Genomic DNA, 144179 nt, shown 5'->3' with positions numbered 1-144179 from the left:
CAGCAGCAATTTTATGGAACTCATTACCAGATTTTATAAGAAAATGCACAACTACCACATCTTTTAAATCAGCCTATTTAAAACATTATTTTGATCCTCAATGATACTCGTGTGTTTATTGTCTCTTTTCATTTAGTTCTTATCTATATGTATATAAATTGTGATATTTCCATGCTTTGTGATATATATATATATATGTTGTCGATATGTATATATGTTGTAGACAGGACCACAATGTAAATTAGTTTATACAACTAATTGTGCAATCCTGTATAAATAAAGGATATCATTATTATTATTAATGACATATTCTGGATCGAGTGAACCGAATTAGAGGTCTTTAGATTCCTTACTGATTTTTTGTACCGTCTTCTGTATTGTATATTGACACGAAAAACACATTCATCGATGACTGAAGGCAATCATAAAAACAATTTACTGCTATGAGAAAGGTGATTGACGAGTTGAAAAGCGACATGTTTGGTTAAATTTCAAGTTTCCTCAAGGAAGATACTTTGTATAATCTATGTAAATGGTTAATCATACAGGTAGAGAGATGAGCGGGTAGAGACTCTATCAAAATACTCCGGACCAATAAGAAAATTACAAGTCGTTACTGCAAGCTTCGATTGTCGCGCGTTAAGGAAACGTATCTAAATTACATCGATAGTCTGAGGATGTTTATGTTTAACCAATTAGCGACTAAATACCTGTCGAATGTACATGACGTTGAATCTTCGATCAGAGACCAAGCAATGCAGGATAAAAAACCCTCACTGATCAAAACCAGTGGCACTTCACCTTCAGCACGTGACGTCTCATGAGTGAAACATCATACAAAAGTACCCATTTACCGGCAATGTATCAAAGTAAACAGTTCTGAAGAGTTAGCGTACAGGATAAAATGGAGAGCAGAGCGGGGGAGGAAAGAAGGAGGAAGGGAGAGAGGGAAGAGAAGAAAAGAAGTTGGGGGAGGGGCGAGAGGTGAACCCTTTCTCCCCCGCCTCACCATGAGAAATCCAGAAAAACAGGATACAAAATAAAAGAAATGCAGATTCCAAACCTTTCTGAAAAATAATGCAACTGGAAAAAAGTATCAAAAAATGTTACATTTTGAAGAAATGAAACATTTTCACTATGTGAGCCATAAAGCCCCCACCCTAGCACTTCATTATTTTCATTTTAGATGAATTCCCCGTTGATGTAGGTTTGAAGTCCAGGAGATAAGATGACTATTTTAAAAGAAATAATGCTTTTCCTTACATGAACTATATATCCTATAATAGAACCTCTGACCCAAAGGTAATTTATTTCTCATTTCTGGTAGAGTATTCTTGCTTACCATGACTATAGACACAGTTTGTCGGATAGATGTCCCCGAGTCAAGATTTATGAGGATTGCAAAATATTTCGTTAGTATCAAATTCTCTGACTTACGAGCATTTTCACTAAAAGAACCACAACGACCTAGCCTAGCACCAGGCTTGGGTTTTTCGAAAAATTCTCAAACTGAATTTGGAGTTTTCTTCTATTTGAGCAATCGAACTTTGAGTAAAATCTTAGACTTAAGTCTAAATTCCGACTTCAGTTTCTTTCGAGAAATCCAGACCAGAGCCCTAAACAAAATGCCTTAAATCTTTCTTTATAATATTATGAACGCAGTTTGATACCAAGGAGTTATTTTACAAAATGAACCGAAAAAGCCTCGCCCTAGCAACAAACTGCTAGCACAAGGGCATTGAATTTAACATTTTTGCTTAAGGCATCCTTGCTCATCATGACTATACACACAGTATGCATGCTGTATCTCCTCGAGTGAAGAAGAAGACGGCATTGTATTTTTAGTTTGAGTCTTCTGACCCCATACTTTAGGCCGCAATGGGTGACCATGAAATTCAAAAATTTAGTTCTCCCAAAGATGCTCCATACCGAATTGTCATGAAAAATGGTCAAGTACTTTCAGAGAAGTTTTCTAAAGAAATAACACATTTTAAGAACTATATATCTCTTACCCTATCACCAGAAACCCTGACCCAGGGGCCATGAATTGAATAATTTTGGTAAAGGCTTCCCTGATTATTATTATGAATTCAGGTTCATGGTTAGATGAATATTTTTAAAAAATGATTTATCTTTACTACATGAACCATTAAGCCCACCCCAAAATAGAACCTCTGATTAATGGACCATGAATTCCACAATTCCGGTAGGAATGAATTCTGGTTCATAATGACTATACACACAGTTTGTCTTCTAGATAATCTTTTAAAAAAGATTTTGAACCTCCATCAGGCCCCAAAAGTGCAATGAACATGAAATTTACAAGTTTGGTGTCTCTTACCTAAATATGCTCCATACCAAATTTGATAAGAAGTTGAGTATGTTCAAACGTTAAATAAACAACCATCGATCGCAGTAGGTCATCAGAGTGACTCAGGTGACCTAAAAAGTAATCTTCATTTGTTTTTGTCGTAATCTTAGTAATATCAATAAACTACGTAACGTATATTCTGCCGTAAATTCAACGACGTTGTGTTATTCATAATTATAAGAATGCGTAGATTTAATCACAGGGGCTAAGCCCGTTTTGACCCGAAACTCATTGTAACCATGGTTACAATGAGTTTCGGGTCAAAACGGGCTTAGCCCCTGTGGATTTAATTGATTCGTTAAAGACATTGAGTGTATCATCATGGATGTGGACGGGAAACACGTGTGGAGGTGTTCAAACCAAAATATCAATTCAGGATCGGCAGCAGGATCGAGTTATCCTTTTCATTACTTAATTCTGAATTTATACAGTTAATGGGATTTTATGTACGACGTGAACTAAATATCAAACTAAGGTTGATTGGAACAACGTCCCCCGTAAATTCTGTACGTACATCCTGGAAACAACTGAAGGGCGGGAACCAGGCTATGAGGAGTGTATCAGTTATCTATATCAAAGGACCAGCACATGGTGAACGCCTTGTGATCTCTCTATCGTTTTAGGGTGGCGGACAGACACACGATGAACAAAGTGACCCTAAAATAACTATGTTTCACAGACAACAGAAAGAGTGAAATTAGGAAACTAATTTCAAACACTGAGTACTTGAGACAAGAGAGTAATGGGTGGAGGGGTCTTATTTTTATTCTATGAAGATCTGAAGTATTTTTTTTTTAGCGATTTCTGGTTGGCTTCTTTGGAATTTCTCCTGATACTATTTATAAACCTTTGTACGATCTCAAATGCAACTTGGGGGTCGTTTTATTAAAAGGCATACACCCTGGTGTATGAAACGCTTGTTTGGATATATATAAAGGACTTGTGCAGAAATTTGCGTTCCTTTTGAGGGCGTAACTTTATGTAGGACTAAAATTAGATTTAAAAGGTGTATCTTTAGTCTATAGTTAAACATTTTCGAGTTTAGGTTGAAAAATTCTCACACACCTGATTCCAAACTTTGTGGAGGTCAATAAATAGAATGAAGATCAACTAGTTATGAAATAAGATACATTATACTACACATCACAAATTCAAGTTGACAACACCAATAAATCATGTGTTGCTTTCTATATATGCTTGTAATTAGAATCACACGAATGTTCACAAATTTTAAATTGTCATTTCAAAAAAAATTATTTTATTTTATATATATATATATATATATTACAAATTTTAAGGTAGTACCAAACACCTGTAAAATCAGTTTTCACTTAGATCTTAAATTCATTAATCTAATGAATGAAATCTCCATAATACTAGTATTCAATGATGTTCTAAACCGACTAATAAAATCCATGACATGTATTTGACATATTCTGAAAAATATGTGAGACATCCAATATATTGAAGTTGGAGGTCTGAGAGTCTAAACGCATTTATTTCATCTTTGTGAGATTTAACTGTCTATTATAAAGTAACGGGTAAATTTAGTTGTGTAGCTAATAGAGACTTGATGTTTGGACACATGTTTAAGCAGTAGTTTAATGAAAGTTAAGGTCATATCTTAAGGTTAAAGGTCAAATATGGTGATGTTTGTCGAATGTGTCAAATTTTCTAAAAAGTCCAAAATATCTGAAATCCTAGGTTGAATTTTCATTATTTTGAAATATATCAATTTCTGTATCATTTTGTTCATACAGATATAATTTTTTTTCTTTAAAATCTGAATTAAACATTTCCTTTTCAGAGATCTTTTAAAACATGTAGCAATTTTACGTTTAAATAACATATCCGAAAAGTGGTGTAAATTGATTGTTTAGCTGTTTTCCGCCACACTCAACAATTTTTCAGTTATCTGGTGGCGCCCAGTTTTTATTGGAGGAAGAGAGAACCCAGATATAGGATTCGAACCCGCGCCGACCAGAGGTGAGAGGCCGTGTGATTTTGAGCGCGATGCTCTAATCACTTGGCCACGGAGGCTTGGATTCCAAAAAATTCTTAAGAACATTAATTGAATTTGAAATGGCAAAACTTTTCCCATATCAACATCAAAATGTATAACTTTTCAACACTTTTCACCACCATTCCTTACGACAAATAATAAAACAAAACTTGGCTTTTTGACATCACCGATAGCTGGTTCTTCAAAAAAAAAAAAAAAAAAAAAAAAATAAAACACTAAAAATATTTATATCTTGTGTTCAGTCATCCAATAAACTACTTGGTATCACTCTGATTCTACGCACAATCATATGACGTTGATATTAACAAGATGCTGGAGTTCTTCATTGGAAATGATCAGGTATGTGTTTCTCTTGGAATTACCATGGGCACAAATTGTGCGCATTCATTAGCTTTGTTGATGTATTCTTATGAGGCAGATTTATTCAAAAGCTTCTACGTCAGAAGAATAAACATTTTATTGTGGCCTTCAACTCGACATTAAAGAGATTCGATATATCCATGTGAACTCGAAATAAAACACACCAGTCTTCCACATTCGGATAGTTCATTGAACATATATTTGAACGGCAAACTAACTTAACTTGGTGACAAATGGGATGACTTCTGCTTCTTCATAGTCAACTTTCCATATATATGTAGCAATATTCCATTATCACTTGCATGTGGTGTTTATGTCTCTCAAATGATTGCTCTAAAACTTTATCGTTATTTCGGATTTCAAACATTTCGGTTGAGCATCACTGAAGAGACATTATTTGTCGAAATGCGCATCTGGTGCATCAAATTGGTACCGTATAAGTTTTACATGAGAGCATGTTCTGCGTATGATCAATTCTTATATCGTGCCGGGCTAGTCACGGATAAGTTGACGTTATAGGGGTTTCAACACTCGTTTATTATAATCATTTCGCAAATTCTATCGTCGTTATAATGATCTAATTTTGCGAATACAACTTGTCATTAACTATTAGGTCGAATGCTATCTGACGTGTTTCATACCAATTGTTAGGGCGTTGTTTACCTACTGATTTTGACTACGGATTACTGAAATGATCAATAGGGGATGCTTACTTCTAGGCACCTGACCCCACCTCTGGTGTGTCCACATGTCTGTATTTACACTGCAATAAGGAGAGCACTTCGTATGCTGCAATTCAGTTCCATATTAGTATGATTCCATATTTCAATAAATTATACCGAACATTTGGAAATATACGAAATACAGATTATCGACGAAGGTAATTATATTATAATTCTCAGTCTATTGTCACGCAGAAGCCACATGTTTTTAAAATATGAATCAGTTGTCCACTGTGCGTAATGCACGTATATAATACCTGGGGTATTAGTAGTGTACATATTCGTTTTCAAATTTTTTCTGCCACGGAATTAAGGAGGCTATACTTAATGTATTTTTAACAGCAATAAAATCTAACATACATGTCGTAGATGTTTCGGGATACAAGTCTAATTGTTTTTCTTACTAATGGATGTTCTTGTAAAAAGTAAAGCATACACACGAAGTGTCTTCACATCAAATATACCATTTCTGGGTGCGTGCTTTAGTTTTAACCCGGATGTAAATCGTAGTTGCATTTGATATTTTTGAGGAGGTTAATTATGCAATGGAGCGGGATACACTGCTAACTGTGTCTCGTATAAATGTTTTCCTTCCAATTGTTGGAATCGTCATCTCTGTAACAAAAACACCATGATAATTAACATTTTTATTACAACGTATGCATCGTGGTAAAAAATTAATTAAATCTTATTTCTGAAGAATACACATTTGTCATGATTTAATCCAATCATACTTTCGAAATCAAATTACTGCTTGGAGGCATTGTGTACACACAGGTCACGTGCTACCCACATCAACAGTGTTAGCTTGATGACGCAACCTCTAATTATAGAATGGCTAGGAGGCCGATGACTGAAGAGCGCGAATACGATATGTTTGGTTGAAATCTTTGCATGAACTTCCCCACGGAAGTAAATAAAGAATCTTAAAAGGGTTATTAAAGAGGTGGTCCCATCAAATAATAGTAGCAGAGATTTGTCTTGTTTGTTCATGAAATTTGAATGTGGGTCAATGGTCAAATCAATATTGCTTAAAGTATTAGGTGTGATTAAGTTTGCTGACATTTTCCTTCCAAATGAGGAAGAATAAAGAATAAATTGTCTCATGAATAGTTTTGAAATTGACGAGAGAGAGAGAGAGAGAGAGAGAGAGAGAGAGAGAGAGAGATGGGCAAAACATATCCCTTGCTAACTAAATTCACTGGGATTTTAGGTATTCGGACTAAGAACAAAAGTTATGATATTTTTTAACGTTGTTTGATTGATTGATTTGCAAACGAGTTTTCGGTTGTTGGTGTCTCTGTTTTCGTATGTCTCAAATACTACATATCGTGCTAAAGGACTTTGTTTGAAATCGGCGACAGTACTCTACATAACTGCCATTCTTATGACTAATTTCATCTCAAACCTACCAATGATACGTTGCAAAGATTCATTTCGAAGTGTTTCTTATATCTGTGCATTATTCCTTACATAAACTGTATCATGATGCAAAATATTACAAGGTAAACAGTTTTTATACTAAACAGTAAAATTCTCATAAGAAATTGTTAGATGTGATTTTATTTATACAATGAATTTGTTTTTGTTCGTTTCTTTACCGTTTTAGGCCGATGATTCAGCAATATATTGGTATGAAGATGGCCAGTATTCGGTTTTTCAGTTGATTGACTGATTGCATCTTGTTTAATGTCTCGCTCGAGAATTTTTCAATCAAATAGAGACGTCACTAAGACCGGTGAAGGGCTTCGAATTTAGACCTATATTCGGCACTTACGGCCATTGAGCAGTGAGGGTTCTTTAGCGTGCCACATCTACTGTGACACGTGACATCCGTTTATAAGGTCATCTCCGATGACCCGTGACATTCACACCTGATGTCGAGCGTTTGACTACCTGTTTCAACGACTTAGGTCTGTCGCGGCCAGGATTCGAACCTCGACCTTCCGCATGCGGGGTGAACGCTCTAATCTAACCTCTAGACCACTGCGGCGGTCAGTTTTTCAGTCCTCATGGTTGTTCGTAATATTGATTGAATGATTTTATATTGTTTAACGTCCCTCTCGAGAATATTTCACTCATATGGAAAAGTCACCACTGGCGGTGTTCGTAATAAATCTACTAATGCAAGGTGAAGATAACGAACAGTGATCAATCTCATAACTCCTATAAACAATACAAAATAGATAGTTGGGCAAACACGGACCCCTGGACATACCAGAGGTGGGATCAGGTGCCTAGGAGGAGTAAGCATCCCCTGTAGAGCGGTCACACCCGCCGTGAGCCCTATAATACCACACCAATGTTGATATGAGAACCAGAAGGATTGTAATCCCTGCCACCATTTTACGTCCCATCCGACAGACCAAGAACAGTATCGTGTTTAATTACAACTAAAAGTGTATAAAAGTAAATCACTGGTCAACAGGGGATACTTACTCCTCCTAGACACCTTTAGTGCGTTCTGAGTTCGTGTTTGCCCATCTCTCTATTCTGCATTCTTTGTAAGATTTATCAGACTCATCATTGTTATCTTCACCTTTTTTTCCATCTTATTGCAAACGTCGGTCTGGTACAAAAATCTTTAAAGTTGTATGTGAGTGAATTTTTCAAAAATACTTTCATTAACTTTAAACTTTTGAAAGGTTTGATTCAGATTGATAATGGGTCGCTGCAATCCCTCACTATTGTTAAAGCTGTAACAGTGACGACTCACTGTCGTATGTACCCCTCTCCCTCCAACGCGCTCTCAGTTATTAAGTATACCCGATCTAATCGACGACCTGTCTGACGCGACCAAAAAACCAAGATTTTCACAGCCATTTTGAGTGACTTACCACTGTATATTTTCGGCTAACGCGATGCTCGAGTATGTTCTTCTAAGAGTTATCGTTCATAACATTTGGTTCTTGCAATATTACTTGTTCGTAGTATGTGTAAACGAACATGCAAATCAAACAGATAATCAAATTGCATATAGCCTAAGTGAGTAGTATAAGACCCCTCGATAGGGGGTTGAACTGAGTGCAGTTTTGAGTGCGGGCCGATAGGGGGTTGAACTGAGTGCAGTTTGGAGTGCGGGGTTTTATAGGCGGGTCAGCGTGGGTCAAACAGTTGGCCGGCAGGCCACCTGGCGCGGTCAAGCAGGGCTGGCGCGGTCAAGCGGTCAAGCTGGACAGGTGGCCAGAGCTGGGGCGGTCAAGCAGGCGAGGTGGGGGATAGCGTGTGAACGTTTTGATATTGCTTTTGTATTCCTTGAATATTCCTTTTTGTTAAATTTCAAATAAAAGAATTGAATTAAAGAACAATGGTTGAAAGTTTACACATTTATTAAATGAACAATTAAACACATTTATTAAATGAACAATTAAAAGTTTACACATTTATCAAATCAGCAATTTATAAAGTCCACACAATTAAACATAATTTATAAAGTCCACACAATTATTACAAGTCCATACAAATTTACAGTCTTTCACACGGACTTGGATTTCTTAGCGGCGGTTTTCCTCTTCTTTTTAGGTGGTTCTTCTTTGGGTGGAGGGTTAAATTTGCGCTGGGAACGTCCTGCTGTTTCGGACAGTCCGCAATCCAATGACCCACTTGCCCACACTTGTAGCAAGGGTCGCGCTCTTTACTTTTCTTGGTGGTTTTCTGCGGGCAATCTGGCGACCAATGCCCCGTTTCCCAACAGGTGAAGCAGGCGTTGTTGGTAGGGTCCTTACGGGGTTTAGCGGCCACTACTTCCTCCAGTTTTTTCATCAACACCGCGGTGTGATTGGCGATTTCATCGGCCAGCACGTTGATGCGGTTGACGACCAGTGTGGTCGTAATGATCGCAAAATCAGCCCTGGTCATTGGGGAATCTTCATTACTAATGGGTGGGTTATCGTATAATCCCAACTCCAGTCCCGTAGCATCCTGCGAATCGGGGAAGAAAAACCCCAGGCCTTGATCCGTAGGATTCTGACTAGGGAGAAAGTCCGTGGTCTGTGCCATTTCCAACTGTTTGTCAATGTATTCTTGCTGCGTCTGATCGTCAGCCTTAGCTTTCTTTAAATCGACTTGTTTCTGTGACATGTTATCTAGCGAATATCAGAAGACAGAACGAGGTGAGACAACTAGGCTCCGCTCTTGATAACTTCAGGGTATTGGATCCTACCACCTGAGGTTTCGTTACATTTCTTATGTGAGTTTGCTTCGTAATACCCTTGTTGTAAAAAATGACACATTTTTGTAGGTTTACAACTTTTATTTCATTGCATATTTCAGATGAAAAATGTCATTTGATGTAGCTTTTCCCTTCAAGTAGATGCAGGTCAATATTTGAATGAATTAAGTTTTTAAAGCCAGTGTTCATTTGTGGGTTTCTCGATACAGTGGTGTGATTCTCTCGCATCGACTAGTCCTCTTCGTCTTCCTCCTCGTCGTCTTCATCATTGTCGTACTTATCTAGGTAGGATTCAAGTAAATATTTGTTTTTGCGAAGAGCCATCTTAATGGATTTTTTTAATCCATGATTGTTGGACACAAATTCATCGATGGCGTCCGTCACCTGTTCGTGTGTTGTGTCTTCTTGCAACTGATACTGATCGTAAAGGAACCGTTCATAAAGTTTTCTAAACTGTTGGTAAGTGTCTCCTTTGGTCTTTTCGTCTGCTTTCTTACTAGCCTTCTTTTCTGACATATTTTGGTTCAAGTATTTCTCGTATCTCTTCTGTCACTCTGCAGCTGTATGTTTTCGCGCTTTATGTGCCATTTGGCGAAAGACGACATTGTCTTCCTCTGCGTCACTGTCAGTATCACTCTGTGTTGGAGATACATCAGTCATGTCAATATCCTCTCCCTCATCGCTGTCCCCATGTTTTAGTCTTTTGTGACGCATCATGGCATTCCTGCGAGAAAATAAAGCATGACACTCTGAACACTCAATCATGTTAACTGTTCGAATGCATAAAAGTGAATGAATAATTCCTGGCTTTTAGGTTCTTTATATGTTTCCACCACCACGCAATTACCGGTCGCATTGCTCAATGATAGAGCGTTTGTTTCCTAACCGGGAGCTCATGAATTCGAATCCTCCTCATTCCATGGCAGCGCCAACCTAAGACGTAACATTGGTAGTGATTGGTCCTCCAGATGCACTGCATTTACGGGTCTTTCGGAAGGCCCTCTGGTGGTAGGCGTTTGCAGGCTAAAGAGCCATCAATGCTACGGGTAGAACCACTAAGCATAGTATTTCATTTGCAAGTGGTGTATTTCTCGAGAGACGTGAAATAACCATCCAACTATACTACCATCCACACTTTCGATAACATCACACACCCTACCTACACTTTCGTTAACACCACCCTTATTTTCATTAACACCACATACCACCATCCACATTTTCATAAACACCATTTACACACAGCTAATACCACATCAGATGCTAACACTTGTGTTTTTCTTCTTCTCACTATCACACCACTACCTATACAGGTCTGAGAATTAATAGATTTACATATCAATATCAACAAAAGAGATAGATCTTCCGTTATTAGTTTGCATATATCACCATACTACCACGCACATTTCCATTAACACCACTATACTACCACTCACATTTCCATTAACACCACATACCACCACCTATACACCACATATCACCACCTATACACCACATACCACCACTCATACACCACATGCCACCACCTATACACCCCATACCACCACCTATACACCACATACCACCACCTGTACACCACTACTGACACATCAAATGTCATTACTTTCATCTTCATCATTCAAAAGGTAAATGTTAGACTTCATTTTTTATACAGAAATGCATCTTGCCTAAATTTACAGTCAAGAAAGACCTTATGTTCTGCTTTAAGCTATTTTGATTATGCATGTTCTTCTTGGTATTGTGGTATTGGCAAACAACTTAAACAAAAATTGCAAGTAACCCAAAACAAAGTTGTCAGATTTATTTTAAATATAGGTCCTAGAGCTAGCATTTCTAGTGACATTCTAGATTCTTTGGGCATTTTAAAAGTGGATGACAGAGCTACTCAACTAAGATTGGACCATGTATTTAATATATTTCATGGTAAAGCCCCACGTTATCTCTATAATCAATTCGTTCTAAACAATAATAATACTAGAAGTGCTAAATACAAAAGAGTTGGCAACTAAGCAAAGTTTTAAAAAAGCTGTAAAGTCCTTATTAGCCAACATGGCAAGGGTATAACCAGATAACATATCCAATTTTGTTCAATACTTACTAGTGTTTTTTTTAAATCACTATTATTTTTTTTTATCACTATAGTATTCTAGTATAAAATATGTCTGAAGCTTGTCATTTTTCAATGCATCATGCAACTATTAATCAAAACCTGCCAAAATTCCAATTGTTAATCATGTAATATTTATTCTTTTTGTCTGTTGATCATATATATTGTATAAATATAAGGACCCCATTGGATATAAGCTAATTTAAGCTCTTATGGGTTATCCTTAGGTTAAGATATCATCATCATTTCTCATGTTATTCATACAGTCACTTATTCTTTAACTGTTATAACTGCATAGTGCTACAGAGTATGCCAGGTTTCAATTTGTTATTTTAAATTTACAATCATGACATTTTGTGATATTTTATACCTGAATAAAATGAAATGAAAAAAAAATTACGCACACTACCACCTATATAGGTCCCAAGTTTTGTATTTTTAGCATAACAATATTAATTAAAGAGACTGATCTACCGTTTTTAGTTTGCACGTGTCACCATCATACTACCACCCACGTTTTATTAACACCAACATACTACTACTTATACACTATATACCACCACCTATACACTTCATACTCACAACTTACACAGCACATATACAACCCATACCACCATCTGTACACCACTACTGGCACACCAGATGCCATCACTTACATTTTCTTTAACATTACTCACAACACTACCTATATAGTTTTGCATTTCTTAGCATAACAATATTAATGAAAGAGATTGATATACCGCTATTAGTTTGCATGCGTCACCACCATACTACCACCCACATTTCCATTAACACCACCTACCACTACTCATACACCACTTACCACCACCTGTACACCACATACCACCACTCAAACACCACATTCCGCCACCTACACACCTCATACCACCACCTGTACACCACTACTGGCACACCAGATGCCATCACTTACATCTTCTTTAACATAACTCACACCGCTACCCATATAGGTCCTAAGTTACAGTGTATGCATTTCTTTGCATACGAATATTAATAAAAGAGAATGATCTACTGTTATTAGTTTGCATGTGTCACCACCATACTACCACTCACATTTTCGTTAACACCACATACTAACACCCAAATTTTCATTAACACCATATACCACCAATTATGTACCACGATTACCACCACCTATACAGCACATACAACCGATCACATTATCATGGCACAACAGTTGCCACCACTCATATTTACTTTAACAAGGATCCGTGTTTACCCTACTCTAGATTGTGTAATCATTATAAGATTGTTCTTAATCTTCTCTTTTTCATGAAAAATTAAGAGACTTCCTATATTAAAAAAGACAGTTGATATAGAGAGCAACATGTCAACAAATTTCGCAAATATAAATCAAGTATTTAAAACATCGTGTATACATGTACATGAATACATTTCATTGGCACAAGTTTTTGACATCAAGTTGGAGAAAGTGATGATGTAGACTTGCAACTCAGAATACATTTTACCGTAAGCTGGTACAATACTGTTACGAATAAACATGTAGCATCCTCATATTGCCAAATTATTCTTTTTCTGATCATCCGACACTTAGATTTGAAACTCAATATTTTACAGTAGATCACGGATGACAATTGTTATTAAGTATTACTTCCTGATTTCTACCAAATTGGAGATAATAGCACAAATCTCTGACAAATCTAACGTGAATCATCAAACAGGAAAGTATTTTACAGATCATGACACATATGCAAACGTCTGTTCAAACTTCCTAACACGGTTGATGCTGCTGAGGAAAATAAGTCGTGTAACGTCTACACGAAGAACATTATTAAAATATGAGGAAGTAAGTAGCGTATAATTGATGTGAAATTTCAATTGACATGTCCGAAATCTTCCATACTAGTCTGAATTTCGCTGCTGTCATAGGCGAGAAACGACTCCGTGACCTGGACCGGTAAATGTCCTAGTAAAAATAAACAAGTGAAATCGAGAGAACGATGACGTATATCTTTGTTATTTTAAGAACCAGTGACTTGAAATTTGGCATGCAAGTAGTTAGAACATTAATCTATGCAAGGAAAACGACAAATTACGCATAGCTTACCTAGTTTAAGACTTTTTAGGCATTTGAAGCGAGTGGTTAGTTTTTTTTATCTGTGTCAGAGTTAGACCCCTTTCTATATTTATGGTATCACAGAGTTCGGGCCCAAAACGGGCTTAGCCCCTGTGCAGCTAACAGGCACCTGAAGTGTGGATAGCTTGTATATATCTTATGTACATACCCCCCTCCCCTTCCAGAATGAAATAAATTATTTTATACATAACCAAAAATGTATCCAAATTATGTTATTTCCCCACCGATCACCCTCGTAAGTCGCTCTGGATAGTCTGTTTGTACCTTCCGTACGCTTTTGAGATGACCTCTTGTGAGATACTAATATATGTTATATAGTATCTCAAAAGTGGTCATCTCAGAAGCTTACAGAAGGTACAAACTGACTATTCAGAGCGACTTCTGAGGGTGATCGGTATGATATAATGGTATGTTGGTCATAACTTGAAGGATACAGACCAGAAATTAACTAAAGTCTAAACACATCTTTAATAATTTGATAGTTTGCCAATATAACCTATTGGGCCAAATACTGTCTGACTTGTTTCATACTGATTGTTAGGCCGTTCTTGGCACACTTATTTTGTCTACGGATAACTCCGTTTACCTGATCAAGATATAGGGCTCACGGAGGGAGTGGCCGGTCGACAGGGGATGCTTACTCCTCCTAGGCACCTGATCCCACTTCTGGTGTATTCAGGGGTCCGTGTTTGCCCAACTCTCTATTTTGTATTGCTTCTAGGAGTTATGGGATTGATCACTGTTCATTATCTTCACCTTTGATAGAGAATACTGAGATGTGAAAAATAAATGTAAGTACATGAGACAACAATTCAGTAAAACAGTAAATAAAAAGTATGCAAAATGTAGCACTTTAAATAACAATTTAACAAAAAGAAAAAAATAAGATGAAAATAATGAGATTTGAAACTTCACTAGACAAATTACCGAAAAAACATGACAAAGTAAACAAAAGTTTCTCAGGAGCTTGAATCCCTGAGCTGATATAACAATGGAGAGACAAATTTTAAGTGACAATTATGAAGAACTCGAGAGATTTTTAAAGTGAAGTAAAAATGTTGTTTAATCATACATAGGCCTATATATATTTATTATTAGATAGGACACATACTTTTATTATCTGATATAGGACAGCAAATTTTTTCTGTTCTTAGAAGATAGGACATAGGGTTTTTTAAAATGGAAATATGGAATGCACCGGTCCCCACCCCCACCCCCCAATAAATATTGACCGGTCCCTTACTATAGAAAACAATAAAATAGAAAAACAAACTGAAATCCAACGTTTTTCACATTTTCTTATAAATAACACCAAAGTTTAATTGTATAGAATTGTGCAAATCTTGCAGATTTCATGATCTAACCATTCCTTTACATTTTCGATTGTCTATAAGGCATATTAAAAAATTCATTGTTTTCTTAGTTGAATATATTGTGCGTAAAATGTCATTTGCTTGGTTTGATATTTAAATTTGACTTACTTCCCTTAGAAATGTCTACGCCAGAACGATACTAGTAATACCGAGACAGTACTAGTAAAATATGGACATATCCAGGGCCGTAAATTAACCTTCAATTTGGAGGAGGCAGGAAATTAGGCGGGGGTCTGGGGGCCGCCCAGGCCCCCACACGCTGAGCACATTTTGTGCACACTGAACACGTTTCGTGCAAAATCCTTGATTCTAGGGCCTTCTAAGATGTTACTTGACTAACTCATTCTAAAAGAAAGATTTGGAATGCTTTTTAAGGGAGGTATCATGTTCTTAGTTATTGGAAACAACATAAATTCTAATGAACTTTAAATTTTAATTTTTTTTGGCTCAAAAGTTGGAGGAGGCAGCTGCCTCCTCCGCCTCCATGTAATTTACGGCCCTGATATCTATAGTAAAAATTTTGATTTATTGTAAAAACTTAAATTATGATTAACTATTGCTAAAATTATGTTATGGTTATTTTAAGAACTTTTGCGAGGGGTGGGTGGGTTGAGATTCAGACTTACAAGTTGCAGTTCAGCAATAGTAGGTGTCCCAGCTTTCTGTTACATTAAAACTTACGCGGAATCGCAGTTTTCGCTACCTCACCTGTATGAATTATACTGGGTAAGTTATATTTGGACAAAGGTAAGAAAAGGTGACAGAGAGCGAGGTTTACAAAGCCTCAATCTTTACTAAGGGTTGTCGTTCGTACCTCGTACAAACCTCTGTCAACTTGTAAACATGTTTTAGCACATACATCATACCCAGTGATCACTGATAAATTTTAATCATTAGTTTTTAGCGAAACTTGTTATATTGTTTTCAGGTAAGTTACTCCATGGACTAATATTGAGGCGGTTAGAGCAAAGGACTATTTCTGAGTGTAGACGTCAATTTATACGCGATTCTTTTAAAACTGTAAAAATAATGCCATCTTCGAACGGCATTCAACACATTGTGACCCAGGATTGAGACGTTGACCAGAGGAATGACAACATTGGATAGAGATTGGGCATATCCCTCTTCACATTATCGACCCGAGCCCAAACATCACTTACTGTATATCCGGGTACTTCAAGAAAATTACAATGTATTTTATCTACCTGTTCGTTATCTTCACCTTGCATCTACCTTGCAACACGATTTCAACATTTTGCTTCGCAAAACTCGCGCATTTTGCGTCAGAAACGTAACAAGCACACATCCTCTCAGCAGTTGTACTAGTTTCTGTGGAAACGAGGGGCTTATTTATATTCGGTCTTTCTATCCCCCTCGTTTCTGTCCAAGTCCTCATAAAGTATGTGGGAAATCAGTCGCGCTTCGGTTTGAATTTATTTCAGCTTACATTTGATGTGAATCGTTTGAAAACTTACATAAATCAATTCATGAATGATTTTGCCGCAAGGGGCTACAATTGAAACCATTCAATTCCACACGAAAGCAACGATAATCGTCGTCATTTCAAACACAACAGCCTTTCGCTGTCAAATTCGCCTCCATGATAAACAATGACTTCAGCGCATGCGTCACCTCATGTTGTAAAACAGCTAGAGGCTCATTAGGGATGAAATTTTACAACATGAGGTGACGCATGCGCTGAAGTCATTGTTTATCATGGAGTTTGAATTTGACATCATTCATGAATTGATTTATGTAAGTTTTCAAACGATTCACATCAAATGTAAGCTGAAATAAATTCAAACCGAAGCGCGACTGATTTCCCACATACTTTATGAGGGCTTGGACAGAAACGAGGGGGATAGAAAGACCGAATATAAATAAGCCCCTCGTTTCCACAGAAACTACAGTTGTACCTCTGACGTTAGTATCTGAGCTTTGAAATAAAAACCACCCACCATTACTGAACATAATTTCACAATAAAATAGATCACACGAGGCAATACTCATACGAGTCCTGGACCGAATGTCACTTTGGTTTATTGGTTTACGTTTAGGGGGTCAGTATAAATAGTGTTTTACTATGAAAATGTTTCTGTCATTGACCTGCAGTACATTACACGTCATGTCCCCCTGTCCATTCAATCATATTTATGGTCATAAAGAAATCGCTTGCAGTCATCTTCCTATGAATGAAGTCTTTCACTGTCTGCGGTCAATAATTCTCTTCCTGTTCTGCTGACCAGTGTCAGGCTGTGTATTGACGTTTTGATGGTTTCTCAGGAGGAAAAACGACACCCTCAGTGAATCGGAACTTAAAAAGATGATTATAGGGGATGCGTTCGAGTTTGCGTGCTATTGTACTGAACTAAAAGGTTAAATCCAAGGACGATTCGTGTTCAACCGCTCAATTTGCAAAGATCCTATGTAAAGCAGAACAAAAGGCTCATTGGTATCGAACACAGAAAAACTACATGGACTTTGTGTTGATGGTGCAGCGAGTGTATATTTACACGGAATGGGCTTCGGATTTTGCGATCGATTATTCATAAATCACCTTTTACCAAGATGAGATTCTCACGTCTCTTTATTACAAAGGTGGACATGAAGAAGACAGACTCCGATAAAACATATAAACCTTGTTTGCAGGAGCTATTACTATGAGCTTAATTTGTTCAATCACTATATGTTCAGGAGTAATGAAGACTTGTTAATATTCGGGAATGAAGACGCGATTGGGGGTATATTAGGATTAAAGACTCAATGTTTTTACCCTTTTAAATAAATAATCCATATAACACTATCTTGGGTCTAGAACTCCTGACTTCACAAAACCCCTTCCAAACAAAGATACATTGCTGGATCCAGTAAATGTTCTAACAAGCCTCTATCTTTGCTCCTCACGAAAATATTAACAGTTGTGAAGGAAACACTTAAGACGTATTGTGCCACAACATATACCAGAAGTGGTGTAAATGAAATGTGGATTTTAAAAAAAATCTAAAGAACTTTTAGTAAGTTTGAAATCGCAAAACTTTTCTCAAATCAAAAACATTAAAACATACGGCTTTTTAACACTTTACTCGACCATTCCTTACGATAATAAAAGACTAGACTTTCTGATATCATAAACAGTTGCTTCTTTAACAAAAATGGAGAACGGAAATATTTATATCTAATGATCAGTCATCCAAAAATTACTTTGTTAAACACCACTCTGATTCCACGCGTAAGCACTCTGAAGTTGAAATAAAAAATATGATGAAGTTCCTCGTTGATGATATCTTCGTAGTTTTGTTCATCAGGTATTTCAACAGTCTGATGGAATTCCCATAGGCACGAAGAGTTTTAATTTGTTAGCTGACCTGTTTTTATATTCTTATGAAGCAGAGTTTATTCAAAAGCTTCTACATGAGAAGAAAGAATATCTTGTGGCCTTCAACTCGACATTTACATATATCGACGATGTTTTATCTATGAACAATAATCATTTTCAATATGACGATTCAATATATCCCTTTCAACTCGAAATAAAAGACACCACAGAGTCCTCTACATCTGCTTCGTACTTGGAAGTTTATCGAAAATGGATATTAATGGCAACCAACTAAACTTTATGACAAACGGAATGATTTCAGCTTCTTCATCGTCAACTCCCCATATTTATGTAGTAATATTCCATTATCACCTGCATATGGTATTTATATATCTCAACTGCTTCGATACGCAAGAGCTTGTTCTGCGTATGATCAGTTCTTAAATCGAGACAGGCTACTGACAAACAAGTTGATGTTGCAGGGGTTTCAGTCAGCATTTTGCATATTCTATGATAGTTTGCCAATACAACCTATCATTGGGTCAAATGCTCTCTGAGCGTTTCACACCGATTATTAGGCTGTTCTTGGCACACTGATTTTGACTACGGATAACTCCGTTTACCTGATAAAGATATAGGGCTTACGGCGGGTGTGACCGTCAACAAGGGATGCTTACTCCTCCCAGACACGTGATCCCACCTCTGGGGTGTCCAGGGGGTCCGTTGTCCAACTCTTTATTTTGTATTCCTTATAGGAGTTATGAGATTGATCACTGTTCGTTATCTTCACGTCCACATGAGTGAAAAATTCTCGAGCGAGAATTATCTGCCGATAGAATAATTACGGAGTATCTTTTAACGGCCATATCCACAAGCCACTTGGCAGTTCCCCCGACCCCGTGACAGGGTCTTTTCCCGTGGCCCGCTTCAAAATAAAGCCAAGACGCTCCGATACTGGAAAAGATTGTATTATGTTGTGCCACTATTGAAAAGGTCTGCTTATTTCTGTAATTGAGATGTTGATTGATTGTATCTTGTTTAACGTCCCTCTCGAGAATTTTTCACTGATATGGAGACGTCACCAAGACCGGTGAAGAAGGGCTTCAAATTTAGGCCATGTTCGGCGCTTATGGCCATAGAGGGTTCTTTAGCGTGCCACACCTACTGTGACACGGGACATCCATTTTCAAGGTCATCTCCGAGGACATTCACACCTGATGCCGAGCGTTTGGCGATGGAACTGTCACTACCTGTTTTAAAGACTTATAGTGCTGTGGTCATTTCTCAAAAGAGGATTAAAAATGGGAGTAACCCCATCCTAGGGTAGAACAAAGTACAACCTATTTGATTTGATGCAGAATTTTCTGTAGATTTTGGAAATGATGGTTGTAGTCTGATAAAATGTGTTTGACTTAGCCTAAATTTGGGATTTCTGTCACAAAGTCGCACTATTTTTGTGAAAAAACTAGCGAGTACATTTTGTCTAATTATGACTGACTTTATGCAGGAAATCAAACAAAAACGGTTCTAAACCACGTAGTCTAACCCTGCCAATTATATCATGGCTTTTATGTGACAATACTGTGCAGTTTTTTTTGGATGATGAAAGAAATATGGACTTAAATTGTCATTTTTAAATGTCTTCATTTTTCGTTCCGAGTACGCTCATTTCGTGCGTCTGACAGACCGATTCATCATAGCAGTTGCATATACTACACATCAAAATTTGTCTCATTGACTCTTCTCGACTGGTATATAATTTGCATGGGTGGCATAATCCATTAGGTTGTAAGACTACAAAATGTTACAACAACAACCCCCCTCCCAATTTGAGAAATCGTCAAAAAATTTGTGGATTTGTATTAAATGGTACAAAAGTTATTCCATGATAAATTTTGTACCACTTAATACAAACCCACAAAAGTTTTGACGATTTCTCAAATTTGAGGGGGGGGGGTGTTATTCTATGGTAATCAACAGCCGCGGTGGCCTAGAGGTTAGAGCGTTCGCCCGGGGGTTCATACCCCGGCCGCGACAGACCTAAGTCGTTGAAACAGGCAGTGACAGTTCCATTGCCAAATGCTCGGCATCAGGTGTGAATGTCACGGGTCCTCGGAGATGACCTTAAAAACGGATGTCCGTTTCGCACACAGGCACTCGACGTTTTAAATATCTATGATATCTTGGTTTTCTTTTTTACCAGCTGCATCGCTTGACAAGTTCGATATAATATGATGATTAGGCCCCTACCGTTTAGAAGCAACTCTGTCAAGGTCTTACCTCTCGCATCGTAAGGGTGAACTGGAAATAAAGTCCATTTATCGGCTATAATCAACCGTCAAACATCGTCTACTGCTTCTCAGATGCGAGAAATCGCTGAAAGGTGGACGTACGTTTACTACAAAAAATCATGATGTAATTGGCAGGGTTAGACTACGTGGTTTAGAACCATTTTTGTTTGATTTCCTGCATAAAGTCAGTCATAATTAGACAAAATGTACTCACTAATTTTTTTCACAAAAATAGTGTGACTTTGTGACAGAAATTCCAAATTTAGGCTAAGTCAAACACATTTTATCAGACTACAACCATCATTTCCATAATCTAGACAAAATTCTGCATCAAATCAAATAGGTTGTACTTTGTTCTACCTTAGGTTGGGGTCATCCTAGAATTTGACCTTGTTGCCACAGCACTATTAGGTCTGTCGCGGTCAGGATTCGAACCCCGACCTTCCGCATGCGGAACAAATGCTCCACCTGTAGACCATTGAGATGTAGGTGAGTCCGCCATATACTGAACCATTTCAACATTTGGTAATGTTGCTTTCACTGCTGTAATAACTTGTTTCGATGAAGTATGCGGTAGCTCATCAGAAACTAGTGAGTTATGTTTCACTTCATGTTCAATTTCATCTTTTCTATAGATAACAACAGCGTGACTGTTCTTGTCAAAATAAGCTGACTGGATTCCACAGGCAAAGTGGATTTTCGCCCATATGACATATTGCATGATTAAAGGGCAGCATTCTAGATTGTCCATACTGAACCTTAATTTTTTAATTTCTCTCAGTTCTGAGCGCATTAGTGTAATGAATTCTTTTTTAGTTTTCTCTACAGTAACTATTTGCATTCTTTTGATAGTTTGACCCCTTTCTCCACTTCTTCTCTCTTCCATTCCGCAAATTGAACCTTTCCTTAAGCTAGATTTTCTATTTCAGCTGGGACTTCGTCGTCTGATTTTTGCTTAGTTACGTAAGTATAATTGCTTTCTGAAGTTGACACACCTATAGTTTTTAAAGCTTTATAACGATGTGTTGATGCCCTCGACATTTAAGCATGTTCTTCTAAAGCTAAATTTGACGTCACACACACCACAGACATACTCGCACATACACCACAACACACCTGTGTGTGTTGATAATCGCATGGAGGGTTCTGTAATCAAAATTAAGGGGAGAAAATGACACATGATAATGAGTTGTGTTACTTTTCAATACATTTATGGTTTTTGTTCTGGGTATGGTCTCAATCAATCGATCTGTGTATGGTCAGTTTTTAAATGGAGGTAGGCTACTGACAAACAAGTTGGTGGTGCAGGGGTTTCAACAGTCTCGTTTAAAGTCGGCATATCACAAATTCTATGGTCGTTATAACGATCTAATTTGTCAATACAACCTATCATTGGGTCAAATGCTGTCTGACGTATTTCATACCGATTGTTAGGTCGTTCTTGGCACACTGATTTTGACTACTTATAACTCCGTTTACCTGATCAAGGTATAGTGCTGACAGCGGGTGTTCCCGGTCGACAGGGGATGGTTACTCCTCCTAGGCACCTGATTCCACCTCTGGTATATCCAGGGGTCCGTGTTTGCCCAACTCTCTATTTTGTATTGCTTATGAGATTGATCACTGTTCGTTATCTTCACCTTTCTTTTATGACCACATACTGATGATACGTGATGTAAAACTCCTATTAATATAATGAATTATAATATATCAACTTACATATCTGGAATTTGGGTATGTCTCATTACACACAATAAATAGACAGGTTAAATGCTTCAAGGAAGTCAGCTCCTGAGCTTTTGAGTACAACTGCGCAGGATGCTACATCTAAGTATTTACTGGTTCAATACTGATCCCATTGGTGCAAATATATTACACATTTATTGCTAAACCCTATCCAGTTGAAATTTTTGTGTCAATTCAAATTTTGAAAGGGTTTGACAGGGACTATATTTTGTGGCGGAAGGATTCACTAATAAAAAAAAGTTTTAAGTCTGCATGATATTACAGTTTCTGTTTCATCCAATATATCGCCTATTTTTATACCCATATACATGTATTTCAGTTTTATAATCTATGATACCAGTAGTTGAGACTTGGAACTAGTTCAAATGTTGTAATTCATTAATTTGGTTGATATATTTTTCCAAACAGAACACTGATTGTTAAAAAAGTTTAAATTAATTTACTCGAAATTTTGTATAAAAATTCCATATTTAAAAATTTGGTCTCCAATCCCACTTTTTAAAGTTCCATTTTAAATTTTAAGACAAGCCCTTGAAAATTATGTGAAATGTTTAGAAATTGACATTACTCCTAATATGTCCTTTTAAACTCTCAAATTTGATATCAAGAATTTTTTCGTATATCAAGTGCAAAAAGGTCTATTTCCATTACTAGTATTGAACTTTTTTTATCGGTAGTGTTAGAGGACATGATTATGTATCTATTTTATGTAATGATTGATTTGTGTTGCATATGTTGTGTTGACACTAACAGAAAAATCATGTTTAATTGAATAAATTCTAAGTGCAAAAAGGTCATATTTAGAACACTATAATTCAATAACAAGCGTTGCGACCCCTGTTTTTCTTTTAATTTTCTAATTCTCCTTCAATGTAGAAATCAAAAATACACTTCCCAAAAAAAATGACATTACTCCAAATGTCATGTGCGAACCTTTTTAACTAAGACAATGTCCTTGATATTCTTGTTTAAATTCATTACTGAATCGACCTCCTTCGTCTGCTGTTGCCCAAGCGTATTGATGGAATATATCAGTCTGTCTACAACATAAACTTTGTACTCTACATAACTTTGTACTCTACATGATTAAGACTTCTGAAAATTGATGAAATGTCATCTCAAGATAGTCAAGAAGTCCACATTTTAAAATTGCACAATTTAAGTTTTAATGGAAGGATATACTTGTCAAGGTTGAATAGGGTAGGGGTTAGTGGTGGATTTTCAGTGGTCTACTTTTGAATAATACAATTGTCATTAAAATTTTGATATTCCCAAAAGAAGGGGTTGGTACAGGAAGAGAAAACACTCTAGATGGCATCGTTAGACATACTCTTTATAGGACAAACATGGGTTATTTCTGATTTCAATTCCTCACCCTGTGTTTTATGTAAAACCTTTCAACTCCTCACCCTGTGTTTTATGCATGTACAACAAATCTGGAATTACATTTAGACGAGAATGCACGTGCCTCTATCTGGGCTATCTGTAGCGTTGTCGTTCACAGTGACACTCTATACACTAAAGGTTTTACATAAAACACAGGGTGAGGGGTTGAAAGGTTTTACATAAGAGTAGTAGAAGACCGTACTCCTTGGGAAATGAAAATAGCAAGAATATACTTTAGTATTTTATTCAAATTCAAATGTTATATATGGACCTGTATTAAAAGTACATAGTGATCCTTAGAATTTAATCTCCAATAGCAAAATGTTCTTCGAATAGTGTGTATATTTTTTGCCACTAATGAAGGTAATCAATTACTGACCATTTTCACGAAAAATATTTAAATATCTGCCTGATCACGGTGGCGAATCACGTGACTTTGGCGTGACTATTACCCTGAAAAATGACGATGAAAGCCAACACAAGGGAACATAAATTCAAACGAATAAGTAACACCTTTAATAATAACGATTTGTCAACTTGACATTTCCTTTTTTATATTGTACCAAGGTACAAAGAAGTCACCATTTTAATGTACGTACGAAAACGTAAAGGTAGCAAACACACAACGAACAAGTCATATAAAGAATACTAAATAGGAAGGTGGGCAAACAGGGACCCCTGGACATACCAGAGGTGGGATCTGATGTCTAGTCATTTAAAGAATACAAAATAGAGAGGTTGGCAAACACGGACTCGTGGACACACCAGAGGTGGGATCTGATACATAGGAGGAGTAAGCATCCCCTGTGGACAGGTCATGCCCGCCATGATTCCTATATCTTGATCAGGTAAACGGAGTAATCCGTAGTAAAAATTATATTGTAAAGAACTGCATAGCAATTAGTAATGAAACGCATCAGGCAGTATTTGACCCACTGACAGGTTGTATTTGTAAAATAAATCGTTATAACGACCATAAATTTTGGAAGTGCTGACTTTAAGCAAAACTGTTGAAACCTGTAACATCAACTTATTTGTCAATAGCCTGCCTCGATTTAAAAATTTATCATATGCAGAATGCCCTTGCTTATTGAATCAGTTGAGAGACATAAACACCATGCAGGTGGTAATGAATATTGCTAGACAAATATGGCAATTTGATGACGGAGAAGCTAAAGTCCTCTCATTTATATAATAGACATACAGAAGAGAAAATGCACCATTATTGGCTTTGACAACATTTTATTTAAATATAGATATTTATTATTTAGATATTAAACTATATCTGAAGTTTTCAGTATTAAATAGTTCACCATTTTTAAAAATTCTTAAAAGACATATATTTCTATCATGTACTAAGTTTAATTAAACAAATATTTTGCAAAAACATCTGGGTGAAACTAACTTGAATAATAGAAACTTATCACGTGATTACCAATCAGATTGCGTATTGTAAATGATTGATTGAATATTGTTTAACGTCCCTCTCGAGAATCTTTAACCCATATGGAGACGTCACCACTGCCGGTGAAGGACTGCAAAATTTAGGCCTATGCTCGGCGCTTATGGCCATTGAGCAGGGAGGGATTGTTATCGTGCCACACCTGCTTTGACACGGGACCTCGGTTTTTGCGGTCTCATCCGTAGGACCGTCCTATTTAGTCGCCTCTTACAACAAGCAAGGGTTACTGAGGACCTATTCTAACCCGGATCCCCACGGGATATATTGTAAATGAAGTTAAGTTTGTGTGTTTATTATCATTATGCATCTTGTGAATAAATCTACATTGATTAAGCTGATGATACGCTGTAATTTGCACGCATATTCATTAAAGCTCGTTACATGTAGCGAAAACATTTGATGTTATATAGTGAAAAGTGAAGATAACGAACAGTGATCAATCTCATAACTCCTATAAGCAATACAAAATAGAGAGTTAGGCAAACATGGAACCCTGGATATACCAGAGGTGGGATTATGTGTCGTAGTTATTCTATACGGAGTAAGCATCCCCTGTCGACGGGTCACACCCTCCGTGAGCCCTATATCTCGACCAGGTAAATGGAGTTATCTGTAGTCAAGAACGGCCTAACAATCGGTATGAAACAAGTCAAACAGCATTTGAGCCAATGATAGGTTGTATTGGCAAACTAGATTATAATTACTTTCAATTTATATAATTGTGAATTCTTCAAAGTAGCTTTGTAAGATCCCATTTCATGGAAATTTTTCGTATAGATATATATGTTAATAATTTATAACAGCAACGATATATCAGTCACTTGACTGCTTTCTTCAACGTAATTGGTCAAATGGACATATTGATGCCATTACGATGTCAATGCGATATTTATTTGCACATCTGATTTTGTTCTATTGTAAAATGATGTTAACACATAAATTCATTGTAGTAATATTAGGCTGAAGTCCATTTGAAATTCATAATTATTTTTATTCATTCAGGAACATGAAACAATACACCGTACAGAATAACTACGACACATTTTTGTGTTGTACACAAGGTAAAGAAAAGGAAAATTGTTTTAGCTGTTTGATATTTGAAGTAGATGTATAACGTACATACCTAGGATAAAGATTACCCATGAAATCCACACGGCTTATTGCCAATGGAAACCACCTAAAGAGTGACATACAAAGTACATTGTAATCAACAGAACACTGAAAATATTGAATATCAAGGAAAACCTGAAAGCCATTCTTACTGAAAGTCTTAGAACTATATCGTATTATAATTTAACTATATACCGCTGGTTATAATTGAAAAACAATATCTCAAATAGAAAAACATAAATATACATTGCATTGTAATAAAGTCAAAGATACAAAATATCAATCTGTTGTTTTCTTAACTTCAGATTGAAATAAAATTTTGATATTAACATATTTGATTTGATTCTTGGCACACTGATTTTGACTGCGGATAACACCGTTTACCTGATCAGGATATATGGCTCGCGGCGGGTGTGACCAGTCAACAGGGGATGCTTACTCCTCCTAGGCACCTGATCCCACATCTGGTGTGTCCAGGGGTCCGTGTTTGCCCAACTCTCTATTTTGTAATGCTTGTAGGAGTTATGAGATTGATCGCTGTTCGTTATCTTCACCTTTCATCAGAGAAAGAGAAGTTCCAGTCTTCAATGACATTTATTAAAAGTTTCCTATTCATTTTCTCAACCTTTCGTACAAAACGTTTGATCTAGCTGATTTGGTCGAGCAATTTCTTTCAAACATTCACGAAAAATAGTAAAGACATGATTCAGACCAAGTTGCTCTACTCAATTATTGATATTTTTTTTAAAAAAAATCTCCAGTTTTTGAAATTCTTAGACATTGATACTAAATTGGGAGATGAATCTAAAATCTAATAATCTTATTTTCAATAGCCTGTAGTTTGATCTTCAGGGTTTTCTGCACCAGAATGCACATGCATAGCCATTCTGACACTCTATTAAAGCATTACAAGGCGATTTCATAGACAGTAGAGGGAGACGTAATTTGTACCTGTATAAAAATTCAGGCATTGATTTGCTTTTTGATAATACCATCAACAATTTGTTTTCCAGACAATAAATTTTCCAAGATAAAACCTCTTTCGTATTTGACACATGATTCACATTCAATTTTAACACCGTTGCATTTTATGGAGGAAGAACTATTAAAAGATTTAAGCTTGTGTTGTGGTCCAAATAAAATACTCTTCAGTTTTCCCCAGATGAAGTGACAGTTTGTTATCTACCAACCAATTATGGCATCTTTCTAACATAAACGTTTTAGCTATTATCTTTGGATTAGAATGATAGAATTAAATGGTTGTGTCATCTGCATACAATAAAACATTACATTCAGGATCAATACCTATCCTAAGATGATTCACATATACTAAAAATAAAAGAGGCCCAAGAAAACTCCCTTGGGGCACCCCTATGTAACATTGCATACTCCAGAACTAGTGTACAGTTTGTTTTCACTCAGATAAAAATGATTTAAACCAATTAATTGACTTACGGTAACTCCATACTCGCGATTTTATCAGATACAAGTTTTAAAAGTGTGTTTATTTCCATTTATTAGAGTTAAAACTAACAAATTCTCAAATAAGATATTACAGGTCATCACACTTTTTTAAGATGTGAGACATACATATATAAAATCATATATCACCGTCAGAAAATTGCAATTTCCCTTAATTAGTGTTATCAAAATTTCACAACAACTGGTTATAATAGCATTCATAACAATTTCATGAAACTATTTCTTCACAACAATATACGAAATGTCTGTAAAAAAATAAAGGAAATCTATCGCGTAATAGACTTCATAAAGAAATCAATAAAAACAGAGTTATTGCCCTCGGGTTCAATATTTTGAAACTTATCGTTGATTATTCATTGATTATTCATCTATTATTAAATTTTTTAAAGTAGTTTATTTTTTTACAATAACTATCGGAAAAGACTCCATCAAAATTTATGTTCCTATCATGCACAAATCTAATTAAATCATTGATTTTGCAAAATCTGATGACATCATAGGAGGGTGGAATTACTTTAACAGCGATGTCATTAAATTTTTCACAGAGTATTCCCTGACTTACTGAGTCAAAGGATTTCTGGATGTCAAGAAGAATCATACCAGTAAAAAGGATTTTAGCTGTTTTTAATTTGATATGATCAGCTAGATGCATAAGACAACTGTCTGTAGAAAATGAACTCTTAAATTCGGAATGAAATTCATATAAAATTTGGTTATCAAAAACAGCTGAATGATAGGTGCCGCATCTTTGAGAAACCTGGATGCTGTTGGTGATATCAAGACAAAATGTTCTCCATATATTTTTTCTTTTTGTTTTTTTGGTTTTTTTTGGCGAACATGCCTTAAATGATCTTTTTTCTGCTTTCATAAAAAACTTTGAATAACAGATTATTGATTGATTTTATATTGTTTAACGTCCCTGTCGAGAAGTTTTCACTTATATGGAGACGTCACCATTGCCGGTGAAGGGCTGCAAAATTTAGGCCTATACTCGGCGCTTACGGCCTTTGAGCAGGCAGGGATCTTTATCGTACCACACTTAGGCCAAAATTAAAAAGAAGTTTGTTTGCCATCGCGCGACCGACCCATTTTTAACCCCCCGACTGGAAAGTTTGTAATGACATAATTTCGGCCATGTTTTTTTTCACTCGATTTTCCGACTTCTGTTTTTCTTTCAAGTTCCTATCCGCGTTGAGTTCATCTTCACAAGTCAACGGTTATTGATTCGTTACCTCGCACCATGCTCGCATCAGTCACCATTCAAAACACGGCTTTGGGACAGGGAATGACGCAATAAGCTAAATTTAAATCATCCAATGAGATTCCTCGTTTAAGATGCAAGTTTGGATAGAGCAAAAACAGAAAGTAAACAATGGTCTTCGTGGGGTACTTTTCTTAACATCAAGAACATTGCGTGTTGTTTTTATTTTGTAACGAGGTAACAAATCAATAGTCCTTGACTTCTGAAGATGTGTTTGGTTTTTTTTTTCCAGTTTTGTTCTTTGCGGCGTTTTGAAAATCACCGCAATTTTAAGCGCTCAAATGATCGATTCGGCACATGGCATACTGCTAGAATTTTATCTATCTGACGAGGCATCATTCGATAATTATGGACACAAACAACAACTATGTCCGATGAAAATGTAAATGGGTACCCCGAATATTCGGAAATGCCCTCAATTTACCGAAATGCCCCCAGGAATTAGTTTTCGAAATACCACCTAAAAGTATCGAAATTCCCCTCTAATTATATACATTAATGCATATTAAGTTTATATATGTTAATCTTTTATGATAAAACGTTTTTAGATTTGTGATTGTTGTAGGAAATTCAACTGTGTTCAATTCTCGCATTCACGATGTTTCAAAGAAAGATAACTCTAGCAAAATTTATACATGTATATCACCGATGATTTTCCCCCTATACAATATTTGTTTGAATTGCAAAATATATATGAATGTTGATTTAATTCAACTTAAGCAATGTATATATATAATGATTAGGAAATAATGGTTGAACACATTCTTTTAAATGAAAGAAAAATAACATGAGTTACCTTCCTTAGATTAACACAAATTCTAATAACAACTCTTTTTTTATCAAAAATTTTATGTTATTTTTTCTTCAGAGACGGTATTTTACACATTGAATCAATCCCTAATCTTTCAATTTAACTTTAAAAAATTGATTCAAAGGGGAATTTCGTTAGTTCTAATGGGCATTTCGGTATTTCTGGAGGCATTTCGGCAAATCACGGGCATTTCGGTAATTCGAGGTACCGCGGAGCACGGATTTAATGTATCAGAAATCGTTTGACCAACATCATTGAACATGAAATTGTGTTGAGTTTATACAAATAATGTTTTAGTTCAACAACAATGCTACCAAGTTTCAGTTGCATAATACATGCATGTTACATTGGCCATTGGGAGTAAAATCATGGCAACCAAGACTCTAGACAAATTTGAAAAAAACAATGGACATATTCAAAACCTGGAAAACAAACACCCACAAAACAAGTAACATATCAGAATAACAAAATGATATATGAGCTATACACAAACTACTCCTGTCCATGAAGTTAAAACTGCACTTTTTAGAGAGGTTTATGACAGTTCTGCAAGTAATTCACTGTAATAGGGTTAATTCATCAAAAGAACACAAAATATAAAACCAGAGTTTTGATATTCAATATATTTTCAGCAAAAAAAAAAATCCCTACCGACCAACCCAATATTTTTAATGACCCTCGGGCAATGGCAAACCAACATTTTTTCAAATGTGGCCCTACTGTGACACGGGCCTCGGTTTTTGCGGTCTCATCCGCGGTCCGCCCCATTTAGTCGCCTCTTAAAGACCCAATTTTAAGTTGAAACCCCCAAATTGTAAGCTGCCTGCCAATCAAACATTTAACAATAGATCTCGGGTGGAGTGACATCTGCAGACACTGTGGTCTGGGGCTACCCCAGAGAGGTGTTTTGATAACAATAACAGCCAATATCTACAGACATTCTTTAGATCTTGAGGAAGCCCAGTATACCTGAGTTTTGATAGCAATGACCTGTCCACATCTGCTATTTTCTTGTAATTCAATTGTTTTTAAAAAGGCCCCTGAACAATGCAATTTCAATATAATTGTAATTTCCCCCCTCTATATACCTGTACATGTATTATAAATTACACAATCAGAAATCAAACAATAATTTGCACAATAAGTTTTAAAACTTGTAACCTATTGAAATAATTTATGTCATCAATTTATGATACCTCTATATTTATAACAGAAATTATTCATTGAGTCAATGACAGAGAGAGAGAAAGAGGGGTGGGTGTAGAATGTGTGTCAGCTACCCTTAGGAATACAACCATTATTCAAACACTATGACCACAGAAACTCTGCAGAGTTCCCTGAGACAGGTCCTGTGTATATCAAAACTATAAAAAAGCATGGACAGGTAAATTTCTGCAATGTTCTGCCTCTGTGTATTTCTTTGAGTGCCATGGGATATAGCAATTAACACCTTGGTAGACCCTGGCCACTCCAGGTAAATAACATCTGTTTAGATTAGGCTCCGCCTACATTTTCATTGACCGTACGGTCATGAGATGGGTCTTTAAGACAAGCAAGGTGGTACTGAGGACCTATTCTAACAGATTAAGCTTCATAGATTGTTGACACTTTTACAACATGGTAGTTTTTCCTACACTCTTTGCTGTCATTGTTGTGAAAAAGGCAATTTTCATCATTAATGTTCAAAACAATGCTACCTCTAGTTTTGGAATTTTGTTGATACCCAAGACTTTTGAAACATAACATAAGGGGTTACCTTTGTTCGCGTCTATTTTGTCATCGACGTAGTCTGATTTTGCTTTGTTACAGTGCCACTGAACGAAATGTCTCATTATTCAGTAAGATTTATTTATGTTCTTCGTGCATACCAGACTTTCTGAAATTTAATAAATGTTGATCTCGTAAGTGAATTTTGTTTAAAATTTCTTGTCATTCATGGTTCTGATTTCTTTCCACGGTGAAACTGTTCATAAAACTTTCCCCCAAAGCACACAACGACTCTTTAACATCGTGTGCATATAAACATTTGCTTCAGTCAGCATGTCTTTATAAAAACATATTTGTAAACCCAGCAAATTCCTACTTCCTTTGATGCTTCCTAAATCTTAGGTATCCTATGACCTTAAAAATGCCGTGTTTACGTGGTATTTCCTATTATTTGATCAAACAACATTGTACATTTGGTTATATATACTATAAACAGGGAAATGTTCGCCCCGTTTTATTTTCTCTCCTTTCGCCCTCGTTGTCAGTGGGCGAATTAAGACTTGGCAAGCTTTTTTCTTTTATCTTTCTTTTAACACAACGTTGTCTGCGCGAATTTAAAACGGAGCGAAAGCGCCAGCAAGTGTAGAAAGTCAAAAATAACACTTAGCGAAAATAACCCTGTATACAGTAAATGAGATGCACCAGTAAACAGACAGTTTTGAAGGATTTCAATTTTTGGGTATTGTTTTTCCATTGAAAATTCAAAGTAAAGATTTGTGAATATTACGAACACAAAGGTGGTTTAGTCGGACAATTTTGTTGTAAATATGTTGTTGGTTTTTGGCAACATTAAAACATTCAAATAGTTTTACAGAATTATAAATCGATTGGGGTGGGGTGGGTGGGGTTATCCTATATTCTGAAGGCGGAATACGTATAAAACGATCCCGACCAATAAATCGTATAGAAACTTGAATATATTAAGACTGGAATCTTTTACTTCTTGTAAATATGAAAAAGTGAAAATCAATCTCATAAATCCTAAATTTTGCAGCCCTTCACCGGCAATGGTGACGTCTCAATATGAAATGAAGAATTCTCGAGCGGGATGTTAACAATATACAACCAACCAACCTTAATTGATGTTATAATGAGATGTTGCACATAACACGTGTTACATTGTGTAACGACATGTCACTATTGTACAAAACACTTATGTCTTTAACACAAGTTCTGTCCTGGTGATGTCGTAAATCATGTAACATCCGTTGTGACAGTATTTGAAGTATCGCCTGTTTATTACTGTGTACTCTCTCTTACCGTCCCGTACAGTCTGACGGTGGTCTTCATCGATTCGCCACACATTCTACTTTTCAATCTATCATTTGCCCTACCTCTTTATCCCTTGATTGGATCACTTGATCAGTGTGTGTGCCATCTGTGCGATCTCGTATTTGGCTGTCATTGGTTTCATTCAACATATATCAGCTGCTGAGAACTTAAAAACTATTACCACCTCTCTAACCCCCCCCCCCTCTCTCTCTCATCGCACAATTATTGACTTTTGATTAGCAGGGCCGTAACTGCCGATGAGGCAGACGAGGCAACTGCCTCGTCTGATTTTTTGGCAAAAAAGAAAATAAAATTATATAAATGTTATATTATAGGATATATGTTTAAAATGAAGACAAGCACCTTTGTCTTTGACACCATATTACGATTCTTTACATAGTACAAATGAAACACAAACATGATAAATTGGGATTTAAAAAGTGTCATTTTCAGTCGTAAAGTCAATCGGCGGCCCCCAATCCCCTGCCTCCCCTGATTTAGAACCCTACTTACGGCCCTGATTAGGTTGATATCATCATTTCTCACATTATCACCAGTGTGAGATCGACTTTACCCATGTGAGATTTTTCTGTCTCGCACTGCTGCGACGTCATTTGATTGTAACGTCATATATTTTCTATGATTTATGTTACACGATGAAGATTTACGATACACGGTGGAGTAAAATATTTTACATTGTTTTCTTTAAATTTTAATGTAGTATACTTTCTGGTGAACAACCTTGGGTTTTTTAGTTTACACTTACACTGTAAACCATTTTCGGATACTAGTACGCTCTTTCTGCCTATCTAATTAGTTTTTGCATTGAAGTTCAATGAGGATTTTGATAATTTGAAATTTTCTCAAAGATCCTAATTGATGCACTAAACTGTAGGTAATATGTGATAAAAATAATCCTTCATTATTTACTTGTATGGAATTGGAAACTTCCACCTCTGGAAAAAGATTCGCTTTCTAGGACTCGACAAAGCCTCCTCCTAGACTGCGAATCTTGTCCCCTTGGTGCAATTTCCTTATCCCACGCTCGTACTAATGAAGGAATCTATTCATCTCAACCCAGGGGATATGATATTCACTAAAAACAAACGATTGATATCAACCGAATTCAAAAGTCAAGAACTGTTTTATTAAATAATTTAAAAATCCTGACATCTATTTTAATTGACGTCGACTACCATTTTTTTTATACAAATCTTGACTTATTCTGAGTGAAATTATACCAATCCGTCATGCCGACTACCCTAAATGTGTTCGCAATAATATTACATGTATTTAAAAACCCTACATTTCTGTGTCTTATGTTGTCATTTTAGAGTGATGAGAGTGTTCGAGTAAGATTCCTGTGCCTAACAAATAATGTTACAAGTAAATTGTATCCATGATAGAAGTGGCCTTATATACATGTATAGTGCTGCATGCTGAACATGTAATCATGAAAACCTGTGTAGAAAAATATGGATTAGAGAGAGATGAAAGGACAAAACCGCTCTTAAAATCAAGAAAATGTCCTACTTCACTGTCTACTTGTTTACATACTATGTATATACCTGAAATATGCACTACTTATGTAAACAACTCCCCAACAGAATTTTAAATCCCTGTTCTCTTCTTACATTATATTCTATGCCCCCCCCACCCCTAATAGTGAGATCAAAAGATCCATGCAATACAGCCAAATGTCAAAGGGAGGTGACTTGTTTGAGAAAATGGTGTTAACTGTGTTTTTGTGTAAAAGATGTCTTTGAAATGATTTATTTCTCTGTCTACAAGTGTTTTTTCCCCCATAAATATGTATCATATATCAAGATATAGGACTCATGGCAGGTGTGTCCGGTCGACAGGGGATACTTATTCCTCCTAGGCACATGATCCCACCTCTGGTTTATCCAGGGGTCCGTGTTTGCCCAACTATCTATTTTATATTGCTTATAGGAGATACAAGATTGATCACTGTTCATTATCTTCACCTTTCACGTCCTTATTCGGGCCATAGAGTTTCACAAGCCTTTTTACATTCACTTACATTTCTATATGATACTTGACTAGATTCTGGTTTTCCATAGTAATAAAGCTTAGCTTAACCCCCTTGACTTGATAAATTAATTTAAAAAACATATTTTGATCACTACTTTCTGAAAGCGGATTCCGAAGTTTTTTTGGGAGAGTAAATAGACAACCACATTGCAAATGTTAGGCGTAGCTACATATCACTTAACGTCATACATTCGAGGTTAGATGTAGGGTACCGGAGGATACCGGAATCTGCCGAATGGAGTTATCCGCCTAAACGGGATTCCGGAAGTGACGTTGTTCATATCCACCAGGACAAACACGGGAATTTGCCCAAAAATTTGTAACGAAAAACTATGAGTTATACGCGTCGATGAGACTTATTTTCATGGTGGATCAATGGCTTATATATTGAAATTACTATGGGATAGGTAAAGATAAAAACAGAATTTTAAACCAAAATTAAATCGAAATTTTGAGTAAAACTTCGTTTCATTCCTTGTGGTTTTTGTTAGAACTTGGTATGGTATAAATCCCTACTTTTATTATTACAGACAAAATTACCGGTTCTTGTGTTCTGATAAGACTTGGTTTCTACGTCGGAAGTGTAATACTTTTTTTACTTCATTTGTTAGTTTATTTTACGTTCTTTTGATGATTATTCACTCATATTGAGAGGTCCCCAACTGTAGGTGAAATACTACAAATTTAGACTTATGCTTAGCGCACAGGGCCAAAGCAGTGAGACAACGCCCTCCGCGACAGGGGACCTCCGTTTTTAAGGTCATATCCGAAAGACCGACGAATCTCACTCCTAAATACCAAGTGTTTTGCGAAGGAGCAATCATTACCTATATATACGTCTTCGGTTTTGTACGAGCTCGAATTCACGACCTCCCGGTTACAAAACAAACGCTCTACCATTTGGCTAATACGACCGGTTCTTCGTAAGTGCAACACTGATAGGAAAAATAACTCTAACTGTGCAATATCTTCTTTCAATTCTTTTTAAAGTTTTATGAATTTCGTATTGTTAGAAATAAATCTGCCGAAACAGGTGGTTTGTGCCCTCTGAAACAGTTATTCTAAATCTACCTGTTGCCTGGTATCTCCAGGATACTTGGTGCATAAGGAATTGTTAAACAAACAATCATTACAGTAAAGAGAATTTTGTTACAAATTTCGTGATAGATGTTTGGTAAATATGAAGTGTTTGTGTGACAAATACAAGCCATGGAGCAACAAGCACATCCTTCAAAGCTAAAATAGAAAGATTTATGCTATTTACAGAGATTAAACGGGATAAACCGTAATCGCTGGAAGGGTGTTCCCTTTGAATAGGTCTTAACGGTCATACGACTTTATCAAAACGAAAAGCCTGCAGTGCATTTGATACAGAGAGAATTTGGTTTGTTTTCTGTCTCAATACACCTACTTGTTCAGGTGTATCAAATAATAGAAAAGTATTATATGAAGAAATGCTGACAATGAGAAGCATGGTCAATACATAATAAAACAAGGTATAACAGGTAGTGAGAGATGTTAAAACACTACCACATATATTATTTATACCATTTGGCATAATCAATTCACAAGAATATAAAATCGTCAAAACTTTCTATTTCACGAGAGGCTTCCATTGAAATATTTAGCTCAGTGGAATATTCAGTAATCGCGGTACGAAGAAATTCAGGGTTTTATTTATAATTTAAATGAAAGGTGAACTTGTGTTATGGGGGAATGGAAGCATGGGGTTCGTTGTATATTACCACATATTTCTGTTCTATTGCTACAACCTAGATATTTATAATGTTTGATGTAAGATCTTTATATGTAAATATACTGTGCAAAAAAATTTGAATAAAAGATTGAAAGACAAAATGGTTCAGATTTTTTGTACATGAGTCGAGCTTGTATCCATTGTACTCATTTGCCGTTTAAAATAGCTACGCCTGAATTATCACGATTATTTGATCACAATAGGCTGTGGCTAAGGTCTGTTGTCTTTCAAACTTATATTCAAATTCTAGTGGATAATATTATACATATAGACATATACCTTTCTTTTTTGTACAGTATATAAACGTTTTTGTCAAGCTTGAAAGGTAACGTTGTGTCCAAGTGTCTTTATCGAGAAATGAAACGGCAAAGGTTTATTACAGATAACGTGTTGGTGATTGTAGGTATTGGTGCATGAAAAGTTGAAAACCCTTTCGCATAAATACATCACAACGAAATCTCATGAACATATATCGAATGATCTTGCAATCAAATTGATTATCACTTATCTTAGTCGTGTAATTCTCTCACAGAGCTTAGATGTGTGCTGCCGTAAGTGAATAAACGTGATAGAATCACGCGATGTAAGAAATTGCAGTGTCGAGTTGTTAGTTGATTGACACAACCATTAATTATTAGAACATAAAAAATACACGATACTGATTAAATTAGATTTAGTTTGCCGTACTAAATTGACGATCATATTGGGGATTTGTACTCAAATACGATTATGACTTTCAAACATTTGAAACGGTAATTGCTCATTGATTTGTATCTATGATATAGAATAAAACTTTGATTTACTAAATGTACATAAAAAACTTTGGTTGGCGTGTTTAAAACTTTGATTTACTGCTGTAAAAACCTTGATAATATAGTAAACTATTCTAGTAAAGACTTTGATATTAGTATTAAAAAGTTTATGGTAGTAAAAAATTATAAATTGATAATTTGATTTACTAAAGTAAAAAATTTAAGATCTTAAATTGCTATAGTAAAGACTTAAAATTCATACTTTGATTACTATAGTAAAAACGGAGATACTATAGTTCACTATTATATTTTATGTTATGGTAGGTCAGTCTTTTCTAGGACTGTCAACGTCAAATGTACCGCACTACTAACCGTGTTTTATAAGGTCAAGGGTCAATTTGTTTATTTGTTCAGAAGTAATTATGAAAAGGGGAAAAGTAAAACAAACTAGTTCTTATGAATAGTAAAAATTTATTTGCATAACAAGAGAACAAACTGCCCCAGTTAAATGAGGGTTTAGCTACAATGACCTTCAGCATCTGTTCACATGACGGATTTACATTTTTAGTAGATTATGCATGCGTGACATCGGTTTGAATTTATGAAATGTGGAGTCATATTTTCCGTCGATGGTGACAGTTCAGGTTTTCGGTGGTATATCTCCGTCGATGGTGACGCAGTTTAAGTTTTCGATGGTATCTACTCCGTGACTTGGTTGACTTCGGTGTTCCTATTTCTTTTCTCATCAATTCGTCATTGATCAATAAAAGATTTAAAATTGATATTTTATGTTATTATACTTTCATGTAAAATAGTCGAATCTGATTGGTCGAGAAGCATTTGAAAAAATATTGTTACCCTCTGAGAACAGAAAGAACGCGCTCCAGGGTGATATTATCTAGCAACGGGTAACAGTACTTGACAACGGGTGATATTATCAAAAAAAATTATCACATGCGTCAAATTCATGCGCGTACGGTTCGCCGTAGATTGTTAGACGACGTCGTTTGAATGTTTGTAAAAAACACGAATACCCGCATCGATATACGAAATATCGCATGACAGTGATTGATCCAAATGTCAACAGACATAATTTTTTCTGCTTTGTTGGTTATATAACATTCAGTATAATAAAATAAATATTGCATGGAGTTGAGGTTAACACAGAAACTTTTCACCCCGAGAAAACCATTGTCAACCGAGGCGTAATGCAATATTTATATAATATGACGATTGTTGGTTTTTTGATCAGAAAAATAACAATATTTCTTAGTCAGCAAGAATCACCTTCGCCCACGGGCGGTGTCTCGTTTTTATGCCCCCTTCAAAGAAAAAGGGCATATTGCTTTGCACCTGCCGGTCGGTCGGTAGACCACATGTTGTCCGCTCAATATCTTGAGAACCATTCACTTGATCGTAACGATAGTTCATATGTGGGTTGGTTATGAGTACAAGAGGACTCCAATTGATTTTCAGGTCAAAGGTCAATCCACTCTGGACATAGGAAGATACTGTCCGCTCAATATCTTAAGAAAAACCTTTCCTTGACTAACATTAAACTTGATATACTGATACAATGTGAGGAGTAGATGACCCTATTGATTTTAAGGTCACATGGTCAAGGGTCAAACTGGACATAGGAATATACTGACCGCTAAATGTCTGGAGAATCCTTTGCTTGACAGACATCAAACTTGGTACACCTTCAGGAGTAGATGTAGCTGCAGAACTTTAGTTCTCTGAAAAAATATTGTGACGAAACAGAGAGCTACAGATTCACCCCTTATAAAACCCTTCGATTTACGGCGCACGGTTGAGGCCTGATATCGTTGTATTCTTACGTTGCTGTTAACATTTATGTTCAACAAAATATCCTAGTGGGGCGGATGTGGAAGACTCTGTGGTGTCTTTTATTTCGAGTTGACTGGGATATAATGAATCAACATAGATATAAAACGCCGTCTATATACCAAAATGCCAAGTTGAAGGCCACAGCAAGAATTTTTTATTCTCGTGTAGAACCTTTGAATAAATTCTGCCACGTAAGAATATACAAATAGGCCAGATAATAAAGGAACACAATTCGTACCCATGGGAATTCCTGTTGGATTGATTGATTGATGTTTTCCGCCACACTCAACAATTTTTCAGTTATCTGGTGGCACCCAGTTGTTATTGGAAGACCTGATCACCGAAGACTACGTACATGTAGATATTTTTAATGAGGGATTCTATAATCTTTATAATAGCAACTTCAGAGTACTTGTGCGTAAAATCAGAGTAGTGTTTAACAAAGTCATTATTTAGATGACTGATCACAGTGGTGAATTCTGTAGTCGTTTTAATTATACAGCCTGTCATTAGATTGAATGCAATCTAACTTGTTTCGTACCAACTGTTCGACCGCGATTTTTACTATCGATTACTCCGTTTACCTGACCAAGACGTAGACCCAGCGGCGGTTGCGACCGGTCAACAGATAATGTTTACTCCTAGGTACCGGATCCCACTGTTGGTGTTTCCAGAGGTCCGTGCTTGCCATACTCTCAATTTGTATTCTTTATTGGATTTATAAGATTGATCACTATTCATTATCTTTACTTTTTCAAGATGGGTGACGACTCCATATGAGTGAAAAATTCTCAAATGGAACGCTAAACAACAATAACATCCCAAACAAATGTGGCCCTTGCACGAGTAGATATCATACAGACCGGTCGCGTAATTGTTTGGGTGCTCGCTTTGCCAAAGGGAGGTCCCGGGTTAAATTCTCGATTTCAACATCGCATTAGACTTGCATAAGTAGTGAATATTTGTTCTTCCGTTCCCCAGCGCCCGGTATTAGAAGTCACAGGTCTTTTTGATATGACCTTTAAAACAGCGTTCACGTGTAGGCATTGTCACGATAAAGTCACTGCATCACGGCCTTGATAGAGCGACATGCATAAAAAAAATGTGACATTTCACCTACAGCTAGTGTCGTCTCTCTGTGTAAAATAATGTACAAATAAATAGACATCTACTGCACACCATAAGTATGTGTACATGTATATTAAAAAAACTGTTTTGTTTTGTAAATAAGTGCGAGTGGTGTGATACATACGTGTAAGAAACGTACCTCTGTATTTTAAAACATTACTGACGATAACTTCTGTAAACTGGTGTGGGCTATGTTATTATGAGGAGAAAAGGTGTGCTTAACTATTTAAAGAGTGTGAAATCTATAATTAACCGTTTACAAGATACGATCAAACCGAGTCAGACGGTTCTGTTTATTTACTGTGAGGTCATGGTTATCCGATAGATTAATTTCGATAAATCCCAATTTCAGTTTATCTGATGACCGAAAAGTACCTACTCTTTTAAATAATGAACAGTGATCAATCTCATAACTCCTATAAGCAATACAAAATAGAGAGTTGGGAAAACACGGACCTCTGGATATACCAGAGGTTGGATCAGGTGCCTAGGAGGAGTAAGCACCTCCTGTCGACCGGTCACACCCGCCATGAGTTCTATATCTTAATCAGGTAAGCGGAGTTATCCGTAGTCAATTTCATAATGACATTACTAACATGGGGACTGGAATCTTGTACAATATTCTCACTTTCATTCTTACACAGATCAGCTGTTTTAAAAATAAAACAAAAGTTAAAAACAGATTTGTGGAGAATAAGTAACCCAGATAAGAAATCTTATACAGGAAGTCAAAATCTTAAACAAAAATTCACAATTTTAAACTCGTAGTTTTAGAATATTTTAAACTTCGAGTCAAAGTCTTCAACTTTAGTGAAAATCTTACAGTACATGGAGTCAAAATCTTAAATTTGTAACTGAAAACATGTGGTTAAAAACTTGAACGTATAGTTGAAAGACTCCTACATAATAAACCATACTTCATTTTGTTCTAATTTTGGATGTAATTATTACCTATGTATACGTATAACTGGAAAGAGCGATTTTCTTTTTCCTTTTCAACTTAGGGATGGATTCTTGTCATCATTCCAAATCGGCGTAAAAGTACACAAAATCAATCAAAGGATATGCAACATATGTCGGTGTGTGATCTTCAGTTTTACAATGTGGGTCATGCAGTCACTTTGCTGTTTCTTCCTCACAGTTACAATTTTAAAATACTGACATACGAGGTTCCGGGGAACTTGGATTAGAAGGAACTATATTTTTGATGGAATCAGCGGCATAGTAAAAGATCACGTAATTCCCTCATTTGAAAATTTAACAGTGATTTCAACAGTAATGAATTCAGTCCCCCAAGTAGAATCAAAGTACAGAAGGTACTCATGGGAGGGGAATTTTTTCAAACAAACAAAATCAATTATATATCAAAGTAATTTCGCTGTTTTATTTTCCTTTTTATCTGATATTGATATATTTTTACTAAATTATTCAATAAATTTATACATTCATTTATCTACCATATGCAGAGACTCGGGCGTATGATGTAAAATAATCAGCGAGTAACTCGTCCATGTCGTGTCTAGAGTGCAAGTTAGAGTGATGGCTGTTTTATAAATGCTTATGAAATTCAAAGCTGAAGGTCATCTTATTCAATGCTGCATAATAAATTGGGGGGGGGGGATTCTATCTCTATTATTTCATATAATGCTGTTTACATTTAACGAGACAAATCGTTTTGTTTTTGGAATTGAGTTCTGAATATAAGATTATGTTTTAGTGATTTTCTTTTTATTATGCCTGTTATATATCAAAGAAGCGTAAATGATCGGTCGTGATAGCTCAGTGGTAGAGCGTTTGCTTCGTGAATTCGAACCTACTCGTGTCATGACCACATCCATTCTAAGACGTAAACATAGGTACTGATTTCTTCTTCGCGACTGATACACTTAACTTTACACTATATGCTGATTTGCTTAGCGATCTAAATAAATACTAAAATATGATTGTAACAGACATTTTAAAAATTAATGCAGATGAGTCGAGGAAGGAAAACAGCGCGCTAATTATTGGCTGCTTGTTTTACAGCCCGTCGAGAATTTCTCACTCAAATTGAGACGTCACCAGCTGTAGGTGAAGTACCACAAATTTAGACTTAAATGCTAAGCGCTTAAAGTCGTAGCAGTGAGGTTTTTTTTAACGTGCCACGACGCAGGACCTCCGTTGTTAAGGACTTTAAAGGTCATATCCGAAAGACACGTGACTCTCACTAAATGCCGTGCGTTTCACTACTTAGGTTTGACAGAGCCATGGCACGAGTAGGGCTGAAACTCACGACCACCAGATTCCGAAGCGAAAGCTCTATCACTGAGGTACCGCGACCAGTTAAGTATTTCTATAGGTATACATTGAATCGAATTACCTATCTGGATAGCTCAATAGGTTAACATGTCAGCTGCTGATCAGGAGTTCGTGCGTTCGAGTCCAGCAGAGGTTTAATTTCTCTCTCTCCCCCCCCCTCGATTACTATTTACTAAAACTGCATTTTTTTTTTTTACAAAATGGGTAAATTTGAAACTTTTCAAAATATCAATTTGTACATATCCAACACTTTTAATCCATAACAGATGTCCCGGATGTGTTATTCCTTCAAATTCTAAATGCCGATATTACCCATACACAGCGTAAAATTATAGAAGCATGACAATCATTTAAAAAACGATAAAACGCTTGAAGCAGATGGATTTATTGCAGAGTTTCTCAACTATTTGGAGAGATATGTAATTAATTTTAAGTATAGAAATAAAATTTCTATTACATAAACATATGGGATTATTTCCTATCTACCTAATCCATCTAAAGGGCAAGTCATAGAAAATAGACTCGATTCTATTGGTTAGTCATCGGAATGATATCGGTGATCTTTGATATTACACATGGAAAACAAAATGGTGTTCCTGCAGGTAGATATATGACAATATGCCCCTTCGAAGATATGGGAGTTTTACATGGTCGTCGGGCATGTCGGTGGAAATTGTCCGACTGATTACAAAACGACAATTTGTCCAGTGGTCAACAAACTTGATAAGTTGTTTGGTAATAACTAGTAGATGATCGATATCCTTATTGATTTTTCACGCTAAAATGTCAAAGGATTTCTAGCATAGAAACTGTAATTACCAGTATCCTATCAATAGGCAATTTTTGAATTGAAATAATTTGTTGAATTCTTACACATGGTGAGACGCGAACTTTGTTTTCGTAGCCACGTTGCTTACCGCTGCGTACATATACTCGTTTCATATCTATTGACTTTTCTTTCCATACTGATTTTGACTACGGAATGTTCCTTTTACCCAATCAAGATATAGGGCTTACAGCGGGTGTGATAAGTTCTACAGGGGATGCTTACTCCCCCAAGGCACATAACCCCACCTCTGGTATGTCCAAGGTCCCGTATTTGCCCTATTCTTAATTTTGTATTCTTTAGGGGATTTTTTAGATGATCACTATCGTTATCTTCACTTTCTTTTTTACATTGTCTGAAGAATGATAACAAGCTGACATGAACTGCAGGGAAACACAAATTCAGTAAGTTTATGAGTATTTGATAATAAGATAGCGCAAACAAAAATCGATAATCAACACTTTCTTTGATAAAAGTATCACTATTGTGGACGAAGAAATAAATACTAATTTCATAATCATTTTACTGATGGCCTAATTCAAACATAATTTTTTATATGATCAGTTTAATGTCTATAAATAAAATTTACATCTTGTACCCACCCAAGCGTTCAACATTATACCGAACATACTCCCACCACAGAAGAGCCGATATCTCGAAAATTGCGTATTACTGAAGAACTTTTATACTGATAGTTATAAATCAAAGGCACTTAGGTTATTCACGACTAGTAGAGGGTACTTGTTGACTTTCCGATCAAAATGACAAGGTCATGCGACTTTCTGTCATGCACGTGGCAAAGTTTGAATGAAAGAAATCATCCTTTCGTAAATGGGCATATTTATGTTCCTTAGTTAACTTGTCAATGGCCCAAAGCTCGTTTTCCTGATACAGGAGTAAATAGATGTATGTTTGAAAATGTCATTGATTTAGTAAATGACGAAAAGTTATACACAAATATGATAGTCTGTGATGATTAGAGACACTGCTGAAAACAAGAATACCAGTAAAACTGATAGATGCTCCCGTAACTACATCTAACCAATGAACTACTTCATCTGATGAATGACACAATGATCAATAACTGTTGAAATGATTTTTTTTTAAATATATATATAAGGTATATGTTGAGTGACGTTGACCTTTTCAAAATGACCTTGAGTGACCTTTGTGTGAAAGCCATTTTCCTGTTTACTTATTTGTGTAATATAAGATCAAAACCTGTTCAAAATTGTTGAAATAAGGAACTTTTTCTTTATATAAGGTATATGTTCTGAGTGACATTGACCTTTTCAAAATAACTTTGGTCCAAAAGGCCCTGTCCCAAAGAATAATCTTGATCAATTTCTGATGAAACTGAAAGGTTAATTTGGGGAGGATAATGAACTAAAAATCACACAAATAATGTAGCTCTCTCAGAAAAAAAACCCCTTTGGATAGACCAGAGAGCTGCAGATCCACTCCTTTTGAAAACCTTTCATTTACGACGCAAGTTTTTCTGCGCACAAATCAGGCCTTATAACCTCTTATTTGGAAATATCCGTCTACAAAAAAAAAATACATAAAAATTCCTACCTTATCTTCAAACGTATATTTCAGTCCACTTCGAAATAGTGAAAACACACAGTTTCGCTAAATTTCGCCTGTTTATGCAACCGTGTTAGGTTGCCAGTCAATTCAAACCTTATTGATGCTGTGTTTATTCATATTTCCAAAACTACAAACATCGGTCTTCATTTTATCTTGAGCAAAAAAATAATTTGAAATTAAAAAAAAAAAAAACACCTCAAAAACTATCATTGGTTCAAATGCTGTCTGACGTGTTTCATACCAATTGTTAAGCCGTTCTTGGCACACTGATTTTGACTACGAATTACTACGTTTACCTGACCGAGATTATAGGGCTCATGGCGGGTGTGACCGGTCGACAGGAGATGCTTACTTCTCCTTGGCACCTGATCCCACCTCTGGTATATCCAGGGGTCCGTCTTTGCCCAACTCTCTATGTATTTTGTATTGTTTATAGGAGTTATGAAATTGATCACTGTTCGTTATCTTCACCTTCCATCTACATGAATAATTGGTAAATATATAAGTATGTCAAGAGCCAGAATTTTGATTCAGTATTCAAACCTATCAAAACAATAATTTCATCCGAACTGGATTGCTCTCATCGTAAAAGATTTGTGTAAAAATAGTTAGAATATAGACGGAGTTTGTAGATATACAGTAATAGTTAACAAATGAATATTAAAATCAGCGGGGTTCGAATTGGCCGGCAACCTAACATGGCCACGTAAATTCGCGAACTTCATTGAAGCTGCAAGCTTTTTTTCGAATGGGGTTTTAATAGTTCTTTGAAGGTATTCTTTGACATAAATGTTGTGGGACTATATGTTATGAATTGTTTATACTTAATCACAATTTTGAGACGGCTCTAAGAGAAATACAGAAATAAGACCTGAATCGCGCTCAAAAAAAGTTGTGCTGTAATTCGAAGGGTTTAAAAAAAGAAGAAGAGAGGATGGGTCTGTAGCTCTCTGGTGTATCCTATTTCCCCCCAGAATGCCACAGTTCTGCATCTAACAAATATCTAAAATGTGATTCAGTCTGGCTCTTATAAAGCATGTATATATCCATCTTATCTATCTAGCCATCAAAACCCTGTGACACTTATGGTGTAACGCAACCATTCACTCGCAAATATGCGCGCCAATATACCCCCTCCCCAATTCCGGTGCGAGGGGGATAAATATACGATCACTATCAAACATAGATGCCACGACATCAGAATACATTTTGACCCCAAGGAAATTTTTTTATCCAAGAAATTTAAAATATACACCGCTTTAAAGTATGTGACGTGTGTACAAGTGATCTGCGGAGTATCACGGCACTTTACACAGTGACAAATAAACCCTTGAGGTTCTACAGCTTAAGAGATGACACAGACGAATGAAATAGATTAAAAATGAAAATGAATTTTATTTATGTTTATGAACACCCACACGTTTCTAAGCTTACAGGATGTGGTCTATTGGTGGATTGAATATTTACCTTGTCTGTAGGACGGGGGACTGAATCACTATTCCTTAAAGCATCGTGCAACTTACTACCCACCTCTAAAATCGAGATTTAAAATTCTTTTTGTTAAAGGGGAGGTGCATTGCCGAGGCCAGTTAAATTTGAAGTCTCATCAGAACAAAAACTTCCCATGGAAACTTGCTTGACTGAATCTTAAACACTTTTTTTTTTACAGTACAGCATGAGGATTGTTACCTATTGATCTTAAAACGCCTTCTAATCTTCAACATCTGTCAATCCAGTGTTGGCTTTTCTCCGTTTTATTCGTGCATCATATATTAGTGAACGTGCTCTTATTTATACACCTTCTGTTTCAATGAGCTGTGATTTCTCTGCTGTGAATTGATTCAGTACAGGTAAATTTGTACACGAGCGACGTGGGGGATCGAACCGCCGGCAAATCTCGGGAGGCATAGGGCAACGGACACCCGCTTTTACCATTTTGCTGCTCTCTAAGGTAATGTTTCTTGTCTTCTGTTTGGCATAGGACGTACGCAAGGTGTATGTAGAAATCAGACGAAAAACTACACGTCAATTAACTCATTTGATTAATTACCCAGAAGGTCTAAGTTTAAGCGTTACAAAATTTGCATTTATTTTGAAAGAAAATGTAGTAATGATGACACAGATAAAACAAACATAAACATCTCTAAGATATTTTCAAGAACTGAATATAATAAAGGGTTTTCATTGGACTGTTGAGTATATTATGCATGCAGAGGCAATCGGCGCACGGTTACTACTTTGATTAATTATTGTGTATAAATTGGGAATCAGGCACATCATCCCACGAACTATAAATTCTCAAAAACGGTTTTAATTTAGTCGACATTTTGTGTAGTCTAATGACCCACAGATTATGTTATAAGAGCTACTACGAGTCATGTTGAGAACCTTACGTGTGATAGAACCATAATTCTGAGACCAACAAACATGTAAGGTGTTTTAATCCAACTGTAAGGTAAATTAATCCTCAACAGAATGATTATCAATTCCGGTTTCTGAGTAACAATCGCATAAAACATCTCTCCGATGACATTTGTATAAGTTCACCATATTTTCAGCACGTATCAGCCCGTTATATTTCTAAAGTAAAAAAGATGAAGAGAAAAAAATATGTTGAAGGTCAGTAAAGACACTGAAATCTTCAAATCCCCCTCCTCCAAAGTGAATCAAAATTACATTTGTAGCTGGACTTTCATTTTGTAACTTTTGAATTTTCTTGGCGGGGTATTATTAATTATCTAATGTCGTAAATAAAATCAGAAATCACAGTCTACAGAAGCATGTAATATCCTCTGTGTCTAACGTTAGAATCAGTCAAAACGAGTATGGAATGCAAACGCGGCATCGATTTTCGTAAGATCAATTTCAAATTTTTCAGCATTTTAATTATATATGTACACATATATTGACAGTTAAGAACTCTCGACCTGGCGAAGAGAATAAAGCAAACAAGAAAACTTTCATGCAGACATAGATCCAGTTAGATAAATTCAGTCAACATTGAAGCTTGACTATAAGCTGCATGAGAAATCCTCAGCGTATCTATTTACTTCAGGCGTTACACTCTTCAACAAAATTTACAATTTTCATTAAGAGCGGGTCATAGGTCAGGACTTCAAATGTTTACCTGTGTGTTCTGTAATACGGTCAGGGTTGATGTGGGGGATGAGGTGGGAGTAAATACCGGTAATTGTCTACCTGTACAAGTAAAATGCATTGTCTGGTCTAACCCGGTGCCCTCCCTTTATCGAAATGTTGCCCTATTGTCACGTTGGTGGTTATTTTGGGATATTGCATTCCACTGACTATTTAACCTGTATTTACTGTGTGAGATTACAGAGAGTGGATGCAATAAACGATTCTTGTTGTCGACAAGGTTGAAGTGATAGAGAGCTGCACAAAGAATGTTGAAAGAGAATCTTGACAGCACGTATATTACCCTTGTACCTCTATCAAATTTATAAACCCTACATACGGGTATAGCCCAGCAACTGAATGCAATCAAAGTACAGAATGTATTCCTGGGAACAGAGCGTTTCAAACATTTAAAAAAAATAGTTATACATCAAAGTAATTCTGCTGTTTTATTTATTTGTCTATTTAATATTGATTTATTTTCACTAATTGGTGCAGTTAACATTGGTTATTCAGTTACTATATGCAGAGACTCACTCGTTTTATTTAGTATGTATTAACCTTTAACCCCTTTAATCAGCGTACAAGAGTGCGAAACATTTGGCAAGATTGGAAATACACAGCGTCCGTGACTGTCATTTGTTGTATTCAAAACATTTGACGTCACAAATGAAAAGGAACATGTACGATCCAGCGTGGACGACTGTGAAAACATTGGATTGAAATTGTAGTTTTTAATCCACTTTGCAATTATATGTATCATATATAACCAATATAATGGGTATATCTGAATCTATACCTTTCTTATTATATATATCTATACCTTTCCTCGCCTCTTTTTCTATGTATGGTAATTTGGACCGACCCCTTTCCCCTATTATGTGATGTACTTCCTTTCGAAATAAGATTAACCTCAACTTTTGTTTTGAAATTATCTTTGTCCATCTATATTTAAAACTGACAAGATTGCGAAAATAATACGTTCGTTACTGTCATCTGTTACAGTCAAATCATTTGACGTCACAAGGAAAAGGTATGATTCAACGCGGACGACCGGGAAAAATTGGATCGTAATTATAGTTTATGATCCACTTTGCAATTGTATGTATCATAACAAATACAATGGATATTAATACTTTGAAAGACCATCCTATTTTTACCTTCAATTAACGTCACTGGAATCGTGAGATTAAAATTTCATTTTGCTAATTGAATTCTAATCCAATTTTATAGCCTTCAGTACGATCCTTGTCAATTAAAAGCACAACAAAATTCTTGTTAACAATAAATTCGTCAAGATAAAGCAGTACATCGATCTTAAGGAGAAATGAGACCCTGAAAGTTTCATACAAATGAAAATATAGCAAACTATAACCAAGGTTTTCAAAATTTGCAAGGTTTACCTCAAGAATGCATTTTAAGTTTTATGAATTTCTTCAACGGTAAACACGTAGGAGTGATATTCGAACTTGCCACCTAAAGGTCAAACATTTTAACTGACTAAGCTATCTGTATAGACGGGATGAACAGGGGATCCTGTTCATTGCAAATGAACTACGAAGTGTCAACACACAAAACGTATTTCATAATGTTCTCTTCCAAAACCTCTGGTAGATTTTGTTTTATTTTTGTGAAGTGACATACAGTAATTTTGTAGAGGTATTATGGTAATCAATTGTATGTCTTAAATTTTATTACAAGTATGTAATGATCATCAAATTAATTGCATTTAAGAAAATATCACATGTTTGCACCTGATACCCATTATATTGGTAATGATACATGTAATTGCAAAGAAGATTGAAATTAACTTCAAAACTACAATTTCAAACTCATGTTGTCACGGTCGTCCGCGCTGAATCGTACTTGCCCTCTTCGTTTTTGACGTCAAATGTTTTGACTGTAAAAGACGACAGTTACGAACGCTGTATATTTCCAATCTTGCCAGATAATGTTCAGAGGTCTTAGTGTCTAGCGTGCAAGTCAGGATAATGACAGGCGTTTTATAATGCTCATTAAATTATAAAACAACAAGTTGTTGTCTTTTAAAACAAAAAGGAGTCACTGCAACACGTGGACCATAGGCATATGGTTCTAACAGAAATTTGATATTCTGGGTTGAAATGAAAATGTGTTTTAGACAAGATTTTTTAAATCTTGAAACATACAAATATCTTATTACAAGTTTTATTGCTAGAACTGATATCCTCAGAATTATGTGTCATCCTTGTATTTAATCAAGACCTTAAAGTTGAAATTAAACAGAGAACACAATCTTGTTTAGATAATAACACTTGTGTTTTATACCTTAATTCAATGACAAATCTGGCAACAAAAAATATTGTTGCTCACAAGCTTGTCGTTTTTCATTGCAATAGCTCAGTTCAACTTCACAAATGACGCCCATTTAAGAGATGAAAAACAGCAAGAACAATACATTTCCTCTTTTGTTAAGCGTCGCTGAGCTGAATATAGATGCAATAATGTAGCCCTCTTCAGTTTTATTTGGAGGGGGGGGGGGGGGGGAGGGGAGGGGGGGGGGGGGGCTACAACTCCATAGGATCTCCGTAATGGTGCAAATGCGGGAGTGATTTACTCCCGCAACATTTTCGCTCATTTTAGACATTTGCTGAATTTTTTTACGTAAATAAAATGATATTCTATGTTGCTTAGTCAATATATAAATTTACAACCTGAAACTTACGATTTGTGAGGCTCTATTCTACTGTTTTCAACAATTTCGATATATTCCAATTTCTCGATTCATATTTGTGCGCCATGTTAGATGTACTGAAGTTACAACTTCCGAATGTCAAGTTATTTGCATATGCCATATAAGGTAGTCTTTACATCAATGGACAAGTACGGAGGAGAAAGCTATTTCGTCGGTATTAAAAAGGTTTAGATTTAATATTAAGTTAAAAAACGATCAGCGAAGAGTAAATCATTACTGTAACCATCTGATTTTCCTTTCTTTGTCGGAGTGGCTCGAGTAACTACATTTTCGCGCAGATTGTCAATGTTTAGGTTTTACATTAGATCCACTTACACTGTACGAGATCTCGCGATAACAAGCATGGCGGAGCAGACGAAGAATTTGGCATGCTGTACATGATGTTTAATGAAAAACACCCTATTAGACAAGCACAAAGTTGGTACTCCTTTTGGTGTAGACAACATTTGGGATTGATACATGGAACTTATTATCGGTTATTCATAAAATTATTTTGCTCCAATACGGAGATCCTATGGAATTGTAGCCCTATCCCGAAGACGTCGGAATAAAAAAAAAATCGGATAGAGCTACATTATTGCAGCTAAGCTAAATATGTTATCATAATTATATGTATGTATCAATAAGTTAGATTCCATAACATTAATCGATTTTTTAAAAACATTTTCTTGACACATGGTTATGAAATATTGCCAATCCCGATAAACATGTACTTGTGCAATCTACCCCCCCCCCCCATGATAACGGTCACGTGTCACCCTGTTAGGTTCCAATCTATAAATAAAGGCTGCGTCATCAAGCTAAAGTTCTCCTGTTCAATCGCAACTTCTCGGTTTTTTCCGGCAAGTTGGGGAAATGTCCCCCAAACTCCCCCGTCGAGGCCCCATTGTATAACGAACTCTAGCGGAAGTTTTGGAAGCCTCCTCGAATGTATAACGTTCACCGGAAGTAGAAAATGGACATTTTCAATCATCGTGTAGGTCACTACTTAATAGTTACATGTATCAATATGTTTTTAGACTTACTATGGGAAGATTTCATAATTTCTAGCAAATATTTATTGAAAAAAAAGACACTAAGTATTTTTATTGTGTTTTGATTTGATATAAGAATGGAGGTTACCGTAATACATTTTAGGTCGTCTTTCCGCTTGCCGGAAGGACCCAAGAATGTGTGATTGTTTTACTCATAACAACCAGTGAATCCCGATCCCGATTCAGATAAACGTACACTTGTGCATGCACAAGCTGACTTTTACGGTAAAAGGAACAAGAAATAGAGGGTCTTGAACGAGTACTTATGGCATATGAAATTTATGAAAGAGTTACCGGATTTGATATTTCCCGAGTATTGGCGAGGGAAATATTCAAATCCGGTAACGAATTTCATAAATTTCGTATGCCATAAGCCATCGTCGGAAACCCACGGTCGGTCGCTCTACGTTCACCTACCGTGGGTCACAAGGCCAGTTTTTGTTCCAGTTGTGGTGTCGGCACAATCTGAGCCAGTAATTGTGACCTTCGATCTAAAACACACCTCTATCATGCAAACACAGTTGATGTCTCACCTACGCTAATTACAAAATGACGTGTGAAAGGGATTGTAAGACAATATCTTAACTCAAATTTGCATCTAATTTTTAAATTGTATCATGCATGACTGATTTTATTCACGTGCCATGAAGCAGTGATGATAAAAAACATACCAGAGGCGGATCCAGAATTTCCGAAGGGGGGATGTGAAAGTGAAGTATTAGTTAAAGTAATCAGCCATTTTGGGTGCCAAATCTGGGAGTTTTTATTAACATATCTTTGATAGTGGCTCAACAAAACACACACTTTCATGGGCGTCGCCATTACAGCTGACACTTTGAGTACCGGGAATATTTACGGTGATTCCCATTGGTCCTCGATAGGTCACGTAAGGTCATGCATTTTAATGAGTTATGCGAAAATATCGGCCCTGTGACCCACAGTAGGCGAACGTAGAGCGACTGACCGTGGGTTTCCGACGATGGCCATAAGCACGAGTATAAGATTCTCTTTATCACACAACTTTCATTAAACGCACATTTTAATTTACTGTCTATTTCACAATCCGAATGTCACAGAATTTGTTTGCCTTCAATTCGATTGTGATGTCGTCGCTACATCACAATTTGAAGAAACTGGAAATTATTTTCATTTCATAAAAGACAAAATCTTCTTGGAACAACCTTGGTGATAAAACAAAGGATGGCATGTTTTGTTTATGTGACAGATGGATGATTGTCCTACCTATTTGCATGATTATGAACCTGTGAGCACTACGAGTTCATATCGGTTTTCAGAACCTGTGTTATGAACCTGAGAAAAGCTCTGTTGTGTGATAAACACTCATCTATAACAAAATTTTCTTTAGTTTGATACGTGCATAAAATCAACGTCCACTTTTGTATTTACGTTAACGAAGATGAACCGGAAATGACTATTCCTAAAGATATGACATAATAGTGACTAAATGCAGAATAAACACGGACATGGAAGAACTCGAAAATCCCATATAGCATCCTCTTTATCTTCGCTTATACATGTTTTGTGTAGACCTCAGGGTTCACGCAATAAATTGAATAAAAAACATCAAAATCTCTGTTTTAAAAAAAAATCATTTGTTTTGATTTATAAAGTCTCAAGGATGCACGAACCAATGCATCTAATGTACGTGTACTTGTTAATCAGGGACATATAAAATGGTTGCGGTACACAGCGTTCTCTGATTTATGCATAAGCTTTAGTTTTTCGGACGTGTAGCTGGCCCAGTACTGTATCGGATTTGTTTGTCACCGGAAACGCTTCACCGGAAGTGACAAGAAACGAGACTTGCAGTCCCTATTGTTACGTTGACTGTTAACAAACTAATCTCAGAAGTTCCACTGACTGTTGGAATATCCTTCAAACATTAGTTTCCGGTTTGCTACTTTTGGTCCTTTATGATGATACAACTGTAAACGGACCTAGTATCAGCATTTGATAAATAAATAGAGTAGTTTATCATAGGATTAGTAATTGTGCACGTGGATATGACGGTAGTTAGATACAAAGTATCCTCTGGGCACAAACAGCGCAGGTGTTGTTTTTTTGTTTAATACATGAATGTTTGGTTTATATGTATTTCTACGACAACACCTTAGAATGTGTCATGCAGTAATACCAGATAGTAGTTTGATGCAAATTTATATCTTAAAATCTACAAAATTTGATGTTCAATTTTAGAAATAAATAAATGATTTATACACTTTTCCAACGAAAGTTGTATGTTGCGAGGTTTTTATTCCATAAAAACCTAAATCTGTATGATAAGAAAGTTTGAGAAAATATTGAAGGAAATTCTTTATCAATATAGTCTACTCGAACGCTTTTTATATAAAGTCTCGCAAAATATTCTTCCCTCGGTTTGTCTCTGTCGGACAAAACAATCTTCTATCAAACCGAAGGGAATTATCACATCCGATTAAAAGTACTCACAATAGACCTACATGATAAAGTATGAAGTTGTTCTGAGGGGGAAACACGAGTTGGCTTGCAATTGAAATGTCACGATTTTCTTTTTAATTAAGCGTTTACACCCACCAATCTTTAGTTTAAGTTCATCTAAGAAAATTCAAATTTAAACAAAACGACTCAGTACATTTGTCCAACGGTCATAGAACGGCGGGAGATACTCGTATACTTTTTTTGTAAGTCAACCTTTATAAGATTTTAGATTTCACATAGTATTTGCAACATTTAACAACACACACAACATTTAACAGGAATAATGAAGGGTTTTAACTATTTTATAAGTAACAATGGTATTTCCGTCGGATAATCCAATCCATATGATTTGTCATTCATGTGTGACAGGCCCAGGGACTCGTATTAATTAATGAGATGTAATGTGAATAAATGTCACTACGTTCTACGCACAACGTGAAACATGTGAATTTCTTGGAATCCCATTTCTTGTAATAAAATGTTCATCTTGTAGAATCTAAGGTCCAGACATCCTTTTTTCACCAAAACATGTTAACAATTGATCACTATGTGAACGGAACTAAATCAAACAATTGCCTTGGTTCAGGAGTCATTTACAAAAGGGATGCGGCACGTGATTTCTGACCCTCAAAATGAGGGGTCCGTCAAGTTCTCCCGATTACTGTTAACTCGTGGATGACACATCCATTCATCTTCATTCTTCCTCTCTTATTTTATCACTCAATCACGGGGATAAATGGAGGCGAGTTTCAGGGCTCGTATAGATTATTGTTAATCTAGATCTCTCTCGGGAATTAAACATTAATGTCATATTTTCTGCTTGAAACCAAAAATAAATCGACTAATCTGATGAAAAGCATTTCAAATCTTGAAAGGGTTGGAATAAAAAGCATGGTTTAATCGGAAAAACAAAAACATAGAAAAGACTTAATGGAAAATACTAAAACTGTTCATTGTAGATTTGTTCAGTCCAATCATGATGCTAGGAGTTATTTTTAAGATCGACCTTTCTTTTTGAGACACTATCACCGGATACTACAAGTTGTATCTCCCTAATATGATGGATTACATGTATGAATACTGTCTAGTTCAAGAATATTTTATGAATGAATAGTTTGGTTTTGTGTAAAATTATAACACGCCTTGGAGATACACACTTTCGTTATATTTTCCACTAATTTCTATTTTTAAAGAAAAAAAAAACCCATTACTCATCGCATTGAAATACTCATCCTTTTTGCGAAATAGATTTCCCACGCATCATTTAGTTTGGATAACTGGACAACACTGAATTCATTCCATTAAAACAGAATGAATCAAGTGCAATGAGATTATCAGAATTAACTAACTTACATGATATTAGTCTATGTTTAGGTCACCTGAATCCTCCAGGTGACATTTGTCCGTCGTCGCCCGTTCTCATATGAATGAAAAGTGAAGATAACGAAGAGTGATAAATCTCGTAAATCGTACCAAAATTCAGAGCAGGGTAAACACGAACCCCTGGGAACACAAGAGGTGGGACCAGGTGCCCAGGATGACTAAGCATCCCCTGTTGAACGGTCACACCTGATGTGAACATCTTGATCAGGTAAACGGAGTAACCCACAGTCAAAATCATTATATCCAATGAACGGCCTAACACGGATTGTGTCAAACAGCAATCAACGTTATTATATGTTGTATATGCAAATTAAATCATTATAATGGTCATAGAATTGCGAAATGCGGGATTTCTATTAGACTGTTGAAACCCCTGCAATATCAAGTTATTTGTTTGTAGGATGTCTCGGTTTTAAAACTGATCATTGAATCAGTACAAAGACGCTATATACAAAAATAACACAATCAACATGAAAGTACATGATAATTTTTCATCAAATTTCGTATGGAACAGTTTTGAAGTAAGGGGAAGTAAAAACGTGAATTTAATGGTCATTGCACCCCTGAGGGGTGGGGTGAAAACCCTTTAAAATAATGTGATCTTTAAAAGTGTTCTTTACTCGGGAACAACTAGCAGACAACTGTATTTATAGTTATAATGAACAGGGCTGCCTCTGCCAAAACTATGAACTCCGGGGTGTGTGTGTGTGGGGGGGGGGGGGGGGGGGGGGGGGCAAATTCTGTTGTTAGGGTAGAGGTAAAATCCTATAAGAATGCAATCTTTAATGGTTTTCTTGATTCAGGTACAACTTGATTTGTCAGAATGACACGAATGCCCCCGCTGACAATCAAGTTTAAAATATCTAAAACTCCAAGGATGTGAACATAACATTGAATGCAAATGAAACGATAAGCTTAAGGCAATAACTAGCGAAAATAGGTCAATCGACATGAAATTTGAACTATGTATGAAAGTCATCAATATAAAAAACATACTAAAATCTGCTCATTATCGTCGAATACAGCAAAATAAAAACAAATCAGCTCATTGTCTACCAGCACAGATTTTTTTTTATCCTGAATTGAGCAGTAAATTAGACATTTCAAAGATTCAGTGAAAATAGGTCAATGGACATTAAAATCGGATACGATACCAACAATAAATCATTATCTACAGACATAACACAACAATAGAAAAATGAATAAAGGGGGAACTGTCCAGAATTTGACAAATACCTCTCCCCCCGGGAGTATTGTCCAATAATGATGAATATATCAGGTACACAACTTTGTCTGGACAAAATCATGTCCAAGCCTTTACTACAATTGTCAAATTCTTGTATGGTCTAGGGCGGGACCCAAATAGATTTATAGTGAAAATACATTTTATATTTAAAAGGAATTCTCCATTTCTTCTGCATAAAAAGCATGTGGTTGTCTACCAATTTTTATAAAAGCCCCAAGCCCAGTGTTTTGGGCATTAGGGCGGGGCTCAAATATGTGTCTATAGAGAATGCGTTCTTTCCATACTGATTTTAACTACGGATTCTGTTTACCCGTTTCACGATGGGTGTGACCTGTCAACAAGGGATGCTTACTCATCATAGTCACCCGATCCCACCTCTGGTATGTCCAGGGGTCCATGTTTGCCCTACTCATAATTTTGTATTCTGCGGAGGATTTATGAAGTTGATCACTGTGCGTTGTCTTCACTTTATTTTCATTCTTTACTTCTGTTTATAGTGAATAAATACTTTACGCATGCTCATGAGGAGCATGCCGCCTTGTAACAAAATAAGAAATTCCCGTACCCCAGTGCCAACGGTTCACACACTAGGAAGGAGCTAAATAGGTAAAAGTACATTTTATCTATTAATATCTTCTCTAATTTGGTACATTGTGACAAAATACTATTGATGTTCCGACATTAAAACATTGCCAAGGAGACTTTGCTTTGCTATTGCTTGAGGCAGGCAAAACCTAACACCATCTGAATTGAAACTTGTCATTCATTATGTAAATGTACAGATGTATATACAAAATATATAGGGGGTCAGGAGAATAGTGAATATTGGACATATCAATTTGGCATCGTATTATGCAAGCTGACCCCCCATTCCCGGAAGATACAAAATATTGATAATAGGAATCAAAACATGTAAATTGTCATAAAATTAGCTGCCTGTCCTATAAGAAGAACGAGAATTGTGGCATTCATGACCCTTGGGCTAGTTACTGCGTTCTCAGAGAACGAGCAAAAATTAAAAAAAAACATGTCAAGAAGCATTTTTTTTGTTGCTTGGAATACTATACCTTTAACAAACTGCACGCTGGTCAGAGGGTACCTAGCTCTCTGTTCATGTGTATATGAAATGCACTAACAGATAATTGTGTTATTGCGCTATCTTGACGCGTGTTACAGCTATGTTTGGATCTATTATCATTTAACGTGGAAAATGTGTTTGCAAGAGAAAATGGAGGAATTAACCGTGTAATAAGAGTGCCCAATATCCTTTAGGAATAACAGCTCTAAATGTTGCAATTTATGATGTAACATTTTTCGATGCTTAACTCTAACGATTTCTGAGCCGCGCAGGTAAAACTTTGACGAAAGTAAACTTAACGAACAGTGATCAAATTTATAAACCCTATACAAAATCAAGAATAGGAAAAACACGGGCCCCAGGACACACCAAAGGCGGGAACAGGTACCCAGGAGGGGCAACATCACTTGTTGACCAGTCACACCCGCCGTGAGCCCGATATCTTGATCAGGTGAACGGAATAATCCGCAGTAAAATCAGAATGTAATTTTATAAAGAGACTTAGACCAGAAGTAAGTTAAGTTTTATGGTTCCGGGGCCAGAGCTGTTTAGAGTCTTGGAGGAAGGGACCTAACCCTGCAATGATAATGTTACAAGTCTTAAAGTTTATTTAATTCTAGGAGTTTGCTCCACTCTAAGTTAACTATCAGATAACATCTGTATCTCGTCATATGAGGTATACATCCATTATTCGAGGGTTTGCCATTGGGGTTCCATTGAGTTAATAAGTTAGATACATTGTAAGGGCGAATCTAGAGGGGGATTACGGGAGTTGCAACCCCCACCTTCGCTGAATGTGTATTTCTTTTATAAAAGGTAATTTTTGCCATTTGGGGGCTTTACCTCCTCCCTCCCCCTTTGTTGGGTGGAAAAGATACAAACTTGGGTCCCACCCCCTCCATTAAAAATTTTGAGAATAAATTTTGAAAAATTTCTTAGGAATGATTTTGATTAGCAAAATATCTTCTATCGTAATTGAGAAATCCATATATGGAGCTAAGCCCTTGCAAATCAAATATCAAAATTCCATTCATTTTGCTAAAATTCTCAATTATACAGATACCACATGCATGTTTGTTTCCTCAAATGAAATACATGGCATCTGGGTATGAAAGTGAGGTGCATGGAGGTCTTAATTTATAATTCTAAATGCATAAAACCTCTATCTACAAATATTCATTCTTTCAAAAAAGCCCCTACCAATTCCATTCAAACTTCGACACTCTACCTGAGTAATGGCCTATTGATACATGTCATTGGAAGGACTTCCGGAGATTTTAACGTCAATGAATTCATCAGACCTTCCTTCAAATCAATTATTATAGTCCCATTTGAACTGAAAACTGATAGCTTCAAGGAAGTCCACGTGTGTAATTTAAACTAAAATTTCAGGGTGAGTTTCTGTAATATTACTAGATACAACCTATGTTGCAAGTTTTTTTTTTATTGATTTAACTATTGTATCTCAATTTTACAAAAGTCAATCCAAATTTTTAATCCGTTATCTATAGTATATCAACGTTTTAATAGATGAAAGTATTTGCTGCAATAAACTATCATATGTTTTAATACATATGTTGAAATATCAGCTCCATCTAAGATAAATTTTCAAAAATATCACCTACAGTTTTCTTAAGTCAAATTATCATCAACAACAAAAATAAAAAAAATTATCCAAATAAAATAAAATAAATAAATAAATAAAATAAAATAAAATAAAAATAAATAAATAAAAAAAATCAAAGTGTTTATTATAGTTCACTAAAGTATCAAACTTTATTCTATAGTAAGTCATAATAACAGTTTTATTGTTAGTGTTTACTAGTATAGCGGAAGAAGACTTAAGCGAGGGAGCTTAGATAGATCTGTACCTTCTTCAGTGACAATGGAGGAAATTCAACAGACGTCTACACTTTTAATGATAGGAATGACGTAGATCCTTATTCCCCTGTGAAATGAGATCATTTACATTTATCGCTTGCTAATATCGACCATTGGTGCGAAAAAATGTGCAGGAGTTACATAGGTCTCAAAACTCTCCGGAAAAGTTAATTAGGGGCAATAGTTAATTAACAGAACGCAAAAAATGTAATGGATAGAAAACACGCTTGCCCGATGATTTTAAGATACATTAGAAATCCATTATACTGTGATGATTGACCAAACTAAAATCCATTCTTTGAGTATAAAAGTATATGTCTCTTGAGTTAAAGGTCACAATAGCAAACTAAACTAATTTTTAGAATTTGATGACGATTTCTGCGGTTGGAAGACTTGGAGCTTTAGAATTTGATAATATTTCTGCGGTTTGATGCCTTGAACTTTCAGAATTTGATGACGATTTCTGCAGAATTTGATGACGATTTCTGCCGTTTGAAGCTTTGAACTTCAGAGAAAAGGCCGTGTGTGGTTTTTCCAATGCTAGTAGGGCCCCTACTAATGCTAAACAGCACCATGAACTTAAAATTCATTAACTAGACTTACACTCGCCGCATGCCAAATCAATTAGTGTAAGACTTGGTATGAAATATTATATCTGAAAGTTTTCTAATTGAGACTTAAATCTACAAAAATGAAGTCTGTTGAAGAATTAAGCTCGTAATGAGAAACGAGGTAAGATTACGAAATAAATTCTTAAAGTTAACGGTGATTCCTTAGGATGTCAGTTGCTTTGTATACGAAATAGGTTTCTTAAGGTATTCTTATTGTAGGAGAAGCCAAGGTTTACGATAAGACTATTGCGCTAATGGCTCTCTTTGCCCAGGACACATGCGCTCAAGGACTGGCGTTTAGGTTACAGGTATAGATCGACTGATCCGATAATGTGTTTTCCGACGATCTGAAAATTATATACTTATCTTCTGTCTGAGGTTTCAGTGGACTGCCAGGCATTGTTCGAAATGATTCCACGTTTGTGTGGATATTACTCATAGCAAGGTAGGTAAATATAAACTGTTTTAATTTGTTTTTGAAACTTATCTGAAGAAGAATTCTTTCATCGTTGAAATCCTGTTGGCGTACATTTTACTGTATGATATTATTACAGTATATGGCCACACGTTAATTACGCAAAAACGATAAAAATGCTCGAAAGGATGGAAAACAACAAACGCGTTAATTCCGCTAAAAATAGTCTACTTTGCATATTTCCTGCCTCCTTTCCGACAAGTCAAGATGAAAATGTTTATTATTAATGCTTTTTTGAAGATTACAACGTGCTGTAGTTGATGTAGTTCATAACTGTTGACTTAAAAATATAATTTTAGAATATTTATGTTACAGAATAAATCTATGAATATAAGCACCCGTACTCTTAAGATGGTATTTCGAAAAAGCGTAGTTTTATGTATTTATAGTCTATTTAGATGCCTTAAATTAGCAGGCATTGTGATGATCAAAAGTACCATTTCATAAGTGGACGTCTGAAATGCTACAAAGTGAAACTAACATTGGGCATCCCCCACACATTCAACTCATTATTGGGTATTGTTGCGTCTCTTTAATCTCTGTGAGAATGGTCTATAATATTACCTGTAATTCCGTAATTGACAATCACGACTATACAGCTAAATATTTAATGTATTTCATGGGAAAACGTTTCCTCTTTCTTCTTTCAAACTTTTCTTTAACACTTCACAAATTATTATTAAGCTCAGTTACTGTACAGGGCCCAGTTTTTCGAATGGTGGTTAACTTTAACACGGTGTTATCTTGGTGTTAACTTCTGTGTAACCATGTTATTAACTGTTTTTTCGAAAGCGAGTTTCCATTAACGTTATGTTACCTTTAATCCACTTCCGGTACCTGTTTTAAGTCTTAACACAGTGATTAATAAAGATGGCTGCCGACTTCATTTTCTATCCGCCTCAGACCCCAAAAAAAATCATGGAAATTTCAAGGGTTCACACATTTTCAGTAAATTACAAATATATGTATTTCAAATTGACCTCCACTTATATGCGATGCAAATATTTAACTCAAAATTGTTTATTACATGTAAAACTATAGCTTTAAATGAAATCCGACATATCTTACATGTAATTAGGATAACGCCCAGTTTTTATGGGAGGGTACAGTATGTAATATAACTTTATAGGAACTTGTTTTCGTGATGCAGCTTCTGTTATATACTGCTATTTTCCAAAGTTGAATCCGATATTTACCAGTACTCGGAACAAAAGAGATATCGAAAATATTATTTCCTGACGTCAGTATTGCCGATGATAGTACATAATACACCTATCAAACACTAATATGAATTACCTCCCACTGCGGGGTCAACCAAGGGTCAATCGATGAAAAGCAAAGTTTTCCCCAGCCAAATGCAAGAGATTACAACTGTGAATTTCACCTAATCTTTAAGTTTTCATACAAGTTTATGGATTGCTCTACCCCGGGATATGGTAGTTGATAGCAGTTGATGAAAAAATAATGAATGCCAAAGCTATAAATCAGAAAATTACAAAATAAATATTTTTTTCTACCGCAAGATGGCGGAAAAAGGACGTAACTTTTAAAACTTATGCGTACGGATATTTCTGGAAAGGCTTCCTCAAGACAACCTTGTCCTTCGTGGGGTGATTGCTTTACTACTATATAGTATATGGACCAATACTTATACAGACACCCGGGTATAATAAGTTCAGGCATGGAGTCTATACGAGAGAATGCTCCACCTCAAGAGTAGATTGATGAACACAAAACAATAATATCAATGGCATGCACGGTTCCATTTCTACAATTTTGATGCCCTCTTGACAATATTTTTAAAAGAACCATTTGCTTGACAGACATCGAACTTGTTATACTGGTTTCCCCGAAAGAGTAGATGACCCCTGTTGATTTTTAGGTCACAAGGTCAAGAGTCAATCTACTTTGGACGTAGGAAAATGTTTTCTGCTCAATATATTGAGAACGCCTTGCCTGTCAGGTCTACATCAAACTTGGTACACTGGCTGCTCCTACATGCAAGATGTAGATGTTTTCTATTGATTTTGAGGTCACAACGCCAAAGTTCAAGGATCAAACTGGAATATGATAAGGCACTGCCTGCTCAATATCTTTCGAACTCGTAGCTTTTCACATATCAGACTTGCATGGTACATTGATTTTACCTAAAACGTAGACGACTTCCATAGATTTTGAGTTCACAAAGTCAAGGGTCAAACTACTTTAGACAGAGGAAGATATTATCCACTCAATATCTTTTGACCCCTTTGGTCTTGACATACATCAAATTTGGCACACTATAAGGAGTAATGACTTCTACTGATTTTTAGGTAACATGGCCAAAGGTCAAACTACTCTGGTCATGAAAAAATTTGTCTTCTCGATATCTTGTGAACCTTTTGCATGATAGTCATCAAACCTGATACACTGGTATTCTCGAAAGAGTAGATGACCCCATTGGCAATGGTATTTTGATACCATTTCATTCTCTCAAGATCATAAATTAATTCACTCTGGGTATAAATAATACAGTTTAGCATTTTTTAGAACCAAAGAGATCAAACTTACAAATATGTAGTGTTATGGTAGATAATCCATATTCTCCCCTATAATTACAGGCTTCCTAACTTTTCAATATTGCTCTACGGGGGCATACATGTATTCTAAAACATTTCTTGTTTTTTCCAAAGCATGATTTATTCCCAGTTAAGATTAAAGGAATGCATGTGTAATTGTGTAATCGTGTGATTGACATGTCATTGCTAATGTGGGTGTTATTTCTATTTATACACACAGTTCATTGCACTTTTGACAAAAAGGGCCACAGTGTCACCACTGCACACAACTTTAGATTGATCTACGTGGGATTACAACCTTCGTTTCATGGTTCACACTTCGGCGAGAGTTCTGAATCCGCGCCTGTGTTAGGATAAAACTTTACGTGACGCACACGTGTTGTTGTAAAAATCAAACCGTACTACATGTATATTCAACACGGAACTGCAATGATTTGTAATAATCAATTGAACAGTTCACAAAAAAGAAGAAAAAAAAAACGAGAAAAAAAAAACCAAGAAAGCAATAATTGTTCAAAGAGACCCAGTACATTCTCTTTGTAGTATAATTTTTTAATTCTAAATTAGTCAAACACTTACAACCACTCCAAAATAAATCTTGCGATCGTTTTGAATTAAGTATTAATTCATAAGAAGATATCCGAGCTGCTTGTTTTAGATTGGCTATAAACACACACAATCAGTGAACGTGAGCATCATCAGCTGATGGCGCTGTGAACAGATTGTAGCTGGCGGTTTGGGTGACGGCTGACGTATAGGTCTGGGTCGTTAACGAAGTTTCGCCGAGTGTGTAACCACCCACAGCAGTCTGGATTAACACATACATGTGGTATATAGACTTTGTAGTTTACGTACACTTACTGTGGAATGTAAGTACAAGTAATTTGCTGCAATGGATGACGTTTTAAGAGTATATTTTTACATAGTCTGATGATTACTACCTTTGGAATAAATTTTTCAGCTTCGTGTGACGTTCATGTATTGTTATTTGTTAATGATATTCTTTGAACGTGCAACAGTTAGTCAATTTTACGAACTTTTGTGTCGGTGTATTGATTTCAAATAATACATATAGGTATAAGGTTCTTTACTACAAACTTTACTCGTATAATAACAAACAACAGGTGCTCCCGCGATATATCGGCGTCTGTTCAATGAAAAGGACTGAATCCATACATATACTTGTCTTCTGTTGTCCATTTCTTTGAATTTTCTGCTTTACCTTTCTCTGCAATGCAAAATGTAAAATTATGTATTTCAAAACTTAGACGGCAATTCAAGTCTACATTTATGTGTAAAGAGTCTGTGTTGGTACTGCATACACTGATAATTTCCATGAATTTACTTAGCTAATGCGAGAGAATATTCGATCCATATTGGTTTATTTCTGTGAAGTATTAGAGTCAAATTTTCTCGGGAACTACGTTTCTAGTTTAAAAAGTACTTTTACAACTACAAAATCAAGTAATATGATTACAAAACAGTCACTGAAGTGAAGTTTTTTACTTTTTACTGCTGTTTTGTGATTTGCTGAATGGAAACAATGTCGTTATTACTGGATGCCCACTCCTCCTAGGCACCTGATCCCACCTCTGGTGTGTCCAGGGGTCTGTGTTTGCCCTGCTCTTAATTTTGTAATCTTTATGGGATTTATGAGATTGATCACTGTTTATCTTCAATTTTCATAAAAAGCGGTAGCGAATTTCACATAATATAACCCCTGAACACTGGTGTTTATGATGAGGTACTAAATGAAGCAAATTGAGCAGTGGGAATTAAGTTCCATAACCTAATCGTTAGGCGCTATTTGCTTTTCTCGTTTCATAACCTTGCTGACTATCGCAAATGTCTCGTATTTACGTAACAAATTGTTCCAGATATTTATGAACAATAATGGCATCAACACCCAAAGATCCCTCGGTTTTACGAAAGTGTAACTGATTCATGTGAAGATAAAAGAAGATATTTTAAAAATCAGGCCCATATAACATCTCAGAGATAACAGAGGACAAAAGCTAGTCAATGAACTCTGCGTCGTTCTTCCGTGTTGTCCTGGATTTCGTTGAGTGTCTCTGGTTGTCGTAAACAAGGAACGTTGTTCGATAGTCGTACATGCGATAGTAAAGACTAGAATATGTACAATGACTTTCCAATATGGTAACGATCCTTCATCATTGATTGGTGAAGAGCTAGATTTGCGAGAAGTTAAACAGTTTATTTATTGGTAGAGCACGAGATAAATAGTAACGGTTTCTTATTGGGTATTATCTTATCGTAGTCTATAGAAGCTATTTCCACTCTGCATTATATGCAAAGCAGCCCCAACACCCATCGCAATAAAATATTCCACAAATAATTTGTACATACTACGTGTAGGTGTGTCAAGGTTGTTTTTATTTTCGACAGCAAAACAATGTCAGCATGTTATGTGTCATCGTTATTCGGACTGTAAAAAGTTACTCGTTCTAAATTTAGTAACTGGTATTGAATATAAAAAGCTGAATGTTAACCTTTCAACCAAAATATCATTATATTTCTTATAATTCATTGCATTGTAATAACTGCCAAAGTTTCAATCTTTAATTTGGCATTGTGCTATTAAGATATGAGTTTATCAAATCATACATAGTTCTTTAAAAATCCTAAAAAATTCTCCATACGTTTAGCATAGTCGTAATTCCGCAAACAAATTAACAAAATCATGAAAGGTAAGGATGGGAGTTTTCTATATATATAACTTCTTTAGGAATCAAATTATCGTACAGGATATTTGAGAAACGATTAAAAAGTGTATTCGTCAACTTCATTGTTCAATACAAACATTAAACAAAATCAAAATGATAAAGAGAAATACCAGCACGCAAACGTACACCCTCACATTCCGTAAAACCGATTCATCACTGGTCAATAAATCAATTTATCGATAAATTGGGTTTACAGTTTAATGTTAGAGTGTGAAGTTTTAACTGATTGTAATTTTAATACTGTGCAAACGAAATGGGACATAAACCGGGCGCATGATTCCCTTATCAACTTTTGAAGTAGTGTTGAATAAACACTGTTTCGTAGGTGATTACTTTAAGGTTAGACCCCTTAAGCTCGGGGTGGAGGATGGACGGCGAAGGGGAACCGTTAGGGTTACAATCCATACACAAAGTTGTAGACTAATACGGCATTCAAAGCAAAAATGTACAGAATGAGGCCGAAGTATTTACCTATACATTGAACCATATTTTTGAGTCATTCTGTAATTTCCGTCGACGATTCCCCGTCTTGTTCACAGATAATTTGTAACGATGTGGTAATGGCCGAATATACCTATTTATTGTGTTATTCATTGTAGGCTGTTGTGATAAGGTAGCTCATGGTTTAACCCAAGAAATGTCCATTGACTACCGTGTACGGAGGTACTGTGACGTCACGTATTCCGATATATCAAATCTTTGGAGAGTGCTAATCAGCATCGGCGATTAAGACGAGATCTTTAATGTTTGACGAAGATGTAAAAAGGTAAGACTCTAATTTTTTTTTTTTTTTTTTTTTTTTTAGAATTATAACCTTACTCTGGTAGAGTTGGATGTTGATAATTGAATAACCTGTCTATTAAATATGTATGCACGCCGTATAAAATACGAGGTGTACAGTGCATCTCCGATATACCGTCGTCTCTCGTACCTGTACCGCAGATAGTTATATCCATATGGCAGTCGATATATGACAAGAGGTTATTATAACAGCCGTTAGATAATTATTTGACTGTGGACAGATAGTTATATGAACATCAGCCTGATTGATAATCAATTGGCAGTCGTCAGATAGGTATATGGTGTCGACAGAAAGTTATTTGGTAGTCGACATATAGTTAAATGGATGCTGGCATAGAGTTTGTTGGCAGACGGTGCTGGCATATAGTTTGTTGGCAGACGGTAGACAGTTTTATGACAGTCAACAGATAATTACCTATGTACATGTATATGACAGTCGACAAATAGCTATAGGGCAGTCGACAGATTGTTTTAGGGCAGTCGACAAATAGCTATAGGGTAGTCAACAGATTGTTACATGTATAGGGCAGTCGACAAATAGCTATAGGGCAGTCGACAAATAGCTATAGGACAGTCGACAAATAGTTATAGGGCAGTCGACAGATTGTTATAGGGCAGTCAACAAATAGCTATAGGACAGTCGACAAATAGCTATAGGACAGTCGACAAATAGCTATTGGACAGTCGACAGATTGTTATATGACTGCTGTTAGATAAACTGGTTCTCGAACACCAAATAAAATACCAGTATTTTTCTAACTTGGCACCAACAGAATATGCCAGTCGATTGACAGTTAAAATGGCTGCCGGCAGAGAGTTATTTGGCAGTTGACAGATAGGTATATGGCAGTGACTGTCGACAGTATACAGTTATTTAATGTGTGATCAATCAAGGGACCAGACTATTTTCCCAAGGTGCTGGGAACAGCTCAATGTGTTCTATTGCCCAAGGGTAACATATTGAGTTGTTCCTAGCACCGAGGGGGAAATGTTCTAGTTTTGATTTAACTGTTTTATAACCTAATGTATATGTACATGAGTAGTGCTTTGATTTTGTGAAAGGAGAGTTTTAGTAATCTAATTAATCATATAATATATTACGTGTTTAAATCTTTTGTTTCAAAGTTAGATATTGTGGATGTCAGCTAAGCATGTGCGCGAGCTCTAAATATTTAGGGCAGAAGAAATTCGAGTTACATAAACGTCAACAGAACGTTTACCGTCGAAAAAATCTCCCACGTCCTAATTACATTCGTCCTTTTTTATCTCTCAAAGTAAAATCTCGTTGACCTGAGATTATGAACGTCCGTTGATTGTCTCAATTTTATCCCAGACTATGTGACGAAATGTGGAACCGATCGGGCGGGGCACTCTCTTTGTTTGACGTTATCATATGAAATAAGAGGAGGTTGGATCTAACTTAACAGTGGCGTAGCTTCCATTGAGGCAACCGAGGCAGCTGCCTCGGTAAAAAAAAAAACCCACCTTTTACGTTGTTAAAATGTCGATAGCTTCTGGGGGGCGCAGCCCCCCAGACCCCCTGCCTCGGTAATATTCGAACCCAAGCTACGCCTATGAAATACATAATGTAGATAGATTGTTTTGTGGAACAGAAAACTCAAACATCGGGGGGGGGGGGGGGGGGGGGGGGGGGGATCTGGTCACGTTTAGTTACCAGTTTCAAGTAATTGGCATGCCCGGTGGTGCAAAACATGGTGACATACCCCACCTTACATTGGTTCAGGCCGGGTTAGCTTAGCATGCACGATCATGCCACTTAGTACATGCCAGTGAAATTCATTATTACAGATACGTCTATGAAAACATTTAACTGTAAACTTGACATCAAATGATCATTTTGATTAATTCTGGGGATTGAGAATGGATCTCATTGTATCCTTACAACAACAACAACAACAACAAAAGGGGTAAACTTATATCTTCATTGATTTAGTACATGCAAATGCTGAAATATTTAAACATTGTATGAAAGATTAGGATTCTGTAAAATATTGTTTCGTTCTGAGTGAGAAATTAGATCTTATTAAGTAAAATTTTAGCGATTAGCGATTAGAAAGAGGCGGAGGGAGCGAAGCGACCAAATTCCTTCTTCATCAAATTTTTCTTTATATGATCTAAACTTAGAACACAACCAACTTTTTCAATGGCCGATTCATAATTCTGTGCCAATCAAGTGTTATTTTTCCCTGAACTTGATAGAAAATAAAGGATCTCAAACCTCAAACCGTCAGATTATCCCCCCGCATAAATTTTCTGTTGAACAAAGTATTCGTGAGGAAGAACTTGTCGTATTCGAGTCCAATTGTTTTCTTGACATTTGTAACAGCTGTTGAAGCAGTGACAATGAGCAGAAAGTTGATGGTGCCTACCCAGTTTGTGCTAATTACAATGATAAAGCTCTTTCTAAATGAAAATGTAACATACGGAAAGAAAATGCCTAAAAGCAAAAAAGACAAATGATTGTATTGGAATGTTTACGATATTACGCGATTTACAGTCATATATATGTGATCGTAAAAAAATTTTTTTTTGATTTTCTAAAACAGGCCTGAAAACCCTTTTTTGCTTGGCCTAAAGTTGAATGACCTTTCAATACGAAAATAGATAGTACGAATAATGCTGAAAATTGGATTCGCACAAAGAATATGTTATTTATCAAAATCGTGACTAGATATTTGTAACTAGCGTAATTTGATTTAATAGAATAATCAGATCACAATGATGGTATTTGATATATATATAATTGAGTTTATTACATATAATGTAGGCCTGCAGTAAATCATTGTCGTCTTTCTAAAACCATAAACTCCTGCTATCGATAATAAATTCGAACAAATACCGCGTTTTCGGAATGCAGGTACGTTGCTGGTCCAATAGACAGCTGGTCCAAAATTCAGAAGCTATTGACTAGCGGTCAAATAGATCGCTTTCTAGTTTCTTGAATAGTTCAAACAGATTGATATACAGAAAATAGTCAAATATACTACATATCTAATAAAGCGACAAAATATAATCACATTAGATATGAAATACTTATGTGTCAATAGGAAAATATATAGTTACATGGCAATCGACAAATAGTTATATGGCTGTTGAAAAATGAATGAATTGGCAGATGAAATACTTTTCTAAATGGCACAAACGGTCTTCCGTGGAAATCACTGACCCCCCCCCCCCCCTTCACATGGAAAACTAGAGAAACGTTAACCTTTGACCTTTTTATTTGAAAATCATGATCATTTATTACTCATGATGAAGTTGTTAGTGATGTTAAATGGCAATCAGGTAATGGGTTTTCTGGTGTTTAGTTGGAAAATTCCTGGATTTTAAGCGTTTCAGCTCAAAATCAATAGGAGTTACTTACTAGTCATGACCAAATTAGTCAATGAAATTAACAATCAGGTAAAGTGTTATTTAGCTATCAGTCGGACAGGAGAATGTCGACCGACAAGACAGACAGTTATAAAACGATATATCGTTCAGTTGGATGAGGGTGCGACAGGGACACAAACATACGTAAATCTTTTATAATTATTAGTAACAAATATCAAGGTTATTTAAGTTATGATGACATTGGGTGTGTGGGTTATTGGAAAAAATTATTATATGGTTCTATTGTTCCCTATTATACAAAGTAGACATAATCTAAGTATTTATTCCTGATATTGTCATTTAACGCCCTTTTTCACCAGTGTATGATTGTATGCCAAGTTCAGAAGTCAACTGCCTGTAAGTGTTTTTTATCGAGAAATAAAGATGAAGCAGCATAGGTTCATTACTATCTCCATGCTAACTACACTTTGGTAAATTGAAAATATTAACTCGTACAAATGAAAAATGGGGTTTACAAGTTATTGGTTTTCAGTGTTGTCGCTCAGGTGGCAGGGGACATTTTTTGGTTCTAAAACATGTGGGTAGGGGCTATACATCAAAGTCAGATTATGACAGACTAATGAAAAATCATTTTTCCTTTTTATGTCAATAGTTGTATTTCATATTGGTGTAGTTAATAAATTATGACCCTAAATTACATGTAATCTATACATACTGGTACTGGTGCACAAAAATGCTCTGAGCAGGTGCCCCTTTCTCGCTTTGATTTTCTCTCATTTGGGCCAACCCGCAACACCCACACACCTTCACATTACCAAGCGAGGGGATTTAGACACTATGCAAAATCAAGAACCCTATCTGCCCTTCTTAAACATCTACCTTTCATATGGGGCCATTCACCTTCCCTCTCAGCTACAGACCCTTTGCTGGACCCTGCATGTTTTCACCGGAATTTCTTCAGCAACTGACAACGTGTTAAGTTTCGTATTTGCATCCATCTATATGCTAGGAATCATGGTGACACCTACATGTTGTATATCAACATTTTTATTAAGCACTCATCTACATTTGACTGGTATACTAAAATTATTGTCTACATATTTACACATGTAATATCACTTAAAATATGGGGTATTTCCATTTTTTAAGAAAGTTGACAGGGCCTATAGTGCGAAACTGTCCTCTGCTACATCAGAGCCAGTTTGCTACATCGACCCACAGCTGTTTGTTTTGGTTCTTTTGCTTTATCAACACATTCCCCAATAAACGAGAATCGCTGATCTCGAACCTAAATGTATATGTTCTACAATGAAATATGATTTTATATATACAGTACAACTTCGTTATTAAAAAAGTCTGAGAGTTGAGGTTCATGAACTAAATCTCAACATCATGATGTTGACTGATTGGCATCGCATATTATTAGCACCTATACTAAACCAGGATGTAATACACAGTAATGAAGTGTGTGATACTGTTACACCTATACTAAACCAGGATGTAATGCACAGTAATGAAGTGTGTGATACTGTTACACCTATACTAAACCAGGATGTAATACACAGTAATGAAGTGTGTGATAATGTTACACACATACCACCGCCCCCCACCCCCACACCACCCAACTATCAAATTTAATCAGAAGTAACGTACAATATATACTGTATTTCATCAATGTCAGTACATGTACTTTTAAAAGAAATATCATTTTGATTTTAAAAAGTATATTTGTTTAGGGGCGGATCCAGTTAATTTTCAAGGTGGGGTTGCGATTCAAGTTTGGTACTTTTTCCGTCCAAAAAGAGGGGTTGAAGAGCCCAAAATTGTAACAAATTACAATTATTATTTTTTCAAATGTTCAACCAAGATAAGGGAGGAGATTGCAACCCTCCTAACCTCCTCCACTAACCTCGCCACTGGTTGTTTATTTGAAATGAAGGTATCCTTACACGCTTATTACACTCCTTCCTATAATTCTTGTGTAACATATTATATTTTATAACGAATAATCAAACACTCGAGTCAACCTGCTTCATTTTTCAAGTATTCAGAAAACAGCGTCGTAAATTTTATCTGAAGTTTTCCATGTCAAGTATAATTTTGAAGATTTGAAATAGAGTGCATTCCAGATTTGACGTGTGAGAAAGAGTCTTAAAGCTGCTAATTTGTAACTGTTTTGGCCTTGACAAATCTAACCTAAAGCGCTGAAATGAATTATTATAGTTGATTTTAAAGACTGCTTATATATGCATGTATTTGCTTAGTTTATACAGCATTGACTGTGTTTTACAAAGTTTATTTTATTTTTCGAACACAGAGAATTGCAATCTGTTTTGATCTATGATATGAATATAAATTAGGTTTCCGATAATACCATTTTTATTTATTTTTTCCATGGCAGACAATTGTTTTGCAAACGCCGACGTTTAAATTCGTTTCCTGGTAACATCAGGATACTTGCCACTTATTGGTCTATTCATGGCTTTACAAAGGGAGACGTTCTATTACGATATTCAGATCTCTGAACAATAATCAAATATCTTAACAATAAAGATAATTAAACATCCAGAAAAATTAACTGATTTTCAGATTAATGAATAGGACGTGTGTAGGTTTATCTTGTCTCTGTACTAAATAGAACAATAGCGTAATTCGGAATTGTGAATTTTCCAAAACTTCAAAATTGTTAATTATGGGGATTGATTCCAGAAATCATCACTGGGATTCATGTCGACTTCCGGTCTCGTGTGACGTCTCGCCCCTCGTGATGTTTGCATTATTTGAAAACGTTAGAAATTGAAATTCCCGCTATCTATAGAGGCTGCCATGATGTGGAACTCTTTCGTTTTCAAGACCACAAAAATAAACGACTTTGACGTCACACCGTCTGTTCCGGTTTTGAGATTCTAAGATCATCAAAGATGTGCATGTGGTAGATTTGACTAAAAAATAGGTTGATGCCTTCCTGTCAAGCAGTTAATTACACTAATGCGAAGGGGAGATGTGGAATATTTTTTTTTTTTTGCGAAATTCCTGACCCAACCAAGTAATCTGAAAAGATAAGACTATGTAAACTGTGGATCCATCATTTGCGTAATGACAAGTTGAGGTTCGAGACATTTGTATGAAGAAACGTGTACCGTCTGCCTAGTCTGCGACTCGACTGAACACTTCTTGCGAAAGAACGGGCTCAAATCTATACAGCTCCAAACTTAACTGTTCGTGACTTGTCATGTTTATAGTGCTGCTAATGAAATAAACCGGAACCGACGGTGTGACGTCATAAATTAAACTCCAATGGCCACTCTCTTAGCGGCAGGTAATTTAAAATATATGATAGATTAATATTGATTTAATCATTAGGCAAGGATTTTTGTTGTTAAAGACTGTTATTTACGATATTAGCAAGTAATACTTTATTCATAAAAGCAACAATGTGGTCAGGATTGCCTTTCCCTTTAAATATAATATATACGCCCTCATCTCCAATTCAAGTTTTTCTGGGTTTACATGTAATTTTAGGCATCAAGATTCCGACAATCTATGAAAACCTTTTGGATTGAAGAATGGGACGAAGTAAATCTTGGATGTTCGCAATATGCTAATTAAATGTAAATTAATTCGATACGGTTTGTTTTATACTATACATGGATAGGTTGAATACTAGTTTTTTACAGCTATGTAGAAAACATCCCTGCAAATTATATTAAAGGGTCATTCACGAGCCTACTTACCCTGTACATTAAACAATGTTGATTTCGGAAATTACGGATTTTATATTTAGTCTCACTGTTTAATGCTATTTGAAATAGATAATTACCCTAGTTCATCGATTGATGTGCAAGATCACAAGTTTTGTATTTTAATTATTAAGAACATGATAGTAATAGATGTATTAGGTATATTTAATTATTTAACAAATTCTGACAAAAAATTATGGTTCATTAATCAAATGTCAAACTCCCTTTGGTAATTGATACGAAGGGACTTTTTAATATTGTTATATACGGGCTGGATTGATGAATATTATATGTATATATGTATGTGTGTGACTGTAGGTGGAGGGTTATGTAAGTATATGTGTATGTGTAGAACATGTTGATCTATTAAAAAAAATCAATTCATAGCCAAATTCAACAAAATTCTTATTAACTATTTTCATGTAAACCTCATTACAATATTATTTCATTTTCAAAGAATCCTGTTTACCAATCATACCTTTGTACATGACCTTTGTATTTGGGAAAGGGTCTACAAAGCTTAAGGCTATGCCTGTTGCCCGATCCTAATGGGTTTCTCAATAAAATATGTTTAATTTAATTTTCTTGTGATATTACGCAAGATTTTACTGATACTATGAACTTCTTAATATTTATACCCCCTCCCCCCAAAAAAAGTTTGCCGATATGAAATCCAACTAATGAAAGTTAAAATATTGCAGAATTGGCGAGAGCAAAATAAAACTGGTATACCTACATGAAAGGCGAAGATAACGAACAGTGATCAATCTCATAACTCCCGTAAACAATACAAAACAGATTCCTATATCTTGATCATGTAAACGGAGCTATGCGTAGTCAAAATCAGCGTGCCAAGAACGGTCAAACACGTCAGACAGCATGTATATACATGCATAAGATAGGACAGTCAAAATATTTCAAATAGTATCTTGTATGATCGTCATATGAATGTATCCTATTTATTTGACTGTATCATATTTCCATTGTCAATGACCGTGTAGTGTGTATTATCGAAAGCAAGTTTTTTAAGACTTACCCAGATGGCCGAGCGCGCTGCTCGCACGTACGGAGATTTGGTTCATATATATATATATATATATATATATATATATATATATATATATATGTTGTATTTGAGTGTTTTATGTTAAAAAATGGATCATATTTATGAGGGTCGGGGGATTAGGGGGCGTGTGTCTGCGATGGATCAAGTCTACTAATGTAGTATATGTATATATTTGAAATAGTGAGGTTACGGTTCCATTTCCTTAAAAAAAACTCCAAATCTTTGAAGATTCGTGCTACATGTACCACTTTTAATGTTTCATGTAACAATTTAGCAAAATCTTTTTATAGTCGTGGCAGTTGGTAAAATTGGCAACAGTTCATGTTATGAAGTCGAGTAGAAATCTTTTGTATATTTCTCTCAGCAGCACCGTTATGGATGGGTTCTGGATTAACATGTCTAATGGCTTCTTTCTTTCCGTTTGACAAATGTCCTAATCAAGTGTGATTGAAGTTACAAACCATAATTAGGCGGGCAGACATTGTCTGAAATTCAATAAAAGAACGGTGGAGCTCTTTTCCTTTTCTAGACCATTGATTGGTTAAGACAAATTCGACAAACCTGTATTAATTATTGATGAAATTTACACTTTGTATCACCCTTCTAAGTTTTAAAGGTGTGATGAACGTTTTTAAATTTTGTTTCGAGGGGACATTGCCAGGAATATATATACACTTCTCCGTTAACAGCAGGATTAACTGACAACTGGAGGTTAGGGTGAGTGATGTAACACGAAGTCCATAAAATAAATAAATTAAATACAGCTGGTATTGCTAGACTTTTAAAAAATACGATAATAGTACATTCATTAAAGACCTTGCATTGTTGTTCAATTTATCGAATTTCGCTTTTAACATATATGTCGGAAGTTCAGCAAGATTTGATAAAATTCTAGTAGTCTTTTAAACCCACCTGCTCTTAAGAGAAAAGGAATTTTTAATTATTACATTACAGCGGAGCTTGCTATCTTCTTCATTGTATTTCTAAAACCAAAACTCAGAACCTCAACATTTTCAAATAGATGGGCGATTTTCTTTCTCTTCTTTTTTTCTTCTAAAATTTAATTTTAAGACTTTAAAAAAATTGTCAGGGAAATGAAAATGGTTGAAATTGAACTCACAACATCACCCAACTTTGGATATTTTAGTTAATTAAATCAAGTGATAGGATTGTTAATCAAGTGACATAATGAAAACTATTTCATACTTATACATAAAGGTCGGTGTACTGCAAAAAAAAAAAAAAATGGATTATTATACCAAACTCTTTTTCTTAAGATGTTCCAACCATTATTTTCTATTTAGATATGTAAGAATCAATTTCTAATATAAATGAGAATACTTTCAAGCCCCCACTTTTAGAATTTGAATTGATAGATCTCAACTCTTAATACAAAAGAAAACTTTTTAAATGATGAAAACTTCTTTCTCCCCCTCTCAATTTCAGCGTACAGAATCGAATGGTTGTATAAATCAAATAAATCCACAAATTATATTTACCAGCCCCGCCAAAGAATGCGACAAAATCGTATTTCTAGAGGGCTAATTAAAGAAATTTTGTGTAATTTATCAGAAATCGAAGGTGTGTCTTGGAAATGTCCAATGTTACCGTTTACCTATGCAAACCATTGTTTGTTAGTTATTGGATTTCTCTTCAATAAAAGAACCCAGTGTAATTTTGCAAATAAGCCCCCGACCGAATGCATGCATCTGTTCAGAATTTTATCAAAATAACCCTGCTTACTTTCAATTAAAAATTATTGGCATTGCGTGATTTGATTTCATATTTTATCCCCCCAAATCCATTGATGAAGTGTTCATAATGCGCCTATTCATTGTTTCAACACCTACGTTTTTAGTGCCAACATTTATACAGAGTGCTCAGTTTGCAGATTTTTGAGTGTCCAAGAAATCGCAGTGATTCTTTGAAAATGATACTCTTTTCATGAACTTTCAGAACCAAGTTTTATGGTGCAGATTTTAAGGACTATGCTTTAATATGGGAGCCTGATTATCGTCGCTTGTGATTAGTCACGCCCTACCTAGATTTCTCTCCATCCCATACTGTTTGTCAGCTTATGAATGGCCGTAGAGCTTTCTGGGTTATAGTTTAGTGTGGCTGATGTTGAGTACATGGTTGAAGAACATGAATCGTTGTTGACAAAACGTGTGCGCAAAAGTTAATAAAAAACAAACAAAACAATAATTTGATTATTTTCAGACAAAAAGTCTAAATAAATTTCCATAGTGTATTTGATTTAAAAAAAAAAAAAATTGGACTTGACATTTTATTAAAATGAAGTAATATTGTAAAACTAGCGCTATCAGACAGAAAAACGAATGAAACGGACAGCGCATAGTCTGCTTTCAGTAAGGATATTATGTGCCCCGCCCCCCTTTTTTTATATCCAGTACTAATCTCAATACACGTCAACCATCCTTTCCATTTCTGTTCTGAGAATGAAATGCTCACATAATATCAAATCACTTAAACTTCAATATTTGACATTGTCTCTGATCACGCCGGGTCTCCTAACGATTAGTTATGGTCGATCTTAGTATATTGTAAAATAGTTCTGTTTTATCAGATTGATTTTCTGTTTTCTGTACTCTTCACAACGGAGTTGAAGGGGTATATTGATGCTTAGAGATTTATACGTATCGGATTCAGCAATCTCCGCCTTGGAAGGATGAATTTAGACAATGTCAAGGTCAAATTGAGAAACAATGTACTGTACGTTTACATATTTTAGTGGGATTGAATTTTGACGGCTTTCGTGGTGAAACAAGAGAGATAATATATAGTTGCGCTAAAATAATAAATTTTCTATCATCCATTCTCATACTAATGAAATAGCTCTAAACCATGATTACGCATCGTGCATCAGCTCCGACTGGGCCGAACTTTTAAAAATACGTTAAAATAAGTACACACACAGTATATAACTTTTGTGTAGGTCAAATCTTTACAGCAGAGAAAGATAACATTCCCCCATCATAATAAGATACATTCAATGCAATGGGCCCCTGGCACCATTGGTGAGAATTATACGGGAATATCCGAGGATATTTTATCTCAACTAACAATATGTATACTTTCTAATAAATGATGAAATTACAAAAATTAACACCCCCCCCCCCAAAAAAAATTCCCCCATTATTGATATAAAAGGTGTTTATTATTTAATTTGATCGTGAGCACAGCCAGTCACTTCTAGTCAAAGACATTTGATGGGTGGAGGGTGGGGTGGGGGATACTGGCAAGTACTTAACAGTAACACTAAGCTTGGTACAAATGTTGACCATGCATTGCGGATGTGTCCTGATCGTACCCAAAGGTCATTTGATCAAAGCTATTTGTAGAAAAAAGTTCCTAATTCTTTTCCAGATCTTAACATAAAATATTAAATGCTTGCACTGACATTGAAGATGTGTCTAGAACTCGACCTAGAATCATGTAGACAAATGTTAAAGTGACTTGGAAAATAAGTATAAAATTCTGAAGATGTGTCTTGAACCCGACATAGAACCATGTAGACAACTGTAAAAGTGACTTAGAAAATAAATGTAAAATTATTGTAAGTCCGTACCTCCGGTTTCCCGTGGGGATCCGGGTTAGAATACCCCTTGCTTGTCGTAAGAGGCGACTACATGTAAATGGGGCGATCCATCGGATGATACCGCAAAAACCGAGGCCCCGGGTCACAGCAGGTGTGGCACGATAAAGATCCATTTATGTTCATTCTAAAGTCTAAATTTTTATCATGACATGGTGTGACATGATTACTCAAGGTTAATTATTTAAGGTGAAGGTCATTGGATTTCCTATCTTTCCTGAGTGCAATTCGAATTTTGTAAGACGAATAGCGTTACTAATAGTTATCCGAGCTTCCTTGAGTAAAAAAAAAAATCAAACACTTATTTAATGTGTTCAATATAAAAAATAAATTCAATTATAAAAATTATCATGAAAGACATGTTCATTCATATTTCCGCAAAACCCCTTGTCAACAGTTCCTTGTGTGCGCATGCCTGGCTTTGATCTAGCATTCCGTAAGACCTCTATCTCATATTTTTTTTTTAAAATTTTACAATGAATTCATTATTTTTGTGCGAATGTCTTTCTATAACAACGTCGCTCTCAGCGTTAAGGTGATCAAGGCCTATATTATACCGTCATTAATGGTGGAACCATTCCAACGTTTTCCAAAAAAATATTCTCGTTATTCCGGCTTCACATTGTGAGGCGGTCAGAAGGTCGGGACTGACATGCATGACTTGGGTTTTATCAAACTTCTAGATTAATCATTAAATTATTTAATTTCCATTTGAATATTTCACTTCATATAAGTTTTCAACCAATGATAAATGTATCTGTGATGGTGTCTGTTGTATGGAAACATTCATTTGATCTCAAAACCAAAAGCATACCTGTCTTTCTTGGATTTTAGTAATACATGTACCATTACTAAGATCATTCTTTTACTTGTTGTACATAAACAGTATCAATATTCGACTTTGAAACAATTTCATTAATATCATCAATAGGATAAAGATGTAGCCTTTAACCTAGAATTTTGTTTACCCATAAAGACAACTGTTTAATAGTAGCGTTACAGTCTTTGGTTAGTTAACCTACACGTGATGGTAGCCTTACACAGTCTTTGGTTAGTTAACCTACACGTGATGGTAGCGTTACAGTCTTTGATTATTTAACCTACACGTGATGGTAGCGTTTTAGTCTTTGGTTAGTTAACCTACACGTGATGGTAGCGTTACAGTCTTTGATTATTTAACCTACACGTGATGGTAGCGTTTTAGTCTTTGGTTAGTTAACCTACACGTGATGGTAGCGTTACATAGTCTTTGGTTAGTTAACCTACACGTGATGGTAGCGTTACACAGTCTTTGGTTAGTTAACCTACACGTGATGATAGCGTTACATAGTCTTTGGTTAGTTAACCTACACGTGATGGTAGCGTTACAGTCTTTGATTATTTAACCTACACGTGATGGTAGCGTTTTAGTCTTTGGTTAGTTAACCTACACGTGATGGTAGCGTTACATAGTCTTTGGTTAGTTAACCTACACGTGATGGTAGCGTTACATAGTCTTTGGTTAGTTAACCTACACGTGATGGTAGCGTTACAGTCTTTGGTTACTTAACCTACACGTGATGGTAGCATTACATAGTATTTGGTTAGTTAACCTACACGTGATGGTAGCATTACATAGTATTTGGTTAGTTAACCTACACGTGATGGTAGCGTTACATAGTCTTTGGTTAGTTAACCTACACGTGATGGTAGCGTTACAGTCTTTGGTTACTTAACCTACACGTGATGGTAGCATTACATAGTATTTGGTTAGTTAACCTACACGTGATGGTAGCATTACATAGTATTTGGTTAGTTAACCTACACGTGATGGTAGCGTTACATAGTCTTTGGTTAGTTAACCTACACGTGATGGTAGCGTTACAGTCTTTGGTTACTTAACCTACACGTGATGGTAGCATTACATAGTATTTGGTTAGTTAACCTACACGTGATGGTAGCGTAACATAGTCTTTGGTTAGTGTTAACCTACACGTGATGGTAGCATTACAGTCTTTGGTTAGTGAACCTACAAGCCAAGAGGGGTCATTCTCCGTGCAGATGCCGAATGTAGAATCGACAAACTAAGGGGATACTTGGCTCATATTCATCAATACAGAGCATAACATTTATAGTCTGGAAATCCAACCTTTAATTCTTCATCGTTTTAAAAGTCAGGAATGGGTTTTCACAAATGCTTCGAGTCGGACTTTTAGCGGGTTTTGAATGTGCCAATTTGTTTCCCCTGCCAATTTCCTGAAATATATAAAACACACCGAACGTCGAACGTATATAATAACACCAAATATATGATACCTTGAAAATCCCAAAGTATGTATTTTTCATGGTTTTTCTGGTAACAGATATGATACAATTTTGCCTCCCTGTAGATTTTCTAAATGTCATGTACAGAACGTCTGCACCTCAGAGCGCAGGATACGACCCGTTTGACATTTTCAGACGGTTGCTGTTTTGCTGTGTGCCAAAACCGTGTCTGATTGGCTGCTTAATTGGTGTTATACTCACATAATGGTTAAAATATCTTTTACCATAAAAGAGCAATACTAGGGAAGTAGCCGGATTCAATTCTTTCCGTACTGTTATATATGACAAATTTAGTCCTTTGTAGAATCAATACAATGTACCTCAATGCAAAAGGTTACAGAAGAATAAATAACTTTGCTTTGACCACAACTGCATGAAATGAAATTTTAAAAACAAGCATCTTCTTTATACGACAGAGAAGATATCTCCAAGAAATAAGAATAGAAAGAATTCTAGCGATCATTTGATTAACAGTTTCAAACTGATAGAGGGGAAAAAATCAATTACAGAGCGTGTGCTGTAAACATAATTAGATAGTATGCCGAGCGCGAGTCTGGAGTATGTATGTCGTAAAACTGACATCAGATCCAACTACTCACTTTTGTTTAATCAAACGTTTTAACGTGACCAATTTCATCAGATTACTACTCAATTACCTATGATAACAATTCATGATTCAAAGAGAAACACAAGGCGTTTACGACTCGAAGTGGGTGATTTCCATTGCATACTTCCTTAAGTGTAAAATACTAAAAATACTCTTTAGAAAGGCTTTCAAAACCTCTCAATCAATTAAAACCAGAGAAAAAACTACATTATTGCCAAAAAGGTAGGACTACTTTCTGATGCTGAAATGTTCTAATACAGCGAACATCAGTACTTCATCTTGTATGCCTTCTTTAGGAGGGGAGTATTGAGAGTGGAGAAAATATTTTTTACGCTCCATCGACAATTTTTCACTCATATTGAGACGTCACCAGCTGTGGGTGAAGTACCGCAAATTTATACCTATTCTTAAAATCCACCTATGACGTCATTCTTTTGTTCGATAACTCCATTATTTTTCAGGAATGGAGTGTTCGGAAAGTAGGTCAACCTTTATACAAGTAGATATAGATGCATGCAACAAAAGAATGAAAAACGTAAGACATGATTAAAATGCACAAAGTTTAGTTTTTATTAAGGTGATTTTAAGTGGGTCAATGTACTCGTATCACTCCATTGCTTAAAAGCAATGGACCTCGGCCCCTTCGGGGCCTCGGTCCATTACTTTTAAGGAATGGAGCGATACTCGTACATTAACCCTTACTTGGCGCTTGTCGTAGCAGTGAGAGTTCAATAACGTGCCAACGCTTGCCGTGACACGGGACCTCCATTTTTAAGGTCATATCCGAAAGACCCATGATTGCCGAGCATTTGTCAAGGAGCAATCACCACCTATTTTGACGCGACCATGGCACGAGTGGAATTCGAACTCACAACATCCCAGTTACGCAACGACCGCTTTAACACTGAGCTGTAGAAAAAAGAATCATTTTCATTTATGGACCCAAACGGACTCAAATCTCTCGCATCACATCAAATGGAGCATTTTTGCACAGTTGCCCACTTACAATCAGGGAGTCAGGGACATGAAATGGTCTGTAATAAATAAATAACAAATTTATCGTACGTTTTCACTTAATATGTCGTTATAGAGCGTAGATAAACATAAGCATCTTAGAATATGTCGTCACAGAGCTGAAAGTAAACATAGGCATCTGGCTCTCTTTACAAGGGTTCAAATTTTTATTACATCCTGTCTGTATTTATGATTCTGGCCACTCTGTAACAGTTTGTGTATGAACTGTGGACTGCTGGAGATTTACAGGTACTCCCTCGTGGATAACCAGCTGACGTCACATATTATATTTCATTAATACCGACTTTCAAACTTAATTCTGTATGTGGAAGTGCTGTTTAAACGTGTGAAAGACTAAATATAAACACTCTTCTAAACGTTTGTCTCAAGGAGGAATTGCAGTTTGATTTGTATGTTTTGTTCATTGGAATGTTATTGTGTGAAGTAGAATGCATATGTCCCCGTTTTTGTCCGTCTGTCACATGTTGATTTCCGGTGTGACATCGCCACTTAGGAAAAATACATATAATTATAGTGCATATTTAGCAAAACAAAATAGATAAAGAAAACAAAAACTGATGTCATTGTCAAGGTCATTATAGCACGTTTTTGACAGTTTGTAACTCGCAAAGCAAGGGTTTTGAATTTCAAGATCAGTAGAAAAATACACACATGCTAAACTGGATTGCTGTCGATTTTTCATTTGAGGTCATACTCGATGTTACTGATATTTCTGCTATAGAAATTAGTCGAGTTTACTCAATCCGTTATATTATATAATGTTTTACGGTGCGAAGACCCATAACGCTTTCGGCATTTCATCCGCGACGCCTATTCAGTTAACACGGGAAATATAAATGCCTCTACCAAAATTGTAAACGTCATGATCCCCAGGGTAGAGGGTCTGATTCCAAAGCGAGATCATACTTGGAATAAAGTGTTTATGTGTAAAACAATTTAATAGCATCTTCTGTAATGTTATTAATACTAAATGGAAACTAAATGAATATTTAAAAGGAGTAGGTAGCCCTTTACCAAAGTTGCGAATTTCATGATCCCAGAGGTGGGGATTTGGTACATGTACCTGGGCAGGGCCAAAATGACCATAGTGATCAATTGTGTGCATTAACAATAATTATCCTTCCTTTTTTTCCAATTTGGTATGAAGCATCTTTCGGACAAGGGCTTGGGGGACATGAATTGTAGATTTCAGGACTTCTGCACTCTCGGGGCAGGTCTAAACTTGGCATACCATCTTCTTTAGTGCTATTGATACTAAAATGAAACTAAATGGATTTTCAGAAGGAGCAGGTAGTCCTTTACCGAAATTGTAAATTCCAGTCTTTGAGCAGGGAGGGGTCTTTATCGTGCTACACCTGCTTTGACACGGGGTCTCGGTTTTTGCGGTCTCATTTGAAAGACCTTCCCATTTAGTCGCCTCTTATGACAGACAAGGTGTGCTGAGGACTTATTCCAACCTGGATCTCCATGGGCAAATATATACATGTAATATATGAAGTCTTAAATCAGTATGGGCAGTTGGGGGTGGGGTGGGTGGGGCTATTCTGCTGCTAAATAAAAGGTGAAGACAACGAACAGTGATCAATCTCATAAATCCTAAAAGGAATACAAAATAGAGAGTTGGGCAAACACGGACCCCTGGACATAACAGAGGTAGGTCAGGTGCCTAGGAGGAGTAAGCATCCCCTGTCGACCGGTCACACCCGCCGTGAGCCCTATGTCTTGATCAGGTAAACGGAGTAATCTGTAGTCAAAATCAATATTAGAAGTTAGCTTAGATAAAGTATTATAAATTTAGTAGACCTTGTAATACTTTTAACTATTACCACAGTGACCGATAAGTGGACGACTTGTGATTTTTTCTACGTATATCACTAACAGTCCACCTGGTAACTCACATATACCTGAACTATTGCTATATGTAGGGGGCCTTCACATATATCTGAACTATTGCTATATGTAGGGAGCCTTCACATATATCTGAACTATTGCTATAAGTAGGGAGCCTTCACATATATCTGAACTATTGCTATATGTAGGGAGCCTTCACATATACCTGAACTATTGCTATATGTAGGGAACCTTCACATATACCTGAACTATTGCTATATGTAGGGAGCCTTCACATATACCTGAACTATTGCTATATGTAGGGAGCCTTCGCATATATCTGAACTATTGCTATATGTAGGGAGCCTTCACATATACCTGAACTATTGCTATATGTAGGGAGCCTTCACATATACCTGAACTATTGCTATATGTAGGGAGCCTTCACATATACCTGAACTATTGCTATATGTAGGGAGCCTTCACATATACCTGAACTATTGCTATATGTAGGGAGCCTTCACATATACCTGAACTATTGCTATAAGTAGGGAGCCTTCACATATACCTGAACTATTGCTATAAGTAGGGAACCTTCACATATATCTGAACTATTGCTATATGTAGGGAGCCTTCACATATACTTGAACTATTGCTATAAGTAGGGAACGTTTACATATGATAAATAATAGGATAAAATTTAGAAACTCATTTCAAAATTAAGGATTATCTCCTTCATACATGTAGCTCTGATCCTTGGACGAATTTGGCTCCAGTTTTTGGCTTTTTTGGTTTTCCTTTTAGCTCTTACATGTTTATTGTTAATTCGAATTTCCAAAATTTCGGCTTGAGCATCACCGAAGAGACATTATTTGTTGAAATGCGCATCTGGTGCATCAACATTGGTACCGTATAAGTTTTACATTATGACCCCTGGGTCGAGGCCTCTGCTGGTGGACTGTTAGTACCTGAGGTTATCTACAGTCCAGTAGCTAAGCACTTCGTTATTAGCTTGAAAATACGGATGTATATTTAATTGCTCGGATAAAATTTAGAAATTCATTTCAAAATTAAGGATTATCTCCCTCATGCATAGCTCTGATCCTTGGACGAATTTGACTCCAGTTTTTGGCACTTTGGTTTTCCTTTTAGCTCTTACATGTTTATTGTTAATTCGAATTTCCAAAATTTCGGCTTGAGCATCACCGAAGAGACATTATTTGTTGAAATGCGCATCTGGTGCATCAAAATTGGTACCGCATAAGTTTTACATATGCCTGAACTATTGCTATAAGTAGGAAACCTTCACATATACCTTAATTATTGCTATAAATAGGGAACTTTCATGTTTTCCATAAAAAGGTGTCATATTCTGACCTCATGAGAAATTGCCATGTGGGAAATGTATGGCAGCTTGGTCGGAGTAATCATGTGGGTAGTATTGTTCGGTGTTTAACCGTAACAAATATTATTATACTTGTGAATTTGAGATGTAATTGAAGGCCTAAATTATAGTACATCTTGGTATTGAAGTCCTTCATCTAATTGCGCATGTTACGAAGACAAATAGACTGACCATGTTACTAGCACAGAGAGATAAAACATTTCATTAACACTGATAGATTAAACATCACACACAGCCAGACAAAGCATGTCATTAACACAGACAAAACATGTCATTAAAACAGACAAAACATGTCATTAACACTGATAGACAAAACATGTCACTCACACAGCCAGACAAAACATGTCATTAACACTGATAGACAAAACATGTCACTCACACAGCCAGACAAAACAGTTCATTAACACAAACAAAACATGTTATTAACACAAACAAAACATGTCATTAACACATCACAAACCATGTCACTAACACGTCTAGACAAAATATGTCATTAACACCGCTAAACAAAACATGTCATTAAAACAGACAAAACATGTCATTAACACTGATAGACAAAACATGTCACTCACACAGCCAGACAAAACAGGTCATTAACACAAACAAAACATGTCATTAACACTGATAGACAAAACATCATTCACACAGCCATACAAAACATGTCCTAACATAAACAAAACATGTCATTAACACTGATAGACGAAACATGTAACTCACACAGCCAGACAAAACATGTCATTAACACAAAGAAAACATGTTATTAACACAAACAAAACATGTCATTAACACATCACAAACCATGTCACTAACACGTCTAGACAAAATATGTCATTAACACCGCTAAACAAAACATATCATTAACACAGACAAAACATGTCATTATCACAAACAAACCATGTCACTAACACATCACAAAACATGTGACTCACACATCTAGACAAAATATGTCATTAACACAACTAGACATGTCATTAACACAGACTAAACATGTCACTAACACAGACTAAACGTGTCACTAAACACAACACAAAACATGTGACTCACACATCTAGACAAAATATGTCATTAACACAACTAGACATGTCATTAACACAGACTAAACATGTCACTAACACAGACTAAACGTGTCACTAACACAGACTAAACATGTCACTAACACAGACTAAACGTGTCACTAACACAGACTATACGTGTCACTAACACAGACTAAACGTGTCACTAACACAGACTAAACGTGTCACTAACACAGACTAAACATGTCACTAACATAGACTAAACGTGTCACTAAACACAGCACAAAACATGCGACTCACATATCTAGACAAAATATGTCATTAACACAACTAGACATATCATTAACACATACTAAACATGTCACTAACACAGACTAAACGTGTCACTAAACACAACACAAAACATGTGACTCACACATCTAGACAAAATATGTCATTAACACAACTAGACATGTCATTAACACTGACAAAACATGTCACTAACACAGACTAAACGTGTCACTAATACTGACTATACGTGTCACTAACACAGACTAAACGTGTCACTAACACAGACTAAACGTGTCTCTAACACAGACTAAACGTGTCACTAACATAGACTAAACGTGTCACTAAACACAGCACAAAACATGTCACTCACACATCTAGACAAAATATGTCATTAACACAACTAGACATGTCATTAACACAGACTAAACATGTCACTAACACAGACTAAACATGTCACTAACACAGACTATATGTGTCACTAATACTGACTATACGTGTCACTAACACAGACTAAACATGTCACTAACACAGACTATACGTGTCACTAATACTGACTATACGTGTCACTAACACAGACTAAACGTGTCACTAACATAGACTAAACGTGTCACTAAACACAGCACAAAACATGCGACTCACATATCTAGACAAAATATGTCATTAACACAACTAGACATATCATTAACACATACTAAACATGTCACTAACACAGACTAAACGTGTCACTAACACAACACAAAACATGTGACTCACACATCTAGACAAAATATGTCATTAACACAACTAGACATGTCATTAACACTGACAAAACATGTCACTAACACAGACTAAACGTGTCACTAATACTGACTATACGTGTCACTAACACAGACTAAACGTGTCACTAACACAGACTAAACGTGTCACTAACATAGACTAAACGTGTCACTAAACACAGCACAAAACATGTCACTCACACATCTAGACAAAATATGTCATTAACACAACTAGACATGTCATTAACACAGACTAAACATGTCACTAACACAGACTAAACATGTCACTAACACAGACTATACGTGTCACTAATTCTGACTATACGTGTCACTAACACAGACTAAACATGTCACTAACACAGACTATATGTGTCACTAATACTGACTATACGTGTCACTAACACAGACTAAACGTGTCACTAACACAGACTAAACGTGTCACTAACACAGACTAAACGTGTCACTAACACAGACTATATGTGTCACTAACACTGACTAAATATGTCACTAACACATACTAAACGTGTCACTAACACAGACTATACGTGTCACTAACACAGACTAAATATGTCACTAACACAGACTAAACGTGTCACTAACACAGACTAAATAGGTCACTCACACAGCTAGACAAAACGTCATTAACACAGCTAGAATAAACATGTCACAAACACAGCACGACTTTACACGTCATTGAGTCTTACATTCGAAACGATGATGTCATTAACATATCTGGACTAAAATTGTATCTAGACTAAATATGCCTTTGACACAGTTGGACTAGCGTGTATCCATCACATTTCAAGAAAACATATTGCTGACACATCTGACTAATCACGTGACCCATAGACATGTAATAGGTAAGCCAATGAGAAATATATATGTTCTCAACATGTCGTTCGTACATCTGAGATGCACATGACACTTATCAGCCTTGTCTTACGAGTCTTAGGCCACTTATGTGAAAATATTGATTAATATTTGAATCCGAAGATAAAATGTTCTTTCGCTGAAATAGTTAGCTTTAAAAGATATTTCTCGATAACTGTAACTGTTAGACGCATCAATTCATTTTTTCCCCAGTTCTTTCTAACAAGTTCAATGTGTGGAACGATTTAGTGGTTTGATTACTGATCCATGCATTGGAAAGCCATCGTTTTGCCTTTCCACTGACATATCTCCCATGATATATGATGACCTTGTATATGTACGTAGCTTATGATGTCACTTGCAGACGAACACGCGCGATCCAGCTACTTGAGGGAAACCGGACCGTTTATATGTCGTTACTATCTCCGTATGACAATTTGTCCTTTTAATTTGGGACTGTTCTATATGTTTAAAGACTTTTGGCATACAGGCATTCTTGACAACTAGCAGCAGGAACCTAGCCGTATTCAATAGGCAACCCAGAAAATATGCGATATGTTCGGGTATTGAGACCCTTTAAGACCACGTATGCAGCTAAATATCGGCAAGGGATATTTATTCGGAAGTTTGGAACTTGATAAGAAAATAAAGGGGTACTCAAATTTAAATTTAAAAAAGAAACAACGTATAATCTGGGGGCGTGTAGAGATAGTAAATTCACGCAATATAAAATCTGTGTATGATTACTTAAATAACAGTCTCAAGGCATTGTCCCAGTGCATGGATCTGTTCTAAAGTTCGTGATGAACCAGGATTTCTCTTCAGGAAAAGTTACAAACATAGGTCCACGTAGGTGTGTCTTATAAAAGGGCACACCTGTAAAGGTAGGTCTATGAAGAAGTTTATATGTGGTTTCATTCACTTAATATCGGATGATTAATAAAAACCAGTTGACGTGGTGAATTACTTAATGTAACACGATATACCCATGCAATTTGTTTTACTATGAGTGGCGAAAGAAATTTAAATATCAAAGATACCGGGAAAAGAGCTAATTTTAAATAATTCAACGAAAACGCAATTCATAATGCATTCAAACTAAGCTGTATTTGTAAACGAATCAAGCCCAAAAAGGGAAGTAGTGATAAATGCGGGTTTTTTTTTCCTTCTGAAAACGCAAAACTGTTATAACGTGATAACATTATACAGCCCCATCCTTCCAAAACTGACACAGCAAATTGTGTTATATTGTGTTGCATAAATTCAATAGTCATTTTTCAAGATTATCATCAAAACATTTCACTTTCAAGGGATCTGGTATTCTATAGTTGTCAACCGCAATACGATAATTACGCCACTAGCTCCTGCATACCCGCTTTTGAACACGATGACCGTCGATTATTAACTGTTTATTTAAGTTACACGTAATTAAAAATGAGTTTAAACCCATTCGCGATATTTAGCCGAACAACCTTAATAGTTTGTGACATGTTGATCAATATTGTGTGTCATTCAAACCAAGGTGGCTTTCCCTTGGTCAGTGACGTTTCCCAAGGAGGGATATGTTTGATTTAACCTCGTGGTCCTAGGACTGTTATTATATCTTGCAGATTAATTTCATAAAATAAACCAGCAACCTATTTAAGCGATAAATACGACACCTATAAATTTAATACCATTATAGAATTAAATCTGACAGGTGTTCCGACTAAATCTCCACTACAGTGGGTAAGTTATTTTTATCATTACTTAACAGTAGTTTGTCAAAATCAGTAAAAGATGTGGAACACCTGATGAATCTAAAACAATGTTTTCTGGGATAATGTAAGTGCATCAATATACCAATGTATTTATAGATGCCATCAATTCCCTCGAATTTGTAGAGATTTATGGATTAGCGTTATTTGACTCAGAATTGCACATCGTGGTGTATTGTTCCAAGATGTCGGCGTGTGAAGTTATCTTTTTGAATAATCATCCCGAGAGTCTCTGATTGTGTAACTGTCTGCGCTTGACAACACCAGAAATTTTAACTGTCGTCATATTTAGGATATATGAGTCCATTTTCGGGATAAAACATTCGATGTACAAGGTTTAAAAGAAAAAGAATTTTTTAAAAACAATTGTTTATGTAAAATTTCATTCCATGCACATGTGAGAAAACCCCTGTACCAGTAATACTTATTAATATTCAATTTTGAATTCCTAAACGACGAACAAACAGCAGCGACGTTATCGAGTTCCTTAAACTGTGTTATAGTCAGCATCTAGTCGACTTTCACAGTTGCATAACGTCGTTGTTCATTGAATACCTGTATTGTAAGAAACAAGGAAGCCAACACCAGCAATTGTTCATTGAATATCTCCCTGTTATATCACGTTATATATACAGTAGTTTAAAGTTCAAAATGTTTACAAAATTCCAAGTGAATGTTTGCCTACTAGAGCTAATTGTTTATAATCCTTGACTTTACACCGGTACAGGTGTGTATTGGTTTCCCATTTATCAAACATATCATATTATCAAACAACAGAGTGGGTTTATTTTTCTACATTGTGGCTCTGTAAATATACATTTTAATACTCTGAAGAACAATTTCTGGGGGTGTTATATGTTACTTATCAAAATATACATGTTCTAACTGCAAAGTACTTAAGGCTGTGTGGTTGCATTTTACAGCTTTTTTTTATCTTCTCCAATGAAAATACACTTTCTATCTCTCTCCTACACATATGGATATAATATTTGTATTCATCCAAGAGTATCTCACTTCATTACAATAAAATTGTCATCTATTGACAATTATTCCCTAAACCAATATGATCGAAAACCCTAGTTGTTAGAAATTCAGTTGAAATGCTATGACTGTAGAAATGTCTCTTTTTATATCATCGCCACCATTCAAGGCTATTGTTTCAATAGCAATGCGGCAGAGCATATATATATATATATATATATATATATATATATATATATATATATATACCACCCATACACACTCCGTACATTGTACTTTCGTCTTTTTTAAATTTACGGATATCTTCCACTCAATAGAGCGAGTACCGTTCTATCGATCTTCTTTTTACAATTGACGATAATTAAAAGAGCTGCAACTCCAAGATCTTATCACGTGACCATTTTCGTTCGACCCAACCGTACTTTAACCATAATGAAATATTTTACTACCAAATACGCCTAAGGGTTTGAGATAAAAATATTTCATATTTGATTTGGATTTTTATCTGTCTAAACAATATCTCCCTGAATAGCAATTTCGTTTTTACAACATACAAGTCTATATTGCGCACATAATACATCTACTATCGAATTGCTCTTCCCACTATTACTCAGTAATAAAACTCATGAATAAGGATCCACCACTGCACTGGTTATTGGGAGTCAATTTGATTACAGGATCTTGTAAAAAGAAGGAGAGGACTGCTTTGTGTTGTTTGGTTCGGAGTGACCGACTCTTTGAGAATGCTGGATTTCAGCGGAAATCAAATTGTATTTAATCACCTTTCATCTTCATTACATTCAAGCGATATCCTACATTTTCCCAGCCCTCTGTAATTATTACTTTTTGCATGCCATTGCTTTCCATTCCTATAGAAGGAAGAACTAACACTGAGGTAAGAAAGTGATTAGAAGCAGTCAAACCGAAAGGCTTGTGGTAATGCGTAGATGTGCATAGACTTAATTATACCTAATTATGTCTAGGCTCTTCAAACGGGCATGTTGAGCTATCTCTGCATGGGATAAATAACATTGTATTTTAAGCTTATTGGTGTATTGACATCAACTAGCCATCGTTATATGTAAAAAGATTTTCTCCAGTTTTCGTATTACAGTTAATATTGTCATCGGAAACAAAAGGTGTACTTAACGAGTGGACTCTCCCGGTTGAATGCAGGATTGCTATTTTTGCGTATCGTACGATTTTTTTCTTCTTCTAAAGTGAGGTTTATCATTTCGCTTTTGGGATTTTATTTGTGTTTGTTTCATAAATGTAAAAAGGTGTTTTTCGTCTATTTTGGGGTGTGGCGGGGGGTGGAAAGAATGAAAGAGCGTTTCAAGTATTGATGAAGTCCTTGCGTGCTCAGATACAATCAAGTGCAAGCTAAATAATAAAAATAACTGGAAATTGATTGGTATTTACTAGCAATGCATTTCTGTCAAAGCTGATCTTTATGTGGAGATTCAAATACGGAAATAGATTTTTTTCGGTATTAATTTTGCTTTTTCCCCCTCATTGAACTGCAGTCGTTCGGAATACCCTTTCAGTATGGTTCTCCCCTCACCGAACTGCATTTTTTCAAGCTGACTTTTACATCTACAACTCTTGAAATGTCTTAATGTCGCGCGCTATTACTATAACAAGAAAAATTAAACATTTTAGTTCATGTTGAAGGGAGTCTTCGAAAATTTAAAGTTAAAGAAAGAAATTAACATTTAAATCAAATTTTCACGATCAATTTAAACTATGAAAATGCGTTTTACATTGCAAGTATTTTATGAGGGTTAAATATAGTATGATGTATTTCACGCACTCTGAAAGCAAGGAATGCATGCAGAAGAAACAACTCTCATTTTTAAAAGAAAAAAATATTTTGTGGATTTCTCCATTAATTGAGTAAGTGATAATTTTTGCACATCACGTGTTCAATCAAGACATCACCTCCTATACCCTCAGAACGGGCCATCACATGAATCTTTGATGAGAGTTAATTACGACATTACACGTGAATGAGGTCCTCCCGATGAAATTCACATTGCACTATCTCCTGTGATCTGCGTCTGTGACGAGTTTTTCTTCTTCTGGCATTACATTTTCCGTCTATAAACCATATGCCATTGCTGAAAATTTACTAATTCATATTATTTAATCATATCGGATTTTTTCTTTGGACAAGATGAATGGATGCGGCCATGATATTTTCAGAAATTTTGGAGCATTAACATTTTCAACAGTAATTTAACATGGCATTTAAATACCACGTGTCATGTCGTATCCTCCTCATAGCCCTACTACTTATATCTATATTCAAACATAAAAAATATAGATATTCTAATGTCAAGACTACCCTATGTCCTTTCCTTCCCAGTGGGTTCATATTCTCATAGACGCAATGTGGCGTGAATCAATTGTGAGGTCGTATAATTGAATTAGATGAAATAATCTTTTCCTCATAGAAAACGTAGAACTTACTCAGTGTATCTATGAAGACAGTGATTCGTAAGTAAAGGCTTTAGAATATTTTAAGACAGTTATTCCTTAAGGAAAGGCTAGGATATTGTAAACGATATAAAATTCTCATCACGGATTGGAAATGTGTGGCATGTGCTTGCACAGGAATAAGAAATACTCAAAATATAGCCTTCATACTTCACTTCTCGAATTGTAGTTACTATCATCTTTTAAAGAAAGAAAAAACACCCCCTAAATGTGGGACTAGGAACAGAGATCTGGTACATTCCTGTAATAATTAGAGTCATCAGTATGTTTATTTTACCATTAGTGTGACGAAAAGAGGTTAGATATTAAACATATTGGGCGATAGTGTATTCAATTCTGTTGACTTCGTACACTGCTTGATGTCTATAATTTAAAAACGTAGATAAAAAGTTACAATTTGAATTAAAAACAAATGTAAATGAATGATATTGAGCAAAGTTACTTCTTGCAAGAGATATCGTTAGGTGCAACTTAGCTCGGCATTTTCCGTCAAGTCTAGCGATGTTCCGATTTATGTATAAAAACAAAGCGACCCTCGGTAATAATTTGGAAGAGTTGTTTACAGTGTCTTGGAGTATCACAGAACTAATGAAGTGGAATATTTACATATATGACGAGAAGACAACAGAAACCTATCAATGGAATAGCACTATAACGTGCAATGTGTCATTACGTCCACAGAAAATCACCGGCAATCAATTTAGATAATTCATTCGTAAATGAATCTCTCATCCTAATACAAATTTTAAAAAAAACCATGGTCATTTCATACAAAGTGAAAATTGGTATTATTTTATTTTCACTCAAACTTAAAACCTCTCTTGTCAAAAATGATTTTCAGTTTGATTTTCACTGTTAGGTAACGACGGATTTTTGAAACACGCTAATTTTTTTATTTTTACTTAGGATGGTACAATATGCCAATATCTTATATATATGCATGTTATAAGTCGGACAGTCCCATTTCCGGTGGAAGACATCTGTTTATCCAAGTAGAATTCTTTCTCACTGAGGCCTGACGCAGCAAAAACGACAAATGTGAAACTTTAAATGTGAAAATTAAACTTCACGAACTTTTTGGTAAACGCATTGTTTTTTATGCTTAATGTGACCAAAACAAAACAGTATTCATCATGAAAATTCATATATTTGTAATCAAATTCAAAATGTGAAAATCTTTGAAAATTCATAAACATGTTATCAAATTTAAATGTGAAAATTCATATACATATAATCAAATTTGAAATGTAAAAATTCCCGAAAATTCATATACTTGTAATCAAATTTGAAATATGAAAATTCCTACCCGGTTTCTCCGTAAAACAAGATCTGTTTCAGGCATCCCCTCACGTAGAACTAGAGATCTCTGTAATGGCACCAGTCGCTTTATGTGCATGCCTGGGGGCGCTCTCAGATTCATATATCTTTTCAAAACAATATTCTCCTACATATCCTTACTCAAAATTATGTATCTGTACACATAAAACTGTATCTGTACACATAAAACTGTATCTGTACACATGATACTGTATCTGTATTAAAATGACACCCCGACTTGGGGGATTGGTGGAGTCTACAATGACAAGGCAATGATTGATATGGATTATGTGGTTTCAGTGATAAATTTGATACAAATTGTAAGAGGTCTCGAGATAATGATATTCTATGTACATCGATTTGGTGTTAACTCTTTTAAAATATTTTTGAAATGCTTCGCAATTTCAATATAAAATAATACCAGAGGTCAGACATATTTTACGTAACTCTTTCGAGTTCAAAACTCTGTTGATTAAGTTCCCAATATATAACTTTGCATTGACTTCGTGGTATTAAAGGTATTTCAACTTATCATCGACAAAGCAAATTGTATAAGTCCTAACAGTTTTGTTTTAAAACGTCACGTCCGATCAATAGATCAATGCGTTTTAAACTTCGATCAGTGTTGCTCTTAATCGTATAGTTATTTTCTTTCAGATATATATCTTACGGAAATCGCACGCTACATCACCTGTGATGGATACATAGAACCACTTTGAACTGATGAAATCAACATATTGAAAAATAATTGTTTAGTGTAGCAGTACATTTCTACCTGAGAAGACGGCCTGGTGCCTTATGAGACTACTACTGCAAAGGCTGATTTGTCATGGAAGACTATAATTTGATACGGGTTAAATTAATCAAGAGACGACAAGATGGATTGGGTTTTCTTATACGTCCTCGGAAAGCCCCGCCATTTGTTTGTATATCCGCCTTGGTGGCCGGGGGGATGGCGGAACAGAGTGGGTTGGTCCATGTTGGTGATGTCATAACCCGTGTAAATGAGATTGACATGTCAGAGACCAGCTATGAAAACGCCGTAGAACTGTTAAAGGCTTTACCAATTGATGCCCCGGTCGCCCTACTTTTGCGAGGACCGGATGGATATTCCACGCACCTTGAAACCACCTTTCAGGAAAACGGTGTTCCTAAGACTGTAAGAGTGACCAAAGTGGTCCCTACAAACGATTCCCTCGTGGGCCGCATACGGAGAACGTTCAGTCGCTCCCGATCCCAGTCTCCCTCTAATTACAGCAGGAACAAGGCTAACCGCAGCAATAACATAATACCCAACTCGTCAGCAGAAAAGTGTCTGCACGACACAACTATTGAGGAAAACTGTTTCATGTGCCCAATTGAGAGACATTTTCCTATGAGTTCAACAACATTAGTTACCAGAAGCAGTGTGATTGACGCCGGAGTGCAAACGGCCACCAACTCGCAGACCGAAGTTACTACTTCACAGTGTAACGGGGGATCTCCAGCAATAGTAGTGACACAAACCGACAGATCCTCGTCAGGGACCCCAAAAACCAACCCCGAGGTAACTAAGAACTCAGCAGCGACAGATCATAAGCCTACTGAGGAACCCGGCAATAAAAAAGTAGAGCAAAATATGGATTCTAAAATAATACCGAATTCCTCAACGACATTGAAGGTGAACGGGGCAGGTCAGAACGGCCATGCGAACGGATGGTCTGATGACGAGGCTCACAGTCCGTCTGCAAGAAGAAAGAGACCAGTGTCGGCAAATTCCGCCAAAAAGTTCGTGAAGATTAAAAATGTTGCAGATGAAAAGATAGTGTATACGGACACATTACACAACAAGTCTTTAGAGGTGAGTCAGTTGTGTTTTTTGTTTGTTTTTGATTTTGTTGGTTTTCTTGGTTATTGTTAATTCATTAATTTGATGAATAGACACTAATTATCTAGAACATGTTTCGGAAAGTCTTTGTCTTAAGTAGTAAATTTACGTAATTTACATCGCAAAACATTCAATCTTCATGTTCTCACATCTAAATTCTTTAGATAATTTAATCAATGACAAAGTTTGTTTGTAAACGTGCCAAATTAGCCATTGTCTATTCATCAAATTGTCACCTAACGAATATAGAGTCATATACCAGCTTGCCAATATTAACAAATTCGGTTTTAGTAACAATTTTCAGCATAATTCATACAATGTAAACAAATTATATTTTTTGTGTGTGTAAAAGAGCAGCCCCTGTCAATATTGGGTAAAAATATAATGAATATATCGGGAATTGCCCCAAGAAAAAACGGAAAAACCTCTTCAATTTTGTTTGTTTACAATTAATTTCTGCTGAATTGACACTGATGCTTATTGTCATCTATTAGTTCATCGCCTTCTTGTATGAAAAAGCTTCATTAACTTTGTGGCTACACCAGGGCCAGTTCATGTACTTGATTTTGTACATTCTACTCAGAGAACCATTAACACTACACCAGATCTGCTATCCTTTCATTTATTTTGTAACAGAATGTTCCCTGCAACTCAAATCGGTGCTTGGGATCGATCATGGGGTTCACCAGCAATAAGAGAGGTCCGGGGGAACCCCGCCCAAAGGAGGAGGTATTACTACAGGCCAAAGACTTCATAGAGCAATACTACACCTCCATCAAAAGGTAGACACACTTCAGATGTCACACGATTAATATGTATTTACTGGATGAAGTTCACTGATAAATATTTATATGGTTGAGTCTTTTGGGAGAGGTCTACCGAGCGAAGTCTACTTGAAGAGATTTACTGTGTCAGAATCTTTTGATAGAAATTATTGGGTCAGAATCTTTTGGTAGATTTACTGGGTCAGAGTCTGTTGGTAGAGATTTTTGGTAGACTGAATCTTTTGGTAGACTTAATGGGTGAGAATCTTTTGGTAGAGATTTTTGGGTCAGAATCTTTTGGTAGACTTAATGGGTGAGAATCTTTTGGTAGAGATTTTTGGGTGAGAATCTTTTGGTAGAGATTTTTGGGTGAGAATCTTTTGGTAGAGATTTTTGGGTCAGAATCTTTTGGTAGACTTAATGGGTCAGAATCTTTTGGTAGAGATTTTTGGGTCAGAATCTTTTGGTTGAGATTTACTGGATGGATCCACTTGATCAGATTTGTAGTGGATAGTAAGATATATAACTTAAGGATAGAAAACACTTTGATATCTTGATTTACTACTGTATATAATCTGATTTTCATACAGTTGGATTTTCGATTTTTTTTTTTATTGTCAAAAATTGTAAATGGAAACCTATAGTTGATATACATCGATAAGGAAGCGGCACGTGTAAACTGTGACTTTAAAAGTGCGAGAAATGGATTAATACAAGACACCTTGAAAATAAGCAGGAGCGAATTTAAAGCTGTATACAGTGTGCTAAATTTTAATACTTAACTATCATAGTCTTTTTACGAGGGTTTAGATTTTTGTTGAGATCTAATGGTTGGAGTATTTTGATACAGATTCATTGGTGGGGCCTACTAGTAGACATTTACTGTGTTTATTCTACTGATAGAAATTACTGAATTACATCACTGTGCCATAGGATGAGTCAGATTCTATTTCCATCACTATATGATTCATTCCAATTGAGGCTGTTCTTTACACACTCATTTTGACTACGGCGGGTGTGACCGGTCAACAGGGGATGCTTTCTCCTCCTAGACATTTTATCCAAACTCTGGTATGTCCAGGGGTCCATGTTTGCCCTACTCTTTATTTTGTATTCCTTATAGGAGTCATGAGATTGATCACTGTTCGTTATCTTCACCTTTTAAACTATAGAATGAAATCTGCTGATGGATATTTGTATATGTATATTGTGAAAATCAATAAGGTTTTATCTTTTGTTGGAGATTTTGTCAGAGATATATTGTGAAATAGGGGTGAACTCTGTTGGATAGCTATTTTACGACTGTTCGAGAATTTTCCCTCATATTGAGAAGCATTATAAATTAAGACCTATGTTTAGCGTTCAGGGGCGTAGCAGTCAGGGTTATTTAACGTGTCAACACCTGCCGCGACAAGGGACCCCCGTTTTTAAGGTCATACCACTTGCTTGTCGTAAGAGGCGACTAAATGGGGCGCTCCTTCAGGTAAGACCCCCCAAACTGACGCCCCCTATCACTGCAGGTATGACACGATTAAGATCCCTCTCTTCTTAAAAGCCGTAAGCGCCGAGCATAGGCCTAAATTTTGCACTCCTTCACCGGCACGTCTCCATATGAGTAAAACATTCTTGAGCGGGACGTTAAACAATACATCAACCAACCGAAAGACCGGTGATTTTCACTTCTAAATACCCAGCGTTTGGTGAAGGAGCAATCAGTACAGACATCGACGTCTTAGGTTTGAAGTGGCCTATGCACGAGCAGGGCTCGAACTCACGACCCCCTGGCTACGAAGCGAACGCTCTACCACTGATCTACCGCGAACGGTTGTGAGATCTATTGAAATAAATCTTGTTATCTATCTGTTGTGAAGGTCTATAGGGTGAAATATTTTGTTAGAAATTTTGTTACTGTCTCTACTCGTAGAATGGACAGAGTGTTTAATACTTTTATTTTTAAAAGACTTTGATAGTCAGATGGGGGCCATTCATATACAACTTCGCTCCTGCTTTCTCCAAGTGGAATAGAGATATTGAACGGAAATATGTTGGATCAAATTAAAATTGGAATGTTTCAGCCCAATCTATTTAACAGATTTCAAAAGCTTCTAACCGTAAAATGGACTTCAGTTATGACCCAAACTTTTTTTTTAATGAATTATTCTTCCCTTTAAATCTCTTTCCCAGCTTTAATCTCCATCAATTTTATGATACGGCGCAAGTGAAATTAATTTATTTTTGCAGAATAGATATTTCGTCTGTTACAATAAAGCGGTGGCTGTCATACTGACACTGACCATTGGTCGTGTTGCAGAATAGATATTTTGTGTTTATCGCTGTACATGCGCATGTTTGAACAAAGAGTACTACTGAAAACGGTTCCGAACGCTCGTGGATGACGTATTCCAGCAGGGAGTATACACAAAGCCATGAGGGAGAAATGTATCTCAGCAGGGAGTATACACAAAGCCATGAGGGAGACATGTATCTCACAACAGAGATTCCCACAAATCATCGTTCCTACACAGCCTGGTTGACTGGGCCAAGAGAGGGGGGCTTAATGTCATATGCACTTCCTGACTTGCGTACTTTCTCCGGAAGTCATGGAAAGGCTATGTCTATTGAATGGGAAGGGAATGTAAAGCAGAATAGGGGAGAGTAGGTGTGTGGAATAGGATGGAATGTGAAGTATTGAAAAATGGAACAGGGGAGATTACACCTGGTGATAAGGAAGGAATGTAAAATAGAGTAGGACAGCTTAGGTCTGGTGATTAGAAAGGAATGTAAGGTGGAGTAGAATAGGGCAGGCCAGGTCTGATAATTAGGATGGAATGTTAAATAGAATATCTAATCAAGAACTATACGACAGGAGGAAACCCAGGGGAAATGCATATATAGTATTATGTTAATTGAATTTAAAGAAGAATAAAAAAGTGCTCATTGCCAAGGACTACCAACAGACAGAGAAGGAGTATGAGTGTAGAATGGGAATTCACTCGTAAATCATTGGTTGTTAAAATTAGAACATTGGTGTGTGGCGGCAGGGAGTAGTTGACGGAAAATCCAAGAAATTATTTGATATCATAACAAAGCCCCAATCCGCTATCGATTTTCGTAATAATAATACCATATTTATATAGCACTATATCATTTATAATGATTGATATGTAAATTTAAATATAAGTTCCTTTCTAATACTAGTACCAGGGTACATGTATATTGAAACAGGATAATAAAACTAAGATTGCAACATTTGGTTCAAAGGTAATGTTAGGACTGCCTAGTTCTCAAATAAATCGAAATTAATGAAATGTTTAGCAAATATTTTTTCAATTAAAAATGTTTATATTTATTAAATAATCATCATTAATTGCCAAATTATGGCATTGCTAAGTTTAAATGTTAGAAAATTAAATCTGTTGTCACATTTCTCCGGGATTATAATAGTTATTCGGTTTAGTAATTATCCGTAGGACAGAATGGAACCTCAGCCGATAGTGCTTGCTTCTTAAGCCTGGGATTGTGGATTCTTAAACTTTCCGATACATGCTTTGAATATTCCTTATCACTTTTATGATAGGGTTATCAAAGGCTCATGATTTTAACAAAGCAAAAAGCGTTCATTTTACTTTACGAGCAATCGAAAGGGGGAATCATGAACTCAAACGTGATATACTTAAGAACACGTGGTGATTTACTTAAGAACACGTGGGGATATGAATGTACGCTTCACGTGGACGTACGTATAAAGCGCTAACACGGCAGAATAAAGAACCCTCACTACTACGGCCGTATGAACCATGCATAGGTCAAAACGGCACTTCACCTAAAGTTGGTGACGTCTCTACACGAGGGAAAATTCTTGAATGGTCCCCATGCACGCTTTTTGCTTTATTAAAATCATGCCGCTTTAATAACTCTATCATAAAAGTGATAAGTTAAACAACATACAAAATTGTGATAAATTTAAATTTAATGGATGACCTTGACCAATCAATGACCTTGAACTTCAGTTTGACCTAGTATGAAGTATATTTTGTGTTAGTTTAAAAGTTATATACAAAATTAAAGTTGCAGACAAAGAAACGGGCAGACGAACAGCAAAATACCCCCACCCCCTCTACGATTTCGTGGGCATAAAAACTTTGACCCTGCAACTACTACTTGACATTGTTAGAGTAAGACACTTTGTTGAAAATGTTAATAAAGTATGTTAACTGCCTTAGTATATTTCCTTGTGGTTTTCCAGTTTACGTCCTAGTTTTAATGGCTTAAAAAGTAACCTTGAGGAGTTCTAAATAACTATCTTTAATGTTAATCACGTTCATTCTTCACGTACATTTTTGTACATATCTTTGATCTCAGATAGACTGAAATAGGTCACTGAGCAATGATGATTAGAAACAAAAACATTTTACTGAAATTTTGTAAACAGGCGGGAATATCCCCACCCCACCCCATGCACCAAATCATACAGTTACTGCAGAGCTTAACCGGCTTTCAGATAGTACTACTCCACTGAACACGTGATCGTCCCCGTAGAAATTGCACGACAACTAGCAGTTTAATTTCACAAATGAACATCCGTGTACGAATGCTTCCAGTGCGCAATAGTACATGTGATGGGGCATTAAATTTTTGTTTTAGTCTTGTTTTAGTAGGTGGGTGGAAATTGAAAAAAAAACAACAATAGTTTTATGTAATAATTAAAAAAAAAAAATTACAGTATGACGTAATGAAAAATAACGGAGATATTTAAAATCGTCACAATAGATAGTAATTCTCAAGAACATGATAAAGTAATGTGATACTCGACAACATCCTTGTATTATGTAAATTCTAGTTGTTTTCTTATACACATGTATCGTGATCCCGGGGTCGTGGTGGTTTACATTTTACAAAGAAATATACAAGCAAGTTACTTTATTTTTTTATGGAACAATTTTAATTAAAAGAAGTCTACATTCATTCAATACAGTGATCTTTATGTTGTTGTTAATTCCAGTTTGTTCAAATTACGGCCCCAAAAGCGAAGGTGGGACAAGATGCCTGCATATATTGAGGATATCTATATCTATCTATCCATCTATCTATCTATCTATCTATCTATCTATCTATCTATCTATCTATATATATATAAACAAAGACTACCAATTATTGTCAAAATGATATTTAAACTTACGACACCTAGAACCAGATTTCGTCTGTGGCAGATCTTCAAAGATTTCCTTTTTTTCAATTAGAGTATTTTTGCAATAGCAAGAACTTACTACAATATGCATGTATCCTCATGAGCGTGGTTCAGGCAAGCATTGCAACTTATGAACTTCATGTTGCAGAGATACTGATGTTTTGGGTTTTATATTCTCTCTACAAATAAACTTTCAGGACATGATTATAGAGTTTGGAGTTTCAGGTTTCCGTTTCATTATATGCACAAAAATTCATTTAGAGTATGAAAAATTGTTCTCCGTCAAAGCACGGGTAAAAGCACTGATGAGCCCTCTCAGTTAATCTACGATGTGGTGTACTTAAGCATTAAAATTATACATCGGCGTAGTTCTATGTAAGTTTCTTTTAAGGTTCAATGCTATCTTTTTATTCGCAGAATTAACTCGCAATCGTACCATAAGCGGTTGGAAGAGGTGGTAGCCGCTATCGAGAAGACGGGTACTTATGAGCTCACTTCCAGTGAACTCACGTTTGGCGCGAAAACAGCGTGGCGAAATGCTCCCAGGTGTATCGGACGAATTCAGTGGAATAAACTACAGGTGTGCATGATTTATGATACTTGATACAAACATTGTTTCCCCCCAAAACTGATGAAAATAAAAAAGTAAATTAAGGTTTTTTTTAAAGAAATAAAATGAATGCATTTTACCGTATGGAGTGTAATTTATTCCTATGATTTCTCACTGAAGTCCAAAACAGTGGGGAAAATTTGTGAACAGTTATATATGGAGGGGTAATATATTTCAACTTTTGAACAACATAGTAAATTTACAAGTCCCTTATCTTTTTGGAGAGTTATATATTTGTAATTACATTGCAACCAAATTAATGCAAAAAATATATACCAATCCATCCATCCATTGTTTGTGTTTGTATCAAGTGTCCTTAAATAGCCTAGTATAAAATGGACTTCGTGAATATCAACATATTGTACTTTGAAAAGTCTTATTCGGATAATTATTTTGTATTCAGGTATTTGATGCAAGGCATATCACAACTGCAAGAGGCATGTTTGAAGCCATATGCAACCATATAAAATACGGAACCAATAAAGGGAACATAAGGTATGTATTAATGATGAAACACATTTTCTTCGAGGATGTGGTAGATTTTTTAAAATCGAAAACGGAAACCAGTAAATGATTACTGTTGTACTGTTGTCTGTATTCAAGGTCTGCCATAACCATTTTCCCGCCCAGAACTGACGGGAAACACGACTTTAGAGTCTGGAATGGCCAGCTGATTAGATACGCTGGATATAAACAGCCAGACGGTTCCATTATAGGAGACCCTGCAAATGTGGAGTTCACAGAGGTATGTTCAAAGAAAGGTCATGTGTCACAGAGGTCAAGGACACGTGACAAACATTCATAACTGTGAGTGTGCCGTACATGAACACGTGACTTGCACTATTTACAGGTTTGTGTGAAAATGGGCTGGAAAGAGAAGGGCGGAATGTGGGATGTGTTACCGCTCGTGCTGCAGGCAAATGGAATGGACCCAGAACTTTTTGAAATCCCCACAGATTTGATATTGGAAGTGCCCATCAAACACCCCAAGTAAGACGTCATTTAGATAATTTATTTGATTCACACATTTAGATGATTTATTTGATTCACACATTTAGATAATTTATTTGATGCACACATTTAGATGATTTATTTGATTCACACATTTAGATGATTTATTTGATTCACACATTTAGATAATTTATTTGATTCACACATTTAGATGATTTATTTGATTCACACATTTAGATGATTTATTTGATTCACACATTAGATAATTTATTTGATTCACACATTTAGATAATTTATTTGATGCACACATTTAGATAATTTATTTGATTCACACAATAGATAATTTATTTGATTCACACATTTAGATAATTTATTTGATTCACACATTTAGATAATTTATTTGATGCACACATTTAGATAATTTATTTGATTCACACATTAGATAATTTATTTGATTCACACATTTAGATAATTTATTTGATTCACACATTTAGATAATTTATTTGATGCACACATTTAGATGATTTATTTGATTCACACATTTAGATGATTTATTTGATTCACACATTTAGATAATTTATTTGATTCACACAATAGATAATTTATTTGATTCACACATTTAGATAATTTATTTGATGCACACATTTAGATGATTTATTTGATTAACACATTTAGATGATTTATTTGATTCACACATTTAGATAATTTATTTGATTCACACATTTAGATAATTGATTTGATTCACACATTTAGATGATTTATTTGATTAACACATTTAGATGATTTATTTGATGCACACATTTAGATAATTTATTTGATGCACACATTTAGATAATTTGATGCACACATTTAGATAATTTATTTGATTCACACATTTAGATAATTTATTTGAGTCACTCATTTAGATAATTTATTTGACTCACATAGATTCATTGTGTAACACCATGGAATGCATAAGGATGTTGACAAAAATTATGCAAGTCTACATGATTTTCCCCTAGAATGCCAATCTTTTAATTATGATTTGTATGTCCTAGGGATAGGTCTTTATGTGTGTCTCTATCTGCCGCAAATTTAAATCTAACTTTTGAGTCAGACTGTATAAATACTGGTGAGCTAAAAAGGTCAAGGTCAAAGCTTTGTGGCAGGTTCTTGTGACGGTCAAGGTCATATACCGCGGTTAACGGATTGCGACCGATAGTATTATTTCGCTGCCTACTTTCTGGTAAATTTCTAAAAGTTAAATTTTTAAAATAAAAATATAGATATTTATATGAATTTTCATGAAAGTTGATTTATTTGACAAAACAAAGAGAGACAACTCAACACTATAATTTGGATTAAAGTTGCACATTTTACTATAGAAATCAATGGAAAACGGGAAAAAATATAAAACACCCCCCCCCCCCCTGTGAAACACAAATTTCTTTTTACAGGTATTATAAACTGTCATTTAGCAAATTTAGACCAAAACTTTGTTGTTTTAGTGAGAGGGTGGGGGGATATGTTTACAGATCAAAACACAGCGAAAATTCCCAATCGCATTTTCTTTTAGCTTAACAAATAAATTTCCAAAACATAAAGATTACCCATTTTTACTCAATAATATAAAGTAATTGGATAAATTAGATTTGAATTTTTAATTTATTTGTTGAAATAAGCATTTTAGAATATACATATATGACGTTTTATAACCTGATTTCAAGGAACATATTTTTTCTACTCCCTAATCTAAAGGAGTTGTAATAAGGACACTTAATTAATTAACATTGGTATTAAAGTTCATAATCAATTACTAATGAATTCTACTTTGTATAAAAAAAAATCTCATTAGCAGTATTGCAAAGCCTTTGAAAATATACAAGTTGAAAATGTAGGCGGGAATCCAGAGTTAACGTGCGCAGTTCTTTGTCACAACAGTGTCTAGGTACGGGGGAATAGTGTCTCGCAAGCACATCTTGATTGAAAAATATATTAATTTTCAGCTTCAGATTTAAAATAGCTTAAGACCCGACTATGCTGTATTAAATTTTAATGAATAGAAGTTTTGTAATTAATCAACAATGTCGGTAAAATATCCTTGACTTATCTAACTGGTGGAGTTTTTTGTTAAAGTCATTAATTTTCGCGACTTTGCCCTTTCGATTTAATAATACATCAGTTTGGGTCAAACTGAGATATGCACTTGTTTAAGCTACACCAGGTGGAGGTGTTAGAATATAACTAACTTTAAAGTTTCAAGCCCCCCTGTGGTTCATTTATACCATGCTGTAAAAAACAAATTAGGACAAGTTTCGCTAAAACAATTTACAACCAAATTTTAATTTGACATTTTTTTCTGTACAGATTTCCCTGGCTGGTAGAGATGGGAATCCGCTGGTACGCACTGCCTGCCGTGTCTTGCATAATGTTTGATTGTGGAGGACTGGAGTTTACAGCCGCGCCCTTCAATGGCTGGTTCATGGGGACAGAAATCGGTGCCCGCGATCTGTGTGATGTTCAAAGATATGATCTTCTGAAAGTAATGCATTTCATTAACTCCACGATAGTGATACCGTTACGATGCCTAAATCATCAGACTAAATGGATCCTTTACGTGTTTATAAAATTCTTTATTGGCTATAAATTTTAAAAGTTTAAAAAGAATAAATAGAGTATGTGCTTACTTAGTCGTAAAAATATAGAGTAACCCAATTTCATAAATGTTAATGTCTGATTTATTTATTACAAAAATAAAATCATTTTACACGTAGGTTTTGTTCTTTTGTAAAGGTGGTTTATCCCCAAAAAATCATTTTCACATAAATTTCTTTTAAAAAAAGTTTGTTTATACTTACAGCCTATTGCTGAAAAGATGGGATTAGATACCAAGAAAAGTTCATCCTTGTGGAAAGACAGAGCTTTGGTGGAGATCAACATAGCAGTGTTATATAGCTATCAGGTATACATTATGTGTTATAAACACGTAAAACCAATCACAGCAATTAATTAAAATCAGTGAATTAATGGTGATGTCTAATTTAAGTGGTAGTATAGAAGAGAAAGTGGAGTGCATCTCTTAATGTACCGAGGGAGAAAAAAATCGAATGACATTGAAAGTTCAACACAATACATAAACAAAAACAGTAGCAGGTATTTAGTTTTACACGAGCTAATTTTCAAAGCGGATGTAAAAACAACAAAATCGATCAATTCTGCCTGTGAGCGTTTGGGATGTACATCACAGGATCTTTATTGTAGATTTTCTTTCCCCTAGCTTTGGAAAATAAGGAAAATCTGAAAATAAAATCATCCCCATTTTAAGTGGGTGAATGTTTTCTAAAAATAAAATGTCGTGATTAAATTCTTGGTCCTTTTAAAAGTTTAAATGTTTTCACCTGTCTGGATAGGTCAGCGAGTTAAGGTGTTAAACGGGTTAATATCTCTATAAAATAAAAAAAAATTAAATAAATAAGCTTTCGACTGACAAGATCGAGCGTTTTTGGTTCACAGGGGTTTTAATCTTTTCTTGATGATTTGAGACTAAAATTACAATTTCTCGATGCACAAGACGATTTTTTAGAGTCCCAATACCACGCTTGATCACACACGCCTTATTTTGATTGTGTGTGGTAGACCTCCTTAATGATCCTGGCGGCCGTTTCACTAACCGATCGTAGATCGTAAACGTAGACTTAAATGTGAACGTAGCACGTACGACCGTTTCACTAAAAGTTACGATTTGCGATTTACGATCAGTATTGATCGTAACCCTACGAGTGGTCTAGGGTTATCGTAAGTGCTCCTACATGCACGTAAATGAGCAATATGGCCGCCATGCTGGCCCCGTCTGAGATCATTTTGTGGTAGTATTTACCTGATCGAGTTTGTTTATGCTTTGTAGGAAGAAAACAATCACAATGACTTGCAGTCTGCTTTTGCACAAAAATATTGAACAGTCCGAGCCCGAATCTTAAATCAATTAGAGTTGTCCTTCTTTGTTACGCACAACCACAGAAATGTCAGTCTCGCAGGGGTCAAATCCGTTTTGGGCCCGGGCTCTGTGATACTACAAATATAGTAAATTCATTGTAACACAGAGTTCGGGTCCAAAACGGGCCTAGCCCCTGTGACCAGTCTGCTGAAATAAATGTAAAGGCAATGCAAGAATTCATATTTTAAAAAGTGAGGGGGGGGGGGGGGGTGGTGGTTCAATATATCAAACTTTGCATGAAATAGTATCGAGAACAGTTGTTAGAAAAGTAATAGGAGAGGGGGGGGGGGGTATAGCTACATATGCCTGCATCACCGTTAGATTACATGACTGTATATTTAACATTAGGCAGGATACAAGACATTAATATTCTCATGTTCAGAAATTAAGTTTCTTTAGTAACAGTAGATTTAATGATCCGAGACGTTGCGATTCGACGTACTCAGCTATTTTTTTTTCTTGTCAGATCAATACCTTTGATGCAACTGACTAACTGCATAATACATACACATTTTAAGGAAAATATGATAATAAAATGACTTGGTGATGGGAGAGGGGTTAAAATCCCAATTTTGCAAGTGGATTGTTTCTGTAGTTTTATGAAGGTCGTTAGAAATTAAACATACAAACTAGACCTATATGTATACACATACAAGGGAAGGGTCATTATCGAACCCTTGGGGTTCCGACCTCTTTTTATAAAGTGCACACCCGTGGGGATCCGGGTTAGAATAGGTCCTCAGTACCTCTTGCTTGTCGTAGGAGGCGACTAAATGGGGCGGTCCTTCGGATGAACTGCAAACACTGAGGTCCCGTGTCACAGCAGGTGTGGCACGATAAAGATCCATCCCTGCTCAATGGCCTTAAGCGCCGAGTATAGGCCTAAATTTTGCAGCCCTTCACCGGCAATGGTGATGTCTCCATATTAGTGAAAATTTACGAGAGGGAAGTTAAACAATATAAAAATCAATCATCATAAAGTGCAATATCAATAATAATTTTTAATAAATGATCTGGATTATACATCATCACGTAAAGACGAAAGTTAGCATATGCTTACATGCCTAAACGGAAAAATATATATAAAAGACAAACGCATGGGGAAAATAAATTTCAAGTCATTTTAGGAACAAATTGAGCCCATGATTTGTTTGAAATTGATACAAATAAGTGAATAGATATTCATTAGTGTTACAGCGTATTTTACAACAATGATTAAACGCCGGAGTACATATCCATGGTTTGATGCAGGATAAAATTTCCTTTACTTGTGTGCAATTTTATTTTCATTTTATTATTTCCTTTTATCAATATAATTTCATTTTCTTATTTTTTTTTTTTAATCCGTTGAACATAGTTTACTTATTGATGGAAATTTGGCCCACAAATCATGATCGATACATGACATTCAAAATTCTAAAATGTAAATCTTTTATGTTATTTCTTATATCACCCCTCCCCCCATTTTAGTTACATGAAAGTCAATAAAAATTATTCTATCAATTGTTTAAACATTCTAGGAATTTTCTTTGTTACACTAGAGATCGGGCTCAAAATTTCCATTATTTTTGTTGTCAACTTGCATGGGGTACTGCAGACGATAAGGATATATTTAAAACCATGAGGAAATAATTAATGAATATTTCTGTCCATGGTAGGATTAATTTTAAATCTACCTCCATAGAGAAAAGAGTTCTAAAAAGTCAGACGTAAATCGCAATCGTAAGTGTTACGACTACGATAGGTTTCGTGAAACGCTCGTATACGTGCGAGTCAAATGATCTTAAACGTAATCGTACGTTTACGATCTACGATCGGTTAGTGAAACGGCCGCCAGTTCTCGTGCTCTTTCCACTGATTTCACGACGAAGGCGCATGCACGTATAAACGATGAAGGCACCTGATTGTTAATACTGTAATTTAAATTGTTTAGTGAAGTAAATTTTGCAGATCGAAATGCATCCATTGAGAAGTAATAAATAATTACAGCAATTGTAAGCAACCTTTAAAGAAAACAGTAAACGTTTTAAATTGGTAAGATGATGTTCGTAGGTTAAGGACCCTTAATACTCAGGGGAACTCCAAAACTGTATCCATTAATGTTACATGTATAAATAAATCATCCTTAGAAATTTCAGAGAGCCTTCTGGTTTTCCAATATGTGAATACTTTATCTCAATAAGGTGACCTGATTAGTGCACGCATTATTCTTCTCCAGGGCCTTCCAGTTGATACTTATATCGTATATACTCAAATAATCATTTCAAAAAGAATCTCAAAAGCATGAACACAAAAGCATGTAATAAAGCTCTGACTACAACCTATTACTTTTTTATGATTATATATCAATAACAAAACAATCTCAAAATCTAATGTTCTAAATTGCGATTAAAAGACATAATTGTGTAGAAATTTTATACGAGGAAAAAAAGCATGCTTAGATACATGTAGTGGCAGGGAAGCTGATTGTATTGTTTACTATCAAGAACCAAACAGTTCACAGGTTTAACGTTTTCACATAGAATAAATAAACATAAATATAAACAAAAGTTAAAATGTATTTCTCTACATTATTTTCAAAAATGTATGGAGACTGAAATATTCTCAAGTGTAACGGTAGTTTGTCACACATATATACAAAATAACTGAGTTAATTCAAGAAAAGTGCGTATTGTTTCTATAAACCAGAAAATTATATGAATAACACAGCAAAATTTTATTTACTAATGTTGTTTTACTTTAAAAGACATAAAAATAACAAATAACTCGATATAAAATTATATAGTTCTATTCAAGGGCAGATCACTCTAAATACGAAAAGCACACAAACGATATTCCATCTTTTATTTGGGGAATAATTTCAGTTTCATAGCTCCTATATATTTTTTAAAAAAATAGTCCACAGTTGGCAAGTGTTTCAGTGAAGTACACATATATAATATATTGACTGCTGATCTGTAGATGTGGTTTCGTTCGAGACCAGCAAAGGCTTTAATATTTTAAATTACTTTCTACTAAAACTGCATTTTTATTAGGTAAGATAAAATTGAAAGTTTTAAACTTCAAATTATTTAAGTACATATCCTCCGCTTTTCATCCATATCAGATTTCTCTGGTGTGTTATTCCATCATTGTGTGGTATATATAAAGGTTCCATTACACACACACACACACACACACACACACAGAGAGAGAGAGAGAGAGAGAGAGAGAGAGAGAGAGACTTTATACATCATTTTAAAGCTCTATTCACCTGTTTATTCCAGCAACTTGGTGTTACAATCACTGATCACCACGCGGCCTCGGAATCTTTCATGAAGCACATGGAGAATGAACAGAAGGCGCGGGGTGGTTGTCCCGCGGACTGGGTGTGGGTGGTCCCTCCCATGAGCGGTTCCCTCACAGAAGTGTTCCATCAAGAGATGTTACTATACAAACTCAAACCTTCTTACGAGTATATGGTCAGTATTATACCTGCCCACAACTAAAATTATACTGACCAACACTTTATTTCGTAAATACTTTCTCTAAGCATGGCTACAATTTATGGGAATCCGGGAGAAATCGGGTTGTTCGTGGTTCCGTTTTTTGTACACATTACTAACTATTGCAGCAAAATATTGTTAAATAAGTGTATATTTTACTAGGACGATCCATGGAAGACACATATATGGAAGAAAGATCGTGACAGAAAAGTATCAGGTGACCGACCTAAGCGCAAGTTTGGCTTCAGAGAACTCGCCAGGTACGGTAGCTCTGCGGGATTCAATATATAGGTGTAATAAGTTTTCACGGATTTGTATTCAATATCTATACATTAGCAAAATATCTTTTTTCAGGGCGGTTAAATTTTCAGCTAAGCTGATGGGTAAAGCATTGGCAAGACGGGTGAAGTGTACGATACTGTACGCAACAGAGACTGGGAAATCAGAGCGGTTCGCGAGATCTCTGTGTGAAATCTTCAAACATGCATTCGACGCTAAGGTGATGTACAAGTCTGCTTTCAAATATATATAATTGTACAATTTTCCAAGAGATTGGTCAAATTTCCTCCCAGGAAAATGTTTTTCGCCATTTTTTTTTTTACGGAATTTCCACAGCGTCTATGTGTTATGTTCTGTTAATTTGTATGTACAGGTTATGAACATGGAGGAATATGATCCTATTGTTTTGTTAATTTGTATGTACAGGTTATGAACATGGAGGATTATGATCCTATATACTTGGAACATGAGCAGCTGTTATTGGTAGTCACCAGCACGTTTGGTAATGGAGACCCGCCAGAAAATGGTGAAGTACGTCACTTCAGATTTTTCCTCAATAAAATTGACTTGACGTGTTTTAATTATGCAGTTTGAAGTCAAGTATGTGCAATTTAGGAGAATTATAATTTGAAGCACCCCTTTATTAGACTATGGAAATTAAAAGATCTTTATCAGGTTTATCTTAAATATTTTTTTCCCGCAGGCTTTCGCTAAAAGTCTCCATGAAATGAAAACTCCACAAAACACTCAAAAGTATGTATGACAACAATATCATATACACAAAATACATTCATATCAATTAAACTGTAATATCAAGTGATGTTTGCTTTCGCTGTAACCGTTGTATATCAGTAGATAAATGCTCTAAAGGTGTTGTTTTAATGCATGTTCATGTGTGCTATCGTTTCTAAATTCCATTACGATGTTATTTATGAAAAAACCCTTCCAATGTACAACTAGCATTATACTGATGCAACTCCCCTCCACTATTTTTTCTTGGTTAATTGAAATCATTTCGGAATGTATTAGTACACAAGTCTACTTTGCATAAAAATTTGATGGTAGGCAAACCAAACATCCTTGAGAAATAGTGTTTGAATGTTTTCAATCAGCTTGTGAACAATACCAAGGCATGTATGCAGTTAAATAAATATCGCTTTCCGTTTTAGTGGGGAACATATGTTCATGTCCTATTTCAAGATGAGTACCCCGAGCGAATCAGACGACCACGGTGATACGTCACAAGATGCGGCGGGAAACCTGGACGCAGACGTCGGCCCGCTGGCTAACGTTCACTATTCGGTCTTTGGTCTAGGCTCCAGAGCATACCCAAATTTTTGTGCCTTCGCTCACTTTGTTGATAATATGATAAACTCTTTGGGAGGTATGAGAATAAACAAAATGATGGAGGGTGATGAATTATGTGGTCAGGAGGAATCGTTTAGACAGTGGGCAGAGGAAGCGTTTAAGGTACTAGTACTCAAGTACTTAATGTCATCATTACACTGCTTTTCCTTACTAGCCAATAAGTTTTAACGTCCGCATCACACTGCTTTAGGTTACAAGTCAATAAGTGTTTAACATCAGGACCACACTATTTTACATCACGTGTCAGTGTTTTACGTTGATATTGCACCTTTGACTAGTCAGTCAGTACAGATCGAAGTACAGGTGTATGTCACAGGCAGCAGGGGGATTTCTAAGTAGTTAATCTAACAAAAATCACTGCTGAAAGGTTTATTTTTATACATTTCCTTCCAGCTTAGATTAGATACTGTAGCATTGCTATTTAATTTGCCAGGCTGCCTGCGAGACATTCTGTGTGGGAGATGACACCAGTATCAGCGAGGCCACCAGTTCACTCTCCAAGACCGACTTCACTTGGTCCCCCGGGAAATTCAGACTTACGCCTGCTGACAAAGAAACCAAATTAACACAAGGTGGTATTTATGGACTATGGTGAAAAACATTTTTAAAAAGTTTTACCTATTGTATGCTTTATTAGATTTATGTGTGACTGAAAAATCATTTGTACCAGTTTTGTTTATTTGGATTTTTCTATCAACAGCTTTGTCCAAGGTTCACAATAAAGCAGTGTTACCATGTCGACTGATGGAAAGAACTCAACTACAATCACCTGATTCAAAGTACGAGGACTTACACAAAAATCTATAAACTATTCTGATCTCATCCTAAAGTACTGGGTCTGTTGAATTCGCAGAAATTATTTCTTTCGTAAATATAAACATTTACATATCATAGCGTACAGCAAACTGTCAAATTTTCATTTTCAGCCGACAGACAATCTTAGTAAAATTAGACACATATGGCGCCTCTGAGCTTGCATATGTACCTGGAGATCACGTGGCCATCTTCCCGAAGAATTCTCCAGATATGGTAGAATCCATTCTCTCTAGGCTACAGAACGCACCATCGGGAGATCAAATAGTCAAAACCGAAATACTGCAAGAAAAGTCCACTCCTTTAGGTGAATTTCATTACATACACTGTGTACATACCCGGTCACGTGACACGGATGATAATCTCTGAACAGGAACATATTTTTAAGCAAAATATTTTTTCTTCGCTAACCATGACTGATTTGATATATTTAGGTTCTTCAAAGATTTGGGAGCAGGTGGAGAAGATTCCAATATGTTCACTGCGCACGGCTTTTTCTCGCTTCCTGGATATAACCACGCCCCCTTCCGTTAATATGCTGAAGCAGTTGGCATCACAGGCGACACGGGAAAGCGACAAAAACAGACTCGAGAACCTCGCAAATGTTGGTTTATAAATACCAAAACCACTACACAAAGATCTGAGATTCTCTTGCCTTCTTTTAAAAATAATCACCAAATTCAGACATTGTATTTAAAAGCATGAAAGATATCTTTGTATGAGTTCATGGGTTAAAAATGATTCTGTTTTAAATCAGGACATCCACGCATATGAAGACTGGAAGCATGAACGGAATCCAAATCTAGTGGAGGTTTTTGAGGAATTTCCCTCCCTGCGGGTTAACCCCACCCTCCTGATGACACAACTCCCCCTGCTTCAGCAGAGGTTCTACAGCATTAGCTCCTCCCCGAAGGCTTTCCCGGGAGAGATCCACGCCACAGTGGCTGTGGTCAGATACAACACAATGGGTAAGGTTACTAAACAGACCATCCAGTGCTAAACAAGAATCCAAATTCTTGAATCATATCAGAAAAACAAATAAAAAATATTGCAATAATACGAGATGTTCTCCCAAAGGTGGAGTTGGTCCTGTGCATGAAGGAGTGTGTTCATCCTGGCTGAATAAATGTGATATCGGTGAAACAATTCCCTGTGTTGTTAGGATGTAAGTAACAGAAAGACTGCATTCAGTTACAAATAAACACGACTTTATACACAGCTTCTGTCTGATATTACCTGCTCTTTACAGGGCGCCAAGTTTCCATCTTCCAGACGATGCCACCCTACCACTTGTAATGGTGGGTCCTGGAACCGGAATTGCCCCATTTAGAAGTTTCTGGCAGCAACGCAAAATAGAGCGCGAGATGCTGCCTCCCCCTTCACGTACGTGCACTCCAAACATAGAAGCTTTCTGTACTTTCATGTATCAAGCACTTCAAGTATTCTGTAAGCAGTAACGTGCAGTATTCTGTAAGCAGTTACGTGCAAATCAAGCATTAAAGTATTCTGTAAGCAGTTATGTGCAGTATTCTGTAAGCAGTTACGTGCAGTATTCTGTAAGCAGTTACGTGCAGTATTCTGTAAGCAGTTACGTGCAAATCAAGCACTAAAGTATTCTGTAAGCAGTTACGTGCAAATCAATTCAATACTTATTCAGATGGAGAAAAGAAGGGTTGGGGCGAGATGAGTATGTATTTCGGCTGCAGACAGTCTACCATGGATCATATCTATGAAGCTGAATTAAGTGCATGCGCAAAGGAAGGTGTTATATCTCAGGTCAATGTTGCCTTATCGCGGGAACCTGGAAAGAAAAAGGTATTAATAGTAACATACTATTATATCCTGTATATATCCGTTGAACCAGTTTCGTTTGATAAAACTTTGAGCTGCACTGTGTACAACACAAGTTAACGATGTGGTAATTATAAGATAACGTCGCTCTTGAAATTTTTCAGCAATATGTGCAAGATCTCTTAAAAGGCAACAGCCAACAAATTTTTGACAATATAATGAAGGAGGGTGGACATTTCTATGTCTGTGGTGACGTAGGAATGGCGTCAGACGTAACGACAACTCTCTCAAAAATAATCCAAGAACACGGTAAAATGACGTCAGAGCAGGCTCAGTCCTACCTGTTGAAACTAAAAGTAAGATTTAAAATTATTTTTGACAACGCAACTCGCACAACTTTTAAAAGAAAACGAAGTTTTAAAATAATTTGTTTTCTGAGGTGTGGACACCCCTCCAGTAACGACAGTTTGATGTTTTCAAGTATTCGATTATTTTCCTAGGAATCAAATCGTTTCCATGAAGATATATTCGGTGTCACCGTCAAAGCGGAAGCGACAGATAGGGCACGTGACCAAGCGAAGAAAGCATGGAAGTATATCAACTCCACAAATAAAGCAACTCGAACGGATGAAGTCGTCACTCGGATTCCATCGGCGGTAATCCATATATATATATGTATACACAATATAAAGTTCTTTAATAATAAACACGATAAAAGATATATTGGCATTATACATATATTTTTTGCAAACAAGTTTTATGTAAAGGCACTGAAAACTATACATGTACTATGATAAAGAGTTCTACGTCAAATATAATTTCCTTGATGAGCATAATTATAAATTAACTCCATGTTGAATTTATCAGTCTTCTGAGGAAAAATAGGTAAACTAAAAGTATGTAAATAGATTTGTTTAATGGTATATATATTATTTTGCTTATACACATAGCAATTTATTCTTTTCAACATTTAATTCTGGTTTCTTTCAGTAAATATATATTTCTGCATGCTAATAATTTACTAGTCTAGAAAACCACTTTGTTTCAAATGTTAACGTGTAACACTCTTTCCATTACTCTCCAAGATACATGTATATAACATGTGTCTAAAGATATACCACGTATGTAAGCTATATCACTGTACTGAGATAAACAGATTGCTTGTATGAACTTTTATATCTCCTTTAGCTTTTAAATCAAAACTATTTACATGTAATGTATTGACAGTATATCAGAGTTGTGTCCTTTTAACAAAGGACGTGGGGCGGGGCAGTGAAAACACACCGATCATATCCAAAGTCAATACACAGGGAATCTTTTAATTAAATAAACACTATGTTTTCCAAAATAAAATTTAGCAAAGGATGAAATTTGAGGTGACTTGTAATCAATTCTGTGGCCTACCAATAAAACGTCGTCCAGTGACAATCAGAAATTGTGTGAGCCTTCGTTTATGGTCTTGGGGCCAGCCCTGGAGGTTATAAAACCTTTTTTGAGCATGTTTTCATACTCAAACTCGAACTCTGTGCTCTAAATCGTATTCATACTCAAAAGTGAAGGTTATAAAACTTTTGTAAAATCATTTTCACACTCAAAGACAGTACATGCTCAAGATTTTTCGACAATGTTTTGAAGCTTGCTCAGAGTTGTACTCAAAACAAAAATGACTGAGTTTGAGTCTCAGTACGGTAAAAGTTTTATAACCTCTAGGTCTGGTGTTCAGGGAAACTTACACGCACGTGCAATGGGATATATACAGTCTGAAATTTATTTGAAATACATTACATGCTAAATATTTTTATTGATTAAACAAATTAAGTCTGAAAAAAAAATCACTAACTCATACAGTACCGTATATGTTTTGAAAATACAGACTAACTTCCTTTGTATCAGAATGCATGCAGTTGGTTTTATTTTCACTATAGGAAATTACCATCCAGAGTCGGACGCCACGACCCCCTTCGAGAAGCCGTTCCCACATGGTGTATACGGACATTGAGGGCTCTTTGTACGAGAGTGCGGACTCCATGTCCCCTGAACACTGACCGTGGTCAATAACCAACCTTTGATATATATACTTTCTTGGATTTTAATTTTAATCGATTTTAAAGAGGTTTAATCGTTTTGATAAAACCACTTTGTTAATTTTATTATAAAATATAAGTTTCATTGATTAATATGTAGCATGTACATGTATTTTAATATTATATTGTATCGTATTTTTTGTTGTTTTTTTTGTTTGCTGTTGTTGTTTTATGAATCTACAATACAAGCCATTTTAATTTCCTTATAACTTATATAAGTCTCATACACTGCCAAGGTGAATCCGATGTCAGAAATAAGAAAATAAATTTCTTACTGTTTGTTTTTCTATGATGATCAGATAAGTAAAGAGAAATAGAAAATGTTGAGATGTCACAGTCATAAATCATTATATTCAATTTCATATTTGTAAAGAATGATCTATCTAAAATGTTTCAAAACAATAGTCTGAAATTATACATGCACCAAAAAAATATCAAATATCAATAAATGCCTTTACGCTTATTAAATTTATTTGTAGTCTTGTATTACACCTTGATTTTTTAAAATAAAGATTTTTTTTTCCATTTTTTTTCTCTTCATATACTTTTATTTTTCTAATCCTTTACATTTGTTTATGAAGTTCATAAATTCCTAATAATTTTTCTGATCTTGTTCTTATTAGAGCCATATATTTGTATTACTAAATGCTTTTACACTGCACTTTAAATATTATATTTCAAAATACACATAAGACATGTATCAGGCATTTTATTAACAAGAATACCATATTTCTTATATTATTGGAGCATTTTCCGTACAGGTGTACTTTTATACTGCATCAATATAACCCTGTATTGCCTCATTTCTCAAATCCATGATAATCGTGCCGATCTGCAGAACACATATATCGATGTCAGTTTTGCTAGTTCGTATATATTCGTTTCTACAGTTTAATTTGACTTTCTTTCAGTTTTATGTTATTACTTGATCATTGTGATGTACATCATACACCCTCGACTGTTTAAATGTATCTTACATTCTTATTCAATACTGAGTGCAATACTTTCTATTAAGCTTATAATTAATTAAACAGTACAAACTTCAACAATGTTTCCTTTTTTTGTAAATCCGTCACCAAACCCCTTGGTAGAAATTAGATCGGGTTCGTTGTAACACATTGGGCAACAAGCATTTCTCACTTCCGATGATCGCATCCAAATAATTAGATTATATCGTTCACCACTTGTTATTGGCCATGCACCATGTCTGTGGCGCCCTCTATGAAGCAGAGCTATTGTTGGCACGTGCGAGTTCTCTGTAAATCTCGCGTTCTGCTTGGATGCACTCCGAGGGTCAAACATGTCACCAAAGTATAGTTCACCACCAGTAAAATCTTTTCCCATTGAAACATTTAAAGTGACTTCTGCGTTATCATAGTGATAATTAAGGTCCGTGTCCTCGCCTAATTTGTACTTGACAACGAAAGCCTTATGGGAGTCTAGATTGCCCCCTCCCCAATCCGGAAACAGGACGGAGGTGAGAGGCGTGAGGTAGTTCTCGCGCAGAGGCGTCAAGAAATTCTCATCGAATCCGATCTCGTTCAGCAGTACCTGGAAGTGATAAAGGGGCATGGACACGATTTGAGCTGAAAATTTTTCTAATTTTATTTTTCCATTATTAAGGTTAATTAATGTATTTCTAATAGTCAAACAAAATTTGAATATAAATTGTTGAGTTACAGGTGAGATACAGCACTCGCATTTTTTTTATGTTAAAAAGGCTCGTGCCATAATAGAAAACGGCATGTTTAAAACAAAATGAGATGTGCTAAACACTAGAAACTATTTCATTGTGTTAAGAATTAACTTGTAAATTGAAAAAAAAATCTGCTTTAAACGAAACTTTTACTAGCATATTTAACCTATGTAAACAAAAATATGGCACGGATCTTGTTTACATAACGAAGAATTGTGAGCTCTGTATCCCATATACCTCGACAACTGAGTCGACTGATATTACAATTTTTGCTGACCATCAGAAATATCTTGGTTAACCATTCTAAACATTAAAAATGGAAAAATTAAATTTCAAAATTTTCAGCTCAAATCGTGTCCATGTTTCATTAAAATAACTTTTAAACTTTTAATAACATCACTGCTTGGGATCGGAAAGTAAATAAAATGTTACTGTTGTTTTTCAAATTCCACTGAAGAGTCGTAGAGCGAAAGCGCTTTGGAATAAGTGTGAAATCTTATTTCTAATTTATATGTTGTATATACACTGTATATATATTCTAAAACGCATTGGAACACATACCCCATATTTATTCATTGTGTTTGGCCGTCCCTTTGGACAATCATTGGCTTCAAAGTGTTCCATTTCATCAACAAACAAGTGACAGAACTCCGACGTGAAGAACGGGAATGTATACACTCGATCAGCTGGACCAAAGAAAAATAATTTATTTTTTAAACTCGATCGGCTAGACCGACGTAAAAATAAAAAGATTATTAGTGTATGACATAAAGGTCATCTCCTGTCAGCGACCCGGTTATTTCTTTTGGCCACCTCAATTTACAACAGTTAAAAGTTCCAATAACCTTATTACCAAATATCCTACATGCTTCAAATAACCTTATTACCAAATATCCTACATGCTTTAAATAACCTTATTACCAAATATCCTACATGCTTTAAATAACCTTATTACCAAATATCCTACATGCTTTAAATACATGTACATATAAAACATTATTCGTAACATTATGTTAAACTTTCGAGGATAGTTAAAACATTATTTTTATTACAATTGATGGAATTTAATTCACATACCTTTACAGACATTAATTCTGCCAAACACTTCGTTATAGTCTGCGGTATCGTTTGATTTACAGTAGCGAACAAGGTCCAAGAATTCCGGTGATAAATATTCGTCCTAAAACCAACCAACAAACAAACCTAGAATTACTATAGCATAACACAATCTAAACAGCAATAGCTCTGAGTTACACATGAATGGTTATAAAAACATGTGTGGAAATGCAAATACAAATTCTGTTTAATTTCCGGTGTTCTCGTGATTGATATAAACACAGTGAATTTCGTACAGTCTAAATCTCAGATTTACCTTTAAACAGTAAATGTCCGGATGTAGAGGTCTATATTTGGTCGAAATTATTTCTTTTCTTTTCAAACTGTCGTCTCCAAGACGTTTTCTTCTATCTACTTCTCTTTCAATCTACAGATAAATCAGTGACAGTAAAGTCCATTTATAGTACATCTTAAAAGAAAATAATCCGGAATCCTCCCCCTCGTCTCTAAAGTTCCTATAATGTAGCGCCACCTATGGTAAAATGTTAGTTAAAATCCGTACATGACACTGCTTACAAATGTTTTCAAAATTCAATTAAACAATAAAACGCTTTGTTTGGTGTTTCGTCGGGTGATGAAGGTAGCAAGCATTGCAGAAATAACGCATAACCCGCGTTACGTTAAACGAAACAGCCAATTCACCCTTTGACCTTGATGACGCTCCATAGTTGGTAATGATTATACAGACAGGTGGTACTAAAAAACCGCATCGAACTAGTTTGTAACGAATATGCATTCATTGTATGATGAAAGCAATGCCAATTTCAAAAGAAATATAAGAGAAAAGATTCAATGAATGTAAATATATAGATATAATAGTATTATCAACTTTTTAAAAAAAAAATGAAAATACCCCATATTTGAAGTGATATTACATGTGTAAAAACGTATAGAATAATTTTGGGATACATATCAAATGTTGCTGAGTGCTTAATAAAATGCTGATGTACAACATGTAGGTGTCACCATGATTTCTAGCATATAGATGGGTGCAAATACGAAACTAAGACACGTGTGTGAAACTAAAACACGTGGTCATGCAGTTGCTGAAGAAATTCCGGTGAAAACGTGCATGGTCCAGCAAAAGGTCTGTAGTTGAGAGGGAAGGTGGATGGCCCCATATGAAAGGTAGATTTTTAAGAAGGGCAGACAGGGTTCTTGATTGCGCACAGGCAGCACAGTGTCTAAATCCCCACGCTTGGTACTGTGATGGTGTGGTGGTGGTGCGGATTAGCCCAAAATGAGAGAAAATCAAAGCAAAAATGGGGTACCTGTTCAGAGCATGCTTTGTGCACCAGCACCAGTATGTATAGATTACATGTAATTTATGATCATAATTTATTAACTACACCAATATGAAAAACAAAAATTGACATAAAAGGAAAATATGATTTTTCATTAATCTGTCATAATCTGACCTTGATGTATACCCCCGACCCACATGTTTCAGAACCAAAAAGAACTGTCTCCTGCCACCTATACGGTACTGCTAGGTTCTTGAGGACAAGGCCGAATGTAGACCACAGACAGAGCTCAACGTACATGTAGTTGGGGTGGGGGGGATCGCCAGTCATCCCCATGATGACATACTTATAATAGAGAGATTTTCATGTACATCACTCCACACTTGGTAAATGTAGTAGTGGGTCAGGGTGAGTCTTACATAACCAACAGTTACTTGGTGTGCGTAAATAGAACGAAAGGCCCATGGGCCACATCGCTCACCTGAGTCACCTTGGTCCATATTTAAAGATTTTCCTTATATATATTCGCATGTAAAACTTTTATCCCTATTGTGACCTCAAAATTCCCCTGGCGGCCATAATTTTTACAAACTTGAATCTGCACTATGTCAGGAACCTTTCATTTTAATGTAAACTTTTCTGGCCCAATGGTTCTTGAGAAGCTTTTTAAAGATTTTCCCTATATATTTGTATGTAAAACTTAGATCCTTATTGTGGCGTCAACCTACCTCCGGAGGCCATGATTTTTACAAACTTGAATCTGCACTATGTCAGAAAGCTGTCATGAAAATGTAAACTTCTTTAGTTCAATTGTTCTTCAGAAGAAGATTTTTTCTATATATTAGCAGGTAAAACTTTGATCCCCTATTGTGGCCCCATCCTACCCCCGGGGACCATGATTGAATTTGCACTGTCAGACGTTTACATGTAAATCTCAGCTTTTTTGGCCGTGTTTCTTGAGAAGAAGATTTTTAAAGGATTTTCCCTATATATTTGTATGTAAAACTTTGATCCCCTGGGCCAAAATTGAAAAGGAGTTTGTTTGCCATCGCGCGACCGACCCATTTTTAACCCCCCGACTGGAAAGTTTGTAATGACATAATTTCGGCCATGGTTTTTTTTCACTCGATTTTCCTACTTCTGTTTTTCTTTCAAGTTCCTATCCGCGTTGGGTTCACCTTCACAAGTCAACGGTTATTGATTCGTTACCTCGCACCATGCTCGCATCAGTCACCATTCAAAACACGGCTTTGGGACAGGGAATGACGCAATAAGCTAAATTTAAATCATCCAATGAGATTCCTCGTTTAAGATGCAAGTTTGGATAGAGCAAAAACAGAAAGTGAACAATGGTCTTCGTGGGGTACTTTTTTTAACATCAAGAACATCGCGTGTTGTTTTTATTTTGTAACGAGGTAACTAATCAATAGCCCTTGACTTGTGAAGATGCGTTTGTTTTGTTTTTTTCCAGTTTTGTTCTTTGCGGCGTTTTGTAAATCGCCGCAATTTTAAGCGCAAAAATGATCGATTCGGCACATGGCATACTGCTAGAATTTTATGTATCTGACGAGGCATCATTCGATAATTATGGACACAAACAACAACTATGTCCGATGAAAATGTAAATGGGTACCCCGAATATTCGGAAATGCCCTCAATTTACCGAAATGCCTCCAGGAATTAGTTTTCGAAATACCACCTAAAAGTATCGAAATTCCCCTCTATTTATATACATTAATGCATATTAAGTTTATATATGTTAATCTTTTATGATAAAACGTTTTTAGATTTGTGATTGTAAATTTAGGAAATTCAACTGTGTTCAATTTTCGCATTCACGATGTTTCAAAGAAAGATAACTCTAGCAAAATTTATTCATGTATATCACCGATGATTTTTTTCCCCATTACAATATTTGTTTGAATTGCAAAATATATATGAATGTTGATTTAATTCAACTTAAGCAATGTATATATATAATGATTAGGAAATAATGGTTGAACACATTCTTCTAGATGAAAGAAAAATAACATGAGTTACCTTCCTTAAATTAACACAAATTCTAATAACAACTCTTTTTATCAAAAAATTTGTTATTTTTTCTTCAGAGACGGTATTTTACACATTGAATCAATCCCTAATCTTTTAATTTAACTTTAAAAAATTGATTCAAAGGGGAATTTCGTTAGTTCTAATGGGCATTTCGGTATTTCTGGAGGCATTTCGGCAAATCACGGGCATTTCGGTAATTCGAGGTACCGCGGAGCACGGATTTAATGTATCAGAAATCGTTTGACCAACATCATTGAACATGGAATTGTGTTGAGTTTATACAAATAATGTTTTAGTTCAACAACAATGCTACCAAGTTTCAGTTGCATAATACATGCATGTTACATTGGCCATTAAGAGTAAAATCATGGCAACCAAGACTCTAGACAAATTAAAAAAAAAACAGTGGACATATTCAAAACCTGGAAAACAAACACCCACAAAACAAGTAACATATCAGAATAACAAAATGATATATGAGCTATACACAAACTACTCCTGTCCATGAAGTTAAAACTGCACTTTTTAGAGAGGTTTCTGACAGTTCTGCAAGTAATTCACTGTAATAGGGTTAATTCATCAAAAGAACACAAAATATAAAAACAGAGTTTTGATATTCAATATATTTTCAGCAACAAAAAAAAAAACAAAAAAAAAAAATCCCTACCGACCAACCCAATATTTTTAATGACCCTCGGGCTATGGCAAACCAACATTTTTTTTAATGTGGCCCTATTATGGCTCCAACCTATCCCCAGGGGTAATGAGTTTAACAAACGCGAATTTGCACCATGTCAAGAATCTTTCATGTAAATTTCAGCTCCTCTGGCCCAGTAGTTCTTGAAAAGAAGAATTTTAAATGATCCCATCCTGCATTTGAACAAACTTGGAAGCCCTTCACCCGATGATGCAAGATGAAAATGTGAAAAGTTTACGCCGACACCGACGATAGACAACGGACAACAAATTTTGATCAGAAAAGCTCACTTGAGCCTTCGGTTCAGGTGAGCTAAAAATATAGTTTACCTAAAAGTAAAATAAGCTCTTGATTATTGAAAATGCTACAAAAGCCGAGTTTGGTCCCTTGCGTTCGTGTGGCAGGGATGGGGACCGCCCCAGACTAATGAAAGTCGCGTAACCGTGGTTATTATTTAACCAAACTGGGATGATTTATTATCTAAAATATTTTAACTAAAATATTTGTGGGCATATTAGTTCATTGTGTAACTTGTATGGAAATGAACCGGGATTCGAATTAATTGGCTATATAACATGGCTATGTCAACGAATGAAATCATTAAAAGCTGTGAGGTTTTTTGGGTTGTATGGGGCTTTAATGAGTATTTCAAGGTATGTTTGGACACAAGTATAGTAGGAAAATATGTTAGGAATTTTTTTATATGATATTTATGAGACGGCGATGCAAGAATGTAGTAATATAAGGCCTCAATCGTGCACATCTTTTTGTGCGCCATAAATCAAAGGTTTTCATAAGGGGTGGATCTGTAGCTCTCTGATCTGTCCCAATATTTTTTTTCCGAGAGCTACAGTTCTGAAGCTAATTGATCATACAATCAACTTGAATGACTTGAAATGAATTAACCTGCTGCTCTTGAGAACATGATCCCGCGTAAAACGTTGAATTCTTGTTGTGGTCATCAAAGAGGGCGAAGGAATTGTTTTATAATGTATATTGAAATTCAGGGGACAAACCTGAATTGTTCGTTATCCAAAGTTCAATATTTAACAGTCCGATGTTGACTATATAGAAAACGTTACTGAGCATTTATTTTTTACTTCAATATAATAAAATAGTTCCAATCTGACTGAAGTACAGACTTAGTCTGATGGCAGATAGTTCAATATAAGCGACTTCAATATAACTGCAGTAGACTGTACTTGTATACTGGATGATTGTAAATGACAGTGACAAGCGTGTACTCCTCAGCATAGATAGGGGAGGTGAGATTTATCGCACTTCTTGTGCCTTATCACGGCCCCAGAAGTCACAGTCTAAAAAAATCTGGAATCTACACAAAGTGTGGGCTGTCCGAGTAATGTCACTTCTCACCGTTACGACCGTAGTTTTCCTGTGATCGGCAGTGGTTATACGTGACAGGTATGTTGGTCACCCTCTCAGTTGAACATAGAATGTTCATTATGAGCAAAGTCACATATCAATTTGACTTATTGTACTATTGCGGCTTTTGAGATGAAAACTTTTTAATTTTCTTGCATATTTTCAATTATCGTGCAAAACTTTAAATACTTTCTGTGGTCCCATCCCCCTACCCTCCTCAGGGGGTCATGATTCAAAGAATTCTAAATATCAGAAAGTTTTTTTCTTGTTGAGTACTTCTTAAGGAGATGATATTTATGTTGTGATATTTTTTCTATGTAATGATTTCTCAAGATTTCTCTGATTGAAACTTTATTTCAAGATTTCTTTAGATTTCTCAAACGCTTACAATTATTTTTCTCTATCCTTGAAGGAGGCACGTTCCTTCTATGAACAATTTTGAATTTCCTTCAGGCAAGTTTTAGTAATGGTTCTTGAGAAAATCAGACAGATAGACAATTGAAGAGCTTCGATCAGAGAAAAATTCATTCATGAAATATACAGAGAAATAACCTACTTCATCTCGAACCTCCTGTAATTTCTCTTCCGTATCACAACCACGTTTTCTGAGTACCTTCAACAAAACAGAGGCGACAATCTTAATTCACTGAGGGGATAACATGTAGACACATGTAAAATGTACGTCACATTTTATTTCAAGTTTTAGAAATGCATGTACAGACACCCAAACTCGTGTCTAAACCAAACACCACCCCCCATATCGTCGAAACCACATAACTCGAGTCGCCAATACCTTAAAAATCGTTACCAAAGTTTTGATGAATAGCACGTTTCGGAACGGTAGCCCTATATATAGAACTTTTCGTTGGGGGAGCGCCCATTCAACAAAGCTATTTCAAGAATGATTTGCACACTTCTCCGCTAAAATATCTTTAGAGGCGTTTCCCATTTAATTTTGTAAATGACAAATAAATATATAAACAGGGTAACCCCAGGCCTATATAGACTTAATTACTTGTCATTTACGAAATTAAATGGGGAGCGCCTACTTTTTTTTCGTAAAGAAGATAAAAAGGCGGGTTTATCAATTTGCATATATAGAATAGCTAGCCATTCCATTCATACCGGATGGATTTTCACCTGAACTGAATGCAAATGATACCGATGTTGATAGAAATAAAAATGAGTACCATCCTCTCTTCGAACTAGTTTCTAAAAATTACATTCTAATTGCTCTTTTGTCTTAGGAATGGACCGAGGTAATTATTTATTTAAGGCCCGCGAGATCAAGATGCATGAACAATTCTCGTTCGTGCTAATCATATGAAATCGACAAGTGGGGAGCATCATTCAAGTCCAGAAACAAAAATGTTTTATTCAATGTCGGCACGAAGCATCGTTTTTCGAAAGGGGGGGGGGGGGGGGGGGGCAGCCGGAAAAGAAATTGGAAGATGATTCGTCTAAAATCGTTGCTGTACACAAAATAAAATGTATAATTTTTTTTTATATAGGATATATGGTTATTCACTAATTAATTAAGGGTACTCGGGGGCATGTGCGGTAATATATATGACGTCGCGCACGCTATTGGTGTCAATTTTGGTATCGATATAAGTTACAACGTATTGATGAAAGAAAAATATAAAATTGATATGTCAGGGGTATGACAGTTGACGCTAACGCAGCATAGATATTTTTCCTGAGAAATTGAATCAAGGTAATGGTAAACTTGTGACTTAATCAGAATTAGCCATATGTCCTCCGTGATCTTCATTAACTTTTCTGTTCTAAACCAACAGGAATATATCATCACAATATTTTGAAAAAGAAGTCCATAATGAACTCTTCAAAATGGTTTCGCACATATTATGATTTTCAGTAATTTGTCATGCAATAATTGTAAATTAATCTGAAATGATTACAATAAAAAGGAATGGTTAGAATTGTGTAATTTGGTACATAAGTATGCGCGATTAACAAATAACACGTCGCCCGCCATTTTCATATGCAATTTCTGTAAAATATAGGAAAATAAATATTAAACATAATCATGTAATATCTGTAATTATGTCTGTTTAAACATTCCCAAAGAAAAATGTATGACAAACAGCAGTTCTTTTTTTCACTGCTTGGTATTTTGTTTTTTTCCAATTATTTTGTATTGTTTCTACAAACGTGTTTTGTTTTGTTGTAATTTTTCTTTATATCATACATGGTCAAAATATGATCAATTGTCATACTACATGTACCGAAGTACCCATACATTTCTTCCACACAGCGTCTGATTTTTGTCTCGATTGCAGGGAGGGGAGTTTAGTTTGGTGCCTGTGTATAAACAAAAATCAAAACCTTGGATCCGCCAAAAAATTACTGTCCAATTACGTTCGATCTAACGGATTTTCTTACCTGTAGATAATCCCGTTCAAGCTGCTGGATGTCGTGGTAAGAAACATGAAGATTATACTTCTTCAAAAAAATGTTATTTGTGAAAAAACACCGGCATACGAAGTATGTCATGTTTCAGGAAGAGGGGGCAGGCTAATGACACGTCAAGATGCGAAAAGCGTATGTCTGATTTATGATCGCTAAATTTTCATTGATATGACGCAAAAGAAAAAATTTAGTGATCATCAAATGTAAAATTATCCTTAAATTTCATGTCAGGGACCATTCACTCGACTAAATTTGTGTTTAGAGAGATAACGATACCTCTTCACTATAGAACAACTTACTTAAAGAAAACAAAAATGGCAGCTGCCATGGGCGAGATGAAGGAGACCAATAACGAAGACGGAGATAAAGCGGCTTACAGAGGGAAGGCATGCATTAAAAATCACCCGGATGCTCATTTGGTATGTGTTTGTTTTACTCCAGATACGACATAGTTAATTAATATCAGTTTTGATATAAAACATCCAAAATCGTGTTTTGCAAAGCAGAGGATTTTCGAGCTAATACTTACTTATCTTGTGATAATTTTAAAAGAGCTTCCTTAAATAACAATTGCTAGTGTTCTAATTTTTTTATGCTTCAGATAAGACCTTGTACTAGCTACTGGAAAGAGTTTACATCGTGTTGTTGTATGTATCAAGCGTTGTTTATTAATTTACTAAATTTTCGGTTGTTTATTTGAAATTTCACACCGAGAGAATGAAAGTACATACACTACTGATCATTTTATAATTTTCTACAGCGTCAACATCTCGTATGAGACAGCTATATATTAATGGTGTAGAAACAGACTGCTTGCCTCTGAAGAAAATATCTGACAAATGTTATGCTATGGAAAAAGAAGAAATGGATGAAGCCACAGTATGTATATAATGATTATAACCAGTGTTATTATAATGATCCATTACTGCCTTTAGGGCTGAAACGATTCACCGAAATATCGATACTGTTCAATATAAACGCTCAATTCAATGTTTGATTCATTGCCTTGATTTTCGGTTCGATACGTTTAATACAAACGGGTTCAGTAGAATACATCAGTCTCGACCTGTACATATTATTTCTACCTGGATGAGGGGCAAAATAGTTCAAACTGTTGTTTGCCTTTAGGTTGACGAAAATAATAATAAACTAATTATCAGTTTTAAACTACAGCGAACAGGCATCTCACCGTTTGGCAGTTTTGCTTTTAAAATTATGATTTTGAATCTTGATAATTAATATCTTCTTCAATGTTATTATTGGTTTTTTCTGTAAATTGTATTGTATTGAAAGTATTGAATCGTGGCATAAGTATTGCAATATGTATCGTATCGTGAAGGGGGCGTATCGTTTCAGCCCTAACTGCCTTCCCAACACATTTACAATATCATAATGTATAATGAAATCATCTCCCTCTGAACACTGTATTGAACAACTCAGTTGAGTCGTTTCAGCTTCAATTAGGGTTGTCATGGTTAAAAAAAATTCGGGTTGGGTCGGTTCTAAAATTTTTACTTTGAGTTGGGGTATTTCGGTTTGGGTCTATATAAATATTTTAAAAATCTGATATACAGTTTAAATCAAAAACCTTTTATTATATTTTGTTACAATAATTACTCGGGGATGTGGACTGTGGTTTAGACTCAACATCCATGGTACTAGAAACAGCATTGTCACTTCTATTTGTTTCCATTCCATGCTTTCAATGTTAGTCATTGACAATGTTGATCCTATGGTGTATTTTCAATGCGTTTGACATATCTTACATACTGTCATTGTTTACAGTTTTGTCGACAATGCCATCATTTAACAATTGATCATTTCTTTGTCATAAAGTCACAAGCCATAAACAGCTTGACACATGGATTCACTGGTCAAATTTAGTCTGAATACATTTTCAAAATTGCTAGAATAGAAATATCTTTTCAAAAAAATAGGAATTGATAGGGAAAATTTGGGCTTTTTTTTTTTTTTTTTAGTATTTCTCCTTGTATTTTTTAAGGAATTTTAGCAAAACTTAAAGAAATAGGATTTTTCAGGAATTTTAGGGCTGCTGGATAGCCTGGTGTATTCAATACACAACATCATGCAGTGTGTATTCAAAATACACCATCATGTAGTGTGTATTCAATATACACCATCATGTAGTGTGTATTCAATATACAGGGTTCGAAATTACCTCATGTCCGTAAGTCTGAGACTAGTAAAAAACATGTCGGACTAGTGAACTCTCTATAGCACATAGCACTAGTCCATACGGACTAGTGAAAATCCAGAAATCTGTCTTGAATTGGTTAAGATTTTAGCAAATTTGTCCGAGTCTCTTAGATGTTTGAAGCTATGGTCAATTATCTGCGTGGTTAAGTGTTTGCGTGAAAATGACATGCTGATCTTCGCACGAGTACAAATTCCTGCCAATTCCGAACACCGAGTACGCATCACGAGAACGGGTTCGATGTGCAAGAATTTACACCACCTTTGTAAGTGGTGTGGTCAAAGAACACGTTAGTGCCCACATGTTCTCGTCATTCGCAACTCTAACACAGGAGTTCATGAAATATAACACTATAGCTCATGACTTGGTCAATCGAGTGAATTTTATGTACTTTATTGATAAAATTTCGAACTCCTGTAACTCTAAGAATTGAGCACAAGAACAACGGGAACGTTGATCTCAAACACACTTATGGATGTTTATAAAAGGGGTTACGTGATTAACTCAGAGGTTACTGTATGCTTCTGAAGATATTGAATGCAAAATAAAGTATGGTGGTCTTTTTCTTCTCTAGCTGTCAGAAACTGAATTGTTTGCTAATGTGATGTGTTTGGCTTGATTAAATACTATTAAATAAAATGGAGAATCATTTTATATGATACACTGGACGGAATAGTGAAATGTTTTGCGGACTAGTGAACATCAATAGTCACTTGTCCGTACGGACTAGTTCTTGAAAAAGTTAATTTCGAACCCTGATATACAACATCCTCATGTAGTGTGTATTCAATAAACAATATCCTCATGTAGTGTGTATTCAATATACAACATCCTCATGTAATGTGTATAATCTATTCAATATACAACATCCTAATGTAGTGTGTATTCAATATACAACAACCTCATGTAGTGTGTATTCTATATATAACAACATTTCTAATGTAGTGTGTATTCAATATACAATATCATGTAGTGTGTATTCAATATACAACATCCTCATGTAGTGTGTATTCAATATACAACAATCTCATGTAGTGTGTATTCAATATACAACAACCTCTTGTAGTGTGTATTCAATATACAACATCCTCATGTAGTGTGTATTCAATATACAGCATCCTCATGTAGTGTGTATTCTATATATAACAACCTCATGTAGTGTGTATTCAATATACAACAACCTTATGTAGTGTATATTCAACATACAACATCCTCATGTAGTGTGTATTCAATATACAACAACCTCATGTGGTGTGTATTCAATGTAGAACAACCTCATGTAGTGTGTATTCAATATACAACCTCATGTAATGTGTATTCTATATACAACATCCTCATGTAGTGTGTATTCAATATACAACATCCTCATCTGGTGTGTATTCAATAAACAACATCATGTAATGTGTATTCGATATACAACGTCATGTAGTGTGTGTTCAATATAGAACAACCTCATGTAGTGTGTATTCAATATACAACAACCTCATGTAGTGTGTATTCAATATACAACAACCTCATGTAGTGTGTATTCTATATACAACATCATGTAGTGTGTATTCAATATACAACATCCTCATGTAGTGTGTATTCAATATACAACATCATGTAATGTGTATTCTATATACAACATCATGTAGTGTGTATTCAATAAACAAAATTCTCATGTAGTGTGTATTGAATATACAACAACCTCATGTAGTGTGTATTCAATATACAACATCCTCATGTAATGTGTATTCAATATACAACAACATCATGTAGTGTGTATTCAATATACAACATCCTCATGCAGAGTGTATTCAATATACAACATCATGTAGTGTGTATTCAATATACAAGAACCTCATGTAGTGTGTATTCAATATACAAGAACCTCATGTAGTGTGTATTCAATATACAACAACCTCATGCAGTGTGTATTCAATATACAACAACCTCATGTAGTGTGTATTCAATATACAACATCATGTAGTGTGTATTCTATATACAACATCTTGTAGTGTGTATTCATTATACAACATCATGTAGTGTGTAATCAATATACAACAACCTCATGTAGTGTGTATTCAATATACAACATCATGTAGTGTGTATTCTATATACAACATCATGTAGTGTGTATTCAATATACAACATCCTCATGTAGTGTGTATTCAATATACAACATCATGTAGTGTGTATTCTATATACAACATCATGTAGTGTGTATTCAATATACAATATCATGTAGTGTGTATTCTATATACAACATCCTCATGTAGTGTGTATTCAATATACAACATCATGTAATGTGTATTCTATATACAACATCATGTAGTGTGTATTCAATATACAACAACCTCATGTAGTGTGTATTCAATATACAACAACCTCATGTAGTGTGTATTCAATATACAACATCCTCATGTAATGTGTATTCAATGTAGAACAACCTCATGTAGTGTGTATTCAATATACAACATCATGTAATGTGTATTCTATATACAACATCATGTAGTGTGTATTCAATATACAACAACATCATGTAATGTGTATTCTATATACAACATCCTCATGTAGTGTGTATTCAATATACAACAATCTCATGTAGTGTGTATTCAATATACAACATCTTCATGTAGTGTCTTCATTTCCAATATAACCATGGACTTACTTAATCCTCTTCATCTCTAATATAACCATTGAACAATGATGCTTTTGAATGATTATCAATCATTGATTTACCACAAATATAATTATAAATTAAATGTATTGCAGCTCTCAGAGTTGAGGAACGTTCCATTGATAAAACTACTTCATTCACAAATTAATGGAAGAGTAATTACAATATTTTTATATTTAGAATGAATTGATAACGTATGAGAAGCAGAGAAATGCAGAGAGAACCAAGTCAAAATCCGCGAACAATGTGTGGGAGTACCGTACGTCACCCCCCGAAAACTGGTCAGCACCACTTCCCGAATTCATGGAAGCCAGAAAAGACACTCACCTCAATAAAATACAGGACACGTGGGAAAAGGATGAACTTCGAATAACTATTAGGGAATATATTATGAGAGATCAAATGTGCTCAATATCCTGACCGTGAGGGATATTTAGTGTTAAATTTGACATCTAATATTGATTAGTATTAAATTATGTCCAAACTGATAAAAGTGTATTTTCTTATGTTATGGTTGTTTTTTGTATTAATCAGATAACTTACTCATTGAATATGTCTGTGAAATATATGTACAATTTCCCAAGGTTGTTCACATACTTACAATGTACTCAATGGATTGCGTGAAGAAGTGTGGACAACATCTAGAATTGTGCCTCGGACTTTAGAGCTCAGTAGGAATCTGGCTTTTCAGTCCCTTGCTTTTCAGCAGTACAGAGACAGTAACATCATTCAATCCCCAGATCTACCACCATCATGAAACTTTATTCACACAGTCCTTGAACTGAACTCCAGGCTCCAGATTTGATTTGTGTAAGATGACCTGATCAGCTGCTTGCTCCATAGCATACAGGACAATGATGAGAAGGAAAAAGTAACAATGCAAAAGTAAGAAGTTAACGATGGCGAGAACACTCCTTAGCTTTGTTGCAGTGAGGAAGTTTTGACATACACATGCCCTTAATGGATGACTTGATTTCCAAGTTCTCATCTAATACTGAAATAAGATTATGATTATTCAATGTTTTGGAATAAAGCGTTGTTTTGTTTTGAGGACGAAATTTGTTCACGTTTTCATGAATCTATGTATTTGCCATGGTAATTCACGGAACTTATGGACGTATTTTCATGTATGAATACATTAAACTTATGTACAGTTGTAACAAGCTCCTATATCAAAGCTGTCGTATGGCAGTCTAGTCAAAATTTTCGGAGTTTTCAGCACCGTCATGCATTGCGACGGAAGGTGGAAGTAAATTAATCAAGTCGTGGCCAGACTGCCTCTAATATAGATATATTTATCGGCTTTGATGACCAGTGACGTGAGCAGGGTACTTAAAATGAATTTTAAACTTGTAAGTGATTATCGTCCAATTCTCTGCATAAGAAAGTCTAGAGAAGTTTTTAGTTTACCTGGGCTATAACCACAAGTGAGCTTCTCTGATCACCCGTTGACTGTTGTCAGACTGTCTTAACAGATTTCTTGCCTTTTATCTAGAACCACGGGGCGAATATCAACCAAACTTGCCATAAAGCTTGGATAAAGAGGTGGCACCTTTTAAAAATCAAAAGGCACCACGGGACCACAACCAGGCTCGAACTCTAGACCTGATTACGAAGAAAACGCTCAACCATTGATCATGAGCTCTTGCGTATCGAATCGGTTGAGAAACAATCTCTCTCTCTCTCTCTCTCTCTCTCTCTCTCTCTCTCATCAGCTCTTTGGACGAATAAGGCATGTCCTAATTCGCTCCGCTTTTAACATTGATTGGCAAGCCTAAAAACCAAAAAACATGTAGTCTGCGTTGTAAATACGTTTGTAGATTAGTGTAGTTGTAGTGCTAGATGTATTTATATGTAGTTTTTGTTATTATTCTCTGTTGATATTGGCCACATTATGTAATTTTTTTCGTTTGTCCTGAAGAAGGGACGGGTCGTCTCGAAAATTTGACAATCTGGTTGTTCGTCTCGTTGGTCACTTAGTATATATATATATTTTCCTGCTTTTTTTATTGAATTATTTTGACTGTGATATCAACTCTTTCTATTTGGATTATATATATTAATAGATAATAATTAATAGATAAATCGTATATAAATGTTGAGTTGAAGTAAGATATTTTTTTCTTGTCATGTAGAAGCTTTTGAATACATTCTACCTCATAAGAATATAACGAAAGGCCCATGGGCCACATCTCTCACCTGAGCTACAGTTCTTAGCAATAAAGAAGCTTTCAAGAGCAAATCTATCATTATACAGTAAAACTCTTGTATAGCGAATTTCTGCGGACACTGTATAAAACTTTGCTATAAGCGTAATCCGCTATACGTTTATAGCGAATTCATAATTCAACTATATCGAATTCGTTATAAAACTATTTTGTTCTACATGTATATCAGTTATATAAGAAGGCAGCAATCGATATACTTGTACTTGCGTTTGTATTGTCTCTAAGAGAAATTAAGCCTATATATTTTCGAGAAGAAATATTTCTATACAAGAAATATACACACTGATTTATATATGATATTTATCTTGATGGATTAATTAATTAACATGTCGAAAGAAGAATGTCAACAAAATTATGTGTAATACATACAAACAGTCTCTCTTTTTAAAATATCTGTCAATCGTAGACTGTCTTTTTTTGTGTTAATAATTTCCTCAATAAACGTATGTGTAAGTATTGTTTTACGTCAACACCATCTTTTGAAAAAATACAAACAAAAATTTCGTAATAAGTGTGGATCCTTTATGACAAAGGAAATCGATTGTTAAAAATCGTTATAAAAGGTGATTTTTACGTTCAGTTTTAATTTAAGGGGAATAGGAATTTACTTCGCTATATCCGTAAATTCGTTATTTCTATGTAGACGCAGATATCTATATAGAATACAAGATAACACCCCGCGCAATCTCAATTAAATGATATTGCAAAGAGGAAGGACTTTTAATGCGTGTTGGAATTGTTGCGCACATAAATCGAATGAATTATATCTTATTTTGATTAATTGCATGAATTATTTACGACTCTTATATTTATTGATATCACATAGAGTAATTAAAACTTGATTATTAGGAAGTCACTTGGAGCTCCAAATTAAATGTTCCTTATGTGAAATAAGTGATCTCTCTCCGTATTGAAAATTAGATAAGGATTTTACGAATGCAATCTTAATCCGTCATGCTGAATAGTTTACCAAAGAAAAAATGAACGATCTTTCATAATTTCAAAATTTGAAACTCAGTATTGCGAATGTGTTTGCAATGGTAGTTTTTGTCCAGTGCGACAATTTAAGGGCAAAATTATGAATCCACGTGGTTCCTTCTCGTCAAACGCAGTGATCTAAAACATAATGCACTATGTGAATGACAAACAGAAAAACCGCTATATTGTAAACAGTGGCCTGATTTCTTGGACATTGTCAGGTAGTGTACAACCTAAAATCGATATAAGGCGCAAACTTCCCAGAACAGTCCCGGACCATTCGATATCTGACATACTGGACAATTTTCGACTTATTACTTAATTATTAGAAAAAGTCGTAACAGTGATTTCTACAATCACGGAAAAAATTAGAACATCGAAAATATCAGATGAATAACGTATTCAAAGATGTATCGATGTGTCAGATCGTTGGTCTCGGGGAGGGGGGGGGGATGTGTCCTTCGTTGAATGAGATGTATATAAGCAATATAATTATAAATCTTCATAAAATGATCAATATGGTCCTAGTCAAAACTATCATAAGTATAACTAACACTGAACACCAACACAATTTCATGCCGATCATGTTGTAAACCAATCGCAACTTGTCGGAAAGGCCCGATAATGTGCAATTGGTTGCAAACTTCGTTCTGTAAATTTCAATAAGGCTGATTCAAGACTAAAATACGAACAGGCATATTCTATGTATTCAACAATTATTTAAAAAACTTATTTCTTCTGTAAAATCAAAATCAAGCATCGATAAACAACGGATTAACTTCATATCGTATTATCTTAAGGTATTCAGCCCGTAATGCCTTTTAATAAGGACATTTTTAAAAATGAAAGTTTCTAATCAAAACAAATTGAATATAATTTATACATCATAAATATACATGTTTATCCAGAAAATTTTTCTATTTGACCAAAATATTAAGAAGTATAAGAATGTCATATCGTATGCTTGTAAAATTATCATTTACTATTATACTGACATTCAACTCGGTGTTCTCACAATAAAAACAAGTATCAATAGAACCAATTTTATTGTAATAAATAGTGAATAAAAAATTATGTTGCTTTTAATGCAAAATGAGTCAAGAAAATCAAGATTACTGTCAGGTCTGCTTTATTTTTCGGCTCATAAAAATCATGTGATGTTCATAAATTAAGTCATAGAAAAATGAAAAATGGATTGGCTTGGATTATTTTGTTATAAATACTTGCAACAATGTATGATAAAGCAAATAAAATTAAATTTAAATTTTTTTTACCAGAGATAATTTTTTTTTTTTTTTTTTTTTTTTTTTTTTTTTACAATTTTCACAACCCTACCCCCCAAATTTATAAGAACACTTTTGTTTAAAAAATCTGCAAACATGCATATTTTAACAAAACAACAATAAATTTACAATCTAAATGTAGACTTCATATAAAAACTTGTCAAAATAAAATATATATTACATTGACCTTGACAATGACCTCAAATATTGACCTAACAGCTGATCTTCAATTAGAACATCTAAGACTTTAGAAATATCTCTCATAGCAACAATGTTACAGCATTGGGAAAGTAAAAGGTAATTTTACTTTATATTCTATTCATTCCATCAACATAACATACAATGATACTGCAATATATCTGACACAATTCATGTTTCATATTGTTTCTCAAAATATTCCACAAGTTTTTAAAAAATAGAACTGGCTTAGATCCGCCAAAGCATGTCCGATACCTTACTCTCATTTTTGCTATTGTAGGGTAGTTTATCGAAAACGAAAGTAGGTTTTTAATCAATTTTACGAAATATACTAATCAAGTAAGATTCTATATAGCTTACGGACTTTCACCTCATATGTGAAACAATATTAAAAGTGCAAGCAGTAACTCTGGGGCAAGCGTTTCGGAGTTTATTGGCAAAATTTGTTAATTTATAAGTATAGATATACTAGCGGAAAAAAGAAACTGCATTATAAAAAAAATTAGCATAATTTTTCTATATTTATTGTTTATATCTATAAAATCTAAACAATCGATAAAGGTGATGTTTTTTAACAATATCGGATAGTACCCGACTCAGATGCACGGACTTTTTCATGGTTAGTGAACACATGTTGTTTATTGAAGTGTTCGCACGCACGAGTTGTACGTAAGGGTTAATGTACGAGTATCGCTCCATTCCTTAAAAGTAATGGACCGAGGCCCCGAAGGGGCCGAGGTCCATTGCTTTTAAGGAATGGAGTGATACTCATACATTGACCCACTTAAAATCCACCTTTGCTGGGCCCCTTGCTACTAAACTTTGTGCATTTTAATCATGTCTTACGTTTTTCATTCTTTTGTTGCATGCATTTATATCTACTTGTATAAAGGTTGACCTACTTTCCGAATACTCCATTCCTGAAAAATATTGGAGTGTTCGAACAAAAGAATGACGTCATAGGTGGATTTTAATGGCCAATACTGTTTGGAGTAAGAAGTGTAAAAGGTTTGTTTGGACACTATTCGTTAAGGAAAGCACTTTAGTTTTGACAAAATTTACCCTTCTGTCATGCCACGACTCAGCGAAAACCAACGTAATCGTGCTGTTGGAATGCTTCAAGCTGGAATGGCACAAAATATCGTAGCAAGACACTTTGGAGTTCATCGTAACACCATCCAGTCATTATGGAGACGTTTCCAACGATCTGGTAACACTCGGGATCAACCACGTTCTGGGCGTCCTCGTGTGACGTCGCGTCGACAGGACAACCACATGCATTAGACTTGGGCACCTGAGAAATCGTTTCCAGACAACAAGTTTGACTGCTCGTAGCATTCCTGGACTTCGACCAATCAGTCCAAGAACTGTGCGCAATCGTCTGCGCGAGCACAACATCAGATCAAGACGTCCAGCGGTGTGCCCAATACTGCTTCAACGTCATCGTATCGCTAGACTAGCGTGGTGCAGACGACATCTGCGATTCAGAAAACAGGACTGGGTCAATATTCTGTTCACTGATGAATCCAGATTTCATTTGGATAGCAGTGACGGCCGTTGTAGAGTGTATCGTCGCGTTGGGGAGCGGTACCAGGACTCTTGTGTTGTGCAACGTCGACAATTCGGTGGAGGTAGCGTTATGGTGTGGGGTGGGATAACAGCACGTGGAAGGACCTTTCTACAAATTGTCAATGGAAATCTCACCGGCGTACGCTATCGAGACGAAATTATTCAGCGCCATGTGATACCCTTCATACAGAGACAGCAAAATCACATCACTCTGCAGCAAGACAACTCAAGGCCACATGTTGCACGTGTAGTTAGGGACTTTTTTGTTCAACAGAATGTTAATGCTGTTTCCCCCGATTTATCGCCGATCGAGCACGTCTAGGATGAAATGGAACGACGTCTACGCCGTTTACCAAATCAGCCAGTGACATTGGCTGATTTAGGCCAGGCTTTAACCAACATCTGGAACAACATCCCTCAAGCATTTTTGAACACTTTAGTGGCATCAATGAGGCGCCGTTGTCAAGCATGCGTGAATGCAAATGGTGGTCACACGCGTTATTAACTTTGTTAATTCAAGTTTGAATACCAGTGTCTTTCGAGTGTGCTGAAATTGACGTTATTCGACGTTAACATTAATGGATTATGAAATGTTGTAACGAATACATTTGTTAACAGTATTACAAAAAAATAAAATTTGTTCATTGTTATTTTTTTTTATTATTTTTTCATATATTAGATAATGCACAATTTCTTTTTTCCGTTAGTATATAAAGAATTTGCCAGGGAAATCGATTTCACTTCGCTTTAGCCATAATTTTGCTATATCCGTGTTCGCTATATTCGAGTGTACAAGCAGTTCAGAAAAAAAACTTTCTAAAGATAATGACTTGAAAATTCATTAATCATCAAACTTAATTATTAAACTTGACTACAAATTCATTAATTATCATATGCCCTTGTAGACGGGTATGGCCTTTTAAATTAGCAAATTTCATCTAAGGATGATTGGTGCCAAGTTTGGTTCCCTATACATTCACATGTAAAACTTTGATCCCCTATCGTGGCCCCTTCCTAACCCCAGGGGTCATGCTTTTTACAAACTTGAATCTCCACGTTGTCAGGAAGCTTTCATGTAAATATCAGGCTTTATGCCCCAGTGGTCCTTGAGAATTGTTTTTTAGATGACCACCCTATTTTTGTGATTATCTCCCCTTTGAGGGGGGCATGACCCTTCATTTGAACAAATTTGAATTCCCTTCACATAAGAATGATTTGTATCAAGTTTGATTGAATTGGCACAATGGTTCTAGAGAAGACTTCCCTATATATCTGCATGTAAAACTTTGATCCCCTAATGTGGCTCCAACCTACTCTCGGGGGCCATGATCTCAATGAATCTACTCTATATCAGGAAATTTTCATTTGAATCTCCACTCTTCTGTTTCAGTGGTTCTTGAGAATACTTTAAAATATTTTCCTTATATATTCGCACGTAAAAGTTATTCCATATTGTGGCACATTCAGGCACAACCCACCCCCAGGGATCGCGATTTAAACAAACTTGAGTCTCCACTGTGTCAGAATGTTTTCGTGTAAACTTCAGCTTTTCTGGCCCGGTGGTTCTTGTGAAGATTTTTAAATGACCCCATCCTATTTTTGTGATTATCTTTCCTTTGAAGGAGACATAACCCCTCCCTTCCTTTGAACAAAACTGAATCCCCTTCACCCCTGAATGATGTGTACTAAGTTTGAATGGAATTGCCGCAGTGGTTCTGGAGAAGATGAAAATTTGAAAAGTTTACGACATCGATGATAGGCAATGGGAAAATCTCGAATTAAAAAGACTCAGCTCACTTGGGCCTTTGGTTCAGGTGAGCTAAAACAGGTAAGCTAATAAAGTAGCACAAATTGTGTCCATGGGAATTCCAACAGACTGTTGGAAGACCTAATCATCAAAGACAAAATAGATATTGTCATTGAGGAACAAGCTTTTTATGACTGATTACAAGATATATGGATATTTCCGAGTTCAATTTGATCGAAGAAACAGCTATCTTTAATTCATTGTGAGGGTTATTGATTTACATCACTTTTCGCTAATATTCTCTGGCATTAAACTGATGATCGTAACGATCGTTACTATCATCCCAAGATGGCAGAAGGAAATTCCGGAAAGACCACGTTTACTTATTATATCTATGTATTGTTTATTTGCGAATGATATGTAGGTAAGAAATATCATACACTAGCAACAATTATGATCAGGTGTTATTTTATCTTTTATACGGCTCATATGAACAGAAAAATTCGTCGTTGAAAAAACAGGGAGGATGATAGTAACGGAAATGAATGATGATAGTAACGTAAGAACTTTCGTTACTATCATCCTCGCTGTTTTTTCAACGACGAATTTTTCTGTTCATATGAGCCGTATAAAAGATAAAATAACACCTGATCGTAATTGTTGCTAGTGTATGATATTTCTTACCTTATTCACAAATAAACAATACAAATAGATATAATAAGTAAACATGGTCTTTCCGGAATTTCCTTCCGCCATCTTGGGATGATAGTAACGATCGTTACATGTACTATCATCAGTTTAATACCAGTAAATGTTGTAGCACAAGAGTTTAAAGCTTTTCTTTCAAAATTGTTAATATTTTCCGTGAGGACTAAAGATAGGGGCTTGGTACAACAATAAATAGATCCTGTGTAGTATCTCTGTTTGATGGGGTTTTGTGAAGTTTTGGAATCCAGTATAGGTACGGTAACTCATATTCATTCGCCACATTGACTGGGATACTAAATGTGTTTTATGAAAATGGAATTTAATGCAAAGTTTATTCAAAATTACATTTGTAATAATGAACCGTACAAAGACGACAATGTTGTTCAAGCTCTATCAGCTGGAACCAAAACATATTCGTCATGTAACCTATCTTAAGTCTTTCATCAGTTCTGGTTTCCTTAGCACAGAAGGATATGTGGTACTAATTTTGTTTTATTAAAATATCCAATACCGAATTTGAAAATTCCTCTTATACTTTTTTATCCATTCTGACAAAGTATCAAGTTCTTCTTTTTCATATTTAGTCTATCGGCTGGCATAAGGTTCAACAAAATTCATGATAGAGATGAAGTTCTGTCGCCAATTGAAAGACCGAGGCACTTTGAATATCGGAACTTTTAAAATAAGAGAATTCAGGTACTGTAGTCCTTTTCATCTATATCAACATCACCAGTAATGACATTTCCAGCTGGACTATAGTTAAAAGAACAAGAACATGTGGATTTTGTATGCGATGGTCACTGTAAAGTTTGTTCGTATT

General features: G+C 35.6%; 3 protein-coding genes and 2 long non-coding RNA genes across 11 annotated transcripts in view; 3 read left to right on the top strand and 2 right to left on the bottom strand.

Moving 5' to 3' along the window:
- The first annotated feature begins 46806 nt into the window (after positions 1–46806).
- On the top strand, positions 46807–120196 carry LOC125657878 (nitric oxide synthase, brain-like). 7 transcript variants are annotated; one of them, XM_048888751.2, is made up of 27 exons: positions 46807–47351; positions 67357–67523; positions 96635–97817; positions 98481–98626; positions 104214–104376; positions 104810–104901; positions 105010–105151; positions 105257–105396; positions 107704–107878; positions 108197–108298; positions 112597–112791; positions 112978–113075; positions 113170–113314; positions 113521–113625; positions 113798–113847; positions 114264–114564; positions 114896–115034; positions 115163–115241; positions 115389–115582; positions 115710–115879; positions 116033–116243; positions 116353–116440; positions 116525–116658; positions 116933–117090; positions 117231–117422; positions 117567–117722; positions 118992–120196. In XM_048888751.2, the coding sequence occupies exons 3-27, from the start codon at positions 96807–96809 to the stop codon at positions 119109–119111; spliced, it is 4506 nt and encodes a 1501-aa protein (XP_048744708.2). In that variant the 5' UTR covers positions 46807–47351; positions 67357–67523; positions 96635–96806; the 3' UTR covers positions 119112–120196. The 7 variants fall into 7 exon arrangements, with proteins under 7 accessions (XP_048744708.2, XP_048744734.2, XP_048744769.2 ...); XM_048888777.2 differs by lacking the exon at positions 46807–47351 and adding an exon at positions 64728–64842; XM_048888812.2 differs by lacking the exon at positions 46807–47351 and adding an exon at positions 117934–117951 and having other exon boundaries at positions 67099–67523; positions 118992–119127.
- On the bottom strand, positions 65095–96233 carry LOC125657919 (uncharacterized). The gene is made up of 3 exons (XR_007363524.2): positions 95967–96233; positions 81463–81569; positions 65095–65241 (listed from the first exon to the last, which is right to left on the bottom strand). It is a non-coding gene; the product is annotated as an uncharacterized LOC125657919 (long non-coding RNA).
- LOC125657906 (2-oxoglutarate and iron-dependent oxygenase domain-containing protein 2-like) lies at positions 119843–129876 on the bottom strand. Its single transcript, XM_048888826.2, has 6 exons — positions 129745–129876; positions 127895–127951; positions 122219–122329; positions 121924–122026; positions 121408–121532; positions 119843–120701 (listed from the first exon to the last, which is right to left on the bottom strand). The coding sequence occupies exons 1-6, from the start codon at positions 129853–129855 to the stop codon at positions 120177–120179; spliced, it is 1032 nt and encodes a 343-aa protein (XP_048744783.2). The 5' UTR covers positions 129856–129876; the 3' UTR covers positions 119843–120176.
- A 119-nt stretch (positions 129877–129995) lies between these two features.
- On the top strand, positions 129996–135154 carry LOC125657910 (uncharacterized). The gene is made up of 4 exons (XM_048888839.2): positions 129996–130190; positions 130373–130418; positions 130532–130650; positions 134829–135154. The coding sequence occupies exons 1-4, from the start codon at positions 129996–129998 to the stop codon at positions 135066–135068; spliced, it is 600 nt and encodes a 199-aa protein (XP_048744796.2). The 3' UTR covers positions 135069–135154.
- An 8211-nt stretch (positions 135155–143365) lies between these two features.
- The window catches only part of LOC125657939 (uncharacterized), a 5990-nt gene continuing 5176 nt past the window's right edge, over positions 143366–144179 (top strand). Inside the window, exons 1-2 of the long non-coding RNA XR_008798103.1 lie at positions 143366–143612; positions 143944–144179. The exon at positions 143944–144179 is cut by the window's right edge and continues 661 nt beyond it. This is a non-coding gene — a long non-coding RNA (uncharacterized LOC125657939). The remainder of the gene's footprint in view (positions 143613–143943) is intronic.

This window comes from Ostrea edulis, chromosome 1, assembly GCF_947568905.1.
Source record: "Ostrea edulis chromosome 1, xbOstEdul1.1, whole genome shotgun sequence".
In the NCBI taxonomy this organism is placed as follows: Eukaryota; Metazoa; Mollusca; class Bivalvia; order Ostreida; family Ostreidae; genus Ostrea; species Ostrea edulis.
Note: the sequence above shows the minus strand (reverse complement) of the source record. Positions and strands in the feature narration are given on the sequence as shown.

Bases quoted from the DNA above. Each gene is read 5' to 3' on its own strand.
- LOC125657910 (XM_048888839.2), top strand. From the start codon at position 129,996: ATGTCAGGGACCATTCACTCGACTAAATTTGTGTTTAGAGAGATAACG. The intron at 130,191-130,372 runs GTATGTGTTTGT...TTTATGCTTCAG, and splicing joins ATCACCCGGATGCTCATTTG to ATAAGACCTTGTACTAGCTA. The intron at 130,651-134,828 runs GTATGTATATAA...TTTTATATTTAG, and splicing joins AAGAAATGGATGAAGCCACA to AATGAATTGATAACGTATGA.
- LOC125657878 (XM_048888751.2), top strand. From the start codon at position 96,807: ATGGAAGACTATAATTTGATACGGGTTAAATTAATCAAGAGACGACAA. The intron at 105,152-105,256 runs GTATGTTCAAAG...CACTATTTACAG, and splicing joins CAAATGTGGAGTTCACAGAG to GTTTGTGTGAAAATGGGCTG. The intron at 115,880-116,032 runs GTTGGTTTATAA...GTTTTAAATCAG, and splicing joins GACTCGAGAACCTCGCAAAT to GACATCCACGCATATGAAGA.
- LOC125657906 (XM_048888826.2), bottom strand. From the start codon at position 129,855: ATGACATACTTCGTATGCCGGTGTTTTTTCACAAATAACATTTTTTTG. The intron at 122,027-122,218 runs GTAAATCTGAGA...GGTTGGTTTTAG, and splicing joins CGGACATTTACTGTTTAAAG to GACGAATATTTATCACCGGA. The intron at 120,702-121,407 runs GTATGTGTTCCA...TATCACTTCCAG, and splicing joins ACACAATGAATAAATATGGG to GTACTGCTGAACGAGATCGG.